Source organism: Salmo salar, chromosome 25, assembly GCF_965601325.2.
Source record: "Salmo salar chromosome 25, fSalSal1, whole genome shotgun sequence".
Taxonomy (NCBI): Eukaryota; Metazoa; Chordata; class Actinopteri; order Salmoniformes; family Salmonidae; genus Salmo; species Salmo salar.
Window position 1 is genome coordinate 37,147,851 of NC_138315.1, and position 120,256 is coordinate 37,268,106.

The 120,256-nt window shown below is 43.3% G+C and overlaps 3 protein-coding genes across 7 annotated transcripts; 2 read left to right on the forward strand and 1 right to left on the reverse strand.

The window, feature by feature from the left end:
- The first annotated feature begins 1,122 nt into the window (after positions 1–1,122).
- srpx (sushi-repeat containing protein X-linked) lies at positions 1,123–13,958 on the forward strand. Its single transcript, XM_082969237.1, is given in 9 exon segments — positions 1,123–1,145; positions 5,746–5,954; positions 6,116–6,292; positions 7,538–7,661; positions 7,990–8,108; positions 8,237–8,425; positions 9,494–9,627; positions 10,590–10,711; positions 10,878–13,958. Coding segments are annotated over 9 exon segments (1,278 nt in total). The 3' UTR covers positions 11,059–13,958.
- Positions 13,959–14,034: 76 nt separating this feature from the next.
- On the reverse strand, positions 14,035–107,900 carry sytl5 (synaptotagmin-like 5). Of its 4 annotated transcripts, none has more exons than XM_014174206.3 (17): positions 107,527–107,900; positions 60,684–61,087; positions 58,084–58,299; positions 57,562–57,795; positions 57,050–57,211; positions 54,878–54,989; positions 46,774–46,918; positions 38,937–39,034; positions 31,110–31,199; positions 24,010–24,078; positions 23,279–23,457; positions 20,586–20,688; positions 19,820–19,981; positions 19,609–19,717; positions 19,342–19,477; positions 18,994–19,202; positions 14,035–18,713 (listed from the first exon to the last, which is right to left on the reverse strand). In XM_014174206.3, exons 2-17 carry the CDS (start codon positions 60,800–60,802, stop codon positions 18,571–18,573), a joined length of 2,286 nt encoding a protein of 761 aa, XP_014029681.1. In that variant the 5' UTR covers positions 60,803–61,087; positions 107,527–107,900; the 3' UTR covers positions 14,035–18,570. The 4 variants fall into 4 exon arrangements, with proteins under 4 accessions (XP_014029681.1, XP_014029679.1, XP_014029680.1 ...); XM_014174204.3 differs by having other exon boundaries at positions 54,872–54,989; positions 107,527–107,899; XM_014174205.3 differs by lacking the exon at positions 107,527–107,900 and adding an exon at positions 105,723–106,016 and having other exon boundaries at positions 54,872–54,989.
- A 782-nt stretch (positions 107,901–108,682) lies between these two features.
- Positions 108,683–119,270, forward strand: LOC106586680 (dynein light chain Tctex-type 3). Of its 2 annotated transcripts, XM_014174208.3 has the most exons (5): positions 108,683–108,826; positions 109,720–109,761; positions 109,899–110,022; positions 114,233–114,310; positions 118,069–119,270. In XM_014174208.3, the coding sequence occupies exons 1-5, from the start codon at positions 108,800–108,802 to the stop codon at positions 118,143–118,145; spliced, it is 348 nt and encodes a 115-aa protein (XP_014029683.1). In that variant the 5' UTR covers positions 108,683–108,799; the 3' UTR covers positions 118,146–119,270. The 2 variants fall into 2 exon arrangements, with proteins under 2 accessions (XP_014029683.1, XP_014029684.1); XM_014174209.3 differs by lacking the exon at positions 109,720–109,761 and having other exon boundaries at positions 108,685–108,826.
- Positions 119,271–120,256: the final 986 nt, after the last annotated feature.

The window sequence follows — 120,256 nt, forward strand, 5'->3', positions numbered from 1 at the left end:
TATCACCCATTCTCTCTCCCTCATCTCCTCTCTTCTATCACCCATTCTCTCCCCATCTCCTCTCTTCTATCACCCATTCTCTCTCCCTCATGCCACTCTTCCTTTATTTTCCATTGAATGGTTATGTTTAATTTTGAAGCAGAAAGTTCTGGATCATGCAGTAATTTTGCTGTGACAGGGAAGCATTGTCTGCTTGACAAGTGATGTCCCAATACTCTTATCTTCTTTCCTTTTGACAACTATTATCAAAGAACTTGACAGGTGAAAGCAATTGAAGGCCATTATTTGCTGTCATCGTTCTATCTCTCTCATATCAGTGACCAAGAAGAAGAGGAAACCAACATCACAGTAAGTATGTTGGTGACCGCACAACAACACCCTGGGTCACATTCATGCTTACTGAATGTGAACCCAGTGTGAGGTGGCTATTGCACCACTGGTTTTAGAGCAAAGTTTCACTAAGAGCAAACCTGCTGGGGAGAAAGGCTCCCATGGGGTTTATCTTCTCTCTGTGTGTTGTGGAATCTTTATTTAACTAGGCAAGTCAGTTAAGAACAAATTGTTATTTACAACAGCCTACCTGGGAACAGTGGGTTAACTGCCTTGTTCAGGGGCAGAACAACAGAACAACAGATTTTTACCTTGTCAGCTCAAGGACTCGATCCAGCAACCTTTCAGTTACTGGCCCAACACTCTAACCACTAGGCTACCTGCCACCCCTTTTCAAGAGATCTCTCTTATGGTCCAACCTGGGGTTCTCTTTGGAGGAATAGTTCAGCAATATTTTCCAACAGTGATAGCCTTGATTTAATAATTCCCTCTTGCAAAACACCAGTAAAATCCAAACCAACTCTTGCTCAAGGATGAGGCCTACGTCATGTTTTGAAACGTTGCTAAACCCTTTGAATGCAGCCCTACTCTTATCCTGAACACAGCCTTGCTCTCTCCTTGCCTGGTAACTAACTGCTTTCTTCGCCCTCATATTTTCCCAGGGTCGGCCTACTATGTCTATGGAGATGATGAAGACACGTATGCTCGTAGAAGTGGAGGTGAATGCTTTGATCAAGCTCTGCTGCCACATGCTCTCACACTTTTCCACACTCTCAGACACTTGCTTTCAACATGCAGGAGAGTTTAGGGTTGACGTAAGTCTCTGAAACTCAAAGCAATAACTTTTTACTTTTTAAAAACACGGGGGAAAAATTGTTATTTGAATAGCCGAGCAATGTAATGTCTACACTTGGGTTCATTTTCTTTCCACAAGATGCCGATATTCTGCATCCGTTCACTGTGTTTTACAAACTGACACAATTATGTCAAACTAACTTCCAACTTCTCATTGAGGTCAGTTGGACATGGAACCTTACCCTCTAGGCCAAACCAAACTCTTTCTCCTCTGTAGAGATGCATAGTATTGTGTTATCTTACTCAGGAGATATAGCCAACACAAACACACACCAGCTCCTGTCCAGCTGGAGATTAGCCTGGGCTAGTGTGTGTTTGAGAGTGTGTATGTGTGCGTACAAGGATGTGTGTGTGTTCCGAGCCAGCGGGAAATGCACTGCAGATTTTATTTCCCTGGAATACGAACCTGGTGTCCCCTCAAACTTCACATTCTCTAAAGGAATCTTTACAAAAGCGTTGGAGGAATGGATAGAGTGGTCCAACTGGCAGAGGAAAGATGAGGCAACTTTAGTTTTCTTCTGACAAATCTTTATCCCTCACGATTATTATACGTCCTGGTAATCCATCTGGCCCCGCGGCTTTGTGAATGTTGACCTGTTTAAAGGTCTTGCTCATATCGGCTACCGAGATCGTTATCACATAGTCATCCAGAGCATGCACGAGAGCACCAGCTGTTCTGGATGACTGTGTGATAACGCTCTCGGTAGCCGATGTGAGCAAGGCCTTTAAACAGGTCAACATTCACACTGATGGATTACCAGCACGTGTACTCAAAGCATGCTCGGACCAACTGGCAAGTGTCTTCACTGACATTTTCAACCTCTCCCTGATTGAGTCTGTAATACCTACATGTTTCAAGCAGACCACCATAGTCCCTGTGCCCAAGGAAGCGAAGGTAACCTGTCTAAATGATTACCACCCGTAGCTCTCACGTCGGTAGCCATGAAGTGCTCTGAAAGGCTAGTCATGACTCACATCAACAGCATCCTCCCGAATACCCTAGACCCATTTCAATTCGCATACCGTCCCAACAGATGCACCGATGACACAACCTCAATCTGACTCCACACTGCCCTTTCTCACCTGGACAAAAGGAACACCTATGTGAGAATGCTGTTCATTGACTACAGCTTAGCATTCAACACCATAGTGCCCACGAAGCTCATCACTAAGCTAAGGACCCTGGGACTTAACACCTCCCTCTGGTGGTAAGGGTAGGTGACAACACGTCTGCCACACTTATCCTCAACACTGGGGCCCCTCAGGGGTGTGTACTTAGTCCCCTCCTGTACTCCCTGTTCACCCACGACTGCGTGGCCAAACACGACTCCAACACCATCATTAAGTTTGCTGACAACACAACAGTGGTAGGCCTGATCACAACAATGAGACAGCCTATAGGGAGGAGATCAGAGAACTGGCAGTGTGGTGCCAGGACAACCTCTCCCTCAGTGTGAGCAAGACAAAGGAGCTGATCGTGGACTACAGGAAAAGGAGGGCCGAACAGGCCCCCATTAACATTGATGGGGCTGTAGTGGAGCGGGTCGAGAGTTTCAAGTTCCTTGGTGTCCACATCACCAACGAACTATCATGGTCCAAACATACCAAGACAGTCGTGAAGAGGGCACGACAAAACCTTTTCTCCCTCAGGAGACTGAAAAGCTTTGGCATGGGTCCCCAGATCCTCAAAAATGTCTACGTTTTACATTTTAGCAGACGCTCTTATCCAGAGCGACTTACAGTAGTGAATGCATACATTTCATACATTTTTTTCTCCATACTGGTCCCCCGTGGGAATCGAACCCACAACCCTGGCGTTGCAAACACCATGCTCTACCAACTGAGCCACACGGGCTGCACCATCGAGAGCATCCTGCTGCACCGTCGAGAGCATCCTGACCGGTTGCATCACCAATTGGTATGGCAACTGCTCGGGATCTGACCGTAAGGCACTACAGACGGTAGTGCGTGCGGCCCAGTACATCACTGGGGCCAAGCTTCCTGACATCCAGGACATATATAATAGGCGGCATCAGAGGAAAGCCCATGAAATTGTCAGAGACTCCAGTCACCCAATATAAGACTGTTTTCTCTGCTACCGCACGGCAAGCGGTACCGGAGCGCCAAGTCTAGGACCAAAAGGCTCCTTAACAGCTTCTACCCCCAAACCATAAGGCTGCTGAACAATTAATCAAATGGCCACCGGTCTATTACATTGACCCCCCCATTTGTTTTGTACACCGCTGCTACCCGCTGTTTATTATCTATTCATAGTCACTTCACCCCTACCTAAATGTACAAATGACCTCTAACCTGTACCCCCACACACTGACTCGGTGCTGGTGCCTCCTTTATATAGCCTCGTTATTGTGTTACTTTTTATTATTTTCACGGTAATTTCACGGTAAGGTCTACACTTGTTGTATTAGGCGCATGTGACAAATAAAGTTTGATTCGATTATGACCATATTGCTGTAAATCAGCTCTTAATTATCATCCACTTCAGCCTCTATTCTGAAGGTTCTATTTGTTGATAGTTGAATTGAAGGGGTTAAGTAGCTCTAATCAACACTATGATGGAATGATCCCATTTTAATCCACTGTATCTACAGCGACCAAGGACAGACGAACACAAGCACACGCACACACACACACACACACACTCAAACACACTTTTTCCTTCTCTCTCAACCCCTCTGTCTCTTCTTTATTCAAGCAAGCATTTCTATTATGTCAGTGTGGACTATGGTAAGTGACAAACCCATTGTATCTGTCTATCTACCTGTGATGATTGATTGGTGGCTAAACACTAGCACTGCAGCTTTTATCTCTCTAGTCTATGCTGTAAACACTATCCTGTGGTCAGTGGGTATAGGTTATGTATGTTGCTATGGGTAAGTCAGTGCCTGCTCTCTCTAAAATTAAGAGAGTCTCTGTGTGTAAGGTAAGAAAACATGGATGTCCACACAACCCTAGTTACATTGATGCAAAAATAATATTAATATTTTCTATGGATGGATAGCTGAACCAGTAGGTTTTATTTCACTCTTTTATATGAATGGTATACAGTGCATTCGGAAAGTATTCAGACTGCTTGACTTTTTCCACATTTTGTTACGTTACAGCTTTATTCTAAACTGGATTAAATCGTTTTTTCCCTCATCAATCTACACACAATACCCCACAATAACAAAGTAAAAACAGGTTTTTAGACATTTTTGCAAATGTATTCAAAATAAAAAACTGAAATATCACATTTACATAAGTATTCAGACCCTTTACTTTGTTGAAGCACCTTTGGCAAAGATTACAGCCTCGAGTCTTATTATTATTATTATTATTATTATTATTATATTGGGTATGTCAGGTTGGATGGGGAGCGTCACTACACAGCTATTTTCAGGTCTCTCCAGAGATGTTCGATTGGGTTCAAGTCCAGGCTCTGGCTGGGCCACTCAAGGACATTCAGAGACTTGTCCTGAAGCCACTCCTGCGTTGTGTTGGCTGTGTGCTTAGGGTCATTGTCCTGTTGGAAGTTGAACCTTTGCCCCAGCCTGAGGTCCTTCCCTCGATCCTGACTAGTCACCGCATGATCCCGCATGATCCTGCCACCACCATGCTTCACCATAGGGATGGTGCCAGGTTTCCTCCAGACGTGATGCTTTGTATTCAGGCGAAATAGTTAAATCTTGGTTTCATCAGACCAGAGAATCTTGTTTCTCATGGTCTGAGTCCTTTAGGTGCCTTTTGGCAAACTTCAAGCAGGCTGTCATATGCCTTTTACTGAGGAGTGGCTTCTCTCTGGCCACTCTACCATAAAGGCTTGATTGGTGGAGTGCCACAGAGATTGATGTCCTTCTGGAAGATTCTCCCATCTCCACAGAGGAACTCTGGAGCTCTGTCAGAGTGACCATTGGGTTCTTGGTCACCTCCCCGACCAAGGCCCTTTTCCCCCGATTGCTTAGTCTGGCCTGGCTTGCCAGCTCTAGGAAGAGTCTTGGTGGTTCCAAACTTCTTCTATTTAAGAATGATGGAGGCCACTGTGTTCTTGGGGACCTTCAATGCTGCAGAACGTTTTTGGTACCCTTTTCTCAGATATGTGCCTCGACAAAATCCTGTCTCGGAGCTCTACAGACAATTCCTTCAACCTCATGGCTTGGTTTTTGCTCTGACATGCACTGTCCACTGTGGGACCTGATATAGTCAGGTGTGTGCCTTTTCAAATCATTTCCAATCAATTGAATTTACCACAGGTGGACTGCAATCAATTGTAGAAACATCTCAAGGATGATCAATGGAAACAGGATGCACCTGAGCTCAATTTCGAGTCTCATAGCAATGACTGTTTTTATTGTTTTTTATAAATGTGCAAAAATGTCTAAAACCTGTTTCGCTTTGTCATTATGGGGTATTGTGTGTAGATTATTGATGAAAAACATTTATTTAATCCATTTTAGAATTAGGCTGTAACGAACCAAAATGTGGAAGAAGTCAAGGGGTCTGAATACTTTCCGAATGCACTGTAATTCTCCCTCTAACTCCCTTCCCACCCCTGTTTAGGGACCCCTTGGTGCGCTCCCATCAAGGTGAAGCACGGCGATGTGAATACTATGGAAACGTGATGGGATCGCGCTGTAAGATCCGCTGTAAGATCCGCTGTAAGATCCGCTGTAAGATCCGCTGTAAGAGGGGTTACGAGATGCAGCATGGACACGCGGAGGTGGTGTGTTTGGCCAGCAAACACTGGTCAGGGAACTACGCCTGCAGGGGTGAGACCACCACACACACACACACACACACCTGTACTACTGGCGAGACACAACATCACTGGACACACACCTCTACATCAAAAATAGAGGTGTGTGTCCAGCTACCTGACCATCTACCTGACAATCAGACATGTATGGACTATTCATTGTTTCTCTGTCAGAGATCCGGTGTCCTAAGCTGCAGATGCCTGTGAACGGGGGCTATACGTGTTCAGACGGCTCCTACCTTAACTCCCGCTGTGAGTTCTTCTGCTCCCCTGGATACAATCTGAAGGGGCCCAATACTGTCACCTGCCAGTACCACAAGACCTGGACCTCAGGAGAGAGCGTCTGTGTGGGTGAGTCAGAGAGTGTGTGTGTGTTCGTGCGTGCATTTACAGATGTACAGTGTGTTTGTGGTGTGTGTGCGTGTCTGTAGCTATGTGATTATTATTGAGTTTTCCACGTCAAAAGCACATTGAATTTAGCCACATCCTAATTCCAACCCCCACACGGTTTAACAGTTTATAGGCTGCATATAGGCTGCTCTCTAGACTATGGGATCAATTAAATGATAAATCACATTCACTCTGAATCCTGACTGACTTAATGACTTACTGCTCTGTGGGAAAGAGGCGTAATTATAGACAGGTTTAATGAAGACCTAAGTCAAACAAACACACACACACACAGTGTAAGGGTGAGTAACCATAAGCCTGTGCTGCTAGCTCAAGCATGACACACTATGAACTATGACAATCCCAGTCTCAGAACAACTGGAGTAGCATCTCGTATGCAAACACATTTTAATTAAGGTGGTGTGTGATTTGTTAATGCAGTTGTGGAGACATTGTTCACTGTAGCTTGTCTTCATTACTGACGATGGATATGGTGAGATTCAGATTCCTCCCTCCTCATCCCCACCAGCAAATTACACCCAGCAGACAACTAGCAATCTCACAGGGAAAGTAGATGTTCAATGACTGTGTTTATGTAATTATAAGCATGGCTGAAGTGTGTGCGTGTGTGTGTGTGTGTGTGTGTGTGTGTGTGTGTGTGTGTGTGTGTGTGTGTGTGTGTGTGTGTGTGTGTGTGTGTGTGTGTGTGTGTGTGTGTGTGTGTGTGTGTGTGTGTGTGTGTGTGTGTGTGTGTGTGTGTGTGTGTGTGTGTGTGTGTGTGTTTTTGTGGCTAAGCCTGAGACGCAAAAATGTATCACTGACGTTCAAGACAATACATCATATTGCATGTTCTTTTGTCCAAGAAAGTCAGATTTTGACTTTTTGAGTGATTTCGATCAGAGAACAGGTTGTGTAACACACACACACACTGACACACATAGCTGTGATGGAGTAGAGTGCTTTCTGCTCTAGTGAAATTACATTGATTCTCCTGGTCTGCGGTGACAATAGCTTCTCTAGTCTAGATTCAGCCCAGTTACATAGACAGGACACAACATCGCAGAACAGAACAGGGGGATCACTCTGGATAACAGTTTTCCTTTTTATTTTTCTCTCTTCCTGTTTCTCTCCTGTCTCTGTCTCCCGAAATCTCCTTTTCTCCTCTACTTCCCCCTCTCTCTACTTCTCCCCCCCCCCCTCTGGTAGATGACGTCCCAATAATAAAGTGTCCTAACCTGAAGGAGAAGACAGCAGAGCCGAGCAGGCTCACAGCCAGGGTGACCTGGGACACACCAGAGGGCAAGGACACGGCTGACGGCATCCTCACCGAGTCAGTCTGACCCCTGACCCTTAACCCCTTCCTTTAACATGTAGCATTAAAGGAATATTGTGAGATTTTGGCAATTAAGCCCATGTTCTACTTACCCAGAGCCAGATAAGCTCATGGATGCCATTTGTATGTCCATGCGTGCAGTCTGAAAGTAGTTTCATGTGCCATTGCTAACTAGTGTTAGCACAACATTGCGGAAGTTAGCAACTTCCTTCAAACTGCACGCAGATAACAATAGTATCCATCAGTTTATCTGACTCTCAGGAAGTTAAAAAGGGTAGCAGCAGTAATAGTAGGGTAAATCTTTTTTGACTGAGGCTTTTTACAGTGTTACATTGAAAGGGAAGCCTCCTGGACACTTCCCTGAGGGTCTCCATAAGATGTCCTACACCGTCTACGACCACGCCGGGAATAAGGGCAGCTGCAGCTTCTCTGTCAGAGTACGAGGTGGCCCCCCAACATTAGGGCCAGTTTGAAATTTACTGGGGCAATGTTCTGACATTTGAAGGAACAATCACGTAACTTACACATTTTTCCTGTGAAAGTGGCTTTCTGAATCTGTTTTGTGCCACCAGTGCGTCGCTGCAGCCCCATGACCCCTCCAGACAACAGTTTTATGAAGTGTGATAGCGATGGTAATAACTATGGAGCAACCTGTGAGTTCAAGTGTACAGGAGGGTATGAGCTGCAGGGCAGCGCTGCGAGGGTGTGCCAGCATGGTCTCACCTGGTCGGCACGGAAACCAACTGTGCAGGTACGTGTCTGTGCACACACACACACACACAGACACCACACAAACGTACATGACACATCCACCATGTTGTGTTTAGCAGTAATGAAGCGGTGGTCAGGTGTGCTGAGGGGTTCACTGGAGGTGAAAATGGGCATGTCTCCCTCGGCCAGGGTGGGCTGTCGATCGATCACAGAGATCCAGAAGATCAATAGCGCCTGCTCTGAAATCGACCAGCACTGCCTGTGACACATACTTATGTGGGTTATTTAAGCAATAAGGCCCAAGGGGGTGTGGTATATGGCCAATATACCACGGCTAAGGGCTGTTCTTACGCACGATGCAACGCGGAGTGCCTGGATACAGCCCTTAGCCGTGGTATATTGGTCATATACCACAAACCCCAGAGGTGCCTTATTGCTGTTATAAACTGGTTACCAACGTAATTAGAGCAGTAAAAAATTATGTTTTGTCATACCTGTGGTATATGGCCTGTAATAAACTGGGTGGTTCGAGCCCTGATTGCTGATTGGCTGACAGCCGTGTTATATCAGACCGTATACCATGGGTATGACAAAACATTTATTTGTATTGCTCTAATAACATTGGTAACCAGTTTATAATAGCAATAAGGCACCTCTGGGGTTTGTGGTATATGGCCAATATACCACCGCTAAGGGCTGTATCCAGGCACTCCACGTTGCGTCGTGCATAAGAACAGCCCTTAGCCGTGGAATATTGGCCATATACCACACCCCCTCATGCCTTATTGCTTAAATATACCACGGCTGTCAGCCAATCAGCATTCAGGGCTCGAACCACCCAGTTTATAATGTCGAATAGAGGTGTATTATACTTCTATTGTATTGTGTAATATAGTGATGCTCCACATAGCACTTCTTATACGCTCTGGATCATAAGCTAGCAATGCTTCTCGCAACAAGACCAGTACAGAGTAAAACAGCAATGAAATAAATGTATATATTTTTTTATTGGCAATTGCAATTCAAGTGTTTACAAAAAGAACATAATTTACTTTCATAAAACATGATGATGTGATATGATGCAATGGTATATAGTGTTTTATTATGTCATGTCACAGCTATGAACATCAACGTGGGGGTGCGTACGGCCTCGGGTCTGTTGGACCAGTTCTATGAGAAACAACGTCTCCTCATCATCTCTGCTCCCACAGCTGCCAATCATTAATACAGGTTCCAGATGACTGACCTACAGGTGAGGGAGAGAGGCAAGGAAGGAGGACAGAGGAGAGTGAGGGATGGAGGGAGAGGGAGGGACAGAGGGATGGAGGGATGGAGGGATAGATGGATAGAGGGAGAGGAAGGGACGGAGGGAGGGAGAAGGAGGGATAGATGGATAGAGGGAGGGATGGAGGGATAGATGGATAGAGGGAGAGGAAGGGACGGAGGGAGGGAGAAGGAGGGATAGATGGATAGAGGGAGGGATGGAGGGATAGATGGATAGAGGGAGAGGAAGGGACGGAGGGAGGGAGAAGGAGGGATAGATGGATAGAGGGAGAGGAAGGGACAGAGGGAGGGAGGGATAGATGGATAGAGGGAGGGAGGGAGGGAGGGAGGGAGGGAGGGAGGGAGGGAGGGAGGGAGGGAGGGAGGGAGGGAGGGAGGCTGAGAGAAAGGAGAGACTGAGTGGGAGCGTAGGTATAATTCTGCTTATTGAGCGCCGCAGCAGAATGCGTGTGTTTGAAGTGGTTGTGCTGATGGGGTGTGTAGTGCCACAGTTCCTGCTAAACAGAAAATGTCATGGCGCAGAGTAAAAAAAGGCCAGTGCTCTCTGTAAATTCAGGCTGTTTGGAGGGTTCTCTGCCATAAAAAGCTATTAAAGGCCTGACCTTTAAAAGTGTCACGAAAGAGGTGGCTCTTGTCATATGCTGTGAGTCATTCCAACCTCGCCTTTTAACTGTCCAGGTGATAGATTCAGTGAAATGTCTATGTGAGTACATTTTCATGTTCTGTGCTAGTGTATGTACAATGTTATTTGTGTGTTTATGATATTAGTGTGTGTGTGTGTGTGTGTGTGTGTGTGTGTGTGTGTGTGTGTGTGTGTGTGTGTGTGTGTGTGTGTGTGTGTGTGTGTGTGTGTGTGTGTGTGTGTGTGTGTGTGTGTGTGTGTGTGTGTGTGTGTGTGCGCATTCGTGCGTGCATGCGTGCGTGTTCCAGCATGCCCAGTGTGGTCTGGACCTCAGGCATGTGACAATGATTGAGCTGGTGGGGATTTACCCAGCACAGATCGGCCGTATCCGCCACAGACTTATCCCTCCAGGGCTGGCCCTACAACTCAGGTGCACACACACACACACACACACACACACACACACACACACACACACACACACACACACCATCATCATTCATAACAAACCTACAACTAATTTACACAGCATTCTTCAGACTGACCATTGTGTGTTCAGCCTTGACCTGATGGAAGTGTTGATGGCTGTTGTCTAGGTTATTACTCCAGATCTCCCATAATAACTTCAACATGGTGATGATTGACAAGCAGGGGATGGACAGGGAGCGCTACATGTACCCCATCACCTCAGCCCAGATCTTCACCACCATTGACACCTGGCAGGGACGCATAGATGAGATGGTGCAGCAGCAGGAGGCAGGCCACACCTGCCAGTAGTACAACAGCTCCACAATGCCCTCACCCAAAAAAAGCCCACTACCCCCAACCAGAATCATATAGAGAGTGGGCCCAGGTTTTAGAACGGCTGCCATGTTAGTGCCTTCATTCTTGCTGTAAACAATAACAACAGAGCAGTGTTTTGTGTTTAACAGACATTTTTATTGATCAGTATTTGGGATAATTATGTGTATTGAAGTCTGTACTGTGTTGTGGCGTCAACAAATTGCATATCTGCTTTCACTAGACATCTTCATAGGTTTAGAAAACTATCAGCATAACGTGGAAGCGTCAATATTCACTTAGTAACGGCTATGGAAGAGAAAGTGCCGCTTCCGTTCAGACAATGCGCATTGGCCCAACTCTCTCTCTCTCTCTCTATATATATATATGACTCTGCCCCCAACTGTCTCTTTACACCCCCACCCCCTTTCCCTCCCCCTATGGGACAGTCCTCCCCATCCCAACAAAGACCCTTCTGTCACTTAAACCCAATTTACTACTTAAACCAAACTGTCGCTCAAGCTTACTACCTGAACCCATGACTCCCATCCTCCACTTCCCCATATCAGACCACAGCTAGTCAACTTGTCCCTCACTAGGAGACTCCCTCAAATGTTTAAACCCTGCATTTCCCACCAATGTAACGCCTTTCAGTTAATTAAAGACGTCCTCCAGCGATGTTTGAAGTTTTACTGTTGAAAACAGTTTCCCCGTCTATAAATACAGTAAACACAAACTAAAGGGTAAAAACAACTTTTGAGCAAAATACTTGTCACACCCTGATCTGCTTCACCTGTCCTTGTGCTTTTCTCTACCCCCCTCCAGGTGTCGCCCAGCTTCCCCATTATCCCCTGTGTATTTATACCTGCGTTCTATGTTTGTCTGTTGCCAGTTTGTCTTGTTTGTGAAGTCAACCAGCATTTTTGTATTCAGCTCCTGCTTTTCCCCAGTCGCTCTTTTCTCGTCCTCCTGGTTTTTGACCCCTGCCTGTCCTTAACCCTGTATGGCAACCCGCCTGACCACTCTGCCTGACCCTGAGCCTGCCTGCCGTTCTGTACCTTTGCCCCTGTTGCTGTAATAAACATTGTTACTTCGACACGGTCTGCACCTGGGTCTTACCTTGATTCCTGATAATAGTGTTTTTTAGACAAACTTCCAGGAGTTGGTCTGATGTGAATCTGAAACGTCTCGGTTGAGGAACAATAGAGAACCAAAGAGGAAATGTCCACCCCCCCACTTGTCATCAAATACCTGGACCACCTATTGTGACGGGCCTTTTTTTTTACCTTGTAGTGTGTGTACTTTACTGTATTTATATTTGGGAAATCGCTTTTCAACAGTAAAAATTCAAACATCGCTGGAGGACGTCTAAATCAGGTGTTGACTGAGGTGAAAAGAAGACTGGAGTGCCACTTTAACAGCGTTTCTCATTGTGAGGAGAGAGGGGGTTCAATAAATCAAATCAAATCACATTTTATTGGCCACATACACATGATTAGCAGATGTTATTGCGAGTGTAGCGAAATGCTTATGCTTCTAGATCCGACAGTGCAGCAGTATCTAACAGGTAATATCTAACAATTCCACAACAAAACCTAATGTACACAATCTAGTAAAGGAATGAGATAAGAATATACACGTATAAAATACATGGATGAGCAGTGACAGAGCGGCGAAGATGCAATAGATAGTATAGAATAGATAGTGAAGGATACAGTATACAGTACATACATATGAGATGAGTAATGTGAGATATATAAACATTCTTAAAGTGGCATTATTAAAGTGACTAGTGTTCCATTTATTAAAGTGGCCAATGATATGATATCAAGTCTGTAGGTAAGCAGCCGCCTCTCTGTGCTAGTGATGGCTGTTTAACAATTTGATGGCCTTGAGATAGAAGGTGTTTTTCAATCTCTCAGTCCCAGCTTTGATGCACCTGTACTGACCTCGCCTTCTGGATGATAACAGGGTGAACAGGCAGTGGCTTGGGTGATAGTTGTCCTTGATTATCTTTTTTTTATTTGTGTGTGTTTATGATAGCCGTTGCTAAGTAGGAACCATTAGTACTGGAACACCTGATTGGACTTTAAGCTGTGAAGCATTGAAACCAGGATGATTAGAATGGAAATATTACTCTCTCTTCCATCACTGCATACTACAGCAGTTAGAGGGCCTAGGCAGAGTGGGTCATCCATCACAATCATATTGATTCTTGTACTCGTCAGTTTGTATGTTTGTTTTTTAAAGGCCCATCAAATAATTTCTGGGTAACAATGAAATACCTTACTGCAATAGACTTCCATAAAAATGTGCAAAAATAGATTTTTAAAAACAAAAAAAAATTCTTAAGCATGAATGTTGGGAGTGGTCTGAGTGGGTTTTGGAAAACTGAAAACAATCTGTTATTTGTCTAATAAAGGTGGAATATGCAGAAATAGCTCCCATTTTCTGGTTGCTACAATTCTAATAGTTCGCCTAATTTTAGTTTGTGTGACAAAACAAGCAAGTATAGTGTAGAGAATCATTGTACCATATAAACTGCTGTGAAATATATTTTCACTAACCAAAAATATTGTATTTTCAGCTGTTTGAAGCTAGTGTACAAAACCGAATGTAAGAGATGCAAAAACTAAACTTAAGAATGGGAAGCATAGACATAGCGCCCATAGAACAAATCTATTGCTTCTTAGAGTTGCTTTCAATGAGAATGACAGATCTATAACTCACACTTACATATTGCAGCTTTAACCATTTTACCGCATGGTGAAGTTACCATGGAAAGCTGAAACTCCTGCCCATGTAAACCTGCTGATTAGATGGTCCTGTATAGAATGTATTTTCAACCAGCAACTATCAGGAAATAACACTAATCATAATTTGTTCACACTGGACGCCCACACACACTGGATCTGATACCGACAGTTACACAACACACAGAAAAGTTTGTTCTCAACATACATAGAAGTCATCTGAGGAATGATATGTGTTTTTTATTTCTTCAAAATATTCTGATAACACATTTTAAACAAAATAACAGATTGATTCAGTCACATTGCCATGTCAAATCGAACAATCTAGATTTGAATGAGAGGACATTAAAACAGAGACAATAACATGCTGTTAGACACGTCAAGTGTTTCTTCAGTAGCAGGGTATTGCACGCAACTCATCTACACAGTAAATGCCATTTTAATAGTATTATTATTACTGTATTCTGTAGTTTTCAATGGTTGTTTACACTCAGAATTCAGAGCATAACAGGAACTCAGACAATGGTGAATATGTAGACTTGCATTCCACAGGAGACTGTAGGTTGTGACAGTAGGCTGTGACTACACAGAGAGCAAGCCTGCAGCCCAAATGGCATCCTTTTCCCTATAGAGTATTTGGGGTATTCTACGGAAGTGTTGTAAATTGCTGTACCACATAAAGAAAAAAAAAGATTTAGAAAAACATTTAAGTCTCCAAACTTAGTACATTTCATTACATCATGATATATTCTAATTCACTTCAAGGAAATAACATATTGTTCAATTAATATAGTACAAAGTCATTGTTTATATACCTGTTTCTATTGAGAGATGTCTGTCTCACACCCTGACTCCTAAACTTCATGTTTGAAAATAAAGCAATTGTCACGTCCTGACCAGTATAAGGGTTATTTGTTATTGTAGTTTGGTCAGGACGTGGCAGGGGGTGTTTGTTTTATGTGGTTCAGGGTGTGTTTTGTGTATGTGTTTAGGTAGAGGGGTATTTGATTTATTAGTCCGGGGTTTGTTAGTCATTGTTCTATGTTAGTATATTTCTATGTTCTATCTAGTCTTTTGTATTTCTATGTTTAGTTAATTGGGGTTGTACCTTCAATTGGAGGCAGCTGGTTATTGTTGCCTCTGATTGAGGGTCCTATAATTAGGAGTTTGTTTTTCATGGGTTTTTGTGGGAGATTGTTCTTGTTTAGCTGTTTTGCCTGACATGACTGTCAAGTTTGGTTTGTTTTGTATACGTTGTTTGTGTTTTCCTTCTTCACTATAATAAAAGAAGATGAGTGTACATTTTCCCGCTGCGTTTTTGGTCTACACCCTACGACACCTGTGACAGCAATTCATGATTTTTTAAATAGTTTTAGTATTATTATTTCAACAGAACATCTTGAGTTGTTCTATTATTACATTGAAAGATACTGGTATAATTAGTAGATTTGTTTATTTTAAAACATACTTCTCAAAAAAATGCTGGCCCACCTTTTGATGTCACTACCGTTAAAAGACTGATAAAACACACACATTAAAAGACTGATAAAACACACACATTAAAAGACTCTAGAATGAATCTGCATTAAGCCACACCCCTACATATATCTCCAGCTGATGGGATTGCACCTGTCTCTAGCATGGCCACATAGTGAGTAGTCTGTCTGCAAACATTTTGGATAAAGTTTGTGAGCAGGTTTAATAAATCTTCATGTATTTTTAAGAAGTGTCACTACTAATATTGCAAGAAATATGTAAAGTATGGTTTTGGGACCAGAATATGTGTTTGGTGGGATGTACATCTGTCCAAAAGTCTAAATTGGTCTAAACTGTCCAACCAAAACGGTCAGAGCAGAAACAATTGACACCATAGAGATTGATAGAGGTCTTGTCTTTGTATCTGCGCCATTATGGCATCTGTGCCAGCACAGGCAGCGCCATTGAGGCTATCTCCATTTTAAAGTTGCAAGCGCCATGCTCTATATCCTGAGCAACCATGTAGGTAGTGGTCAAGAGCACGCTTCAGGAAAAAAGTGTATTAAGATGACTAGCCAGCAGAAGGGCTCCAATCCTTAAAGTGCCCAAACATTGACATCTATTTCGCCCAAACATAGACGTCTATGCTGTACTGTACTGTAATGTACTGTACTCTTCTCTACTGTACTGTACTATACAGTACTCCAGTGAACTATACTCTACTTTACTCCACTCAAGTCTCTTAGAATTGAAGAAAGGGCCCATGGAGTCTTGATCTTGTGGTCTTGGTCTTGAGACCACTCAAGTCCACATAAATTCTGTATTTAACTTGTCATGGTCTCAACTCCCTAGGTATGGATCTTGGGACCAATGTCCTGGTTTAAATCTTGGTCTTGGCTCATGCTCTCGGACAAGACCTTAGTCTTTGGTTTACAAACCATAGGCAACTCAATTTGAAGAAGACAATGCTCCCAACCCATAGGAATCTCCATCCAGCTGACTACTTTAAAATGATGGAAGCCCTCAATGGTAATGTCTAACCTAAAATATATACCCATTGACACTGTTTATTTTGCTAAAATAAAGATAGGAAAAGTTACAATTTATACATCAAGCAACATAATGAATTAGATACATAAGTAATTAAATCAATCAATACATTTTAGATACTACAATCAACATTGAACATTTTACAGAAGAACAATAGAGATTATATTTCTCTAAATTAATTTTAAAGGTTTTGAAAGTCCGGTTAAAAATCATGTTTTTATTATTTTGACAATTTTGCAAAACATTAATAGAAGGTTAATCCAAATGATCAATGCTGTGCATGTTTCTCCATGTATTTATACTTTTTCAGTATGTTTCGGTAGTGAAACATTTTTTGCCTGGTAAGAAATTCAGGACAATACTTCAAATTTGCAATACAAACAGTGTGTGAGTATTATATATGTCTATCTGACATATGAGATGTGTGCTAAAAGTTTAGGAAAAATAGGATACAAATGTGATTTTTTTTCCCAACCCCCAATTTGCACCACTTCTGTAGAATCACCCATATAGGGAACAGGGTGCCATTTGAGGTGCGTGCCAAGACTTCAGAACCACTTATGGGGGGATACTAGAAGTGCTATTACTCATCCAATGAGGTCGTAGGGACAGACGGGTCACAGTGGCCTGGGCTACAGGGACAGACAGGCTGACGGATGTGTTCTATTCAATGAGTCATAGAGAGAATTACATTCTCCTCACGTCCTCTCTTCTCAAAACCCATTGGATTAAAAAGCCAAAGGTCCCTCCCCTCTGACTTTCTCCTCCAGTGGGTTTTTAGAAGGAGGCAAGGAGAGAGGACGGGAGGAGTATGCAATTGAGTCCTCCCTATGACTGAGAGGGTGGCCTGGACATGGGTTCACTCTGGAACATGCAATCCTGCTCCCATCTCCCCAAGGCTCCTGGGGCAAAACGTTTCCTGTGGTGTAGATATAACTGCCCCCCTGACTCTCTATTCCACACTTGACACAATACATTTCTATCAGCAATTTGGTGCTGCTGGATCTCTGTTTAGATTTCTGCCTTAATCTCTGTTTCCACCCAAAATGAGGTCCAAAAACATCTGTTGATGAAGTGGCTATTTGTGCCACTCTACTCGTCATGTGTGCTTTATTAAAACTACAGTAAAACCATTGGTGTGTTCAGGATTAGTTACTTCAATTTTGCAACACTTTGAAACTGGGGTTTATCAGTTAAAAAATGTTGCATAATAACATTATTGCATTAAACAATGCAATCTTGAACACACCCTTATTATCATTTTACAGTATACTATGGGAATGTTTAAATCTACTCAGCATGCATCAACCCCTAAGTGCCTTTGGAGAAGTTACCTTATGAGAGTAGGGACTAGATTCTATTAGATCCCCATATCGTTTGTTTCGGCGGTGTCTGAAGTGGAACTGCGTTAGAGCTGAAAATCCACAAGCGGCTCCATGCGTTAGCTTATCGTGGACACGAAGGATGTCTGCCAACGTGGGTTCTAATTGAGTCAAAGCCTAGGTAAAAGCTACCCTGAGCCACTGATGCGGGGTCAGATAAATTATCTTCCCCCTAAATGGTTATGGTTAAGAGCAGGTCAGAGCAATCTGATCCTAGATCTGGGGTTAAGAACAACTTCTACCTCAAGTAGTCTCAACACAGGGATAGGAGAGCGTTGTGCATAGTCAGATCAGATCATACAAATGACAATGTGCTTGTTCATTATGTTACATACATGTAACTGCCAAAATAAAGGAAACACCAACATAAAGTGTCTTAATAGGGCGTTGGGCCACCATCTTCTATAAGTGTCTGGAACTCTATTGGAGGGATATATACATTGTATCTCTCATTTACTCAAGTGTTTCCATTATTTTAGCAGTTACCTGTCCATGTCATAATGTACAGTAGCAGCAGCAGCAGCAGCAGCAGCAGCAGCAGTGCTTGGTCTTGGCTGGGTATGGCCATGTGTGTGTAAGGCATGACTGGTTGACCTCTTTACCAGGTAGAGGACTATGAACCCCAGTGCAGGATCAGGGTAGCTCAGAGGTTAGGGTTCAAGGGTCAGGAAGTGGGGTGATGTCATCAGCTCTGTATTGCGGGATTGAGCTTGGACATGGAGCACTGTCAACCAATGTCCTTCTCTTTCTTTTCTTCTCTTTTTCTCTCTCCCCCTCTTTCCTTCCACTGTTTCTCTCTTTTCTGCCACCTCTCTGTCCTTCTTTCTTTGTCCTTCTTTCCCTCCATCTCATGTGTTGTGCTTGCACATGCTGGATCTCAGCATCAGTGTACACTCCTGGGGGACCTCCGGGTTGTCAATCATGCGTTGCCATAGCCGCTGTTCCTCTCCGTACGAGTCCATCCAGTCCACCTCGTTCCCATAGCTCTGGCCTGTAGGGAGACAATAGATCATCTCTATCTGTTCCATACACTGTTCCATACACTCCAAATCCCTACGGCGTTATGCTGACTGAATATGCTACAAATCCCCATAACCTCTGAGAAGAGAGAAAAGAAGAGAAGTGAAGACTAGAGTTAAACTGAAGAGAAGACCAGAGAACAGAACAAAAGAAGAGAGAACAGCAGAGAAGTCCAATACCAAACAGCCCATCCCAGCCCCTGGTTCTTCCCAGACAGACAGACAGACAGACAGACAGACAGACAGACAGACCTGTCCCTCCGTTGAGTCGGACTCCCCCCAGGAAGACGTTGCTGGCCAGAGCCTCCTTGTCCCAGACGGTGAGCTCCAGACACACGTTGTTCAGGTCTCCGGCCTGCAGGCCACAGTAGGTGAAGGTGTGGTTCCACTGGGGGTTGACTGAGCGACGCACCACCACCGTCTTGTGCTTGGTGGACTTACTGTTGTCAGGGAGCAGGTACCTGGATGGATGTGGAGACAGGAAACAAGACATACAAAACTGTCAAGAGGAATTGGAATTAGGTAGGTAGTAGGTCCTTCCCATCATTATTACTAGGAATGAAGGCTGGATGAAACTGAATGGGTCTATCTGGGTCTCACCCTTTCACAAAGGGGTCTGAAGTGCCTCCAGACTTGACAGAGGTCAGGTTCTTGGCCTCCTTGACCAGCAGTTCCACCATACCTCCTTTAGGCAGCTTGATGCTGGTCTTCTTTCCTTTCAGAAAGCCTTTCTTCACTGAGAGGAGGACAGGAAGAGAGAGGTGAATGAGCAAAATTCCAAACAGTCTTTCATAAAATGTCATTAGTTGAATGATATGCGTTAGTGATGGGTTGGAGCAATTAAAACAGAAGGATCTTGTGGAGCACCTTGGACCTGGTCCAGGGGTAGCATGAGGTTCTTCTCTGCAGGGATGTACTTCAGAACCACGGTCAGCTCCCCTTTATACTGGAGCGTGGAGTCCATACTACTGTCCAGCTGCACATAAAACAAATCTACTTACAGTATTAACCACTGATAAACATACAGTGCTGTATAAATCCACACATATACACTATTGTCCATCTGCACACAGGATACCTTGGGCTGCAGAGAGTACCACTCCTCCGTGTTGCTGTCAAACTCCCAGGAGTCAAAGGTCAGCTCCACCTCCCCCAGGAAGCTGTTGTGTCCGAAGCGGTCATGGTGCCACACAGACAGCTCCAGCGTTCGTGTCTCCAACTGGGAGTGGCTGATCACATACTACACAAACACAGCACAGGAGAGCGTGACGACGGGAGAGTAGGACCGAGTACAAAAATCAGTTCCTGCCGATGCTCTTACAGGAATAACACATGTACAGCAGGGGTGCTTGAGGTGAAGTCTATTGACGGCTATACACTGTAGGTATGGTGGTACAGGTTAATGAAAACACATGGGAGGAGCAGGCTTCATTTCTTTATATACTGTACAGATGTAGGATCTTAATTCAGTTTGCTACAGCAGGAAAATAAATAATGTGAATTATTATGTGGAAAGTTCTCCTGCAACAGGGTGATCAAGTTAAGCTCCTACATCAGTATGAACACCTGCTGACTGACACACTCCTGTTGACACACACACTGTCTCCAGGCAACTTGATCCCATCCAAGGACACACATTCCCATGATCACAAAAACAAACTCATTAAATATTACTGTTTCCCAAGCTACACACAAGTTCATACGCACACACACACACACACACACACACACACACACACACACACACACACACACACACACACACACACACACACACACACACACACACACACACACACACACACACACACACACACACACACACACGCAAAACACTCCCTCACCCTAAGGTTCTCGTTGAATACAGGGTTGATTGTGTTGGTCTTGATTCTGGTCTTCCTCTTGCTCTGGCGAGACTTGTCTGGGAGGAGGTAGGCCTTCACATAGCTGCCAATGGAAAAGACATTCAGCCACACTCCATAGGAAGACCTGTGTGCCGTGATCCATATGATCACCCCAAAGCTTCACTAAGGTTACTCTGACATACCATGAATGTCACAGTTATTGTGGGTCATGTTGAGGTCACACGCCACTCATGGATTGGTTCAAGTTGAGCTGACGGTCAGAAACTGTGATGTTAAGAGGTGTGTGTTCTTTTTCAAGTGTGAATGTGTGATAATGAAGTGTGTGTAATTTCACAGTAAGCATAGGTTCTTCAGTGGCGTACTGCCTCCTGTGGCGCACTGCATTAGCATCGAATAGCCCCCACGATATGCAACTTTTCAGGGAAGTTAGGAACCAATGTACACAGGCAGTTAGGAAAGCAAAGGCTAGCTTTTTCAAACAGAAATTTGCATCCTGTAACACTAAGTTCTGGGACACTGTAAAGTCCATGGAGAATAAGAGCACCTCTTCCCAGTGCCCACTGCACTGAGGCTAGGAAACACTGTCACTACCGATAAATCCGCGGTAATTGAGAATTTCAATAAGCATTTTTCAACAGCTGGCCATGCTTTCCACCTGGCTACCCCTACCCCGGTCAACAGCCCTGCACCCCTCACTGCAACTTGCCCAAGCGTCCCCCATTTCTTCTTCACCCAAATGCAGATAGCTGATGTTCTGAAAGAGCTGCAAAATCTGGACCCCTATAAATCAGCTGGGCTAGACAATCTGGACCCTCTCTTCCTAAAATTATCCGCTGAAATTGTTGCAACCCCTATTACTAGCTTGTTCAACCTCTCTTTCATGTTGTCTGAGATCCCCAAAGATTGGAAAGCTGCCGTGGTCATCCCCCTCTTCAAAGAGGGAGACACTCTAGACCCAAACTGTTACAGACCAAAATCTATTCTACCCTGCCTTTCTAAGGTCTTTGAAAGCCAAGTTAACAAACAGATCACCGACCATTTCGAATCCCACCGTACCTTCTCTGCTATGCAATCTGGTTTCCGAGCTGGTCACGGGTGCACCGCAGACACGCTCAAGGTCCTAAACGATAACATAACAGCCATCGATAAGAGACAATACTGTGCAGCTGTATTCATTGACCTGGCCAAGGCTTTCGACTCTGTCAATCACCACATTCTTATCGGCAGCCTTGGTTTCTCAAATGACTGCCTAGGCTGATTCACCAACTACTTCTCTGACAGAGTTCAGTGTGTCAAATCAGAGGGCATGTTGTCCGGACCTCTGGCAGTCTCTATGGGGGTGCCACAGGGTTCAATTCTCGGGCCGACTCTCTTCTCTGTATATATCAATGATGTCTTTCTTGCTGCTGGTGATTCTCTGATCCACCTCTACACAGACGACACCATTCTGTATACTTCTGGCCCTTCTTTGGACACTGTGTTAACTAACCTCCAGACGAGCTTCAATGCCATACAACTCCCCTTCCGTGGCCTCCAACTGCTCTTAAATGCAAGCAAAACTAAATGCATGCTCTTCAACCAATCGCTGCCCACACCTACCCACCTTGTCCAGCATCACTACTCTGGACGGTTCTGACTTAGAATATGTGGACAACTACAAATACCTAGGTGTCTGGTTAGACTGTAAACTCTCCTTCCAGACTCACATTAAGCATCTCCAATCCAAAATTAAATCTAGAATCGGCTTCCTATTTCGCAACAAAGCATCCTTCACTCATGCTGCCAAACATACCCTAGTAAAACTGTCCATCCTACCGATCCTTGACTTCGGCAATGTCATTTACAAAATAGCCTCCAACACTCTACTCAGCAAATTGGATGCAGTCTATCATAGTGCCAGCTGTTTTGTCACCAAAGCCCCATATACTACCCACCACTGCGACCTGTATGCTCTCGTTGGCTGGTCCTCGCTTCATATCCGTCGCCAAACCCACTGGCTCCAGGTCATCTATAAGTCGTTGCTAGGTAAAGCCCCACCTTATCTCAGCTCACTGGTCACCATAGCAGCACCCACCCGTAGCACGCGCTCCAGCAGGTATATTTCACTGGTCACCCCCAAAGCCAATTCCTCCTTCGGCCGCCTTTCCTTCCAGTTCTCTGCTGCCAATGACTGGAACGAACTGCAAAAATCACTGAAGATGGAGACTCATATCTGCCTCACTAGCTATAAGCACCAGCTGTTAGAGCAGCTCACAGATCACTGCATCTGTACATAGCCCATCTGTAAATAGCCCATCCAACTACCTCATCACCATATTGTTATTTATTTTATTTATTTTGCTCCTTTGCACACTACTTGCACACTCATCTTCTGCACATCTATCACCCCAGTGTTTAATTTGCCATACTGTAATAATTTTGCCACTATGGCCTATTTATTGCCTCACCCCCCTTATCCTAACTCATTTGCACACCCTAAGTATAGACTTTCTCTATTGTATTATTGACTGTATGTTTGTTTATTCCATGTGTAACTCTGTGTTGTTGTTTGTGTCGCACTGCTTTGCTTTATCTTGGCCAGGTCGCAGTTGTAAATGAGAACTTGTTCTCAACTGGCCAACCTGGTTAAATAAAGGTGAAATGAAAGAAAAAGTGTGTGTGTGTGCCCTTACGCATCTGTGCGTTGCCTCTTCTCATCGCCGGTGGCCAGGTTGCGACACTCCTTCACCAGGACGTTAAGAGCGCCTGTCTTATAGCTGTAGCTGATGTTCAACAGCAGCTCGCCACTCACGTTGGCGTTGCCATAGTCACCAGTCTCACTGTACATACTCATCATACTGTTCAGACTGCTCTGTGAGGAGAAGAGAGGGGGAAGAGAGGAGAAGGGGAGAGAGAATAGATAGGATAAAGGGAGAAGAGAGAGGAGATGGGTAGGGAGAGAGAGAGCAAAATTATTAAATGAGTGTAATAGAGGAGGAGGAAGAAGGGAGAGGAAAATATCAGAATGGAGGACAGAGAAGTAGAGGATCAGGGGTAGAGAATCAGAACAGATGAGGGAGAGAAGAGGAGAGCCAGAGCGGGGGAGAAATTAAGAATGGAGTGGAGGGAAAAGGAGGAAGACAGATGAAGGCAGGGATAGCCTTTCATCTTTGTGCAGGTAAAAATGCAGAATGGACAGATTGAGTCATTTGGTGAGAGATGGGTCTGGCTAGGGAATGTAAAACACTAAAGTTGATCTAATTTATGTCATAGAGTGAGCCAGTATGATGAATGACCAATTTAGGCAGTCAGTTGCAGCGATGGGAGCAGAGAGGCACCGATTGGTGGAAACATATTCACAATAAGCGGGGTACACACATGCAGGCACACACATACACACATACACAAGGAGGCAAGAACTCACAGTTTCTGCGTCCGAGTCGCCAGGAACACTGAGGTAGCCCCATTTTCTCTCTGAGCCGGGAGTAGAAGACTAGCAGCCAGAGGACGAATAGAACCCGAACCAGCAGGAGGAGGAGGAGAAAGAGAAGGAGGAGGGAGAGAGTGAAGGAGAGAGGAGATAGAAAGAGAGGAGACAGGGAAGGAGGAGAGAGGGAAGGAGTAGAGAGGTGAGAGAGAGGAGGGATACATGTGAAAGTGTAAAGAGGACAGAGACGAGAGGACAGACCCCATGTACCAGGGCAGAAACCCCAGACACCAGACACTGACACAAAATTGAATCTTTCAGGTTTGCCATGGTGATTATCAGATGAAGCAGGACCTGATTAGAACTCCTCAATGAATAAACAGAGACGGACACAGCGGACAGGCTGAAAGCAAAAGTAAATATCAAAGACAACTAAACACAGGTGCTTACACCAAAGCAACATATCCGGGATCAATGGATTTCCGGTGTTAGTAGATACAAGAGAATCAGCCTTCTGGGCTTCATATAATTTTTTGGGGGACCAACTTTTTATTTAGTGTTGTCTTTTTTTTAGGGGGGGGGGGGGTTACAGGTACAAAATACTATCAAAGAAATGCATACAAAGATAACCCCAACTCAGTCCCCATCCACCCACCCGCATCCTCCCTCCCCACCCAGAAACCATGCCTCGCACCCGCCTAGCCCCCCCCATCCCATCTACTGAGGTCGGATTGAATTTTGAGCGTCCTGTTAAAGTTTCTGCCACTGGTTTTATCTAAAGAAATAAATATATATACACCCAAATATTTAAAATGGGAAACAATTGGGATTCCATAAATAGAGATGGAGTCCTCCATCAGGGAGGAGGCTGTTGGGCTGATTTGGTTAGATAGATTTTATAGTTTGAGATTAAGATGAATATACTGTATATATGATCTTCAGTGCCTTTGGGAGAGTTTGAAATACATAGTCTAGATATGGTCAAATATTGTCTGCGTATAATGAGATTAAGATTAAGATCATTTTTGTCACTGAACAAATGTCAGGTCTGCTGAGCGCAAACGTGTTTACTGCGAACACTGAGGCTGTACCCGCTTTAAGTTACAGTTTCAGACAGTGGCTAAGTAGGCTACCGTGGCTATTTGAGCATAATGTAGGCCTACCATAGTGGCCTACCATAAAAAACAATGGAGAAAATGCATCCCATAACATTTTAACATGGAAATAGCTGTTCTATCATTCATCCTACAGTAGCAGCCAATGTGTGGTGTTCAATGTAGGCCTATATTCCATGAGACTTTTGAAAAAACATGCAGGGCTTGACATTAACCTGTTTATCCACTTGTCCTTGAGACAAGGAGGTGACTGAAAATGTTTCTGCGTTGTTTGATGCAAGAAACCACTTTACAAAATAAAATGCATTATTATTCCCATGACATTATTACAGAGAATCAGACAAATTATGCTACCCTCTGCCTATTTGCAACTTAGCCTTTACAAGTACGTCTCGAAATGAAACACTGTTCTTTTAAGACAAAAAAATTCTTTAACCGATTCGCTTTTCAAAGATGTTTAGCAATCAAGCTGCTGTTGCGGACTACAAATGAACTATAACTGGACTAATAACTCACTAACTATAAAAGGATATGAACAAATTTGCACACATGGCTACATGCAGCTCTGGCTTTGATCTCAAAACATGCGCATCTACTCATGACCGCTCATGCTGTAAACACAGTCCAGTTCAAAGTGAATGCCACAGATCCAAATACAGTGCCTTTGGAAAGTATTCAGACCCCTTGACTTTTTCCACATTTTGTTAGGTTACAGCCTTGTTCTAAAATTGATTAAATCGTTTTTTCCCCTCATCAATCTAATCAAAAAAACTGAAATATCATATTTACATAAGTATTCAGACCCTTTACTCAGTACTTTGTTGAAGCACCTTTGGCAGTGATTACAGCCTTGAGTCTTCTTGGGTATGACGCTACAAGCTTGGCACACCTGTATTTGGGGAGTTTCTCCCATTCTTCTCTGCAGATCCTCTCAAACTCTGTCAGGGGAGCGTCGCTGCACAGCTATTTTCAGGTCTCTCCAGAGATGTTCAATTGGGTTCAAGTCCGGGCTCTGGTTGGACCACTCAATGACAATCAGAGACCTGACTAGTCTCCCAGTCCCTGCTGCTGAAAAACATCCCCACAGCATGATGCTGCCACCACTATTCTTCACCATAGGGATGATGGCAGGTTTCCTCCAGACATGAAGCTTGGCATTCAGGCCAAAGAGTTCAATCTTGGTTTCATCGGACCAGAGAATCTTGTTTCTCATGGTCTGAGAGTCCTTTAGGTGCCTCTTGGCAAACTCCAATCGGGCTGTCATGTGCCTTTTACTGAGGAGTGGCTTCCATCTGACCACTCCACCATAAAGGCCTGATTGGCCTTGGTCACCTCCCTGACCAAGGCCCTTCTCCCCCGATTGCTCAGTTTGGCTGGGTGGCCAGCTCTTTTTTGTTTTTGAATGGATGGTGGGAACACAATTACAAATAATTTGTAGACTGCAAATTGACAGCAAGAAGCGCAAACAGATATACTACATGACCATAAGTATGTGGACACCTGCTCATCGAACATTTCATTCCAACTCATATGGAGTTGGTCCCCTCTTTGCTGCTATGACAGCCTCCACTCTTCTGGGAAGGCTTTCCACTAGATGTTGAAACATGGCTACAGGGACATGCTTCCATTCAGCTGCAAGAGTGTTAGTGAGGTTGGGCACTGATGTTGGGCGATTAGGCCTGGCTCGCAGTCAGTGTTGCAATTCATCCCTAAAGTGCTCGATAGGGTTGAGGTCAGGGCTCTGTGCAGTCCATTCAAGTTCTTACACACCGATCTCAACAAACCATTTCTGTATGGACCTCGCTTTGTGAACGGGGGCATTGTCATGCTGAAACAGGAAAGGGCCTTCTCCAAACTGTTGCCACAAAGTTGGAAGCACAGAATCGTCTAGTATGTCATTGTATGCTGTAGCGTTAAGATTTCCCTTCACTGGAACTAAGGGGCCTAGCCCGAACCATGAAAAACAGCCCCAGACCACTATTTCTCCTCCACCAAACTTTACAGTTAGCGCTATGTATTGGGGCAGATTGCGTTTTCCTGGCATCCGCCAAACCAATAATTTGAAGGGGTGTCCACATACTTTTGTATATATAGTGTATGTTTGCATAAAACATTATCATTTCAAACCTTGCTTACATTTATATACGTTCACGTGTCTCTATTATACGTGGGAAAACTTGGGAACAGAGTTCTTAAATTAAAATCACTTTGCGCTGATTTCCTGGTGTTTTGAAACAAAAAAAACGTTTTTATTTCTAAATATATATTTTTTTGCTAAGAAAACCCCAGTTGGGGAACCCTACATTAAAGGGTGCTTTGCTATTTTGGGGTATTGGAATGACCCCCTTAGATTGAAGATGTGGCAAATAGGAATCGCAATGTATTCCTCTACCAACCTCAGTAATTTACCATCCAGGGTGTCGGTACCAGGTGGTTTGTCCTTATTTATAGATAGCAATCATTTGTTCACCTATTCAACACTAACTGCAGAAGTCAAAGCTATAGTGCTCGTCTTTCATTTTTTGGTCCATTTTGCATGAATATGAAGGCTCAGCATTTGTTGTTTGCATGTCATGCCTAAGCTTGCTAATTTTGTCAACAAAAAGTGATTAAAGTGGTTGTCAATATCAAAGGGTTTTGTTATGAATGAGCCATCAGCCTCAATGAAGGTTGGAAGCTGAGTTAGCTTTTCTGCCTAGAATTTCATTTAAGGTCCTCCAGAGCATTTTTACTATCATTCTTTATATAATCTATCTTTGAATAGTTTTTTATTATTTTTGTTTAGTTTAGTAAGGTGATTTCTCGATTTACTGAATGTTTTCCAATCTGCTGTGTTGCCATACTTATTTGCCATTCCATTAGCCTCAGCCCTCTCAGCAACACAGTTTTTCAATTCATCATCTATCCATGGGGATTTGGCAGTTTTAACAGTCAGTCAAGGAGTGTTGCCATGGCGGTTATACTATCAACACATCGGAGTGGCGTCCAGCCTGTGGTGTAGAGAAGGAGAAGGTATGTAAGGGTGCGTTCCCCAGTAGATTGTTCAAGTTCTAAATCTGTTTGCTAAGAGTAGCCATTTATTCTCTATAGTCCTCCGCGAGTAAACAATTGTTGCATAGGAATTCCGGTCGGTCCACAGTGTCCCGGGAGAGAGCATAGTAAATACAGCTCCTGCAGTGCATGAAACGCTTGCTTTTTCCTCTTAACGGGGAAGCCTCCATGGGAGGAAACAAATATACTCATTCCATGTCGCAGAGATAGCGATTTACAGGGAGAATAAAAAATGTAAATAAAAAAATAAAATAACTTGTATTTTTCTGGACCTATACAGTCTGTCTGAAAGTACACACAATACATTTTAAATTAAACTGTTAAACGTAACATTCTGCAACAAACAATTCACTCAAAAAAAATTGTGCACTCACTCTCCCTCCAGTCAAAGAGTGGGCGTGCATACCCATAACATGATGCAGCCAGCACTATGTTTGAAAATATGGACAGTGGTACTTAGTAATGTGTTGCATTGGATTTTCTCCAAACATAACACTTTGAATTCAGGACAAAAAGTTCATTGGTTTCCCACATTTTTTTGCAGTTTTACTTTAATGCCTTATTGCAAACAGGATGCATGTTTTGGAATATGTTTTATTCTGTACAGGCTTCCTTCTTTTCACTCTGTCAATTAGATTAGTATTGTGGAGTAACTGCAATGTTGTTGATCCATCCTCAGTTTTCTCCTATCAGTGACTAGTGTTCCATTATTAAAGTGGCCAGGGATTCCATGTCTATGTATATAGGGCAGCAGCCTCTAAGGTGCAGGGTTGAGTAGCCGGTTGGTAGTCGGCTAGTGATGGCTATTTAACAGTCAGATTTTTAGTCTCTCAGTCCCAGCTTCTTTGAGCATTGCTATATTGACATGGTTTCTTGCCAGGATATCAAGACAGCTGGAACGATTAATAAGACAGTTTAGACCTTTCAAATTCCAAAAGAGAATAGCTAGGGTAGCCATTTTAATTTTTTAAAATGTAATATTAATGATGTCATTGTTATCTTCAGTGTTAATAACCCCATGGATGTGAAACAAAAAGCAGGAGCCACAGGGAAAACCACCCATTGGTTGTTCCCCACCCAGAACCCCCCCCACCCATTGGTTGTTCCCCACCCAGAACCCCCCCACCCATTGGTTGTTCCCCACCCAGGAGCCACAGGGAACCCCACCCATTGGTTGTTCCCCACCCAGAACCCCCCCACCCATTGGTTGTTCCCCACCCAGAACCCCCCCACCCATTGGTTGTTCCCCACCCAGAACCCCCCCACCCATTGGTTGTTCCCCACCCAGAACCCCCCCACCCATTGGTTGTTCCCCACCCAGAACCCCCCCACCAATTGGTTGTTTCACACTCAGAACGCCCCCCCCCCCCCCCCCCATTGGTTGTCATCCCCCGGTCCCCCCCACTCATTGGTTGTTTCCCACCCAGAACCCCCCACCCATTGGTTGTTTCCCACTCAGACCCCAACCCCCATTGGTTGTTCCCCCCCACCCATCGGAGCAGCCATGTTCCCACAGGTGAATGGTAAACTGACAGAATATGCCAGCTGCTGGAGCGAAATAGACCTGCTATTGTTCCTTGTATTACAGTGAACGTCCCACACCTTAATGTGATGTTAAATGTTGACAATTATTTGAAAATAAGTCCAATAATTCATAGTTATTTTGCAAAGGAAAGCCACGAGAGAACCACACGTTTTAATGCATGCCACCGGAACCAGAACACCGGGCTTCAGTTATGATGAATATTACTCACAGTGTACATTAACATTATAGGAAGAATTGCTGCTATAGATATCTACTGTGTGTGTGTTTCCCTCATCCACCCCTATATTCATTCTGTTCTATTCATACAATATTTTCAAGCAGGGAGATTCACAGAAGCCAGTCATCATTCATCTCCATAATCTCTGTAATCATGGTCCTCCACCTCTGCTGTTATTGAGAGCAGAGCCCACGGCCAGAATTAATGTCGTTAGTCATGTCTGGGGTGAAATTAGAAATGTCAGACAGGCAGGGGGTGTGTGTCGCCTGTTAACCTAACAATGTCTCCGATTTGTCCTTTTTTTATGATTGTGTTTTTTTATCTCTTCTATATTTTTGGGGGTATTTCCTATTTATTGATTGCATTTGGTATTTGATCCCACTGAGCACACACTGGTTGAATCAATGTGGTTTCCAAGTCATTTCAACAAAATGATGTTGAACCAATGTGGGAATAGTCTGTGCCCAGTGGGATGTGTGTATGTTTGTATTCTGCAGGGCTCATTTGTAAAAGAGACCTAGGTTTCAATATCTGAACTTAAGAGAGTCTGTCAATATGACTCTGTCAATCACAAAACTCAGCTAATTATTTAGGTTAGTGTTGTGAGAAAATAAACAGAAATGTTGTTCTAAGCTAGGTTCTACCGGAGCATAGCACACATACAAATGATATACAGTATACACACCTGTGAGTTTAGGCAAATTTTCCTGGCTCCTAGTAAATGTATATATGTAAGCTGTGCTGTGAGCTGTGCTGTGAGCTGTGCTGTGAGCTGTGCTGTGAGCTGTGCTGTGAGCTGTGAGCTGTGCTGTGAGCTGTGCTGTGAGCTGTGCTGTGAGCTGTGCTGTGAGCTGTGCTGTGAGCTGTGCTGTGAGCTGTGCTGTGAGCTGTGCTGTGTGCTGTGCTGTGAGCTGTGCTGTGTGTGAGACACTGCCCTGCTGTTCCTCAGCCCTGAGGTCACTGGCGCTATTGACACTGTTCACACAATGGTTTCAACCTAGCCATGACTCACTCATCAATCCTCTTTATGGGATGTGTGTGTGTGTGCCAGTATGCCTGCCAGTCTGTCTTCTTGTGTGCCAGAGCATGGCAGATGCATCTTTGTGTCCATTATGTGTGTGTGAGTGCGTTTGTGTGTGTCTGTGTTTACTATACGGCAGGGTATTACCGTAGACACAGCGCAGCTCATGCGTCGGCTGGCGGCCTTGCTGTGTGCCGACATCAGAGCATCGATGTCCTCGTCTTTATCATCAAACTCCTGGAGAACACAGAAACCATCAAAGGAGACATCAACCAATGGGATCTCTCTGTAGATTCACAGTAATAAGGCAATACAGTGTAAACACATCAGTCAGTTTTCTGTGGCAACTTCAAATTCAATCAGACAGGTCAGGATTTAATCAGATAGGTCAGGATTTAATCACACAGGTCAGGATTTAATCAGACAGGTCAGGATTCAATCAGATAGGTCAGGATTCAATCAGAAAGGTCAGGATTTAATCAGAAAGGTCAGGATTTAATCAGACAGGTCAGGATTCAATCAGACAGGTCAGGATTTAATCAGAAAGGTCAGGATTTAATCAGACAGGTCAGGATTTAATCAGACAGGTCAGGATTTAATCAGACAGGTCAGGATTCAATCAGACAGGTCAGGATTCAATCAGACAGGTCAGGATTCAATCAGAAAGGTCAGGATTTAATCAGACAGGTCAGGATTCAATCAGACAGGTCAGGATTCAATCAGACAGGTCAGGATTTAATCAGACAGGTCAGGATTCAATCAGACAGGTCAGGATTTAATCAGACAGGTCAGGATTCAATCAGACAGTTCAGGATTTAATCAGACAGGTCAGGGTGCTAATTAGATTACTCGCTTATCACACATTGTCTTTGGGCTCTTTATGAGTGTGTGTGTCCGTGCATGTGTGTGATTGTGTGTGTGTCTGTGTATGTGTGTGATTGTGTGTGTGTCCGTGCATGTGTGTGATTGTATGTGTGTCTGTGTATGTGTGTGATTGTGTGTGTGTGTCTGTGTATGTGTGTGATTGTGTGTGTGTATGTGTGTGATTGTGTACTCACGTGTGTAGAAAGATCAGACAACTTAATTAAATGCTCTCCCACAGTAAATACGGATTAGTGACCCTGAGCCAGTGGTTCTTATGTACACCTGTTCCACCACACAGCCTCCAGCCTTGCTACTCAGCTGCTGCTACAGGCTTTGATATGAGGCAACACTCACTAATGAGCTCTTAACTGGGCGATAGCCCCCACAATGTATAGGCATTGATTGAAAATCAATGTTAAATCTGGTTTGCGCTTAGTGGGACTATCATTTGTTTTTCAACAGGACAATGACCCAACACACCTCCAGGCTGTGTAAGGGCTATTTGACCAAGAAGGAGAGTGATGGAGTGCTGCATCACATGACCAGGCCTCCACAATCACCTGACCTCACCCTAATTGAGATGGTTTGGGATGAGTTGGACCGCAGAGTGAAGGAAAAGCAGCCAACAAGTGCTCAGCATATGTGGGAACTCCTTCGTTTGAAAAACATTCCTCATGAAGCTGGTTAAGAGAATGCCAAGAGTGTGCAAATCTGTCATCAAGGCAAAGGGTGGCTACTTTGAAGAATCTGAAATATAAAATATATTTTGATTTGTTTAACAATTTTTTGGTTACTACATGATTCCATGTGTTATTTCATAGTTTTGATGTCTTCACTATTATTCTACAATGTAGAAAATAGTAAAAATAAAGAAAAACCCTTGAATGAGTAGGTGTGTCCAAACCTTTGACTGATACTGTATATACACTACCGTTGAAAAGTTTGGGGTCACTTAGAAATGTCCTTGTTTTTGAAAGAAAAGCACATTTGCTGACGCTCCAGATACTCACCTAGTCTAAAGAAGGCCAGTTTTATAGCTTACTTAAATCAGAACAACAGTTTTCAGCTGTCCTAACATAATTGCAAAAGGGTTTTCTAATGATCAATTAGCCTTTTAAAATGATAAACTTGGATTAGCTAACACAACGTGCCATTGGAACAAAGAAGTGATGCTTGCTGATAATGGGCCTCAGTACGCCTATGTAGATATTCCATAAAAAAATCAGCCGTTTCTAGCTACAATAGTCATTTACAACATTAACACTGTCTACACTGTATTTCTGATCAATTTGATGTTACTTTAATGGATAATTTTTTTGGGAACAATAGTGTGTATTTCAATGTGACCTGCTGCTGCAGACTATCAGGCAGTGAGCAGGCTGGTACTGATTGAGTGCATATTAACCATCTGGAACTGATAGAACAGAGTCAAGGAGACAGAGCAGCATGCGCACACGTCATGACAACTTTTTACCAGGCCATTTAGATTGGTCATTATGGAGACAAAACATATTAACCATCTGGAACTGATAGAACAGAGTCAAGGAGACAGAGCAGCATGCGCACACGTCATGACAACTTTTTACCAGGCCATTTAGATTGGTCATTATGGAGACAAAACATATTAACCATCTACAACTGATAGAACAGACAAAGCATTGGGAAACTACTTTAGGTGCACTAGAGCTCTTTAGATAAATTCACTCAGAGGTGGTTTGAAGTAACCTGCATTCTAATGTCAACTTTTCTTATGGAGAAGAGTATCAAGCAAAGGGTTTTACTCGTGCTCAGTTCTAGGGTTTGGAGAGCTGTGCGAGTGGAAATTTGAAATGGATATTATGGAACTCCCTCGCGTGCTTGTGTTATGGGGAAAAAGACCACAATGAAAATGACATGAAATGTGGAGAATGATAGGCTACATTTGCATCAGTTGGTAATCAAGTAGGCCATTAATTGTATGCCATTGCAGGCTACTGTAGCCTTCCATTTGATACAATAAATATATATTGAAATTAAGATATCACTGGAGTCCTTGCAAATCAATTTGTGCCACTAGTGTAGCCTACCTGGAGCTGGCAAACTGATTTCATAAATAGCCTATAACTCAGTTTGCTGTTGTAGCCTTGTGTTATTATGCAATTATTAATGGCCAAGTTTAGTTAATTAAATTGGAAGTTATAAATTGTGATCATGGTCACAGCTCTATCACAAATGTATCATTCTCCACATTTAATGTCAGTTTTATTGTGGACCTTTCCCTGAAATAAGATGTTGGCCTATCAGGGGCTATTGCAGACAAACTCAACTGGCAACCGTGGTCTGGACCCGATCCAGAGAAGGGTCAATCTGGACAACATTGCATTTTGTTATATATAAAAGTCAATAAACTATTTTTAGACAGCTTTAAAAAATCTACTGGGTGCAGTGGCCTCTTTAACTCAGCACCTCTACTAGTGCCCCGTCTAATCCAATTGCATGGTTATATGCAAATACAAGAGGCCCATTTACATCAATCCAAATATCCTCTGCAGAACCCTGGGACAAGCAGGCAGAAAGAAACAGAAAAATTTGACCGCGGTTCAACTGTTACTATCACAGATAGAAGGACCTTAGTTACCAGTATCTTTGTTAATATGGTTTGTTTAAAAAAAAGAAAAGTTGACTCTGAAAACCATAAATTCAAAGACGAGTGGACGGAACAGTATATATTCATTCTCCCCGCAACTAACACAAAACCAATGTGCCTGATATGCAGCGAGTCCGTAGCTCTCGTGAAAAGTGCCAATGTTAAGCGGCATTATGACATCAGGCATAGTAAATTAGATCAAATGGATCCCCTGAACACGGAGGTGAGATCAAACAAGATTAACCAACTCAAATGTCAATATGAGAGGCCCACCACTATGAGAGGTCCACCAATATGAGAGGTCCACCAATATGAGAGGCCCACCACTATGAGAGGTCCACCAATATGAGAGGTCCACCAATATGAGAGGCCCACCACTATGAGAGGTCCACCACTATGAGAGGTCCACCAATATGAGAGGCCCACCACTATGAGAGGTCCACCAATATGAGAGGTCCACCAATATGAGAGGCCCACCACTATGAGAGGTCCACCACTATGAGAGGTCCACCAATATGAGAGGCCCACCACTATGAGAGGTCCACCAATATGAGAGGTCCACCAATATGAGAGGTCCACCAATATGAGAGGTCCACCAATATGAGAGGTCCACCAATATGAGAGGTCCACCAACATGAGAGGTCCACCACTATGAGAGGTCCACCAATATGAGATGCCCACCAATATGAGAGGCCCACCAATATGAGAGGTCCACCACTATGAGAGGTCCACCAATATGAGAGGTCCACCACTATGAGAGGTCCACCACTATGAGAGGTCCACCAAAGTCCTTGTCTATTCAGTGAGAGCCCAACGACATGCAATGGAGTGTTCACTGAGGATAGCTTGGGTTTTGGGAAAACACAAAAATACTTTTTTGTGCGAAGTTGCTGACACCTTGCTTGAAGGTAAACAAAAAGATGAGCTGAGGGAAAAGATCAAACAGATCCCACTGTCACATTCCACAACAATGAGGACAACTGAAATATTAGCTGAAGATTTAACTCAACTTTATTTTGACATTTTTAAATGTATTTTTTTTAATTTAACCTTTATTTAACTAGGCAAGTCAGTTAAGAACTAATTCTTATTTACAATGATGGCCTACCCCGGCCAAAGCCGGACAACGCTGGGCCAATTGTGTGCCGCCCTATGGGACTCCCAATCACGGCCAGATGTGATACAGCCTGGATGAGCCCATTCAGAATGCACCATGCTTTTCTTTAGCTGTGGATGAACCAACAGATCACACTGATAATGCCCAGCGTCTGGTGTTTGTCAGATTTTATAACGAAACAAAGAAGGAATTCTGCGAGGAGCTGTTGGGCTTAACAGATCTAGAAGCACACACGGGGAGAGGATATCCATGAGGCCATCAATGGGATGCTGACAAAAAGGGGGATAGATCTGTAGTCAGAGGTCTCCATCACCACAGATGGAGGTCCAGCCATGAGGGAGGGGACTGGTTGCACGTTTGAAAGACGACCACCCTGACCTGACATCATATCACTGCATCATCCATCAATCTGTCCTGTGTGCCAGTCTGGGAAAATAGTATTCTGAGGTCATGACAACGATGACAAAACTAATAAACTTTTTGAGAGCAACATCATCCCTACAACACCTCCTGCTACGAGGCATTCTGACAGAGGTCAATGCCAGTTTTGATGAGTTACTACTGCACAACAATGTCAGATGGCACAGCAAAGGCATGGTTTTGGAATGCTTTTGGGCCATTCAGGAGGAAATCAAAGCTTTCTTATCAGAGCAAAAGAGTGACAAGGCAACTCAGTTTTCTGAGTTTTTGGAAGATGAGGAGAAGATGGAAACAGTTGCATTTTTTGACAGACATTACATCACACCTTAATCCACTGAATGTTAAGCTGCAGGGACAGGACAACACATGGTGTGATATTATAACAGTAGTCCAGGCTTTCCAGAAGAAATTGTAGATTTTCAAGAATGATCTTCAGAGAGAACTTGTCCACTTCCCCAGTCTTATGGTGCAAACGCAGGGAGATAAAGATGTTCCAAATCATGTTGATTTCATCCAGAAGCTGATGGATAACTTCAAGGCTTGCTTTGATGACTTCACGGTTGGAAGAGAACTGCTGCTGCTCATCCAGAACCCCTCCTTGGTCACAAAAGTGACAAAGTTGTCAAAAGAAGCAAAACAGATCTTCATATGGGTACCCCAAAAATGAGTTGATTGAGCTGCAAGAAAATGTGGCTTTGAAGGAGCAGGCTGGTGATTGTGACCCTGTCACTTTCTGGGGAAAGACGGTGCCTTCAGCTGCTGTCCCTGTTCTCAAGAAACTGGCACTGTACACCCTGTCAATGTTTGGCTCCGCATACAGCTGTGAATACAGCCTCTCCACAATGAACTTTATTAAAAACAAATACCGCACCAGGCTTACCAATGAACACCTGTACTAATGTCTCAGAGTTTCTCTCACACCATTTGCGCCAAAGTTCAAACCATTAGCAGTAGACATAAAGTGTAATTTCTCTCATTGATGCAAGGGCAATGCCCAGAGTGACTTCTACATGAATATTGCACGGCCAACATTGACATTCTGTGAATTCAGATTCTTATTTTTGTTCAACTCTCCTTCGTTCTCCAGAAAACATGCACTTTATTTGATAAAACATTTATTGTTTAATTCAAGGTCCATGTACAACGGTGGACTTTTTAGATAGACAATTATGCAACCACTTTCATTCTTCAGCAATGTTGATGTAATATTGCACATTCTTACATTCAAAAGAAGTAGTAATTCATAGTAGTTATTAGTCTAATTTAATGTATTTAATTTAAATGTTATATAACAAAATGTTTCCTAAGTCGTAGACTACTAGCTTTGTTACTACACTGTACCACAGTGCCGATAAAGGACGATATCCATCCGGACCTTTGCCACCTAGGAAATGTGTGTCACTGGGCCTTCTCAAATAGTAGTTGAGTACCCCTGGTCTATAGGCTACCTGCATCTAGCTTAGCAAAGTTTAATTGCAATTTAAAAAAACAGAATTTAGTAAGTAGCCTATGCCTATTGAAATAACAAGACAATCTTGAAAATAGGCCATTTATAACAGTTCATAGTGTTAGCATCTGGCACATAATAACAACACAATTGCCCGAAAATAGCCTAACATTCAATTTTGTCCAGATGCCAGACGTCCAAGTGTTTCTTGCGCAGAGATTTTGAGATCCTCTGTCCAACTTTCATCGCTCTCCAGTCGGATTTATCTATAGTGATGTACATGCGCAAACAAGATTTATTTACAATTATAAACTGGGTGGTTTGAGCCCTGAATGCTGATTGGTTGAAAGCCATCAGACGTGTATTAGGGGTATGACAAAAACATACTTTTTACTGTTCTAATTACGTTAGTAACCAGTTTATAATAGCAATAAGGCACCTCAGGGGTTTGTGATATATGGACAATATACCACGGCTAAGGGCTATGACCTAAGAACAGCCCTTAACCGTGGTATATTGGCCATTCATTACACCTCCTCTGGCCTTATTGCTTAATCATAGCAGTCAAAAGAAGTTAAATCGGCATCCATTGATGGCAAATGATCTGGAGAGTTTAATAAGGGCGATTTATCTTTTCTCTTGTGACATATTCTTAAACTCACAAGAATCATTATTTTACTGGAAAACCGAATTTTGCTTCTTAGCCTACATTGTTAAAAATGACATCGATATTCCTTCTTAATTCGCTTGATAAAATTATTGAAAAAGGATGAATGTAGCAACGCCTCTCTTGCTGTGAATTTGTTTTTGAGCTAGTTTTAAGACAGAACAAACACTGCAATTAGCTACGCTACGTTTCCTTCGAAGAATAACCAAGACCACACCAACCATAGCAGAGAAAACAAATTGTTTTGTTAAGAAACTAAGCTAGTTATGAACCTCATTTAGTAATTGGTTGAACCCATAACGCACATTTAAACTGAACCTCAGTTATGCATGCTAGCATCAATTTACCAGACTCAACTGACAGCATTGCCATGCAAAAGTAAAATGTAGTCTGGGGGCTGCACAAGGGTAAAATACTGGTATACATAATTTTAATAGCAGGATACTGTAAAGTCCATTATCCCTCTGAAGAGTATGAATGAGGCTGTTTGAGAAGGTTTGAATCCTAAGTATCGTGCCTACACATAGTAAAATACCAACATACTGTAGTAGGTCAAAGCTGTGTGCTGGAAAACCTTGGCAGAGCATGGGTGGAATAGGCATTGTGGTGCTTGTGAATTTCCTTTCTTTTTTTGCTTCCGACCAATGCCTATTCTCACTTAAAAAGTAGTTTGGGGTTTTTAATAACTTAGAGGAAGTCCACTGTACTGTGCACTATCTGTATGGATCAAAGATCATGGTTATGTTGTCATTGAGATGGACACAAAATATGTTGACTTATTCCGGGGTAAGGTGTGTGGTGTGTGGAGGTGGACAAGAGGTGTGTGTGTGTACCGTGTCATTGAGCCCAGGAACAGAGCGGCTCCTCAGACTGAGGGCCTCATCACTCGCAGAACCAGGAACAGACAGGTCCACCTCAGAACGACTACGATCTACAGAGAGAGAGAGAGAGATGGAGAGAGGGAGAGAGAGAGAGATGGAGAGAGGGAGAGAGAGAGAGAGAGAGAGAGAGAGAGAGAGAGAGAGAGAGAGAGAGAGAGAGAGAGAGAGAGAGAGAGATGAGAGGAGGAAGTGACAAGGTATTCCCTCCCCACAGCCACACATAAAGACTGTTATTTTCAGTTATTTCACAGCTATGCCTAATGACACTAATTAGACTTGTTATGAAATGCTATCATGTGACAGAGCACCATATGCTGCTACAACAGCCAGCTGCTACCAGGGGAAGATGAGAAAAGTGTTTGAGTGGAGAAAGGGAGAAAGAAAGAAAGAGAAAGAGTAGAAGAGGAACAAGAACAGGGGAGTATGTGAGTGTAGGAGAGAGATCAAGAGAGGTCTAGAGTGAGAGTAAGAAAGAAAGAGTGAGGAAGAGAGGAGTATGAGGAGAGAGAGATAAATAAATAGAGAGAGAGAGGGATAAATTCACAGAGCTGGGAGAGACATGGTGGAGCTCAGAGAGCTAGTCTACACAATCCAGACAGAACAAACCCACAAAACAGACCAGCACAACAACAACCCCCCAACAAGACCCGGAGGGCAGAAGGTGGAGATGGACGGCTGTCTGAGAGAGCTGGCTGTTATATGGACTGAGGTGAGAGAACTTAAGGAGGCACACACGGTACTAAAAGACGAGGTCAGAAAGCTGAGGTGTAACAGAGAGCAGGACACTTCCCTCAGAGAAGCCAGCAGAACAGCCCACCTCAGACCCGGACCACAACCTCAACACCACAATGAGACAGACAACACAGGACCCACCAACCCAACAGACCCAACCCCCTCCTAACAGCCCTCCTGTCAGCTCCCCTGATAGCCCTCCTGACAACCTCCCCACATCCACTGAGGACACACAAAAGCCAGAGATTGTGCTCCTCATGACTCCAATGACAAATACATTCAAGAGGATAAACTTTTTCACAAACACAAAGTGGCTAAACTCTGGTGCCCAAACACTAGGCATGCCCTGGAGCTGTTGTCAGAGGACAGACTCGAGTCCCCCAGCCACATCATAATTCACACGGGCACAAAGGACCAAAGGGCCCAGATGGAAAGGGTGGCAACAGCACTCAAGGGAGTCACTGATAAAGCTTCTTCCACTTTCCCCAATGCACAAGTGGTTGTCTCCACCTTGCTACCACAAAAATACTTCCACCCAGCCACCATACAGCGGGTGAATGAAAGCATTTCCCAGGACTGTGTCTCAAAACCTAATGTCTACCTGGCCCACCACATCGCCATGGACTTTAACAGCTTTTACAACCAGGTCAACCTCTACCAGGCAGCAATCCCAACTTTTGTCAGGACAGTGAAGGACGTTACCCTCAACCGCAGCCCCAGCACCTCACAAAGAAGCAACAGAGCAATGGACACCCCACCCAGACCAGCGAGGCACCCTCCCAGACCTGTAAGACCCCCTCCTGAAGGACCTTCACCGAGAGAACCCACGCCAAGAGGACCTACGCCCAGACCACAGCATCACCAGCCACACCAAGAGGACCTACACCCAGACCACAGCATCACCAGCCACACCAAGAGGACCTACACCCAGACCACAGCATCACCAGCCACACCAAGAGGACCTACGCCCAGACCACAGCATCACCAGCCACACCAAGAGGACCTACACCCAGACCACAGCATCACCAGCCACACCAAGAGGACCTACACCCAGACCACAGCATCACCAGCCACACCAAGAGGACCTACACCCAGACCACAGCATCACCAGCCACACCAAGAGGACCTACACCCAGACCATAGCATCACCAGCCACACCACAACCATCTAAGACCACCCCAAGCAAACCCTGGTCACACCCTATATAGACCCCCCCATATCAGAACTATGCCCCTTCTGCCCACCCAATGCCCCTGCGGCAAGGACCTCAACATGACAGCAGGACCTATGCCCAGGCTGTGAGCAGAGCAACAATTATACCTGCCCAAGCCCCATACTGCAACCTAAGAAGTATGTATCATGATCTGCTCACACCTACTGTGATGGTCCGGGCCTAAACCACAGAAAAACAACACTAGACACTATGAAACATGGTATAAAGGAGACGGACCCACTGGTTGCCCTCTAGGTTCCAGAGAGCTGGTAGTCCCATCCACCAAACTACCAGGTGTGAAACAGGGAACCAGTGGGGTTATGCTAATTTGGTATAGAGCAGGAAAATTTTACATCTGGCTAGAAATGAATAAGGAAATGATCTTAACAGAGAAAAATGTCCTCCTTTGTGCTATATCCCCCCAATAGAATCCCCATACTTTAACGATGACAGCTTCTCCATCAACAATTTCCAGGCTCAGGGACATGTACTAGTCTGTGGTGACCTAAATGGACAAGAACCTGACACCCTCAGCACACAATGGGACAAACACCTTCCTGGAGGTGACAGCATTCCCTCCTCCATATAACCCCCTAGACACAACTACGACAACATAACCAACAAAACCTTTTTTTTTCTGCAGCTCTGTCGGACGCTGGGTAGGTACATAGTCAATGGTAGGCTTTGAGGGGACTCATATGGTAGGTACACCTATAGCTCATCTCTTGGCAGTAGTACTGTAGACTACTTTATCACTGACCTCAACCCAGAGTATCTTAGAGCGTTCACAGTCAGCCCACTGACACCCCTATCAGATCTCAGTAAAATCACACTCTACTTGAACAGAGCTATACTCAATCATGAGGCATCAAAGCCAAAGGAACTGAATAATATTAAGAAATGCTATAGATGGAAGGAAGATAGTGTGGAAATATACCAAAAAACAATTAGGCAACAACAAATTCAATCCCTTCTAGACAATTTCCTGCAATAGTGAAGGTGTAAACTTGGCAGTAGAAAACCTAAACAGTATTTTTGACCTCTCAGCTTTCCTATCAAATCTAAAAATTTCAAGCAGACAACCTAAGAAAACAACAATTACAAATGGTTTGATGAAGAATGCAAAAGCCTAAGAAAGAAATTGAGAAACCTATCCAACCAAAAACATAGAGACCCAGAAAACCTGAGCCTTCAATATGGTGAATCACTAAAACAATATAGAAATAGACTACGGAAAAAGAAGGAACAGCACGTCAGAAATCAGCTGAATGTAATTGACGAATCCATAGAATCTAACCACTTCTGGGAAAATTGGAAAACACTAAACAAACAACAACACGAAGAGTTATCTATTCAAAATGGAGATGTATGGATAAACCACTTCTCCAATCTTTTTGGCTCTACAACAATGAACAAACAGTAAAAACATATACATGATCAAATACAAATCTTAGAATAAACTATTAAAGACTAATAGAACCCACTGGATTCTCCAATTACATTGAATGAACTACAGGACAAAATACAAACCCTCCAGCCCAAAAAGGCATGTGGGGTTGAAATGAAATGATAAAATATACAAACCACAAATTCCAATTGGCTATACTTAAACTCTTTAACATCATCCTCAGCTCTGGCGTCTTCCCCAATATTTGGAACCAAGGACTGATCTCCCCAATCCACAAAAGTATAGAAAAATTTGACCCCAATAACTACCGGGGGATACGTGTCAACAGCAACATTGGGAAAATCCTCTGCATTATCATTAACATCAGACTTGTACATTTCCTCAGTGAAAACAATGTACTGAGCAAATGTCATATTGGCTTTTTACCAAATGATCGTATGACAGATTTCTTTCCACAGCACCGGGGGGTGAGACAGGGATGCAGCTTAACCCCCACCCGCTTCAACATATATACCAACGAATTGGCGAGGGCACTAGAACAGTCTGCAGCACCCGGCCTCACCCTAATGGAATCTGAAGTTAAATCTCTACTGTTTGCTGATGATCTGGTGCATCTGTCACCAACCAAGGCGGTCCTAAAGCAGCACCTAGATCTTCTGCACAGATTCTGTCAGACCTGGGCCCTGACAGTAAATCTCAGTAACACAAAAACAATAGTGTTCCAAAAAATGTCCAGTTGCCAGGACCACGAATACAAATTCCATCTAGGGATTTCTATGCCATCAAAAGGAACATCAAATTTGACATACCAATTAGGATCTGGCAAAAAATACTTGAATCAATTATAGAACCCATTGCAATTCATGGTTGTGAGGTCTGGGGTCCGCTCACCAACCAAGAATTCACAAAATAGGACAAACACCAAATTGAGACTGCATGCAGAATTCTGCAAAAAATATTCTCTGTGTACAATGTAAAACACCAAATAATGCATGTAGAGCAGAATTAGGCCGATACCTGCTAATTATCAAAATCCAGAAAAGAGCAGTTAAATTCTACAACCACCTAAAAGGAAGCCATTCCCAAACCTTCCATAACAAAGACATCACCTACAGAGAGAGACCAAGCAAGCTGGTCCTGGGGCTCTGCTCACAAACAGACCTCACAGAGCCCCAGGACAGCAACATAACTAGACACAACCAAATCATGAGAAAACAAAAAGATAATTACTTGACACATTGGAAAGAATTAACAAAAAAACAGAGAAAACTAGAATGCTATTTGGTCCTAAACAAAGAGTACACAGTGGCAGAATACCTGACCACTGTGACTGACCCAAAATTAGGGAAATCTTTGATTCAATGAATCTACAGATTCAATGAGCATAGACTTGCTATTGAGAAAAACCACCGACGGCAGACCTGGCTCTCCAGAGAAGACAGGTTACGTGCACACTGCCCACAAAATGAGGTGGAAACTGAGCTGCACTTCCTAACCTCCTTAGAGACACATATTTCTCACAGATTACACAGACCACACAAAGAATTCCAAAACAAATCAAATGTTGATAAATTCCCATATCTTCTGGGTGAAATACCAGTGTTCCATCACAGCAGCAAGATTTATGACCTGTTGCCACAAGAAAAGGACAACCAGTGAAGAACAAACTCCATTGTAAATACAACCTATATTTATGTTTATTTACTGTACATTTTTGATCGTTTACTTTTGTTTATTATCTATTTCACTTGCTTTGGCATGCCAATAAAGCCCCTTAAATTGAGAGAGAGAGAGAGAGAGAGAGAGAGATAACAGGGTGGGAGGGAGGGAGAGAATAACATAGGAGCTGTAATAACTTATGCCCTTGGCAGTTTTAGTGACAGTTTAACGTGTAAACTTCATTCTTACAAAGTGCACCCAGTCTAATAGAATACTTCCTAACACATGCTCCCACGCACCCAGTCTAATAGAACACTTCCTAACACATGCTCCCACGCACCCAGTCTAATAGAACACTTCCTAACACATGCTCCCACGCACCCAGTCTAATAGAACACTTCCTAACACATGCTCCCACGCACCCAGTCTAATAGAACACTTCCTAACACATGCTCCCACGCACTCAGTCTAATAGAACACTTCCTAACACATGCTCCCACGCACCCAGTCTAATAGAACACTTCCTAACACATGCTCCCACGCACCCAGTCTAATAGAACACTTCCTAACACATGCTCCCACGCACCCAGTCTAATAGAACATTTCCTAACACATGCTCCCATTCTAATAGAACACTTCCTAACACATGCTCCCACGCACCCAGTCTAATAGAACACTTCCTAACACATGCTCCCACGCACCCAGTCTAATAGAACACTTCCTAACCCACACACTCAGTCTAATAGAACACTTCCTAACACATGCTCCCACGCACCCAGTCTAATAGAACACTTCCTCCCCACACCAGCATGCCTCCCACGCACCCAGTCTAATAGCCCCAACACTGCTCCCCCCCCGCTGAACCCCACACAGCTCCCGCCCCAGTCTAATAGAACACTTCCTAACCACATGCACCCAGTCTAATAGAACACTTCCTAACACATGCTCCCACACACCCAGTCTAATAGAACACTTCCTAACACATGCTCCCACGCACCCAGTCTAATAGAACACTTCCTCCCACACCGCGCACCCACACTGCCCAGTCTAATAGAACACTTCCTAACACATGCTCCCACACACCCAGTCTAATAGAACACTTCCTAACACATGCTCCCATGCACCCAGTCTAATAGAACACTTCCTAACACATGCTCCCACGCACCCAGTCTAATAGAACACTTCCTAACACATTCTCCCACGCACCCAGTCTAATAGAACACTTCCTAACACATGCTCCCATGCACCCAGTCTAATAGAACACTTCCTAACACATGCTCCCACGCACCCAGTCTAATAGAACACTTCCTAACACATGCTCCCATACACCCAGTCTAACAGAACACTTCCTAACCCACACACCCAGTCTAACAGAACACTTCCTAACCCACGCACCCAGTCTAACAGAACACTTCCTAACCCACACACCCAGTCTAACAGAACACTTCCTAATACATGCTCCCATACACCCAGTCTAATAGAACACTTCCTAACCCACGTACTCAGTCTAACAGAACACTTCCTAACCCACACACTCAGTCTATTAGAACACTTCCTAACCCACACACTCAGTCTATTAGAACACTTCCTAACCCACACACCCAGTCTAACAGAACACTTCCTAACCCACGCACCCAGTCTAACAGAACACTTCCTAACCCACACACCCAGTCTAACAGAACACTTCCTAATACATGCTCCCATACACCCAGTCTAATAGAACACTTCCTAACCCACGTACTCAGTCTAACAGAACACTTCCTAACCCACACACTCAGTCTATTAGAACACTTTCTAACCCACACACTCAGTCTATTAGAACACTTCCTAACCCACGCACTCAGTCTAATAGAACACTTCCTAACCCACGCACTCAGTCTAATAGAACACTTCCTAACCCACGCACTCAGTCTAATAGAACACTTCCTAACCCACGCACTCAGTCTAACAGAACACTTCCTAACCCACACACCCAGTCTAATAGAACACTTCCTAACACATGCTCCCACGCACCCAGTCTAATAGAACACTTCCTAACACTTGCTCCCACGCACCCAGTCTAATAGAACACTTCCTAACACATGCTCCCAGTCTAATAGAACACTTCCTAACCCACACACTCAGTCTAATAGAACAATTCCTAACACATGCTCCCAATCTAATAGAACACTTCCTAACACATGCTCCCACGCACCCAATCTAATAGAACACTTCCTAACACATGCTCCCACGCACCCAGTCTAATAGAACACTTCCTAACACATGCTCCCATGCACCCAGTCTAATAGAACACTTTCTAACACATGCTCCCATGCACCCAATCTAATAGAACACTTCCTAACACATGCTCCCACGCATCCAATCTAATAGAATACTTCCTAACACATGCTCCCACGCATCCAATCTAATAGAATACTTCCTAACACATGCTCCCACGCACCCAGTCTAATAGAACACTTCCTAACACATGCTCCCACGCACCCAGTCTAATAGAACACTTCCTAACACATGCTCCCATGCACCCAGTCTAATAGAACACTTCCAAAGTTCTGAAACATCACCCTAAAAGCTATTTTATTAAATGCTTAATCTTCTTCCCTGTCAGATTCAAACTAAGTAACTTTGTCTGGGCTCTGTGAAACAGAGAGAATCCTGTCTCTCTCTGTACTGTGTTCAGATACACACATGTTGGAGGTGTGAAACAGAGAGAATCCAGTCTCTATAAGTGTTCAGATACACACGTTGGAGGTGTGAAGAGTGTGTTATCATGACGATACCTGATGACACGGAGGCCCTGGAGACAGCAATGGTGGGTGGGGCGGTATCAGACCCTGTCCGGCCATGCCCGGTGATGGTGTCGGACATCTTGTCAAACACGCTGTCGCTGGAGCGGAAACTAGCCACGCTCTCCGCTCCGTCCGGCTCCCCCCCCCCCCCCCCCCACACACACACACACACACACACACACACACACACACACACACACACACACACACACACACACACACACACGTGTTAATGAGGTTTGTGTGCTATGAGGTGTGTGTGTTTATGAGTGCATGCAATGTGTGTGTGTGTGTGTGTCTGTCTGTCTATGTGTGTGTTACTTCACAGTCCCCGCTGTTGCATAAGGTGTATTTTTATCTGTTTCTTTAATCAAATTTTACTGCTTGCATCAGTTACTTGATGTGGAATAAGAGTTCCATGTTGTCATGGCTCTATGTAGTATTCTGCGCCTCCCATAGTCTGTTCAGGACTTCGGGACTGTGAAGAGACCTCTTGTGGCATGTCTTGTGGGGTATGCATGGGTGTCTGAGCTGTGTGCCAGTAGTTCAAACAGACAGCACGGTGCATTCAACATGTCAATACCTCTCATAAATACAAGTAGCGATGAAGTCAATCTCTCCTTCACTTTTAGCCAGGAGAGATTGACATGCATATTATTAATATTAGCTCTCTGTGTACATCCAAGGGCCAGCTGTGCTGCCCTCTTCTGAGACAATTGCAATTGGCCCTTTTTGTGGCACCTGACCACACGACTGAACAGTAGTTCAGGTGCGACAAAACTAGGGCCTGTAGGACATGCCTTGTTGATAGTGTCGTTAAGGCAGAGCAGCGCTTTATTATGGACAGACTTCTCCCCATCTTAGCTACTGTTGTATCAATATGTTTTGACGATGACAGTTTACAATCCAGGTTTACTCCAAGCAGTTCAGTCACCTCAACTTTCCCAATTTCCACATTATTTATTACAAGATTTCTTTGAGGTTTAGGGTTTAGTGAATGATTTGTCCCACATACAATGCTTTTAGTTTTAGAAATATTTAGGACTAACTTATTCCTTGCCACCCACTCTGAAACTACCTGCAGCTCTTTGTTAAGTGTTGCAGTCATTTCAGTTGCTGTAGTAGCTGACATTTATAGTGTGGAGTCATCCGCATACATAGACACATTGGCTTTACTCAAAGCCAGTGGCATGTCATTAGTAAAGATTGAAAAAAGTAATGGGCCTAGACAGCTGCCCTGGGGAAATCCTGATTTTACCTGGATTATGTTGGAGAAGCTTCAATTAAAGAACACCCTCTGTGTTATGTTAGACAGGTAACTCTTTATCAACAATATAGCAGGGGGTGTAAAGCCATAACACATACGTTTTTCCAGCAGCAGATTATGATCGATAATGTCAAAAGCCGCATTGAAGTCGAACAAAACAGTCCCCACAATCTTTTCATCATCAGTTTCTCTCAGCCAATCATCAGTCATTTTTGCTGTGCTTGTTGAATGTCCTTCCCTATAAGCATGCTAAAAGTTTGTTGTCAATTTGTTTACTGTAAAATAGCATTGTATCTGGTCAAACACAATTTCTTCCAGACAAGGTTGGTCGGCAGATTGGTCGGCTATTTGAGACAGTAAAGGGGGCTTTACTATTCTTAGGAAGCGGAATTACTTTTGCTTCCCTCCAAGCCTGGGGGCATCCACTTTCTAGTAGGTTTAAATTGAAAATATGGCAAATAGGAGTGGCAATATTGTCTGTTATTATCTCAGTAACTTTCCATCCAAGTTGTTAGACTCCGGTGGCTTGTCATTGTTGATAGACAATAATTTGTTCACCTCTTCCACACTCACTTTACGGAATTCAAATTACATTGGTTGTCTTTCATAATTGAGTCAGATATACTTGGATGTGTAGTGTCAGCGTTTGTGCCTAAGTTTGCTAATCTTGTCAATTAAAAAATAATTAAAGTAGTTGGCAATAGCAGTCGGTTTTGTGATGAAGGAGCCATCTGAATCAATGAATGATGGAGCTGAGTTTGCCTTTTTCCCCAAAATGTCATTTACGGTGCTCCAAAGCTTTTTACTATAATTCTTTATGCCATTAATCTTTGTTTCATAGTGTAGTTTCTTCTTCTTTTTATTCAGTGTAGTCACATGATTTCTCAATTTGAAATACGTGTGCCAATCGGTTGTGCAGCCAGACTTATTTGCCATTCCTTTTGCCTCATACCTCTCAACCATGCAATTTTTCAATTCCTCATCAATCGATGGGGATTTAACAGTTTTTACAATAATTTTCTTAAAAGGTACATGCTTATTAGTAAATGGAATTAGCAATTTCATAAATGTGTCAAGTGCAGCGTCTGTTTGCTCCTCATTACACAATACGGACCAACAAATATTCTTTACAACAACAACATAGGAATCACTACAAAACTTCTTGTATGACCTGTTGTACACTATATTAGGCCCAGCCTTTGGAACTTTGGTTTTCCTAGATATGGCTACTATATTGTGATCACTACATTCGCTGGATCTGGATACTGATTCAAGCACCTTTCTGCAACATTAGTAAAGATGTGATCAATATATGTTGATGATTTCATTCATGTGCTGTTGTAACTACCCTGGTAGATTGACTGATAAACTGAACCAGGTTGCAGGCACTGGTTACAGTTTGAAGCTTTTTCTTCATCGCTGCGGAGTTTTTTCCACATTTTGTTACGTTACAGCCTTATTCTAAAATGGATTAAATAAAAACAACCCCTCAGCAATCTACACACAATACCCAATAATGACAAAGCGAAAACAGGGTTTTATAAAATGTTGCACATTTATTACAAATAAAAAACAGAAATGCCTTATTTACATAACTATTCAGACCCTTTGCTATGAGACTCGAAATTGAGCTCAGGTGCATCCTGTTTCCATTGATCATCCTTGAGATGTTTCTACAACTTGACTGGAGTCCACCTGTGGTAAATTCAATTGATTGGACATGATTTGGAATGGCACACACGTGTCTATATATGGTCCCACAGTTGACAGGGCATATCAGAGCAAAAACTAAGCCATGAGGTTGAAGGAATTGTCCGTAGAGCTCTGTAACCGGATTGGGTTGAGGAACAGATCTGGGGAACGGTATCAAAAATGTCTGCAGCATTGAAGGTCGCGAAGAACATAGTGACCTCCATCATTCTTAAATGGAAGAAGTTTGGAACCACCAAGACCCTTCCTAGAGCTGGCACCCGGACAAACTGAGAAATTGGGGGAGAAGGGACTTGGTCAGGGAGGTGACCAAGAACCAGATGGTCACTCTGACAGAGCTCTAGAGTTCCTCTGTGGAGATGTGAGAACCTTCCAGAAGGACAACAATCTCTTCAGCACTCCACCAATCAGGCCTTTATGGTAGAGTGGCCAGATGGAAGCCACTGCTCAGTAAAAGGAACATGACAGCCAACTTGGAGTTTGCCAAAAGGCATCTAAAGACCCTCAGACCATGAGAAACAAGATTCTATGGTCTGATGAAACCAAGATTCAACTCTTTGGCCTGAATGCCAAGCATCACGTCTGGAGGAAACCTGGAACCATCTCTACGGTGAAGCATGGTGGTGGCAGCATCAATCTGTGGGGGTGTTTTTCAGCAGCAGGGACTGGTAGACTAGCCAGGATCGAGGCAAAGATGAATGAAGCAAAGTTTAGAGAGATCCTTGATGAAAACCTGCTCCAGAGCGCTCAGGACCTCAGACTGGGGCAAAGGTTCGCCTTCCAACAGGACAATGACCCTAAGCACACTGCCAAACAACACATGAGTGGATTCAGGACAATTCTCTGAATGTCCTTGAGTGGCCCAGCCAGAGCCCAGACTTGAACTCGATCTAACATTTCTGGAGAGACCTGAAAATAGCTTTGCAGCAATGTTCCCCATCCAACCTGACAGAGCTTGAGAGGATCTGCAAAGAAGAATTGGAGATGCTCCCCAAATACAGGTGTGCCAAGCTTGTAGCGTTATACCCAAGAAGACTCGAGGCTGTAATTGCTGCCAAAGGTGCTTCAACAAAGTACTGAGTAAAAGATCTGAATACTTATGTTAATGTGTTAGTTTATTTTTATTTTTTTTCAAATAAATTAGCAAAAATTTCTAAAAACCTATTATTGCTTTGTCATTATGTGGTATTGTGTGTAGATCGATGAGGGAAAAAATGATTTAATCAATTTTAGATTAAGGCTGTAACCTAACAAAATGTGGAAAAAGTCAAGTGGTCTGAATAGTTTACAAAGGCACTGTACATACACTACCATTCCAAAGTTTGGGGTCACTTAGAAATGTTCTTGTTTTTGAAAGAAAAACACATATTCTGTGTTCCAATGGGATGCTGGCCTTCTAGGCAGAGTTGCAAAGAAAAACCCATATCTCAGACTGGCCAATAAAAAGAAAAGATTAAGATGGGCAAAAGAACACAGACACTGGACAGAGGAACTCTGCCTAGAAGGCCAGCATCCCGGAGTCACCTCTTCCCTGTTGACATTGAGACTGGTGTTTTGCGGGTACTATTTAATGAAGCTGCCAGTTGAGGACTTGTGAGGTGTCTATTTCTCAAATTAGACACTCTAATGTACTTGTCCTCTTGCTCAGTTGTGCACCGGGGCCTTCACTCCTGTTTTTATTCTGGTTAGAGCCAGTTTGGGGAAAAAAATTCTAGATCACCTGCACTCCACACACAGAGACGCGTACAATGCTCCCCTTCGCCCTCCATTTGGTAAATCCGACCACAACTCCATCCTCCTGATTCATGCTTACAAGCAAAAATTAAAGCAGGAAGCACCAGTGACTCAGTCTATAAAAAAGTGGTCAGATGAAGCAGATGCTAAACTACAGGACTGTTTTGCTATCACAGATGGGATATGTTCCGGGATTCTTCCGATGGCATTGAGGAGTACACCACATCAGTAATTGGCTTTATCAATAAGTGCATTGAGGACATCATCCCCACAGTGATTGTACGTACATACCCCAACCAGAAGCCATGGATTACAGGCAACATCCACACTGACCTAAAGGGTAGAGCTGCCGCTTTCAAGGTGCGGAAAGCTTACAAGAAATCCTGCTATGCCCTGCGACGAACCAGCAAACAGGTAAAGCGTCAATACAGGGCTAAGATTGAATCATACTACACCGGCTCCGACGCTGGTCTTATGTGGCAGGGCTTGCAAACTATTACAGACTACAAAGGGAAGCACTGCCGCGAGCTGCCCAGTGACATGAGCCTATCAGACGAACTAAATCACTTCTATGCTCGCTTCGAGGCAAGCAACACTGAGGCATGCATGAGAGCATCAGCTGTTCCGGACGATTGTGTGATCACTCTCTCCATAGCCGACGTGAGTAAGACCTTTAAACAGGTCATCATACACAAGGCTGCGGGGCCAGATGGATTACCAGGACGTGTGCTCTGGGCATTTGCTGACCAACTGGCAGGTGTCTTCACTGACATTTTCAACATGTCCCTGATTGAGTCTGTAATACCAACATGTTTCAAGCAGACCACCATAGTCCCTGTGCCCAAGAACACAAAGGCAACCTGCTTAAATGACTACAGACCCGTAGCACTCACGTCCATAGCCATGAAGTGCTTTGAAAGGCTGGTAATGGCTTACATCAACACCATTATCCCAGAAACCCTAGACCCACTCCAATTTGCGTACCGACCAAACAGATCCACAGATGATGCAATCTCTATTGCACTACACACTGCCCTTTCCCACCTGGACAAAAGGAACACTTATGGGAGAATGCTATTCATTGACTACAGCTCAGCGTTCAACACCATAGTACCCTCAAAGCTCATCACTCAGCTAAGGAACCTGGGACTAAACACCTCCCTCTGCAACTGGATCATGGACTTCCTGACGGGACGCCCCAGGTGGTGAGGGTAGGTAGCATCACATCTGCCACGCTGATCCTCAACAATGGAGCTCCCCAGGGGTGCGTGTTCAGTCCCCCCTGTACTCCCTGTTCACCCACGACTGCATGGCCAGACACGACTCCAACACCATCATTAAGTTTGCAGATGACACAACAGTGGTAGGCCTGATCACCGACAACGACGAGACAGCCTATAGGGAGGAGGTCAGAGACCTGGCCGGGTGGTGCCAGAATAACAACCTATCCCTCAACGTAACCAAGACTAAGGAGATGATTGTGGACTACAGGAAAAGGAGGACCGAGCACGCCCCCATTCTCATCTACGGGGCTGTAGTGGAGCAGGTTGAGAGCTTCAAGTTCCTTGGTGTCCACATCAACAACAAACTAGAATGGTACAAACACACCAAGACAGCTGTGAAGAGGGCATGACAAAGCCTATTCCCCCTCAGGAAAATAAAAATATTTGGCATGGGTCCTGAGATCCTCAAAAGGTTCTACAGCTGCAACATTGAGAGTATCCTGACTGGTTGCATGTGAGTGCTACGGGGCGGTAATCATTTAGGCAGGTTACCTTCGCTTCCTTTGGCACTGGGACTATGGTGGTCTGCTTGAAACATGTAGGTATTACAGACTCGGTCAGGGAGAAGTTGAAAATGTTAGTGAAGACACTTGACAGTTGGTCCGCGCATGCTTTGAGTACATGTCCTGGTAATCCGTCTGGCCCAGCGGCTTGAATGTTGACCTGTTTAAAGGTTTTGTTCAAATCGGCTACCGAGAGCGTTATCACACAGTCATCCAGAACAGCTGGTGATCTCATGCATGCTTCAGTGTTGCTTGCTTTGAAGCGAGCATAAAAGGCATTTAGCTCGTCTGGTAGGCGCGTGTCACTGGGCAGCTCGCGTCTGGGTTTCCCTTTGTAGTCCGTAATAGTGTCAGAGCCGGTGTAGTAGGATTCAATCTTAATCCTGTATTGACGCTTTGCTTGTTTGATGGTTCGTCTGAGGAAATAGTGGGATTTCTTATAAGCGTCCGGATTAGTCTCCCGCACCTTGAAAGCGGCAGCTCTAGCCTTTAGCTCGATGCGGATGTTGCCTGTAATCCATGGCTTCTGGTTGGGATATGTACGTACAGTCACTGTGGGGACGACTTCATTGATGCACTTATTGATGAAGCTGATGACTGAGGTGGTGTATTCCTCAATGCCATTGGATGAATCCCGGAACATATTCCAGTCTGTGCTAGCAAAACAGTCCTGTAGTGTATCATCTGCGTCATCTGACCACTTCCGTATTGAGCGAGTCACTGGTACTTCCTGCTTTAGTTTTTGCTCGTAAGCAGGAATCAGGAGGATAGAATTATGGTCAGACTTGCCAAATAGAGGGTGGGGGAGAGCTTTGTTGCATCTCTGTGTGTGGAGTAAAGGTGGTCTAGGATTTTCTTTCCTTGGTTGCACATGTGACATGCTGGTAAAAATTTGGTAAAACTGATTTAAGTTTGCCTGCATTAAAGTCCCCGGCCACTAGGAGCACCGCTTCTGGAAGAGCATTTTGTTCTTTGCTTATGGCCTTCTACCATGCTTACTTATTTTCATTGCTTTACTGGGAAGCTTAGCAGAAGTAGATATGCTCATGTTATTTATTTTAGTGCACACAGTGGACTTCCTCCTAGGGCATACCGTCTCAGTGCTAACAGTATACATCTGGTTCATAGGCACATGATTACTGCATACAATAGCTGTAGGATCAGCAGAGACATTCAGGGCAGTTAGAGGGACATAAATTAGGTTACTTACATTGCGTCTACCAACGCCCTTGATGTAATGTACATTTGCTGAAGCATTATGACAACTCTGCATCACAATGGTAGGGATTAGCTGAGTTGGGCTTGGGTCATTGATAAGTCATTGTCTCAACGCAGCCTTATAATGCTGTAAAAGGATTATTGGTGTGTGTATCTGTCTGTCTGTCTGTCTGTCTGTCTGTCTGTCTGTCTGTCTGTCTGTCTGTCTGTCTGTCTGTCTGTCTGTCTGTCTGTCTGTCTGTCTGTCTGTCTGCCTGCCTGCCTGCCTGCCTGCCTGCCTGCCTGCCTGCCTGCCTGCCTGCCTGCCTGCCTGCCTGCCTGCCTGTCTGCCTGTCTGTCTGTCTGTGTGTCTGTGTGTCTGTTGGGTTGCTGACCCTGACCCTCCTGCTCTTGCTGCTGGGTGTAGGGGACCTGTCCCTCTCCAGGGTTTGGGACCGCAGGTTGTTAGGTACGGTACGTATCCCTGAAGACTCCAGAGCCACAACACTACCCCTGAGGACAAGACAGAATACACACCATTACATTACACATCACTACCCCTGAGGACAAGACAGAACACACAATTACATTACACATTACTACCCCTGAGGACAAGACAGAATACACCATCACATTAAACATCACTACCCCTGAGGACAAGACAGAATACACACCATCACATGACACATCACTACCCCTGAGGACAAGACAGAATACACACCATTACATTACACAACACTATCCCTGAGGACAAGACAGAATACACACCATTACATTACACATTACTAGAATACACACCATTACATTACACATCACTATCCCTGAGGACAAGACAGAATACACACCATTACATTACACATTACTACCCCTGAGGACAAGACAGAATACACCATTACATTACACATTACTACCCCTGAGGACAAGACATAATACACCCCATCACATTACACATTACTACCCCTGAGGACAAGACAGAATACACACCATTACATTACACATTACTACCCCTGAGGACAAGACAGATACACACCATTACATTACACATCACTACCCCTGAGGACAAGACAGAATCACACCATTACATTACACATTACTACCCCTGAGGACAAGACAGAATACACCATTAAATTACACATCACTACCCCTGAGGACAAAACAGAATACACACCATTACATTACACATTACTACCCCTGAGGACAAAACAGAATACACCATTACATTACACAACACTACCCCTGAGGACAAGACAGAATACCCCATTACATTACACATTACTAGAATACACACCATTACATTACACATTACTACCCCTGAGGACAAGACAGAATACACACCATTACATTACACAACACTACCCCTGAGGACATGACAGAATACACACCATTACATTACACAACACTACCCCTGAGGACAAGACAGAATACACACCATTACATTACACAACACTACCCCTGAGGACAAGACAGAATACACCATTACATTACACAACACTACCCCTGAGGACAAGACAGAATACACACCATTACATTACACAACACTACCCCTGAGGACAAGACAGAATACACACCATTACATTACACATTACTAGAATACACACCATTACATTACACATTACTACCCCTGAGGACAAGACAGAATACACCATTACATTACACAACACTACCCCTGAGGACAAGACAGAATACACACCATTACATTACACATTACTAGAATACACACCATTACATTACACAACACTACCCCTGAGGACAAGACAGAATACACCATTACATTACACATTACTAGAATACACACCATTACATTACACATCACTACCCCTGAGGACAAGACAGAATACACACCATTACATTACACATCACTACCCCTGAGGACAAGACAGAATACACACCATTACATTACACATTACTACCCCTGAGGACAAGACAGAATACACCATTAAATTACACATCACTACCCCTGAGGACAAAACAGAATACACCATTACATTACACATTACTACCCCTGAGGACAAGACAGAATACACACCATTACATTACACATTACTACCCCTGAGGACAAGACAGAATACACACCATTACATTACACATTACTACCCCTGAGGACAAGACAGAATACCCCATTACATTACACATTACTACCCCTGAGGACAAGACAGAATACACCATTACATTACACAACACTACCCCTGAGGACAAGACATAATACACCCCATCACATTAAACATCACTACCCCTGAGGACAAGACAGAATACACCATTACATTACACATCACTACCCGAGGGTATGGACATGAAGCTAGGGTTAGGATTGAACCAGGGTGTAGAAATGAAGTTAGGGTTAGTAGCACTGGTCATCCATCATCTTTTAGTCACACCCAATCTCTATAGTGCTAGTTGTAGCCTAAAACAGCGGTGTTTCTATCACCTATCCAGTAACATCAACTGAGTGGAGACAAGGCAAGGAAGGAGTTGATGAACTTAAGGAGACGATGTAAAGAAGTTCCTTTAGACAGTGGAGATGTGCCTGTGGTGGGTGTTACTTGCATGGGTGTGGTTTGGTGGTTTGTCCTCACCTATGTGAGTGAGGCGCAGAGCGGGTTGTGGAGCGTGGTGCAGACCGGGCACTGCGTACGCTGTGTGTGTCTGTGTCGGGGACAGGAGCACACACACTCCCAGCCTGCATCCCGTTCTCTGGCTTCAGGCTGGGACGGCTGCCCTTCTTATCCATCAACATCCTAGGATCCAACACAACTCGTCACTACACACACATCAGACTGTGGTGTGTGCGTGTGCGTGTGCATGTGTGTGTGTGTGTGTGTGTGAATGCAATACGAAACCCATTCTCTGATGGAAGCCCAACTCTCCACTTGCCTGTGTAGTAGATTACTCTTTATATTAAATCTGTGCAGTGATCTTCTCCTGTGTCCTTTAATTATATTGTAAATTGTTGAACTGTGATTGACAACTGATTACATGTTGAAGTAATCCAGCCCAAACCTGTTCGTGTACATACTGTATGTGTTTGTATGTGTGTGTATGTGTGTGTATGTGTGTGTATTTGTGTGTATGTGTGTATGTTTCTCACCCTTTCCCTTTCCTCTTGGCACCATCCACCAGGTTCCTCACGGCGCTTCTTCCTGATTTTGGGGTGTCAGGCCTCTCAGGTGTGTCAGCTGGCACTGGGGACTTCCTGTGGGGGCTTTCTGCGGGGCTGCTCATGATACACTGTTTGACCACATCACTGCTGAGCACTGTCCCCTTGTCAAACCGCTTGGACCGCTCCTCTAGGAACCACTCCCCGGTCACCACCTTCAGCTCCCTGCCAATCAGAGACACAGGGGACCCCTGACCTCTGACCCCTGTACGGTACACTGACCTCTCAACTTTAACCCTGGCTTTAACCGGCTCTTATGTTCACGTCAATAGGCCCTGATAAGTGATAAGGCCATGTGACAGAGCAAATGAAGACAGCTGCAGAGTGGTTAAACAACAAATAGGAGCCATCTGGCGTTAATTAAAACACACACACACACACACAGACACACACACCCAACTGTTAGTAGTGCTAAACCGTGGCCTGTCCCCTGATGCCTTTGCCCAGACTCACAAGACTTTGGCACAGATGGAGCACTTCCAATGCTTTGCTTTAGGGGCCATCACGCGACAGTCGCTGCAGACACGCTGTAGACACTGCTCACAGAGCTCCCCGCGGTCGAAAATCAGGCCCAGGCCCTTCAGGCAACGGGCGCATTGACGCTCCCCAACCTCTTGGGGGCGCCGCGAACCCTTACGCCTGATCTCCACCAGCTCATTCTTCAGCTTCCTACAACAGAGAGAAACATAGGAAGAACACTTATCAAGTTAGTTATTTTCACTAATTATTATGACCATGGTTGTAGTAGTTGTTGTGATGTTATGGTCATATTGTGATTATAGTAGTTGTTGTGATCATATTGTGATTGTAGTAGTTGTGATGTTGTGGTCTTATTGTGATTGTAGTAGTTGTTGTGATCATATTGTGATTGTGGTAGTTGTTGTGATTGTAGTTGTTGTGATGTTATGGTCGTACTGTGATTGTAGTGGTTGTTGTGATGTTGTGGTCGTATTGTGATTGTAGTGGTTGTTGTGATGTTGTGGTCGTATTGTGATTGTAGTAGTTGTGAAGTTGTGGTCGTATTGTGATTGTAGTAGTTGTGAAGTTGTGGTCATATTGTGATTGTAGTAGTTGTGAAGTTGTGGTCGTATTGTGATTGTAGTAGTTGTTGTGATCGTATTGTGATTGCAGTTATGAAGTTGTGGTCATATTGTGATTGTAGTTGTTGTGAAGTTGTGGTCGTATTGTGATTGTAGTAGTTGTGGTCGTATTGTGATTGTAGTTGTTGTGAAGTTGTGGTCGTATTGTGATTGTAGTAGTTGTGGTCGTATTGTGATTGTAGTTGTTGTGAAGTTGTGGTCGTATTGTGATTGTAGTAGTTGTGGTCGTATTGTGATTGTAGTTGTTGTGAAGTTGTGGTCGTATTGTGATTGTAGTAGTTGTGGTCGTATTGTGATTGTAGTTGTTGTGAAGTTGTGGTCGTATTGTGATTGTAGTAGTTGTGGTCGTATTGTGATTGTAGTTGTTGTGAAGTTGTGGTCGTATTGTGATTGTAGTAGTTGTGGTCGTATTGTGATTGTAGTTGTTGTGAAGTTGTGGTCGTATTGTGATTGTAGTAGTTGTGGTCGTATTGTGATTGTAGTTGTTGTGAAGGTGTGGTCGTATTGTGATTGTAGCTGTTGTGAAGTTGTGGTCGTATTGTGATTGTAGTAGTTGTGAAGTTGTGGTCGTATTGTGATTGTAGTAGTTGTTGTGGTCGTATTGTGATTGTAGTTGTGAAGTTGTGGTCGTATTGTGATTGTAGTTGTTGTGGTCGTATTGTGATTGTAGTTGTTGTGAAGTTGTGGTCGTATTGTGATTGTAGTAGTTGTGGTCGTATTGTGATTGTAGTTGTTGTGAAGTTGTGGTCGTATTGTGATTGTAGTTGTTGTGAAGGTGTGGTCGTATTGTGATTGTAGCTGTTGTGAAGTTGTGGTCGTATTGTGATTGTAGTAGTTGTGAAGTTGTGGTCGTATTGTGATTGTAGTAGTTGTTGTGGTCGTATTGTGATTGTAGTTGTGAAGTTGTGGTCGTATTGTGATTGTAGTTGTTGTGGTCGTATTGTGATTGTAGTAGTTGTGAAGTTGTGGTCGTATTGTGATTGTAGTTGTTGTGAAGTTGTGGTCATATTGTGATTGTAGCTGTTGTGAAGTTGTGGTCGTATTGTGATTGTAGTAGTTGTGAAGTTGTGGTCGTATTGTGATTGTAGTAGTTGTGAAGTTGTGGTCTTATTTTGATTGTAGTAGTTGTTGTGATCGTATTGTGATTGTAGATGTTGTGAAGTTGTGGTCATATTGTGATTGTAGTAGTTGTGAAGTTGTGGTCTTATTTTGATTGTAGTTGTTGTTGTGGTCGTATTGTGATTGTAGATGTTGTGAAGTTGTGGTCGTATTTTGATTGTAGTAGTTGTGAAGTTGTGGTCTTATTTTGATTGTAGTTGTTGTTGTGGTCATATTGTGATTGTAGTAGTTGTGAAGTTGTGGTCTTATTTTGATTGTAGTTGTTGTTGTGGTCATATTGTGATTGTAGATGTTGTGAAGTTGTGGTCTTATTTTGATTGTAGTTGTTGTTGTGGTCATATTGTGATTGTAGATGTTGTGAAGTTGTGGTCGTATTTTGATTGTAGTTGTTGTTGTGGTCATATTGTGATTGTAGATGTTGTGAAGTTGTGGTCGTATTTTGATTGTAGTTGTTGTTGTGGTCATATTGTGATTGTAGATGTTGTGAAGTTGTGGTCGTATTGTGATTGTAGTAGTTGTGAAGTTGTGGTCTTATTGTGATTGTAGTAGTTGTGAAGTTGTGGTCTTATTTTGATTGTAGTAGTTGTTGTGATCGTATTGTGATTGTAGTAGTTGTGAAGTTGTAGTCATATTGTGATTGTAGTAGTTGTGAAGTTGTGGTCATATTGTGATTGTAGTAGTTGTGAAGTTGTGATTGCAGAGGTACGAATAAGGATGATGATTACGAAAAACAAATCCTCATCAACATCAAGGAAGTTGTAGTAGTAGATGTATCATTGTAGTGGATTGTACTGTGATGATGATGAAAATGATGAAGACTTATTCCGCCCTCACCGTATCCTCTTCTCCTCTAGTTTCCTCAGTTTCTCGTCCTTCTGCAGGACTCCGAGGATCATCTCTCGCTCATGCTCCAGCAGGAACGAGAGGTTCAGCTCCTCAGCACTCTTCTCCATTGGTCCGTCGCTCTCCAAACCAGCCAATTAGAAAAGCCGTGGTGATGCAAGGGTGTCAGAGGGCAGCTACATGACCTCACTCAGCATTCCGTTAGGTTTCAGTTAGCATTCTGTTAGCGTTATCATGGTCTCTGTGTAAAGCAGGATGTTCTCCAGATTTTCCAAGGTTCCTCTAGTATGTTCTTCTCCTTATCTTGTTTCTCTCTGGTGTATCAGACAAACCGCCAATCACACAGCAGTTACTGTATCCCCAAAGACTGGTCCACAGCCATCCTAAACCTGATCCTGTTCAAAACACAACACAACACAAACTGTTGTTAGGGATCTCTGAAGTTAGAGTCTGCGCTGACCCTTGATGTTACAGTCTGGTCTAACAACCTATTGAGCTCGTAGTTAATCTCTGGTCTAATCACATTCCCACAGTGTTGAAGCTCTAATGAACAGACAGTTGATATTGATTGTCAGGAGGATTACCATGGTAACTACTACAGTCTAACGGCCCCTGACAATCCCACCATCAGCCAATCAGTCTGAACATCTCACACCCCAGGCTTAACACACGCCATCACCTTCATCACTCTATACCAGTTAACCTTATCAAATTACCTGCCAAATTAGTCTAATTAATAGCTGCTAATACTAATGGCTACACACGCACGCAGGCATGCGCTTGGACACACACAGTATGCACCTGTCCTCTTAACCGATAATAAGTCCACTGGGTACTTGGCCTTCAGCGGCGGTGCAAATGTCAGCCGTCTCCTGCTGCAGTGCACCATGGGAATGCTAACTGGCTCATTACTGCACGCCACTGTCAACACTGAGTACTGCTGTTATTTCAAAGCCACACACACCACACACACACACACACCACACACACACACACACACACACACACACACACACACACACACACACACACACACACACACACACACTGGATGGTCTTCTTTGATTAGTTCTAACAGAAAAAGTACACCAACATTTTTGTATATACACCAGCTGTGCTATCTGTGTCAAATCTGTAGTTTAGAAGAATCTGGGTGATTACCCAATATGTTTCAGCAGCCTTGATCAATAGTTAATTGTCTAATCTATATGCACCCTCCTCTACTGGAGTGAGAGAGAAAAGGAAAAATGAATACAATGTAATGATTTTGTTTACAGATGTTCCGCTTTGATCGTTCCCTGAATAACACCGGAGAATAATAGGGACTGAAGTGACATTGGTCCATCCTGTAATTATGATTCAGCTTTTCAAAGGCTGATGATCTGCTTTCAAGTCGCTGACACAGAGAGATGGAGAGGGTGATGGAGGGATAAAATAACATAGGAGAGACAGGTCAGCGAAGTGGCGGAAGGACGGAGGGCGAGAAAGATGGGAGAGTGATGGAGATAGAAGAAAAGGAATGAATCAGGGGGCAGACAGACTGAAAGGAATGGGAGGAGAGGAGAGATAAAGTGGAGAACAAAACAGGTACAAGGAGAGTGGAAGAGAGCAAGTGAGGGAGAGGTGAGAAAACTTAGGTCTTCTGTCTGTGAAGACCATGGAAATATAAGCAAAATGGACATGGTATCATACCAAGCAAGACTAACATGATTGCACAGGTGTGAAAGACTGGGGTTTCTGATGCCCAAAAATGGTGTATGCCTTTATGCAAATGAGTACAATATAAGCACATTTACAGATGAAGTTATTATAGCTACAGCAGTGATACATTGCTTCACCAAAGGCATAAACACCAATACGTGTCCGCTAGTGATTTATCTAGACAAGCACCCTGATTGTTCTATTCTTTGTACCGTGTGAAAAACTTAAATCACATTATGAAAACAAATCAACACACATCCACTGTGTGTGTGCTAGGTGTGTGTAGATTGTGTGGGTTCACTTTGTGTGTGTGTGTGTGTGTGTGTGTGTGTGTGTGTGTGTGTGTGTGTGTGTGTGTGTGTGTGTGTGTGTGTGTGTGTGTGTGTGTGTGTGTGTGTGTGTGGGGGAGGGAGGGAGGGAGGGAGGGAGGGAGGGAAGGAGGGAGGGAGGGAGGGAGGGGGAGGACTTCCTGACAGGCCGACCCCAGGTGGTGAAGGTAGGCAACAACACCTCCGCTACGCTGATCTATAACACGTGGGCCCACAAGGGTATGTACTCAGCCCCCTCCTGTACTCCCTGTTCACCCATGACTACTTGGCCACGCACGTCTCCAATTGAGAGCCTCCTATCGGGCTGTACCACTGCCTGGTACGGCAACTGCACCTTTCTTTTTCTTTTTGGAGATTTGCGTGTATTGTTTTATATTGTTCGATTTGTTAATAGATTTGAGTGAAAGATGAGATGAAAGTGAGAGGATGCCATCATCCATCCATCCCTCCATTTATACCTGTCTATTTCATCCTCATCCTGTCTTCTCTCTCTCATCCCCTCTCCACTCCCCCTCTTTACATAAACTAGAAGCTAATGAAGAGGCACAGCCACCTCTGTCACATCTGTCTCAGCCCAGGAGACACTGGGGTGTTTGTGATTAGCATATCAAGTGGTGCTGCGTTGCTCCTCCACAACAACTGACAGATGAATCAACAGCCAGAGACACTAAATGGCTGTTTGGTTAAGCGACAGACAGTGAACATCAACAAGGTTTACCTTTGGTTTGAGTCAATCTGAGTATCAAACAGTACACTGCACTGCAGAATTTCTCCAGAGTCCTGCATTCTGAGAACATACACACTTCACAGTCTACTCTACAACATGAGTTACCATTTCCTGCTTCACTTGTGGGGAATTCTTTTAGTCACTCAGAAAAAAAATTTCCGCCAAGACTTTGTCTGGTAAGTCTTGTTAATGTAAATGTGAGTGCATTCCAACTTAGTGAGATCAAGCGTGTGTGTGGATGAGTGAGAGTGTGTGTGTGTGTGTGTGTCCCACTGGGGACACACACACGTCTATTTTTCGATTTACATTTGGTTGAGTTGTCAACTAAGATGAATTAAATGTGAAATCACCAAAAAATGTCACCATGACATTGGATTTAGGTTACAAGTTGGGTGAAAAAGATATGAAATTCCCTTACGTTGATGACTTTTAAAAAATCCAATCAGTTTTCCACATTGATTCATATTGAATTGTTTTGTTGAAATGACGAGGAATCAAGGGTGTGTGTGTGTGTGTGTGTGTGTGTACGTGCACTGTTGTGTGTGTTGTCAGTGCACACCCTTATGTGGTAGGACTTGGGTAGCACTGTGCCTTTGTTTCTCTCTGACTCAGAGGGAACAGAAGCAAATACAATCCTCATTACACGCTCTGCTCTGTATGAGTTTACACTCAGACTTCACAACACACACACACATACAGTGCCTTGCAAAAGTATTCATCCCCCTCAGCATTTTTCCTATTTTGTTGCATTACAACCTGGAATTTAAATTGATTTTTATTTGCATTTCATCTAATGGACATACACAAAATAGTCCAAATTGGTGACGTGAAATGAAAAAAATAACTTGTTTAAAAAAATTCTCAAAAATTGAAACTGAAAAGTGCTGCGCGCATATGCAATGAAGCCCCTAAATAATATCTGGTGCAACCAATTACATTCAGATGTCACATAATTAGTTAAATAAAGTCCACCTGTTTGAAATCTAAATGTCACATGATCTATCACATTATCTCAATATATATACACCTGTTCTGAAAGGCCCCAGAGTCTGCAACACCACTTGCAAGGGGCACCACCAAGCAAGCAGCACCATGAAGACCAAGGAGCTATCTAAACAGGTCAGGGACAAAGTTGTGGAGAAGTACAGATCAGGGTTGGGTTATAAAAAAATATCAGAAACTTTGAACATCCCATGGAGCACCATTAAATCCATTATTAAAAAATGGAAAGAATATGGCATCACAACAAACCTGCCAAGAGAGGGTCGCAAAACAAAATTCACGGTCCAGGCAAGGAGGGCATTAATCAGAGAGGCAACAAAGAGACCAAAGATAACCCTGAAGGAGCTGCAAAGCTCCACAGGGAGATTGGAGTATCTGTCCATAGGACCACTTTAAGCCGTACACTCCCCAGAGCTGGGCTTTACGGAAGTGGCCAGAAAAAAGCCATTGCTTCAAGAAAAAAATAAGCAAACACGTTTGGTGTTTGCCAAAAGGCACGTGGGGGACTCCCCGAACATATGGAAGAAGGTACTCTGGTCAGATGAGACAAAAATGTTGCTTTTTGGCCATTATGGAAAATGCTATGTCTGGCGCAAGCCCAATACCTATCATCACCCCGAGAAACAATGTTTTTCATCGGCAGGGACTGGGAAACTGGTCAGAATTGAAGGGATGATGGATGGGGCTAAATACAGGGAAATTCTTGAGGCAATCTTGTTTCAGTCTTCCAGAGATTTGAGACTGGGACCGAGGTTCACCTTCCAGCCAGACAATAACCCTAAGCATACTGCTAAAGCAACACTCAAGTGGTTTAAGGGGAAACATTTACATTTTGGAATGGCCTAGTCAAAGCCTAGACCTCAATCCAATTGAGAATCTGTGGTATGACTTAAAGATTGCTGTACACCAGCGAATCCCCTCCAACTTGAAGGAGCTGGAGCAGTTTTGCCTTGAAGAATGGGCAAAAATCCCAGTGGCTAGATGTGCCAAGCTTATAGAGACATACCCCAAGAGACTTGCAGCTGTAATTGCTGCAAAAGGTGGCTCTACAAAGTATTGACTTTGGGAGGGTGAATAGTTATGCACGCTCAAGTTTTCTTTTTTGTCTTATTTCTTGCTTGTTTCACAATAAAAAATATTTTGCATCTTCAAAGTGGCATGTTGTGTAAATCAAATGATACAACCCCCCCAAAAAAAATCTATTTTAATTCCAGGTTGTAAGGCAACAAAATAGGAAAAATGCCAATGGGGTGAATACTTTTGCAAGCCACTGTATACACACACATGTCTCTAAGGTCCTCATCTTATGTAACCTGTAGTTACACTTTGTCTGCAATATCTTCCAACATCCCAACATCCGGACTGATTCAGTGCACTTCTTGACAACCATACTGTGATGATTACAACCTATCAAACCAGAAACCGTGGATAGATGGCAGTATTCTGAAAACACAAACCATCGCATTTAATCCTGGCAAGGTGACTGGGAACATGGACAAGTACAAACAGTCCAGCTATGCCCTTCATAAGGCAATCAAAGAGGCAATATGTCAGTACAGAGACAAAGTGGAGTCGCAATTCAATGGCTCAGATACGAGACGTATGTGTCAGGGACTCCAGACAATCACGGATTGTGAAGGGAAAACCAGCCACATCGCGGACACTGACAATCTAAACACCTTCTTTACCCGCTTCGAGGAAAACACAGTGCAGCCAACGTGGGCCACCACCAATCACGCGGACTGGGAGCTCTCGTTTTCCATGGCAGATGTGAGAGTTAACCCTCACAAGGCTTCCAGCCCAGATGGATCCCAAGCCGCGTCCTCAGAGCATGTGCAGACCAGCTGGCTGGAGTGTTTACGGACATATTCAATCTCTCCCTATCCCAGTCTGTTGTCCCCACTTGCTTCAAGATATCCATCATTACTCCTGTACCCAAGAAAGCGAAGGTAACTGAACTAAAGTACTATTGCCCCATAGCAGAACATTTCTGTCATCATAAAGTGCTTTGAGAGGCTAGTTAAGGATCATATCACCTCCACCTTACCCGACACCCTAGACCTACTACAACTTGCATACTGCCCCAACAGATGTCTAGTTAAATAAAGGTGAAATAAAAATGTAATAAAAAAATCCACAGATGATGCAATCGCCATCGTACTGCACAGTGCCCTATCCCATCTGGATAAGATATATACCTATGTAAGAATGCTGTTCAGACTACAGCTCAGCCTTCAATACCATAGTGCCCTCCAAGCTCATCACTAAGCTTGGGGCCCTGGGTCAGAACCCCGCCCTCTGCAACTGGGTCCTAGACTTCCTGATAGGCCGTCCCCAGGTGGTGAAGGTAGGCAACAACACAAGGTAGGAGCACACCCCTATCCACATTGACGGGGCCACATTGGAGAGGGTGAAAATCTTCAAGTTCCTTGGCGTGCACATCACTGATAACCTGAAATGGTCCTTCCACACAGACAGTGTGGTGAAGAAGGTGCAACAGCAACTCTTCAAACTCAGGAGGCTGAAGAAATTTGGCTTGGCCCCTAAGACCCCCACAAACTTCTACGATGCACCATTAAGAAAATCCTGTCGGGCTGTATCACCGTCTGGTACGGCAACTGCACCACCCTCAACCGCAGGGCTCTCCAGAGGGTGGTGCGGTCAGTGGGGGCACACTGGGGCACACTGCCTGCCCTCCAGGACACCAACAGCACCCGGTGTCACAGGAAGGCCAAGAAGATCATCAAGGGCAACAACCACCCGAGCCACAGCCTGTTCACCCCGCTACCATCTAGAAGGCGAGGTCAGTACAGGTGCATCAAAGCTGTGACCGAGAGACTGAAAAACAGCTTCAATCTCCAGGCCATCACACTGTGAAACAGTCACCACTAGGCGGCCTCCGCCCAGTACCCTGCCCTGAACCTTAGTCACTGTTCTAGCCGCCTACCACCCAGTACCCTGCCCTGAACCTTAGTCACTGTTCTAGCCGCCTACCACCCAGTACCCTGCCCTGAACCTTAGTCACTGTTCTAGCCGCCTACCACCCAGTACCCTGCCCTGAACCTTAGTCACTGTTCTAGCCGCCTACCACCCAGTACCCTGCCCTGAACCTTAGTCACTGTTCTAGCCGCCTACCACCCAGTACCCTGCCCTGAACCTTAGTCACTGTTCTAGCCACCTACCACCCAGTACCCTGCCCTGAACCTTAGTCACTGTTCGAGCCGCCTACCACCCAGTACCCTGCCCTGAACCTTAGTCACTGTTCTAGCCGCCTACCACCCAGTACCCTGCCCTGAACCTTAGTCACTGTTCTAGCCGGCTACCACTTGATACTCAACCCTGCACCTTAGAGACTGCTTCCCTATGTACACTTTAATAATGTTTACATACTGTTTTACTCACTTCATATGTATATACTGTATTCTAGTTAAGGCCTATTCTATATAACATCTGATGTACACACCTTTTCTATTCATATACTGCCCATAATTTCTAGAGTATACATACCATTATATACATATATACTGCTCAAAAAAATAAAGGGAACACTTAAACAACACAATGTAACTCCAAGTCAATCACACTTCTGTGAAATCAAACTGTCCAGTTAGGAACCAACACTGATTGACAATAAATTTCACATGCTGTTGTGCAAATGGAATAGACAACAGGTGGAAATTATAGGCAATTAGCAAGACACCCCCAATAAAGGAGTGGTTCTGCAGGTGGTAACCACAGACCACTTCTCAGTTCCTATGCTTCCTGGCTGAGTCATGGTGTGGGGTGGCATTTCTTTGGGGGGCCGCACAGCCCTCCATGTGCTCACCAGAGGTAGCCTGACTGCCATTAGGTACCGAGATGAGATCCTCAGACCCCTTGTGAGACCATATGCTGGTGCGGTTGGCCCTGGGTTCCTCCTAATGCAAGACAATGCTAGACCTCATGTGGCTGGAGTGTGTCAGCAGTTCCTGCAAGAGGAAGGCATTGATGCTATGGACTGGCCCGCCCGTTCCCCAGACCTGAATCCAATTGAGCACATCTGGGACATCATGTCTCGCTCCATCCACCAACGCCACATTGCACCACAGACTGTCCAGGAGTTGGCGGATGCTTTAGTCCAGGTCTGGGAGGAGATCCCTCAGGAGACCATCCGCCACCTCATCAGGAGCATGCCCAGGTGTTGTAGGGAGGTCATACAGGCACGTGGAGGCCACACACACTACTGAGCCTCATTTTGACTTGTTTTAAGGACATTATATCAAAGTTGGATCAGCCTGTAGTGTGGTTTTCCACTTGAATTTTGAGTGTGACTCCAAATCCAGACCTCTATGGGTTGATAAATTAGATTTCCATTGATTATTTTTGTGTGATTTTGTTGTCAGCACATTCAACTATGTAAAGATAAAAGTATTTAATAAGATTATTTCATTCATTCAGATCTAGGATGTGTTATTTTAGTGTTCCCTTTATTTTTTTGAGCAGTGTATATTTATATACCGGACGATGACATGGCTCGTTCTAATATTTTATATTTTTTAATCCCTTTTTAAATGAACATGTATTGTTTTGTACGGTCAGGTATTACCGCACCGTTGAATCTAGAAACAAGCATTTCGCTACACCTGCGTTAACATCTGCTAAATATGCATATGTGACCAATACCTTTTGATTTGATCTATGGCGTGTGAGAGGTGACTCATGTTAGCAGCCTTGAACAACAATGTCTATTGATTCAATACATGTTTTTATTTGATTTGACTTTGTGCCATTCATTTTGGTGCTGTGGTGCACTACTGTGTCTACAGTACCTGTCTCATTACACCAGACTGTTGATACAGCAGCTGCTATGGTATTGTGTGGGAGTGGGAGCCCTCCTTCAGTACACAGTTACACACACACTACAGATGTAGTATCTTCATTTGATCACCCTGCTGTAGGAGAATGTTCCTGAAATGCAGGAAATGTAAAACTTGTAGTGTATTTGAGGTTTAAAACAGCTTCTAAAGTTTGTAATTTCCACTTAGAAATTTCTGACAATTTTCCATACAAAAATCTAATCCAACCCCTACATAAATGTCCATTAACTATAATCCACATAATAATTCCCATTTCCTGTTGCTGCAGGATCATTTTCCTGCTGTAGAAAACTGGCTCAAATGAAGATCCTACATCTGTAACAGCCTCTCTGAAGTCGTCTCTGCCTTGAGCAAATACAATGTCCAGAAAGGTCTAATCCTCAGCGTCTAAGCAGAGGCATCGCACTCTGCACTCAACCAATAAAGGGTTAGGACAAAGCCTTCCAAATCCGGGTCTTGACTTACTGTTTCTTTCCTTGTCTCCTCATCTTTGTTTTCTTCAGTTCTGTTTCTCAGACTTCTCTCTCTGATCATTAACTAATTGCTTAATGTCATTGATTGACCATTCACTGTCCACTCAGCCGAGGTCCCAGGTCTGAATCAGTACCTGATTAGAGGTGAAGGATAGAAACCAGCAGGCCAGGATCTAAATACCTCTGGGTCATGAGTCAAGACATACAATAAATACAGAGATTTCTTGGTTCAGTGTGGGAGTGGAAGTGGAGGGAGTTTCGTCCCTTGTTACAGCATTATGTAGCACAAGGCTACAGTTCATGGTTTGACTAATGGTTTGTCAATATAGCTTCTATACCACAGTGGGTAGGCAGAAAGGCATGAGTCACCACAAAGTCTGTGGCTTCTTGAATGGCAATCTATGTTAACATACTTCAGTATGTGGAAGGGAGGTGTCCTTTCTCGCTTGTTTCATCATGTGGGTTACGACTGCATTTCCATCATAGGGAAAGGCCTGTTTCTACCTGGGTGACTGGGCAGCTGCTGATGGACTGGATTCATGTAGCAGATTTCGGAGGCCTCTGCCATTTACCTTTAAAGGTGGGTCACCTCCTCCGCTACCAATGTGAAGCATCTCATCTGCCTAGGTGACGCACGGCAGCCTTGTGAGCACCAGACTGCTCACCCACCACATATCAACTATCAGCTGGGCCCATCACAGTGTGACTTTGAGCCAAGGGTATGAAGTTTTCGTTTCTTTGGTTCCATATGGTTTACAACTACATTTCTATCTGAGAGAATGGACTGTGGATACCCGGGAGATGTTTTGGCTCACTGCAGCAGGTGGATCTATCTACTTATTACCCACCACAGGAGTGCAAAGTAGAGTGGCCATGTCCCAGTTGGCAAGAAGCACAAAAACCAAATGAAATTATGTGTAGAGTGATAACACGCCAACTATCAATGAGAACAGGACATCTAGTACTTTATAGCAAACACGAACCACACACACACACACACGACTAAAACAACACAAAAATGATTAAAACCCATTATGGTAGACAAACAATTCCCCTACAAATGTAATGAGCTTTTCGAAGAGCATTTCTTTCCCACACCCTTTTTCTCCCATTCTCTCAGTTCTCATTTCTACTTTCATATCCCTTGACAGCCTGTACTGTAGAGCTCTAGAGCGAGGAGCAGCGTTACAGACAGCCTCTGGGCACAGCGCTATACTGTAGAGCTCTAGAGCGAGGAGCAGCGTTACAGACAGCCTCTGGGCACAGCGCTATACTGTAGAGCTCTAGAGCGAGGAGCAGCGTTACAGACAGCCTCTGGGCACAGCGCTATACTGTAGAGCTCTAGAGCGAGGAGCAGCGTTACAGATAACAGTAACACACTCTTCTCTATGTGTGTGCATGTGTTTGTGTACGTGTATGTGTGCCTGTGTGTTCATGCATACATGCATGCGCATGTGTGCAATGCAACTGTGTGCCTGTGTGTGAACTCTGGACAATCCATGGTAACTGAATTACGTTTTGATTAATTTATTTTACTCTAAAATGTATATCAAACAAAAATCAATGATTTCACAGTTGAACAAACCATGAAACTCTTTGCACAGTGACTTATTTTAACAATTTACATAGAAAAATGTGCAAAAACTAATTTAGTGGAAGAACTATGCAGATGCAAACTTTGGTACTGGAATTAAGGTAAAATCTCTCTCAGGTTTTTTTGCAACCACATTTTCTAAAAACTCTCCAAACTGTTGCCACAAAGTTAGAAGCACAGAATCATCTAGACTGTCATTGTATGCTGTAGCGTTAAGATTTCCCTTCACTGGAACTAAGGGGCCTAGCCCAAACCATGAAAAACAGCCCCAGACCATTATTCCTCCTCCACCAAACTTTACAGCTGGCGCTATGCATTGTGGCAGGTAACGTTCTCCTGGCATCCGCCAAATCCAGATTCAGCCGTCGGACTGCCAGATGGTGAAGCGTGATTCATCACTCCAGAGAATGCGTTTCCACTGCTCCAGAAACCAATGGTGTCGAGCTTTACACCACTCCAGCCGACGCTTGGCATTGTGCATGGTGATCTTAGGCTTGTGTGCGGCTGCTCGGCCATGGAAACCCATTTCATGAAGCTCCAGACGAACACTTCTTGTGCTGACGTTGCATCCAAAGACAGCTGATTTTTACACTCTGCGCTTCAGCACAGTCCCATTCTGTGAGCTTGTGTGGCCTACCACTTCGCGGCTGAGCCTTTTCCACTTCACAACAACAGCACTTACAGTTGACCGGGGCAGTTCTGGCGATGCAGAAATTCCACAAACTGATTTGTTGGAAAGGTGTCATCTTATGACGGTGCCATGTTAAAAGTCACTGAGCTGTTTAGTAAAGCCATTCTAATGCCAATGTTAGTCTTTGGAGATTGCATGGCTGTGTGCTCAATTTTATACACCTGGCAGTAACGGGTGTGGCTGAATTAGCCAAATCCACTAATTTGAACGGATGTCCACATACTTCTGTATATATAGTGTAATGCGCCGAATTAAAATGTAAAAAAGGCAGAAAGAATGGGTTGTCAGCCTTGAGTTTGGTTATTTAACTACAGTAAGTGAAGAGGATTTACACCTGGTAACAGAATTAAATTAAGGTAATGGAATTACATCATGCGTCCTTGATCTGTACTACACACTGTGACGGGGAGTAGTGAACTACATGTAGTTCAACCAATCATTTAATTACATTTCGCAGTAGCTTGGTGGTAGTTCAACTAATCATTTAATTACATTTTGCAGTAGCTTGGTGGTAGTTCAACTAAATTCAAATCTTGTTAGGGTTTTCAGTAGTTTTGGTATTTTATTAGGATCCCCATTAGCCGCCACAAAAGCAGCAGCTACTCTTCCTCTGTTCCACATGAAACATGACATAATACATAGTAGGGAACATTATTAGTCCAGGACTGAACTACATACAGTGGGGTAAAAAAGTATTTGATCATCTGCTGATTTTGTACGTTTGCCCACTTACAAAGAAATGATCAGTCTATAATTTTAATAGTAGGATTAGTTGAACAGTGAGCGACAGAATAACAACAAAAAAATCCTGAAAAACGCATGTCAAAAATGTTATAAAATGATTTGCATTTTTATTAGGGAAATAAGTATTTGACCCCTCTGCAAAACATGACTTAGTACTTGGTGGCAAAACCCTTGTTGGCAATCACAGAGGTCAGACGTTTCTTGTAGTTGGCCACCAAGTTTGCACACATCTCAGGAGAGATTTTGTCCCACTCCTCTTTGCAGATCTTCTCCAAGTCATTAAGGTTTCGAGGCTGACATTTGGCAACTCGAACCTTCAGCTCCCTCCACAGATTTTCTATGGGATTAAGGTCTGGAGACTGGCTAGGCCACTCCAGGACCTTAATGTGCTTCTTCTTGAGCCACTCCTTTGTTGCCTTGGCCGTGTGTTTTAGGTCATTGTCATACTGGAATACCCATCCACGACCCATTTTCAATGCCCTAGCTGAGGGAAGGAGGTACTCACCCAAGATTTGACGGTACATGGCCCCGTCCATCATCCCTTTGATGCGGTGAAGTTGTCCTGTCCCCTTAGCAGAAAAACACCCCAAAAGCATAATGTTTCCACCTCCATGTTTGACGGTGGAGATGGTGTTCTTGGGGGTCATAGGCAGCATTCCTCCTCCTCCAAACACAGCGAGTTGAGTTGATGTCAAAGAGCTCCATTTTGGTCTCATCTGACCACAACACTTTCACCAGTTGTCCTCTGAGTCATTCAGATGTTCATTGGCAAACTTCAGACGGGCATGCAGGATTTCAGTCCTTCATGGCGTAGTGTGTTACCAATTGTTTTCTTGGTGACTATGGTCCCAGCTGCCTTGAGATCATTGACAATATCCTCCCGTGTAGTTCTGGGCTGATTCCTCACCGTTCTCATGATCATTGCAACTCCACGAGGTGAGATCTTGCATGGAGCCCCAGGCCGAGGGATATTGACAGTTCTTTTGTGTTTCTTCCATTTGCGAATAATCGCACCAAATGTTGTCACCTTCTCACCAAGCTGCTTGGCGATGGTCTTGTAGCCCATTCCAGCCTTGTGTAGGTCTACAATCTTGTCCCTGACATCCTTGGAGAGCTCTTTGGTCTTGGCCCTGGGGGAGAGTTTGGAATCTGATTGATTGATTGGTTCTGTGGACAGGTGTCTTTTTTACAGGTAACAGGCTGCGGTTAGGAGCACTCCCTTTAAGAGTGTGCTCCTAATCTCAGCTCATTACCTGTATAAAAGACACCTGGGAGCCAGAAATCTTTCTGATTGAAAGGGGGTCAAATACTTATTTCCCTCATTAAAATGCAAATCAATTTATAACATTTTTGACATGCGTTTTTCTGGATATTTTTGTTGTTATTCTGTCTCTCACTGTTCAAATAAACCTACCATTAAAATTATAGACTGATCCTTTCTTTGTCAGTGGGCAAACGTACAAAATCAGCAGGGGATCTAATACTCTTTTCCCCCACTGTACATTTGAAACGTCACATACGTCATAGATCTAAATGAGGTTTGGCTTTAGTGATTTGTCCCAAAAATTATGCTTTTAGTTTTGAGATATTTAGCACCAGCCTATTGCTAGTTACCCATTCTAAAACTGACTGGAGCTCTATGTTAAGTGTCTCAGTTATTTATTTTACTGTTGCAGCAATGTGTATACTGTTGAGTCGTCAGCGTAATTAGACACACAGGCTTTATTCAAGGTCAGTGAAAGGTCATTAGTAAAAACAGAAAACAATAATGGCCCTGGCCGGCTGCCCTGCGGTACACCACATTCAACTGAATTTGCATGAGAGGCTTCCGTTAACGAAGACCCTCTGTGTTCTATTAGATAGGTAACTCTCAATCCATAATAAGTCAGAGGATGCAAATCCATAACACCTACATTTTGTCAGTAATAGGTTATGATCAATGACATAAAAAGCTGCACTGAAGTCTAACAGAACAGCTCCCACAATCTTCTTATTATCAATTTCTTTCAGCCAATCATCAGTCATTTGTGTCAATGCTGAGCATGTTTAGTGCCCTTCCCTATAAGCATGCTGAAAGTCTGTTGTTAATTTGTTTTCTGTGAAATAACTTAATATTTGATCAAACACATTTTTTTCCAAAAATTTGCTAAGCACTTGTAACAGGCTGATTGGTCGGCTGTTTGAACCCTTAAATAGTGCTCTGCTATTCTTGGCTAGTGGAATGACTTTTGCCTACCTCCATGTCTGAGGGCACACCGTCTTCTAGGCTTAAATTGAAGATGTGGCAAACTGTAACGCCCTGGCCATAGAGGGGTTTTTTGTTCTTTATTTTGGTTAGGCCAGGGTGTTACATTGGGTGGGCGTTCTATGTTCCTTTTTCTATGTTTTGGTATTTCTTTGTTTTGGGCCATGTGTGTGGCTCCCAATCAGGCACAGCTGAAGCTTGTTGCTGCTGATTGGGAGTCACACATAAGGAGCATGTTTTTCCTTTGGGTTTTGTGGGTAATTGTTTCTGTTTTGAGTATTTTCCTAACAGGACTGTTTGCTGTCGTTTTTGTTCATTTTGTAGTGTTCTCTTGTTTTTTGAATTAAAATTCTAATGATGAACACATCCTCTGCTGCACCTTGGTTCCCTCTTCCAGACAGCCGTTACACAAACAGAAGTCACAATGTATTCTGCTACCAACCTTAGCAATTTACCATCCAGGTTGTCGGTACTAGGGCTGTGGTGGTCATGAAATTTTATCAGCTGGTTATTGTCATGCAAAAGTCTGCCGGTCTCGCGGTAATTGACCGTTAATGAACATAAACACGTTGAGCATCTCCAGGCCTCCAGCATACCAGCTGCTGATGCTGCCTTTGGAACGTCTACATTTAACAAAGTCTAATAAATCTATTTAATATACACCATCACAATAAGTTAGTTATTATTTTAGTCAGGTCTAAAGAAATATTATGATATGAAGATAATGTATTTCAGAAGAACAGAATATGAGTTGGCCTATGTTATCTGGCTATGCTCCATGCCATAGGATGTTCATTTAGCTGACAAGATATGCTTATAAGTCCCATTTCATTATTTTGTTTTAGATGATTTTATATTAAGAATATAATTGAACTTACCATATTTTTTCCATTATGTCGCGAGTGTGCATATGAAATGGATATGTTGAGCGTAAAAGTGATCATTTGAAACTGGTCCTGTATGCTAGATTTAGAGTTATTTACCAACTTTAGTTGTGAATGACACAAACCTTAGAATGACTTAGAAATCAGAACATATATGGGCTGCATGGTGCACCTACAGGCTGTTGATGATTTGAGAAAGTAGCAAAAAAAAGCTTGCTCAGTTCTTTGTCTCAGACTGCACAGCTGTTCTCTCATCAAGTGATCATATTTTCACCAATCAAATCAAATCCAATTGTATTGGTCACATACACATGGTTAGCAGATGTTAATGCGAGTGTATCAGACTATTCTCAATTTAATCTCATTTTTACTAATATGTAAAACTTGTTTCGATTTATAATGGCCCATTATCAAATGGGCAGGGACAGGGGCAGGGGAAAAAACATGTAATCTGTATGCACTTGAATAGCGAAAGGAGGCATGCACTTTCCCGCCGGTTCGTTTTGTAGGCTACTTCAGTTTTATAGTGGATCTGTGTTTAATATGAGCTGCTGAGAGATAAATATAAGAACACTTATTTCAGCCATGCATCAACCACTGTTTGAACATGCTCGCGCTGGCCGACAGGTGATATTCCGCCCAAACTCTGTATTCCATGGGCTCTCCGATCATGTTCAGGCAGCTACCCAGTAGTTAATTTGGGAAACCCAGTGAAATCTGTTCGAAAACATGGCAATGAAATATATTTCACTAAACTGTTAGCAGCCCATCTGCGCGCTCGAGAAAATAGTAAAGGATAGAGAGGAGGATATGAAAACGCATGGTGGTGAGATATTCTGTGTAGCTAAAGGTAATGTGTCACCCAATTAATTCTGAAAATATAAACGTTCCCTATTACTAGGCTATTCAAATACATATTCACTAATTGTAGGCTAACTGCACAATAAATGAACCAACAACATCGCCTAGGGTTATACGTTCTCTCCCAGACTAATGGATATACAGTACATTTTGGAGAGCAGCATAAGGTAACCGGTCCATCCAGTATATATAATAATACAGTCCACACTCAAAACCTAGACCAATTATGTATCAAAGACAACTTAAATCAGTTTTGTTGTATTTTTTTTCTGCCATGGTAATGTGGTACGCTATGTATTGTATAATTGTAAGGACAGACGCTGGGAGACGAGAAGCAAGTACAAGGAGTGAATATTTAATGAATAAACAGACAGGAAACAAAACATGAACAGCGTCTGGACAAGGGACACATAACGACATTAATGCTGACTCGGGAAAGAAACTGAAGAAGTGACAGATATAGGGGAGGTAATTAGGTAATAGCTTCATGGAGTCCAGGTGAGTCCGATGAAGCGCTGATGCGCGTAACGATGGTGACAGGTGTGCGTAATGATAAGCAGCCTTGCGACCTCGAGCGCCAGAGAGGAGGAGCAGGAGCAGACGTGACAGTACCCCCCCCCTCCAGGGGTGCCACCTGGCGTCCCACCTGGGCGAGCCTGACAGGCCGGCCGAGGCGTAGGACCCGGACGAGCCGGCTGAGGCGCGGGAGCCTGACAAGACGGCTGAGGCGTGGAAGCCTGACGAGCTGCCTGAGGCGCAGCGTAGGAGCGTGCAGAGCCAACCGAGGCTTGTGAGCATCTCAAGCCAGCTGAGGCATGGGAGCCTTACGAGCCAGCTGAGGCATCTCCGGTTGCTTTGGCAGCGCCAACCGGACTTGACATCACCAACAAAAACAAAAAACTCCCTGATGCTTCAAATTGTGGAGTCAGAATTCTGTAAGGACAGATGCTGGGAGACGAGAAGCAAGTACAAGGAGTGAATATTTAATGAATAAACAGACAGGAAACAAAACATGAACAGCGTCTGGACAAGGGACACATAACGACATTAATGCTGACTCGGGAAAGAAACTGAGGAAGTGACAGATATAGGGGAGGTAATTAGGTAATAGCTTCATGGAGTCCAGGTGAGTCCGATGAAGCGCTGATGCGCGTAACATTGATGACAGGTGTATGTAATGATAAGCAGCCTGGCGACCTCGAGCGCCAGAGGGGGGAGCGGGAGCAGACGTGACAATAATGGCACAATCATAATTAAAATGACGTTTTTTTTAGAGGGCTTGGACTCATAAGCTTATGCATAAGCTCTAATATGCATATGGGTGCTTTGAATGAATCATCACCTTAGAAAGCGCTGTCCATTTCGTTTTAGCAACCAGGAAATGGCGGATAGATTTACGCATACTGCATCTTTAATCCTTTTTTTTTTGCCATGTAGTGGTGTAACTAACTACATGGGAAAAGTAGGCAAGATTTCCTTTCTTTTTCTGTATCAAACCAGCCTAATTCACATTATGTTAACATCTGACTGCAGAGTGATCTGTTCTTGCAATGTGTAGTCTATGACATTTCAGATTTAGATATGATAATTTTTCACAAAATAGTTTGGATGTAGTAAACTACTTATTCTTTAGGTAAGTAAACTATATGTTTCTTAATAAGGGTAGCTTCAGTGTAGACTAACCTCTTCCTATGTGAAGTAATTTGTAGCTTGGTAAACTATATTTTCAGAGTATCTTTCCAACACTGATTATACAGAAATGCATAATTATGGATATGAAAGTCATTCTCCACGTTTTACAAGTTTGGACATCACAGCGCAGCACAGTAGAGTACAGTAGAGTACCACACAGCAGAGCAGAGTAGGGTAGTGTTCAGTACAGTGCAGTAGAGTACAGTAGAGTTCAGTACAGGAGAATACAGTACAATATACTGTACTCTACTTTTCTTTACTGTGCTGTATTACATTGTACTGTAATCTACTGTGCTCTACTCACTGTATAGTACTGTACTATACCTTTCTTTACTGTACTGTACACAGTACTGTACTGTGCTGTCCACACTTGTGAAACATATGATTTAGTACAATATACTATACTCTACTCTACTATATTCTACTTTTCTTTACTGTACTGTACTCAGTGCTGTACTGTATTGTACTTATTGGTCTATACTCTACTATGCTGTACTCACTGTGCTGTACTGTGCTATCCAAACTTGTGAAACATGTGTCTATGATAGGTTCAGATTTGGTCTAGTCTGGTTCATCTGTAGACATTAACATCAAGGCCAGGGTGGACTGACCAAATTTCAACTACTTTCCAACGTCCATAGATGTCCGGTGTTGGTCGGTGCTCAGTGGGTGAGGATGCTGGTTAAAGTAAATGGAAAGAGAGGAGGCTCCTGGGTAGGTGTCAGTAAGATCTGGGAGAGGTGACATTAACTGGATATTGAGAAAGGCAGCGAGAGCGAGAGGAAGAGAGAGAGGGAGAGGTTGTCCAGGTTGTTTTAACACTCTTGGTTTGACTACCAGATGACAGAAAGACAAAAAAACTGTTATGAGCTGAACATAACAGCATGCCAGTGGAAGGGAGGACAGTATCAGGTGACCTAACTGTGGTTTGTGTCGATTATGAATCACCCATTGTTACCATTAATTCCAGTGCAGATTTTTGGGTAATTCCATTACCAATTTGGTAATGGAATTCTGAGTTTTAATCACTTAATAATTCAGAAACAAAATTGATATCAGTAAAATCACTATAACTAATTGGTGATTACCTGTTACTTCTGTGAACTTTCATTATCTTCCTTACTCATGAGGGAGAGAAATTAGATAATATCTTAAAGATATATGGTCTCTACCCACAGAGATTTCTTTCTGCTTTTATTCTCTGGCCTCCATTGATTTAGTCACCCTAATTCTGTCGTTCATACAAGGGTAAAAACCCCAATAACTTTTGAACGGATTATGATAGAGACATGAGGTTTGGCCCATAGTTTTTTTAGACGAGTATCTACACAAATAATATTTTACCCAATGGTCAAAAGATGCGTTTTTGATTGCACACATTATAAAATATATGAGTTTTTGGTAACGGAATTACATGGTACAAGGCAGTATTTCTTAAACTTACAAGATGTAAACAATTTCTCCAAAAATAAATATGTGTTGCTATTAGTTGGCATAGCTCTTTATGTCAACATTATTATGTTTTGATGTTCAGTACCAGTCAAAAGTTTGGACACACCTACTCATTCAAGGGTTTGTCTTTTTATTTTTACTATTTTCTACATTGTAGAATAATAGTGAAGACAACAAAACTATGAAATAACACATGTGGAATCATGTAGTAACCCAAAAAGTGTTAAAGAAATCAAAATTGATTTGATATTCTACAAAATAGCCACTCCTTGCCTTGATGACAGCTTTGCACACCCTTGGCATTCTTTTAACCAGCTTCACCGGGAATGCTTTTCCAACAGTATTGAAGGAGTTCCCATATATGCTGAGCACTTGCTTTTCCTTCACTCTGCGGTCCGACTCATCTCAATTCGGTTGAGGTTGGGTGATTGTGGAGGCCAGGTCATCGGATGCAGCACTCCATCACTCTCCTTCTTGGTCAAATAGACCTTACACAGCCTGGAGGTGTTCAGAGTGACTGTCGGGTTCTTGGTCACCTCCCTGATCAAGGCCATTCTCCCCCGATTGCTCAGTTTGGCCGGGCGGCCAGCTCTAGGAAGAGTCTTGGTGGTTCCATACTACTTCCATTTAAGAATGATGGAGGCCACTGTGTTCTTGGGGACCTTCAATTCTGCAGACATGTTTTAGTACCCTTCCCCAGATCTGTGCCGCAACACAATCAATTCCTTCGACCTCATGGCTTGGTTTTTGCTCTGACATGCACTGTCAACTGTGGGACCTTACATAGACAGGTATGTGCATTTCCAAATCATGTCCAATCAATTGAATTTACCAAAAGTGGACTCCAATCAAGTTGTAGATACATCTCAAGGATGATCAATGGAAACAGGATGCACCTAAGCTCAATATCTAGTCTCATAGCAAAGGGTCTGAATACTTATGTAAATAAGGTATTTTTTAAATGTAATTTTATACATTTGCAAAAAAAATCTAAAAACTTGTTTTTGCTTTGTCATTATGGGGTAATGTGTGTAGATTGCTGAGTATTTTTTTTGCGGAAAAAGTCAAGGGGTCTGAATACTTTCCGAAGGCCTTAATTCCCCCAAAATATAGACTATTAGCTTTCATTTGACACCCAATTAGATATGCTCCTATGAACTTCACATGTTGGTGCTCATGGGTAATTTTACATGGAAATGCCCCTCTACAGTATATGTGTGTATGTGGACCACCCTGTATCGTCATCCCATGAATCCCATGGAAAACACAGCAGATCTCCCAGAGGCCTTAGTGTCTCAGCCTCATTATTTCAGCTAAGATCAGCACATATTTCTCAGACTTTGGAGTATTTCTTTGGCCTTAAATCAGTGGGGCTTTCATCATAAATAAAATATATTTCAGTTCACAGATCTTTTTCCATTCATCTCTAGAGAAGCAGGTATACAGTATCTTACAAGATAATTTCACCGTGGACACACTGAGATGTAACGTAATTCTCGGGGGTACGGCCTATGCTTAAGGGTTTGTGACAAGCAGTTTGGGGGCCATGCCTGTCTGTCTCATTCTTCTCTTCTTAATGCAGAACTCTGTCCTTGAACAAGAGTCTACTCTTTCCTGCTGTTAATGTATAGATGGATTCTGCTAATAATGCAAAGCTGGAATCTATTCATGTAGATGGACTGTGGTTGATGTATACTGTACTCAGTTCTTAATGTAGTAGGTCTATTTTATACCTAAAATATGACTGGATTATGCCCTTATTGGTGGATTCTATTGTTGTTCTATTATTATTAGCTTATGTTCTAAATGTATAACTGTAATAACTCTATTTTATTTGTAAGACAATTATTGTCTGACTGTATGGCTGTACTGCATTATACAAAGGGTGGTTCGAATCATGAATGCTGATTAGTTAAAACCGCATTCCAGCCAGTGTCTATTCCACAATTTACCACCGGCTACATCTATGACGTTAAAATGCCTATTTTTACTCTGTTCCATCTGACTGTGCAATCCACTGTCTCATCAGCCCTGCCAGGCAATTTATAAACTTGATCTCCACTATAAAAAGCATCTAGACATCTCACATTTCTTTTAGACTAACACTTAGTTTTCAACAGCAGAGATTTGTATAAACCTTGCTGTCTGTCTCTCTGACATTTGCAACATTGTTTCAGTATTCAAATTCCATCTGCAGCTGTCCCATAGTAATGAAAGTGTTGGGAGTCTGGACGAGACAGACAGGCAGGCAGCGTTTCTCAGCCAGTTGAAATCATGAATCAGCTGGCATAATTCTTATGGATATATACAAAGAAATGTCATTCGAAAAAAGGTCAAATGAAAAGAAGTGCAGCTAGTTTGCAGTCTTTCAGCTTCTGTTTGAAGTAATTGTGTTAGATGTGTTGTTGGCTAGCTTCTTTGAACAACAGTGTCCTGACAAGAGAGCACATTCTCTATGCCAGGCGAAATCATGCCTCATTAGTTCATTGATATGGATGTATCAAAATAAATGTCACTAGAAAACAGCTTATGCAAATGCAGCTACTGGGCCTAACAACACCCGTGCCAATATATCCTCCAAACACCAGCTTTTCTGGCATAATTGAAGGGCTATATGGCCAAAAAGTCATATCACAATATTTTTCTTAATTTTAGCGGTATGGTGGTATTTGACAGTATTTTATGTTTTTTAATGATACATTTTTTTAAATACAGCATGTTTTACGAGTAGTGCATGACCCCAGGATTGCAACAAATGAATTCTAAGTGGTTTTAATGGGCGTTCTCCATTCTGATGGTTTTATACTTACCCAGACTAGAACAAACCTGACAGTTAAGTAGTCCAATTTGTAGAAGTTTTGCTTTATTTAGCACTGCATCAAAATATTTTTATAATAATCGACAGTATTGTACAGATCCACCCGGTATGTGGATCTATGCCGGTATACCTTAAAATATGATATATTTTGCCCAGTCCTACTGTGATGTGTAGTGTTACAATAATGTACTGCTCAGCTCCGTTGCATTCTGTGCTGTTATTATGCAGTACATCCTCTGTGTGTGTGGTGTGAATGTCCATCCAGGCTGTCTCTGAAAGGTTTTATGCCAATCTGACATGGACACAGATGAATGGTGAATGTCAGAGCATCTCGACCCAGTGACACCCCAGGAGAGCAATAAACAGCAGAGGGCCCCCACTTAACCGACACTACATTACACTGCAGAGAAAACAGCATTCTGTACGGATGGAATCTCCTGCAACAGTGGATGGTACCACAGACTATTACAGAAAGAGAGATTTGGAATCATGCGCAACAATGGTTAGAGTGTAAGTTAATTGTGCAGCGTAACAATTTCCTACTCAATTCTTTCTGGTTTAAGGATAGATCCATAGAGTTCTATGTCAGATATTCTAATCCTGTCGGGAAAAGCCAGAGAAGCACACAACCTCAGCTCAGAGTAGTGACAGAAAACTCATTATGTTACATTTTTTATAAAAAATGAGGGCCCCCAACCCCCCAAAAAAGGAGGTGCCCCCCCTCCCTAGATAGCATATGAACATGTCATAATGGCAAAATGTGTAGAATATCAGGAAATTAGCTTTAAATGCAAAATACTGTCAGCCTCATTGAAAAATGTGTAGAAGAGCATGAGATTCGCTATAAATCTGCACATTTTTCTCTCTCTGCCCCATGGCAAAATTTGTAGAATTGTAAGAAGTTATCTCTTTCACCCCACCCCCAGTGGTATGAAAATATCTAGACTAGTATATCCAGCTAGGTCTCAAGGTTTGGGTATCTTGTACCTAGGGGCTAGAGGTCTGAGCTGGCTGAGCTGTTTAACCCCAAGTGTCTAAACATATACACTATTATTAATGAAGGGAGAAGCTGGCTGAGCTGTTTAACCCCTAGTGTCTAAATATATACACTAGTATTAATGAAGGGAGAAGCTGGCTGAGCTGTTTAACCCCTAGTGTCTAAATCTATACACTAGTATTAATGAAGGGAGAAGCTGGCTGAGCTGTTTAACCCCTAGTGTCTAAATATATACACTAGTATTAATGAAGGGAGAAGCTGGCTGAGCTGTTTAACCCCTAGTGTCTAAATCTATACACTAGTATTAATGAAGGGAGAAGCTGGCTGAGCTGTTTAACCCCTAGTGTCTAAATCTATACACTAGTATTAATGAAGGGAGAAGCTGGCTGAGCTGTTTAACCCCTAGTTTCTAAATATATACACTAGTATTAATGAAGGGAGAAGCTGGCTGAGCTGTTTAACCCCTAGTGTCTAAATCTATACACTAGTATTAATGAAGGGAGATGCTGGCTGAGCTGTTTAACCCCTAGTGTCTAAATCTATACACTAGTATTAATGAAGGGAGAAGCTGGCTGAGCTGTTTAACCCCTAGTGTCTAAATCTATACACTAGTATTAATGAAGGGAGATGCTGGCTGAGCTGTTTAACCCCTAGTGTCTAAATCTATACACTAGTATTAATGAAGGGAGATGCTGGCTGAGCTGTTTAACCCCTAGTGTCTAAATCTATACACTAGTATTAATGAAGGGAGAAGCTGGCTGAGCTGTTTAACCCTAGTGTCTAAATCTATACACTAGTATTAATGAAGGGAGAGGAAGGAATGGATTTGTCATCCTCTGGGATCTCTCTACCATGTGTAAGACTGGGAAATGCCTGAGTTGAATCTACAAGTCTACTTGGCAGACTAGAAGGAGTGACAGGCTTAATGCCTGCCGTCCAGGACAACTACAGAACTCGATGCCACAGGAAGGCCAAAAAGATTACGAAAGACATCAACCACCTGAGCCACGGCCTGTTCACCCCGCTATCATCCACAAGGCGAGGTCAGTACAGTTCAAAGCTAGGACCAAGGGACTGAAAAACAGCTTTCATCTCAAGGCCATCAGACTACTAAATAGCCATCACTAGCCAGCTACCACCTAGTACCCTGTCCTGAACTTAGTCACTGTCACTAGCCAGCTACCACCCGGTTACTCAACCCTGCACCTTAGAGGCTGCTGCCCTATGTACATAGACATGGAATCAATGGTCACTTTAATAATTGAACACCAGTCACTTTAATAATGTTTACATACAGTTTTACTCATTTCAAATGTACAGTATATACTACACTGCTCAAAAAAATAAAGGGAACACTAAAATAACACATCCTAGATCTGAATGAATGAAATAATCTTATAAAATACTTTTTTCTTTACATAGTTGAATGTGCTGACAACAAAATCACACAAAAATAATCAATGGAAATCTAATTTATCAACCCATGGAGGTCTGGATTTGGAGTCACACTCAAAATTAAAGTGTAAAACCACACTACAGGCTGATCCAACTTTGATGTAATGTCCTTAAAACAAGTCAAAATGAGGCTCAGTAGTGTGTGTGGCCTCCACGTGCCTGTATGACTTCCCTACAACGCCTGGGCATGCTCCTGATGAGGTGGCGGATGGTCTCCTGTGGGATCTCCTCCCAGACCTGGACTAAAGCATCCGCCAACTCCTGGACAGTCTGTAGTGCAACGTGGCGTTGGTGGATGGAGCGAGACATGATGTCCCAGATGTGTTCAATTGGATTCAGGTCTGGGGAACGGGCGGGCCAGTCCATAGCATCAATGCCTTCCTCTTGCAGGAACTGCTGACACACTCCAGCCACATGAGGTCTAGCATTGTCTTGCATTGGGAGGAACCCAGGGCCAACCGCACCAGCATATGGTCTCACAAGGGGTCTGAGGATCTCATCTCGGTACCTAATGGCAGTCAGGCTACCTCTGGCGAGCACATGGAGGGCTGTTCTGCCCACAAATTTTCTATAGGATTGAGGTCAGGGCTTTGTGATGACCACTCTAACACCTTGACTTTGTTGTCCTAAAGCCATTTTGCCACAACTTTGGAAAAATGCTTGGGGTCATTGTCCATTTGGAAGACCCATTTGCGACCAAGCTTTAACTTCCTGACTGATGTCTTGAGATGTTGCTTCAATATATCCAGATAATTTTCCTTCCTCACGATGCCATCTATTTTGTGAAGTGCACCAGTCCCTCCTGCAGCAAAGCACCCCCACAACATGATGCTGCCACCCCTGTGCTTCACGGTTGGGACGGTGTTCTTTGGCTTGCAAGCTTCCCCCTTTTTCTTCCAAACATAACAATGGTCATCATGGCCAAACAGTTCTATTTTTGTTTCATCAGACCAGAGGACATTTCTCCAAAAAGTATGATCTTTGTCCCTATGTACAGTGGCAAACCGTAGTTTGGCTTTTTTATGGCGGTTTTGGAGCAGTGGCTTCTTCCTTGCTGAGCGGCCTTTCAGGTTATGTCGATATAGGACTCGTTTTACTGTGGATATAGATACTTTTGTACCTGTTTCTGCCAGCATCGTCACAAGGTCCTTTGCTGTTGTTCTGGGATTGATTTGCACTTTTCGCACCAAAGTATGTAGGACGCGTCTCCTTCTTGACCGGTATGACGGCTGCGTGATCCCATGGTGTTTATACTTGCATATTACTGTTTGTACAGATGAACGTGGTACCTTCAGACAGTTGGAAATTGCTCCCAAGGATGATCCAGACTTGTGGAGGTCTACAATTTTTTTTCTGAGATCTTGACTGATTTCTTTTGATTTTCCCATGATGTCAAGCAAAGAGGCACTGAGTTTGAAGGTCGGCCTTGAAATACATCCACAGGTACACCTCCAATTGACTCAAATGATGTCAATTAGCCTATCAGAAGCTTCTAAAGCCATGACATCATTTTCTGGAATTTTCCAAGCTGTTTAAAGGCACAGTCAACTTAGTGTATGTTAACTTCTGACCCACTGGAATTGCGATACAGTGAATTATAAATGAAATAATCTGTCTGTGAACAATTGTTGGAAAAATTACTTGTGTCATGCACAAAGTAGATGTCCTAATCGACTTCTCAAAACTATAGTTTGTTACCAAGAAATTTGTGGAGTGGTTGAAAAACTAGTTTTAATGACTCCAACCTAAGTGTATGTAAACTTTCTTTCCCTTCTTTGGACACTGTGTTAACAACCCTCCAGATGAGCTTCAATGCCATTCAACTCTCCTTCCGTGGTCTCCAACTGCTCCTAAACACAAGTAAAACTAAATGCATGCTCTTCAACCGATCGCTGCCTGCACCTGCCCGCCTGTCCAGCATCACTTCTCTGGACGGATCTAACTTAGAATTTGTGGACAACTACAAATACCTAGGTGTCTGGTTAGACTGTAAACTCTCCTTCCAGACTCACATCAATCATCTCCAATCCAAAGTGAAATCTCGAATTGGCTTCCTATTTCGCAACAAAGCATCCTTCACTCATGCTGCCAAACATACCCTCGTAAAACTGACCATCCTACCAATCCTCGACTTCGGCGATGTCATTTACAAAATAGCCTCCAATACCCTACTCAACAAGCTGGATGCAGTCTATCACAGTGCCATCCGTTTTGTCACCAAAGCCCCATATACTACCCACCACTGCGACCTGTACGCTCTCGTTGGCTGGCCTTCGCTTCATAATCGTCGCCAAACACATTGGCTCCAGGTCATCTACAAGACCCTGCTAGGTAAAGTCCCCCCTTATCTCTGCTCACTGGTCACCATAGCAGCACCCACCTGTAGCACGCGCTCCAGCAGGTATATCTCTCTGGTCACCCCTAAAGCCAACTCCTCCTTTGGTCGTCTCTCCTTCCAGTTCTCTGCTGCCAATGACTGGAACGAACTACAAAAATCTCTGAAACTGGAAACACTTATCTCCCTCACTAGCTTTAAGCACCAGCTGTCAGAGCAGCTCACAGATCACTGCACCTGTACATAGCCCATCTATAATTTAGCCCAAACTACTACCTCTTCCCCTACTGTATTTATTTATTTTATTTATTTTTCTCCTTTGCACCATATTATTTATATTTTAACTTTGAACTTTCTTCAAACTACAAATCTACCATTCCAGTGTTTTTCTTGCTATACTTTATTTACTTTGCCACCATGGCATTTTTTTGCCTTTACCTCCCTTATCTCACATCATTTGCTCACATTGTATATAGTCTTATTTTTTTTTCTACTGCATCATTGATTGTATGTTGTTTTACTCCATGTGTAACTCTGTGTTTTTGTATGTTGTCGAACTGCTTTGCTTTATCTTGGCCAGGTCGCAATTGTAAATGAGAACTTGTTCTCAACTTGCCTACCTGGTTAAATAAAGGTGAAATAAAATAAATAAATAAAAACTTCCTACTTCAACTGTATGCGACCAATAACATTTAATTTGACTCCTGAGGTAATGTCCTTTTGCACCCCCTAAAACCACCCTGCTGGTCGTCTTTGAACATCTTGAAGAACAATCTGGCCTTAAATGGCCATGTACAATCTGGCCAACCCTCAGAGCCTGGTTCCTCTCTAGGTTTCTTCCTAGGTTCCCGCCTTTCTAGGGAGTTTTTCCTAGCCACTGTGCTTCTACATCTGCATTGCCTGCTGTTTGGGGTTTTAGGCTGGGTTTCTGTATAGCACTTTGTGACATCTGCTGATGTAAAAAGGGCTTTATAAATACATTTGATTGACTGATTGATTGATTTGTATGTAGTGTCATGACGTTGGCCTGTGGGTAAGGTTTATGACCCCCCCATAAATACCTTTCTCCGTTCCCCTCTCTCTCTGACCCTACTGAAGGACTCTCGAATAGCCTTTGTTAAACATGGAGAGTCTGGGAACATCAAACAAGTTGGGGGAAAGGAACCATATTTCGGAAATAGAACCAGTTGGAAATATACCAGGTACTTAATGAGTATGGATATCAGTTTGGTTGTCATCTGAGGCATTATGACTGATGACAGGACGACAAACTGTACCTGGGAAAGTCTACACATTCTAGTTATCAGATTCACATGGAATTGTTGTGCAATTTAAATGTTTGATATTGAAACTGTTTGTTAGGAGATTAAATGTAATTTTAGCTTCCAAATGAGAGAATTGGGTTTTCATAAGGAAAGAGCCCTTCTCAATCAGTGGCCCGCCCCTGTGAAGAGACAGGTGTTATAAACGATGAAACACACCCTTCTCCCCTCGCCACTATATAAGTCAGTGATGAAAATGTAACCAGTCTGTTCCGGCTACGTGACGTCTGCAGCCTCTGTGTTAAAAGGACTCACATGTCAAGTACAGAACTAAGCCAACTTCAGCGTGAGCTTTGGTTGCGAATGGTATGAACTGTGAACTCTTATTCACTACAGAAGTGATACTTCCTAGCCGTTGAGTTAGCAGCGGCCGCTGTAGACGTGGGCTAGGAAAGGACGGACGACGTATCCAGTCTAACACACAACGAAGATACTACAACGTATCCATTTTACAACCAGTGACATTCTTCCGAGGACAGGAAGATCTCTGTTGGCCAACACGGCCAGCATCTACGACCAACCTACCGAAGCGCAGCTCGGAGTAAATATTTATTGCATTTTCCTTGGGCGGTAATTTAGAATGTATACGATACTGTATTTACGATGGCATGGCTGTTTTCTGGTTCCTCAGTCTTCCCGCTCTTTCATTCAAGCCCAACCCCCTTTCTTTGTGTAACAAGCCGCCATGCCGGTTTAGCCCACTAGGGCACATTCTCCTATCATTTCCTTGTAACCATATCTGTTTGTTATGCATTTCTGTGAATTACTTAGATTAGTAAATAAATTATTTTTAGACAATTGATGTATGGATGACTCATCGTGAAGACTGGGTTCGTGCAGATAACCAACAATTTACGACGTTTGGAATGAGACTGACGAGGTAAATAACACATCATTAATCAGAGGACTCAGAGATCAGATATTATAATATCTGAAAGTTATGTTAGGAAAATTATAATTTTGTAATCTGAATATTTTCCTTGGTGCCCCGACCTCCTAGTTAATTACAGTTACATGATTAATCAGTTTAATCGCGTAATAATAATTATAGAGAGTTATTTGATAAACATGTCTTCAGTTTAATGATGCCAAAGACACGACAGTAGGTTGACTGTAATGACTATTTCTGGATGTTTTAGCCTTGGGACATTTAGGACATTTCCAATTAGAATAACTAGTTATATTTAATGAGATTGCTCATCAATGAAACCTAACCTTTAGACTTAATATGTAATCTTCACTAAAAGGCCTCTAGAAATACACACACACTTAATATAAACTTTATCTGAAGTTACGGGGAAACGCAACAAATCTAATTCTCTGCTGTCTATCTTACTGCATATAATCCACCTACTGAGGTAGGATGTCAGTCTCTTTGTACAATGAGGTGCAATCGATGGCCAGCCGGCCCGTTTACAGCCAGCCGGAGATAAGACCTGGCATGCTGCAGGGAGATTGGGAATGTTTCTGGGATGAAATGCTTGTTGGGTATGGAGGAGGGAGCACTGCGAGACTTGATGATAGGTGACGTGTCTGACCGAGCGGAATGGTCCTTGCCTGTGTCGACTTCACAAGTAGTCACTCACACACACTCCAATTTAACAACTAGGCACTCACACACACACACTCCAACTTCATAACTAGCCACTCACACACCCACAGACTCCAAATTCACAACTAGACACTCACACACACTCTGACTTAACACACGCACACACTGCCCCGTGGCCGGTAGCAGAGCTATCAGAGTGAACTAATGACCATCTCAGACCTGTCAGTCACATTCTCCTTGCTACCGTCAATCAGTCTAGAAAGTCTAAGAATACAATTACATACCTATCAATCTCACTCACTCATGCTGTTAGACACGCATGCCAATACCTGTTGAGAAATACTGCTAATTATTTCATGCCAATCACGATCCCATTTAAGCTTGACAATCACTGCAAATGTCTGAGAGAAATAACCACGGTGCTATACCAAGACGGAGAATCTGTTGGAAACCAGTGATAAAAAGGTACAACATTCTAATTCTATTTGTAGAAAAATATAGTATAGTTACAGTGAGGGAAAAAAGTATTTGATCCCCTACTGATTTTGTATGTTTGCCCACTGACAAAGAAATTATCAGTCTATAACTTTAATGGTAGGTTTATTTGAACAGTGAGAGACAGAATAACAACAAAAATATCCAGAAAAACGCATGTCAAAAATGTTATAAATTGATTTGCATTTTAATGAGGGAAATAAGTATTTGACCCCCTCTCAATCAGAAAGATTTCTGGCTCCCAGGTGTCTTTTATACAGGTAACGAGCTGAGATTAGGAGCACACTCTTAAAGGGAGTGCTCCTAATCTCAGCCTGTTACCTGTATAAAAGACACCTGTCCACAGAAGCAATCAATCAATCAGATTCCAAACTGTCCACCATGGCCAAGACCAAAGAGCTCTCCAAGGATGTCAGGGACAAGATTGTAGACCCACACAAGGCTGGAATGGGCTACAAGACCATCGCCAAGCAGCTTGGTGAGAAGGTGACAACAGTTGGTGCAATTATTCGCAAATGCAAGAAACACAAAAGAACTGTCAATATCCCTCGACCTGGGGCTCCATGCAAGATCTCACCTCGTGGAGTTGCAATGATCATGAGAACGGTGAAGAATCAGCCCAGAACTACACGGGAGGATCTTGTCAATGATCTCAAAGCAGCTGGGACCATAGTCACCAAGAAAACAATTGGTAACACACTACGCCGTGAAGGACTGAAATCCTGCAGCGCCCGCAAGGTCCCCCTGCTCAAGAAAGCACATATACATGCCCGTCTGAAGTTTGCCAATGAACATCTGAATGATTCAGAGGACAACTGGGTGAAAGTGTTGTGGTCAGATGAGACCAAAATTGTGCTCTTTGGAATCAACTCAACTCGTCGTGTTTGGAGGAGGAGGAATGCTGCCTATGATCCCAAGAACACCATCCCCACCATCAAACATGGAGGTGGAAACATTATGCTTTGGGGGTGTTTTTCTGCTAAGGGGACAGGACAACTTCACCGCATCAAAGGGACGATGGATGGGGCCATGTACCGTCAAATCTTGGGTGAGAACCTCCTTCCCTCAGCCAGGGCATTGAAAATGGGTTGTGGATGGGTACTCCATCATGATAATGACCCAAAACACACGGCCAAGGCAAGAAAGGAGTGGCTCAAGAAGAAGCACATTAAGGTCCTGGAGTGGCCTAGCCAGTCTCCAGACCTTAATCCCATAGAAAATCTGTGGAGGGAGCTGAAGGTTCGAGTTGCCAAACATCAGCCTCGAAACCTTAATTACTTGGAGAAGATCTGCAAAGAGGAGTGGGACAAAATCCTCCTGAGATGTGGGCAAACCTGGTGGCCACCTACAAGAAATGTCTGACCTCTGTGATTGCCAACAAGGGTTTTGCCACCAAGTACTAAGTTAAGTATTTGACCCCTCTGCAAAACATATTTCCCTCATTAAAATGCAAATCAATTTATACAATTTTTGACATGCGTTTTTCTGGATTTTTTTGTTGTTATTCTGTCTCTCACTGTTCAAATAAACCTAAGACTGATCATTTCTTTGTCAGTGGGCAAACGTACAAAATCAGCAGGGGATCAAATACTTTTTTCCCTCACTGTATACATTCAAATTATGTTTCAGTCATCATGCGACCCTGACATTCCAAAAATACACAGTCCACATATGCCGCCATTTTGCGATGAAATAACTGCAAGTGGCGGTTGGATGAAGTTTCCCCTAGATGTTAATCAACCTCAAGTATTCCTACCCTATATTAAAAATTAGGATTGGGGGTAGTACGCCGATTCAACATCTGTGTGTTCGGCGAGGTTCTGCTGCCTCAATTCATTTGACATTCACTGGGGTAGGGGGCCGAATAAATAAAGAGTCCTACAACACACACACACACACACACACACACACACACACACACACACACACACACACACACACACACACACACACACACACACACACACACACACACACACACACACACACACACACACACACACACACAGGTCTGGACAGGGTCACTTGTTATATGTATGTAATAAAGGACACACATACAGCAGTAACAATGGAACATCATTGCCCTGCAGCAATTTGGCTACAACCCATCGTACCGAGTCTGAGTAATCACCAAATCATGTCCAAGGCCACTGCAACTTCCTGTGGGGCTCAATGGAGCAGAAAATTGGAAAAATAGATTAAGCCATCTGAGCCTTTGTCTCTATAGACTTACTTCCCCCCTTCCTTTGTACTGGCACCTGTCCTCTCTATTCCTCATCGCTCTCCTCCTCTTTTCCTCTCCTCATCTTTTCTCCTTTCCTCTCAAACCTGTCCACTCCATTCCTCATTACTCCTCCTCCTCTCATCTCTCTATTCTTCATCTCCCCCTCTACTTTCCCCCTTTCCCTATCATCAGTTTTGTTGGCTTCCTCCATCTCCCTCCTCATTTCCTCTCTTGTTATCTGCTCTCCTACTGCCCCTGAAGGAATGCATCTCCTCGTCGATGCTGTTAATGACCTGCGTGTCTTTTGTCCTCTAAATGAGAGATGCCAGCATGCACAGGCCAAAATTAGCATGGAAACACAAAGCCTATGCACCGAGATGACAGTCCCCTTCAATCAAACACACACCCACAGAGAGAAAAAAGACAGGAGGAGGAGGGAGAAAGGGAGAGAGGGATAGAGACAGAGAGAGATTTAGAGAGAGAGAGATGTAAGAGAAGAAAATGAAGGAATATCAAGAGCGGTGGCGGGAGGAGAGAACGGTAGAAAGAAATCACCTTTGACCTTTATCATTGATAGTATTGTTGTACACTCTTAGAATAAGGTGCTATGTAGAACCTAAAAGCGTTATTCGGCTGTCCCCAAAGGAGAACCCTTTGAAGAACTGTTGTTGGTTCCAGGTAGAACCTGTTTGGTTCTAACTAAAACCTTTTCGGGTTCCATGTAGAAACCTTTCCACAGAGGGTTCTAAGTGGAACCCAAAAGGGTTCTAGCTGGAACCAAAAAGGGTTTTACCTGGAACCAAAAAGGGTTATCCTATGGGGACAGCTGAAGAACTGTTTTCAAACCCTTTTTTCTAAGAGTGTATGTGTCATATTCTGTGACATTGTGAATGCCAGGGAGGGATTGGTTATGAGTCCTTGAGGAGAAGCCTTGGCAACGATGAGACAGAAATAAACCAAGTCATGCTGAGAACAAAACACAATGGGATGATATCATTATCGAACAATGATTGGGTTTTCGCCGTCATATCTATCATGACATGTTGCTACAAGGAGTCATCATGCTGGTTGAGTCACAGTCAAAGAGAGATTCTGGTTTGTTAAACAGCCAAACCCAGCTGTCTTTGAAAACTTTCTTCTATTCCGAAAACACTAAGTCTTTGTTCAAAATGATACACAAGTAACACTGAAATCAACACTTGTACTTAGAAGCCCTCTCCTCCACCTTTCCAACTCTTCTGCTGTTCTCAAATTAATTACCAATCAGCTCTGGGTGACGATAATCCATCGGATTTCTAACCTAATCAGGGCCTGGCTAATATGGCTATGCTGGGCCTTCCGAGTGGCGCAGTGGTCTAAGGCACTGCATCACAGTGGTTGAGGCATCACTACATACCCGGGTTCGTTCCCAGGCTGTGTCACAGCCGGCCGTGACCGGGAGACCCATGAGGCGGCGCACAATTGGCCCAGCGTCGTCTGGGTTAGTGGAGGGTTTGGCCGGCCAGGATGTCCTTGTCCCATTGCGCTCTAGCGACTCCTTGTGGTGGGCTGGGCACCTGCAAGCTGACCCCGGTCGCCAGTTGTACAGTGTTTCCTTCGACACATTGGTGCGGCTGGCTTCCGGGTTAAGTGAGCAGTGTGTTTTGGCAGGGCTGTGTTTCGGAGGATGCATGGCTCTCAACCTTCGCATCTCCCGAGTCCGTACGGGAGTTGCAGTGATGGGACAAGACTGTAACTACCAATTGTCTATTAAGAAATTGGGGAGAAAAAGGGGTAAAAGTACAAAAACATTTTTGATATTTAATAATATGGCTATCCTATAGAACAGGCACATAGAGAGTGACCAGCAGATCAATGTAATGAATACAGAAGCAAAACTCTATTGGCCAGTGGGGGTGTCCAGTGAAATGGACTGTTTCACTGGAGAATGGAGAATGAACTCAGGAGAATGAACTCAGTTATGGCTGTGTTGTTTCTATCCTTTGCCGCAGAGTCATGACAAGGAGTGGTGAGAAGCTGGGTTCCAAAATACGTCATCTGTAGTGCAGAGGTGAGCGGTCTATCAGCTTATCAGTTCATTACTTAATAACTACCTACTGGGCACAGACGTCAACGTCCAGTTTTGAGAGACGTCATGGAATTGTGGACTAATGTGAATTCAGTGTAGACTCAAGAAACACCAAGGCACGTTGTTTACTTTTTATTTAAGATTGAGTTCAAGTAAGATGATAATCGTGTTTGGTGATGACTTTGAGCATCTCTAAGTTTTCCTTTGTTTATACATTATCACATTGAACTTTTTTTAAACACAGTGGAAACAACATTTTGTTCCCAGTGGGAAACTTCTTTAGAAATTAACGACAGTTCAAAACAAAAAGTGAGAATACAACTGGGAACCCTGGCCTGGGCTAGATTAGCTAGAATCAAAGATAGATTATTCACTCTGATAAAACTGTGATGAAGCAAGAGGGATTAAGTTACATATCTGATCTTTAAGATCTATCAGACATGACAACTCCCCTGCTAAGATTAGGATGCAAGAACCCTTTGTTCTTTACTGCAGTGGTTAATGATGGCTTTATAGTTTTTCTGTGTTTTATTTATTTATATATTTTATTTCACCTTTATTTAACCAGGTAGGCTAGTTGAGAACAAGTTCTCATTTGCAACTGCGACCTGGCCAAGATAAAGCATAGCAATTCGACACATACAACAATACAGAGTTACACATGGAATAAACAAAACATACAGTCAATAATACAGTAGAACAAAAGAAAACAAAAAGTCTATATACAGTGAGTGCAAATGAGGTAAGTTAAGGCAATAAATAGGCCATGGTGGTGAAGTAATTCAAATATAGCAATTAAACACTGAAATGGTAGATGTGCAGAAGATGAACGTGCAAGTAGAGATACTGGGGTGCAAAGGAGCAAGATAAATAAATAAATACAGTATGGGGATGAGGTAGGTAGATAGATGGGCTGTTTACAGATGGGCTATGTAAGGGTGCAGTGATCTGTGAGCTGCTCTGACAGCTGGTGCTTAAAGCTAGTGAGGGAGATATGAGTCTCCAGCTTCAGAGATTTTTGCAGTTCGTTCCAGTCATTGGCAGCAGAGAACTGGAAGGAAAGACGACCAAAGGGGGAATTGGCTTTGGGGGTGACCAGTCAGATATACCTGCTGGAGCGTGTGCTTTACCTAGCAGAGACTTGTAGATAACCTGTAGCCAGTGGGTTTGGGGACGAGCATGAAGCGAGGGCCAACCAACGAGAGAGTACAGGTTGCAATGGTGGGTAGTATGTGGGGCTTTGGTGACAAAATGGATGGCATTGTGATAGACTGCATCCAGTTTGTTGAGTAGAGTGTTGGAGGCTATTTTATAGATGACATCACCAAAGTCGAGGATCGGTAGGATAGTCAGTTTTACGAGGGTATGTTTGGCAGCATGAGTGAAGGATGCTTTGTTGCGATATAGGAAGCCGATACTAGATTTAATTTTGGATTGGAGATGCTTAATGTGAGTCTGGAAGGAGAGTTTACAGTCTAACCAGACACCCAGGTATTTGTAGTTGTCCACGTATTCTAAGTCAGAGCCGTCCAGAGTAGTGATGCTGGATGGGCGAGCAGGTGCGGGCAGTGATCGATTGAATAGCATGCATTTAGTTTTACTTGCGTTTAAGAGCAGTTGGAGGCCACGGAAGGAGAGTTGTATGGCATTGAAGCTCGTCTGGAGGTTAGTTAACACAGTGTCCAAAGAGGGGCCAGAAGTTACAGAATGGTGTCGTCTGCGTAGAGGTCGATCAGAGAATCACCAGCAGCAAGAGCAACATCATTGATGTATACAGAGAAGAGAGTCGGCCCGAGAATTGAACCCTGTGGCACCACCATAGAGACTGCCAGAGGTCTGGACAACAGGCCCTCCGATTTGACACACTGAACTCTATCAGAGAAGTAGTTGGTAAACCAGGCGAGGCAATCATTTGAGAAACCAAGGCTGTCGAGTTTGCCAATAAGAATGTGGTGATTGACAGAGTCGAAAGCCTTGGCCAGGTCGATGAATACGGCTGCACAGTATTGTCTCTTATCGATGGCGGTTATGATGTCGTTTAGGACCTTGAGCGTGGCTGCGGTGCACCCATGACCAGCTCTGAAACCAGATTGCATAGCAGAGAAGGTACGGTGGGATTTGAAATGGTCGGTAATCTGTTTGTTAACTTGGCTTTCGAAGACCTTAGAAAGACAGGGTAGGATAGATATAGGTCTGTAGCAGTTTGGGACTAGAGTGTCACCCCCTTTGAAGCGGGGGATGACCGCGGCAGATTTCCAATCTTTGGGAATCTCAGACAATACGAAAGAGAGGTTGAACAGGCTAGTAATAGGGATTGCAACAATTTCAGCAGATAATTTTAGAAAGAGAGGGTCCAGATTGTCAAGCCCGGCTGATTTGTATGGGTCCAGATATTGCAGCTCTTTCAGAACATCAGCTATCTAGATTTGGGTGAAGGAGAAATGGTGGGGGCTTTGGCGGGTTGCTGTGGAGGGTGCCGGGCTGTTGACCGGGGTAGGGGTAGCCAGGTGGAAAGCATGGCCAGCCGTAGAGAAATGCTTATTGAAATTCTCAATTATAGTGGATTTATCGGTGGTAACAGTGTTTCCTAGCCTCAGAGCAGTGGGCAGCTGGGAGGAGGTGCTCTTATTCTCCATGGACTTTACAGTGTCCCAGAACTTTTTGGGTTAGTACTACAGGATGCAAACGTCTGTTTGAAAAAGCTAGCCTTAGCTTTTCTAACGGCCTGTGTATATTTGTTCCTAACTTCCCTGAAAAGTTCCATATCACGGGGGCTATTCGAGGCTAATGCAGAACGCCACAGGATGTTTTTGTGCTGGTCAAGGGCAGATAGGTCTGGAGTGAACCAAGGACTATATCTATTCCTAGTTCTACATTTTTTGAGTGGAGCATGCTTATTTAAGATGTTGAGGAAGGCACTTTTAAAGAGCCAGGCATCATCTACTGACGGGATGAGGTCAATGTCATTCCAGGATACCCCGGCCAGGATACCTGGCCGGGGTAGAAAGGCCTGCTCGCAGAAGTGTTTTAGGGAGCATTTGACAGTGATGAGGGGTGGTCGTTTGGTCGCAGACCCATTACGGATGCAGGCAATGAGGCAGTGATTGCTGAGATCTTGATTGAAAACAGCAGAGCTGTATTTGGAGGAGGAGTTAGTTAGGATGACATCTATGAGGGTGCCCGTGTTTACGGATTTGGGGTTGTACCTGGTAGGTTCATTGATAATTTGTGTGAGATTGAGGGCATCAAGCTTAGATTGTAGGATGGCCGGGGTGTTAAGCATGTCCCAGTTTAGGTCACCTTGTAGCACGAGCTCAGAAGATAGATGGGGGGCAATCAATTCACATATGGTATCGAGGGCACAGCTGGGGGCAGAGGTAGGTCTATAGCAAGCGGCAACAGTGAGAGACTTGTTTCTGGAAAGGTGAATTTTTAGAAGTAGAAGCTCGAATTGTTTGGGTACAGACTTGGATAGTAATACAGAACTCTGCAGGCTATCTTTGCAGTAGATAGCAACACCGCCCCCTTTGGCAGTTCTATCTTGGCCGAAAATGTTATAGTTAGCGATGGAGATTTCAGGGTTTTTGGTGGTTTTCCTAAGCCAGGATTCAGACACGGCTAAGACATCCGGGTTGGCAGAGTGTGCTAAAGCAGTGAGTAAAACAGAGTGTGCTAAAGCAGTGAGTAAAACAAACTTAGGGAGTAGGCTTCTAATGTTAACATGCATGAAACCAAGGCTTTTACAGTTACTGAAGTCAACAAATGAGAGCACCTGGGGAGTGGGTGTGGAGCTAGGCACTGCAGGACCTGGATTAACCTCCACATCACCAGAGGAACAGAGGAGAAGTAGGATAAGGGTACGGCTAAAGGCTATACGAACTGGCCATCTAGCACGTTCGGAACAGAGAGTAAAAGGAGCAGGTTTCTGGGCACGATAGCATAGATTCAAGGCATAGTGTACAGACAAAGGTAAGGTAGGATGTGAGTACATTGGAGGTAAACCTAGGCATTGAGTAATGATGAGAGAGATATAGTCTCTAGAGACATTTAAACCAGGTGATGTCATCGCATATGTGGGAGGTGGAACAACATGGTTGGTTAAGGCATATTGAGCAGGGCTAAAGGCTCTACAGTGAAATTAAACAGTGATCACTAAAATGGACGAGGCATATTGATATTAGAGAGAGGCATGCGTAGCCAAGTGAACATATGGGTCCAGTGAGTGGTTGGGCTGACTGGGGACACGGCGATTCAGACAGTTAGCAGGCCGATGCTAACAAGCTAACAGTTAGTAGGCCGGGGCTAAACAAGCAAGCAGTTGGCAGACCGGGGCTAGCAGTTAGCAGACGGGGGCAGGCAAGCTAGCAGTTAGCAGACCGGGGTGAGCAAGCTAGCAGTTAACAGACCGGGGGAATTAGTAGGGTTCAAAGTAGCTCTAGGTAGCTAGTAGGCTGCAGTTAGCAGAATGGGCCTTCAGCGGACGTCGCGCCTGATGGGCCTGTTGGAATCCTCGGGCAGATTATGTCGGTATTCCAGTCGTAGAGGATCGGTGGGGTTCCGTGCCCCGTACCGGCAGTAGAAGGGGTCCGGATATTGTAGCCCAGGAGTGGGCTTCGGTGGTAGCACAGGAGCCCTGGCCGGGCAAGCTTCAGGCTAATTGGTGCTTGCTCCGGGATGGAAACGCTAGCCAGGAGTAGCCAGGAGTAGTCACCCGGGATTGCGGTGAGCTAGTTACGAAGATCCAGATGAAAATGTTCAGAGTTTGCAGTTGGAATCCGGGGATATGGAGGGAATTTTTTAAAAATAATAATAGGTCCGTTATGCTCTGGTTTGAGTCACGTTGTTCAAACTGGCGAGAGCTTTCCGAGCTAAAGGCTAGCTGATGACCGCTAGCAATGGTTTGCTGAATGATAGCTGGTAGGTAGTTAGCTGCCTAGCTTCAGATCCGAAGTAAATAGAAATACTTTAGTTTTTTTTAAAACAGGTCCACGCCACATTGGGTGAGGCGGGTTGCAGGAGAGTATTTAGAAGTTGGGGTTTAGGAAAATATTTTTAAAATATATGTGAAGAAAAAGATGTCAAAATATATATACAAGGGACACGACAGGACAAACACAAAGACGTCTGACTGCTACGCCATCTTGGTGGAGCGCTTAGAACAGAACAGAGAGATGCTGTGCTGGATAAAGATGAGTCCATCCTATTAACCCAGATTCAGGAGTGCTGCGGTCTTACTGAGAACTGAAAGAGGCTGGAGACATAAACAGCCTCCTCCTCCTCCGGCAGAAAGCACCAGACTGAATATTTAATAGAACCCATTTCAGATTCACTGCTGCTTTTAAATGTACTTCCGCTTCTCAAAGACGAGGCTGGCTGCTGAATAACTGAGCAGGGCTGAGCCTGAGCAGGGAATCCCGTTGAGGTGTGTGTGTGTGTGTGTGTGTGTGTGTGTGTGTGTGTGTGTGTGTGTGTGTGTGTGTGTGTGTGTGTGTGTGTGTGTGTGTGTGTATGTGTGTGTGTGTGCGCGCGCGCGCATGCGCGTCTCCGTGATGTGTGTGCCATGTGTGTGTGAGATTAAAGAAATGTAGAGTTCAGCGGCATTCACCAGGTAATTACTAGACAGAAGACTCCCCTCTTCCATCCCTCTCTACACCCCTCCCTTCTTATCCCTTCCCCTGGGGTGGGCAGAAGGACCTTTGTGCCTTTATGCGGGATGGGCGGTGGTAGGGAGAGGGGGGGTAACAGGTAGAGGTGTACACATGGGGAGGGAGCTGAGAGAGGGATGCATGGCAGGGCAGTGCATCGTGATTGGCAATCTATTATCCAGTCCAGTCACTTGTCCTCTGCAATGTGTAGAAAATGACTTTTATCCCCCTGCTGCTGCAGCTTCTTCAAGGCTGTTTGGTTCAGTAGTTGGTCCTGCTGAAGCGGGGTTCTCCCTGATTGCCTTGCTGGCTGGCTGCAATTGAACGGAGACCGCCACAGTCTTCTGAGCCCACGACTCAGGGCTCCACACTTCATACCAAACGGCAGTGGAGTTGCAGCGTTGCGGTGTGCACACTTCAGAGGGGGAGCAGGGATCAAAGCCAGCGAGTGGGAGGGAGGGAAACCCAGCACGACACAAAAACACAGCACATCACAGGCACAACTATGCAGCATTTCCCCACCAGCGTGGTGTATTAATTGCAGTCCAACACAACATTACTCCAGAACATTCTAGAACAGTCTGGAACACTGTAGCACAGCTTTGAACACCACACACTGCACGGTTCAGCAAAGCACATGGCAGCAATTAAATTCAACGGAATTTAATTTGATGAGACTTTATCAATCCCTCATGGCATTGATAAGACTTAATTACCGTAATCATCTCATGTCTTTGTCAGGGCACAAGTTCACCCCACTCCCAGTTGCAAACAGAAAACCACATCATATGAAAGGCACAAACCTGGCCCAAGCACAGGCCCCAATCCAGGCTGACTGGCCAAGTAGCCACTGGCTGGAGGAGCCAAGGGAATAGTATCATAAGAGGTTTATGAGGCAGTCTCAGAACAAATACTGACAATACAGACAGAGACAGAGACACACACACACACACACACACACACATATACACCTAGAGCCACACACACACCTCCCTGTGTGTTGAATCCTACATTCCCTGGTCTCCTAGACAGCTCTGCAGAGGTTGATGTCTAATTCCCTGTGACTGGATTCTCTGATGGATGAGCTCTCTGCCTCCCCCTCTCCTGCCCTACCTCCCCCTCTCCTGCCTCCCCCTCTCCCTCTCCTGCATCCCCCTCCCCTGCTTTTATTCTCTCTTACACACACTAATCTCCCCCTCCTTCTCACCCTTCTCTCCTGTGTGTGACTTATCTAAGTGCTTGTTCGTGGTTAGAGGGACATTAGGCGGCCCTCATAAATGTTCTGCAGATGATTCATGGCTGGGGAAATAATGACTACAATACTACATTATAATGTGCTGGTCTTGTGCTGGAGACATATTTTTGATAATTGAATGTTTTTATGAAGTTTAAAATAGAGCTACAATAATTCTAAAACCAGATTATTCTAACCAATGTCACATGGGTATCTGAACAAACAATAGCACAGGAAAACTATTTGTCTTTTTGATGGGTCATTGATAATCTCCTTGGACACTTCTTCCATTTCTCTCCCATTCCTCTCCATCCTTTGTGATGAGCACGAGGCTTTCGCTTGACAAGCTTGCATTGCGCTGTCAAATTCGCTCTTGTTGGTTTTGAAAAATCCACTAGACTAGGCCCTACAAATGATCCAGTTGAATCTTTTCAATTAAAATGACCGTCACACTTGCCTGTGGCCATGTAACTTTGAAGCAATGTAAGTTTAAAACGTGCTATGTTAATATGAAACATTTTGATAGGTTCAGTTCATGCTATTGCTATTGCAAGACTGGTCCCTGCGGCTATAGCCTACTAATTACTAGGTTAGTAGGCCTACTTGCTCTCGAGAACCCAAGGCATTACATGTAATTAAGAAGACATTGTACCTTATCCTAAGGGTTCTCAGCTATAAGCACCACTTACCAGTGGGACCATTTGAACTACAATCCCTACGCTCTGTTTTAATGTTTAGAAACGTCAATAATCATCGCTTATGATGCGGTTTTCAAAACATATGGAATTATCTTTCATATCAGCGAGAAATCATCTTTCAAATGAAAAAGATACACTTACTGTAGCAGGTCAGATCCATACGGATGTGTCCCTCCAGCCGGCAAACTACACTTCCACTACACTTCCTCCCCTGTTATGCTTACACACAGGTGTTTGAGCACACTAGATAGCTAATTAGCACAGGTGGTCATCTCTGTTTTCTGTCTGTCTTCTATAAACAAGCGCTGTAACATGGAGATATGGCCGAGTGAGAACCCTAACCCTATAAAGGTGTGTAGTAATTTAATCTTTCTTTTTTTATTGTTATTTCTCGCTGGTATGAAAGATAATTCCATATGTTTCGAAAACTGTACCGCAAGCGTTAGCTCTTCACAAAACTAACCCGGCCAGAAGTATACTGTAGAATACTATACTACCCACTGTTGTATTGCTTGATCATGTAGTGCTTATTATAGAATTGTATAGTATACTGTATAATACTATATTACACACTGTAGTATCCCTTAATTGTGTAGTGCTAACTAAATACTACAGTATTATCTGCAAAAAAAACACTGTAGTAAATACTACAGTAATGTCCGCAAAAGCACTAGTGTTAGCAAAAACGCGACCGCTTTTTTCACTATAGTAATACTACAGTATTTAATTTGCATATACCCTCCCCATTCCCCTCCCCATAGCCCAATTTGTGCCACCCATGATTGAGAACCCTACTGTACATGGCAAGTATAGACCATAAATTGTGTTCCCTAAAGTGAAACTATCGTTTACACTCCAGTCTTACCTACTAGAGGTCTGCTCAGGAATGATTTATTCATCCCGCTTCCGCCTGCACCCTGAGCTTTTCATACCCACCCACCCACCCACCCACTGGCTTTCTGTCTAACTCCCACCCACAACTGCATTCCTGCAATTCTATTTTAGGCGTAAATGACCCAGCCCACTTGCCAGCAATGATCGCAGCAATTTTATGCCCTAAAGACCATATCAACATGTGCAAAAAATAACCTAACAAAAAGGTTAAATACTACACAAAAAGGTTAATACAACACAAATAGACACTTGCATCAGCCAATAGGCTAGACGTAGTCTGAAGAGAACAGAGTTGGAGAGACTTGCACTTTCTCTTGAGCTATGTTTTATACCCTTTTAGGGGTGGGACAATTTTCAGATGGAGACAAACATGGGTGATCAATATTTATTTCCAGGTGTAACAGTGTAGGTTCCGTCCCTCTCTTCACCCCAACCCGGGCTCGAACCAGGGACCCTTGCACACATCAACAACTGACACCCACCGAAGCATCGTTACCCATCGCGCCACAAAAGTCGGAAACCCTACTTCAAGTCTCAGAGCGAGTGACGTCACTGATTGAAATTCTATTAGCGCGCACCACCGCTAACTAACTAGCCATTTCACATCGGTTACACTTACCCCCCCTTTGACCTCCTCCTTTTCCTCTGCAACCAACGATCCGGGTCACGGCACCAATGTAACAGTGTAGGTTCCGTCCCTCTCTTCGCCCCAACCCGGGCTCGAACCAGGGACCCTTGCACACATCAACAACTGACACCCACCGAAGCATCGTTACCCATCGCGCCACAAAAGCCACGGCCCTTGCAACGCAAGGGGAAACCCTACTTCAAGTCTCAGAGCGAGTGACGTCACTGATTGAAATGCTATTAGCGCGCACCACCGCTAACTAACTAGCCATTTCACATCGGTTACATAGGCAATAGTCAACTATAATCTAATCATATTCAGGAAGTAAATTTACTTGGAACTATAACAGCCCCATCTTTCTCCGCCCATGCATAGGCTATAGCCTACTATTTTAGTTGAGACCACAGGTGCACCTGATCTCCACATCTGGCTACTGAACTTGAAGCAGCAAGAATGATGACAGTGGACACTTGCATTTTTTCTTGAGCTACGTTTTGCTTATTGGATATAGCCTACCTTTTAGGAGGACGATTTTCAGGCAGAGACATATAAATGGTTAACCAATATTTCAGTAGCGTAAAGTATTTAAGTAAAAAATACTTTTAAGTAATACTTAAGTAGTTTTTGGGTGTATCCGTACTATACTATTTATATTTATTAACTTTTACTTCACTGCATTTCTAAAGAAAATAATGTACTGTTTACTCTATACATTTTCCCTGACACCCAAAAGTACTCATTACTCATCATTTTGAATGCTTTGCAGGACAGGAAAATTGTCAAATTCACACACTTATCAAGAGAGGTTATCCCTACTGCCTCTGATCTGACTGACTCACCAAACACAAATGCTTCCTTTGTAAATGATGTGTTGAAGTGTGCCCCTGGCTATCTGAAAATTAAAAATTGTACTTTTTATTCCATACATTTTCCCAGACACCCAAAAGTACTCGTCACATTTTAAGAGGTTAGCAGGACAGGAAAACGGTCCAATTCCCACACTTGTCAAGAGAACATGCCAGGTCATCCCTACTGCCTCTGATCTGATGGACTCACTAAACACAAATGCTTCGTTTGTAAATTATGTCTGAGTGTTGGAGTGTGCCCCTGGCTATCTGTAAAATAAAATAAATAAGAACATTGTGCCGCCTGGTTTGCTTAATATGAGGAATTTGAAAGAATTTCTACTTTTACTTTTGACGCAGTATATTTTTTAAATTCAATTTACTTGTTATACTTAATTATATTTTAAACCAAATACTTTTAGACTTTTAGTCAAGTAGTATTTTACTGGGCGACTTTCACTTTTACTTGAGTCATTTTCTATGAAGGTTTCTTTAGTTTTACTCAAGTATGACACTTGGGTGCTTTTCCACCATAGCAATATGTCATGAAAAACAAATGGCTCGCTCACCATGGTAGCCTGTGAGCGCGATGCGCTTTTTCCTTGTCGACGATTAGCAACAACACCTCGACCCACGTTCGGTGAGCGCCCTCCACTTCATCCCAGTATGGATATTTATTCACACACACTGTAGCAAACTATATAGTCTAATCATATTTAAGTTAATTTCCTTAGAAAGATGATTGCCACGTGATTCTCCACCCATGCATAGGCAGCCTACTTTATTTCATTGAGACCAAACATAGAGTATACGCGCTCTTGGTCTCGCACACCCAACTAGAAGAGAGGAGGTAGGCTCCTTAAGCTCCTTAACTTGGAGCAGTGAATTCTGAGTGTGTGAATAATGCGACAGAGACGTGCTTTAAATACAATAGGCAGGCCTAAGCTAACGCATACAAAGCAGAAAGACGACCGTTTCCATTATACTGGGAAAAATGTGTAAATCTGTGGACATCGGAGGGTTGGAGTTAAGAACTGAATGAATGGTGGATTGGCCGCGGTGGGTGAGAATCCAGCACTTGAACAAATTGGAAATTAGGAATATATGTATAATTCTTTAACTACAGTTACCATAGATGTGAGCGAAATAGCTGTAAGTAGCAGTATAAATATTTTTATATATTAGTTTACTCCAATTAGGGTAGGGGTGGTGGGTGGTAGGTTGGTGGGGGGGGGGGGGGAGGGGGGGGGGGGGCAATCCTGCGGGAATGCTGCCCTCTACTACCTACCTACAGGTTTCTTCAAAACACTACAGTAAATACTACAGTATACCACCAATGAATGCCAAAACACTACAGTAAATACTACAGTATAACACCAATGAATGCCAAAACACCACAGTAAATACTACAGTATACCACCAATGAATGCCAAAACACTACAGTAAACACCACAGGGCGACAGGTAGCCTAGCGTTTAGCGTGTTTGGCCAGTAACTGAAAGGTTGCTGGATAGAATACCCGATGACCAAGGCACTTAAACCTTTTACAGCACATTTTACTGCACCAAAAAAATAACAAAAATACTACAGTAGCCTTTCGGAGTCCCTAACCACTGGATGGTCCGGTTTTCAGGGGAAATGGAAAGAGCAACTTCAGCTTTTGGACGTTAACAAGGCAACACTCCATCTTAACTCGTCCACATTTTCCTGTATTGGTTGAACAGTGCAGAAGAGAACCTCTCCCGGCAGTATTTTTCTTCTTGTCAAGACAAGTATGTAGGAGTTCTAGTTTCAGACATTTATTTTACACCTGTTACGTTAGGTTAATACTACAGTAAAAAAAAAAGTAAAAAAAAACACTAGGCTACAGTGAATACTATAGAATATAAATATAGTAATACTACAGTATTTTTACCATAGTATACTATAGTATTTTTCACGTGGGTGGAGAGCACAAAAAAACCATTTTGCTGCATTGCACCTGTCCAAACAAACATTTGTAGGCGAATGTAGGTTAGTTGAGACCTCACCTGAACTGAAACGTTTAATTTTATAATGACTATATTATTAAATGAATTTTCCATCATAGAAATATTTTGAATGTTTGTAACAAGTTACAGTATGAAATCAATGAATATAGTCTAACCGCAATTAGTAGCAAAAACTGCTTGTAGTTTAGGCTATCCTATGAGTTTTAACCATTCTAATAATGATATCGCGTTGGGAATGGCTGTGGTCTTTGTCGTTTGTTACGTCTTCGTCGGGAACCCCCTTGTCATATTCATTATGGGACACCGCAGTGCATGTTTCACACAACCACCATCAGAAAATTACAACGTTTCTGTAAGGATTGCAACAGAAACCCCCTCTTACCTGAGAATTGCACTACAGCAAGTGGTGGCTTGGTGTGTCGTGAGAGTGGCTGGTGGTGGAGCCTGTGCAGTCAGTCCGTCTCTGTGGCGTGTGATCACAGCTGTGGTATCAACAGCCCCGCTCCGTGCAGCAGCCCGGTGCTCCGGTGTGTAGGGGGCGTGGTCACCGTTTCGGGGAGCTAGCTGGGGCAGCTTCTCTGCTGTCTGCTGAACCCTATTTAGGATGTTATTTATCCAGTGGCAATGTACCGTGATATTCAATATCCTAATCATATCCAATTGACTGAATAAGTCATACGGCAGTATCACCTTATTTGTTCAGATGTCTCTCCCTCTCTCCCCCTCTCGTTCTGTGTGTCTATGTGTGTCTTTCCCCTCTTTTTCTCCGTGTGTGTGCCCACGTGTATTTCTTTGCGCCAGTGTGTGTGTGTGTGTGTTAAAAACGTGAGATAGAAGTGTTCCAGATCTAGGTTCAGATTGTGGTATAGTACCATACTTCTGCCCTTAGCTGGTACGAGATAGAATTATAGCGTTACAATTATATAATCACAATTATAGAATTACACAGAACACTGAATTATAGGATTTCTTTTTGTGAACAATTGTTTTCTTTAGACCAATTTAAAAAATATAAAAATATATATAAAATGCCTCCTTTTAAAAAAATAGGCAAGTCAGTTAAAAACATATTCTAATTTACAATGACGGCCTAGGAACAGCGGGTTAACTGCCTTGTTCAGGGGCAGAACGACATTTTTCCCCTTGGCAGCTCGGGGATTCGATCTAGCTACTTTTCGGTTACTAGTCCAAAGCTCTAACCACTAGGCTACTAGAATACAAACGCACCCCTGGCGGCCCAACACCATCCCCAACCTCGGTCAACAACACAATATAAAACACAAACACATACAAATCAAATAATAACAATAAACAAACATTACAATCAAATAAAAAAGTACATACAACATTGTTTACCACTATATCACCACCAATGATTTATAGGATCTCTGTGGATAAAATAGTTATTGATCCTTTATCATAGCCTAGTTATGATCCACTATCGTTAATTTCCTATCGTTAATTTCCAGAAAATCTCGAATACCTCTCACCGCCAGGTGGCAGTCAATATAATCTACTACTCTCACTTGCAGTCGTTGTGGGTGTGTCTTGCCTCACTTTCTTTGATTATCTCAATCTCGGTGACAGCTAATCAGAAAGAACAACAGAGTCGGTGAAGAACCTTGTCGAAAGAGGAGAATTTTGCTTTTAAAGCAATGGAGGAGTACAATTCCGGAGAGGAGGTAGATTGTGTATTAAGCTAGATACATATGTATTATTTCAGACTTTGACACTGATTTCAAACGGCCGAGTTAGCTAGATGAATGGTCAGCTAGCTAGCTAATGTTAGCATGCATTGCGGGTGCTGGCTTTAAAAACGAATCTGACGAGTACATGAGTATTTAAGTAGTCAAATGAAACTGACAAGATAATTTACACCTTGCAAACATTTGTAATGCAAATGTTGTCATATTATTGCATGTGGGGAATTTGTAAGTTTAGCAGCTAGCTGGGTGTGGTCAAATCAATCAGACTGGGCTGGGCAGGACTTGATTAGTAACGCGCTAGCATCTATCAACATTCAGCATAGGCATCTCTACAGTATTATGCAGGTGAAGCCTTCGGCTGTCCCCATAGGGTTTTACATGGAACCCAAAATTGTTCTCATGTGGACAGACGAAGAGCCGTTTTAAGTTCTAGATAGTACCTTTTTTTTCTAAGAGTTTAAATACGTAACGTTGAATCTACTTAGCTATAAATCTTCCAGTAGTAGCAGGCTGCAATTCACATTTTCTCTGTGCAAGTTATTCTGAAGATCCTATCAACAGTTAGCTATGAGTTTATTGCAGCAGTCCTTCCTCCCGGGGCTTGCCTGAAGGCATTTGATATCCAGTCTTGACAGCTATAGTGTCGACTAAGTTCTCACAGAGTGGACTGTCTGTCTGTGTACCCTCATTTGTTGCGCAAGCAGCCAGGAAAAACTAGGTCACCTCCTTTTGTGTGAATGAATGCCCAACACTCAACAGCACAAGCTTTTTGTTTTAAGTTGTATCATAACAAAGTAATCCACGCTTTATGTTAATGTTTTTCATAATTACTCTTTTTATATATTTTTTTATATCGTTTGGAATCACAGGTGTCCTTCAATGCAGATGAGGCCAGTGTCTCAGTTAAAGAGGTAAAGGGATATTTGAAACATGTTTGTCAGCAGTCTTATTTCTTGGATGGCAAAGATGATCAAAAACACTGATTATCCCTTCATAGATGCTTGACTGTATTGTCTTCCTTGCTGACTGTTTGGTGTCTGTGTCTCAGTGTATCGAAGGCATCATTGGAGGACTAGACTACAATCAGAACAAAGTGAACCAGTGGACTGCCAGCATCGTGGAGCACTCTCTCACCCAACTGGTCAAGCAAGGGAGACCATTCAAGTTCATAGGTATGATTGTAAGGATGTTATAACACAAGGAAGCTATGGTATTATGAGAGTCACTCAACAATTAGTCACATCGAAGTGGTGAGAAAACGTACCGTACCAGTCAAAAGTTTGGACACCTACTCATTCCATGGTTTTTCTTTATTTTTACTATTTTCTACGTTGTAGAATAATAGTGAAGACATCAAAACTATGAAATAACACATGGAATCATGTAGTAACCAAAAAAAGTGTTTAACAAATCAAAATATTTTATATTTAAGATTCTTCAAAGTAGCCACCCTTTGCCTTGACAGCTTTGCACACTCTTGACATTCTCTCAACCAGCTTTGAGGTAGTCAATTGGAATGCATTTCAATTAACAGGTGTGCCTTGTTAAGTTAACTTCTCTGGGGTATGTGGGACGCCTGCGGGACACACTATTCAACAGCCAGTGAAATAGCAGGGCGGCAAATTCAGAACAACAATCTCATAATTCAAATTTGTCAAACATACAACTATTATATCCCATTTTAAAGATACACTTCTCGTTAATCCAACCACATTGTCTGATTTCAAAAAGGCTTTACGGCGAAAGCATAACATGAAATTATGTTAGGACAGCGCCTAGACAAGAAAAACCACACAGCCATTTTCCAAGCAAGGCGAGGCATCACAAAAAACAGAAATACAGCTAAAATTAATCACTAACCTTTGATCTTCATCAGATGGCACTCATAGGACTTCATGTTACACAATACATGTATGTTTTGCTCGATAAAGTTCATATTTATATCCAAAAAACCCATTTTTACATTGGCGTGTAATGTTTAGAAATGTTTTGCCTCCCAAAACTTCCGGTGAATGAGCACATCAATTTACAGAAATACTCATCATAAACGTTGATAGAATATTCAACTGTTATTCAAAGAATTATAGATATACTTCTCCTTAATGCAACCACTGTGTCAGATTTCAAAAAGATTTATGGCGAAAGCAAATTTTGCAATCTGAGTACAGCGCTCAGATATCAAAACAAGCCATACAGATACCCGCCATTTTGGAGTCAACAGAAATGACAAAAATTACATTATAAATATTCACTTACCTTTGATCTTCATCGGAATGCACTCCCAGGAATCCCAGTTCCAGAATAAATGTTCGTTTTGTTCGATAAAGTTCATCTTTATGTCCAAATACCTCCATTTTGTTCGCGTTAGGTTCACTATTCCAAATGCAAGGCACGCGCTTACTAAGTCCAGACAAAAAGTAAAAAAAGTTATACAACAGTTTGTAGAAACATGTCAAACGATGTATAGAATCAATCTTTAGGATGTTTTTATCATAAATCTTCCATAATATTCCAACCGGATGATTCCTTTGTCTTCAAAAAAGGAAATGAACACAGCTAACTCTCACCTGAGTGCGCGCGATTGAGCTCATGTCATTTTCTCAGTCATCTGATTCCAATGGCTCTTATTCTCTCCCCAGTCACAGTAGAAGCATGAAACAAGGTTCTAAAGACTGTTGACATCTGGTGGAAGCCTTAGGAAGTGCAAAATGACCCCATTGACACTGTATACTGGATAGGGAATCACTTGAAAAACTACAAACCTCAGATTTCCACACTTCCTGGTTGGATTTTTTGTCAGGTTTTTGCCTGCCATATGAGTTCTGTTATACTCACAGACATCATTCAAACAGTTTTAGAAACGTCAGTGTTTTTCTATCCGAATCTACTAATAATATGCATATCCTACCTTCTGGGCCTAAGAAGCAGGCAGTTTACTACGGGCACGCTTTTCATCCGGATGTCAAAATACTGCCCCCTACCCCGATGAAGTTAATTTGTGGAATTTCTTTCCTTCTTAATGCGTTTGAACCAGTCAGTTGTGTTGTGACATGGTAGGGGTCATATACAGAAGATAGTCCTATTTGTTAAAAGACCAAGTCCATATTATGGCAAGAACAGCTCAAACAAGCAAAGAGAAACGACAGTCCATCATTACTTTAAGACATGAAGGTCAGTCAATCTGGAAAACTATGAAAGTTTCTTCAAGTGCAGTTGCAAAAACTAACAAGTGCTATGATGAAACTGGCTCTCATGAAGACCGCCACAGGAAAGGAAGACCCAGAGTTACCTCTGCTGCAGAGGATAAGTTCACTAGAGTTAACTGCACCTCAGGTTGCAGCTCAAATAAATGCTTCACAGAGTTCAAGTAACAGACACATCTCAACATCAACTGTTCAGAGGAGACTGTGTGAATCAGGCTTCATAGTCAAATTGCTGCAAAGAAACCACTACTAAAGGACAACAATAATAATAAGAGACTTGCTTAGGCCAAGAAACATGAGCATTGGACATTAGATCAGTGGAAATCTGTCCTTTGCTCTGATGAGTCCAAATTTGAGGTTTTTGGTTCCAACCGCCGTGTCTTTGTGAGATGCAGAGTAGGTGAACGGATGATCTCTGCATGTGTGGTTCCCACCGTGGAGCATGGAGGAGGAGTTGTGATGTTGTGCGGGTGCTTTGCTGGTGACACAGTCTGTGATTTATTTAGAATTGAAGGCACAATTAACTAGCATGGCTACCACATCATTATGCAGCAATACGCCATCCATCTGGTTTGGGCTCAGTGGGACTATCATTTGTTTTTCAACAGGACAATGACCCAAAACACACCTCCAGGCTGTGTAAGGGCCATTTGACCAGAGCGCTGAATCATATGACCTGGCCTCCACAATGACCTGACTTCAACCAAATTGAGATGGTTTGGGATGAGTCGGACAGCAGAGGGAAGGAAAAGCATCCAACAAGTGCTCAGCATATGTGGGAACTCCTTCAAGACTGTTGGAAAAGCATTCCTCATGAAGCTGGTTGAGAGAATGCCAAGAGTGTGCAAAGCTGTCATCAAGGCAAAGGGTGGTTACTTTGAAGATTTTCAAATATAAAATATGTTTGATTTGTTGAACACTTTTTTTTGGATTCTACATGATTCCATATGTGTTATTTCATAGTTTGAATGTCTTCACTATTTTTCTATAATGTAGAAAATAAGAAAAATCCTTGAATGAGCAGGTGTGTCCGAACTTTTGACTGGTACTGTAGATGCAGTAAAAGTTGAAGTTGTTGGTATCCCTTAGAACAGTGGTCACCAACCAGCTGAGTGAGCATACATTTAAATAATTTGCTTTTATTTTACTGGGCTGATGGTGCCTGCATCTGATGGTCCCTGCATCTGATGGTCAGTCTCAGAGGAGGGAGAGAGCAGCAGACTGAGGGTTCGTTTCTCAACATCCCTCCGCTCTTCCTTTCCTCCACTGACACTGACCAAAAAGGGACACCGTCTTCCAGCTGATGGGGAAACTCGAATCGCGCCGCATTATTTCTGCCTCATGCACAAATTCAAGTTGTTACTTCTATGAACAGAGAAAGTGAAATATTCCTTTATTAAAAAAGACCCAAGCCGCTAATATTAACAACAACGCAAGCCTACCGATGCACTTTCCTACTCATTCATTACTACTGCAGGGATTGTTGTAGCGCTGAGTGGAAATAGGAAGTATGTGCATTTTATGGGTTGTAAAAGTGTTGAATACAAAGTGTTGACAGTACTGAATAAGAACTTAAACATGAAGTCAGTCATAAAAACAGCAGCTCTGCTCTATTCGTTGACAGTTTCTCTCTAGTCATGGTTTTAAACGTTTTAAAATCTCAGTATCAATTTTGCCGTAGCTTTCTTTATCCCTGCTACGTTACTGCAGACTCGGTCATCTGAGCAATCTGATTGGCCAGCGGTGACAGTGCACTTGATTTCCTCTCCAGGCCCACCGGGAAGACAGTTTGTACCTTCAGTCACATGAAATGGCAACAGTTTGCCTACCCGGCGCACAGGACAGCTGAATTGGCTGCACCTACCACCAACAGCCCGAGGCTAATAAATAAAGAAATAGGAACACAAGGCTTTATCATTGGGTTTTTTACAGAAATGTTTGGTGATCGACTAGAAATGCCTTGGAGATCGACAAGTCGGTGACCACTGCCTTAGAAGAAGGCTACTCTACTTCGCCCTTAACAAGCTGGATGATGGGCCCTTCGTGTGCTCCCGGTCACAAAGTGCTGTATGATAGAGGTATAATATCTATGATAGCCTTTGTGACCAGAAGCAAAGCCCTGTGCATGACAGAAAGCTTACAGCAGGAAATGTATCTTCAACATTGTCTTGTGTTCCAGTGAACTGTGCCATCATGCAGAAGAGTGGTGCTGGTCTCCACACGGCTAACTCCTGCTACTGGGACACTGCTACTGATGGTGAGAGAGAGGAAACCCCCACGCATACTGTACTAACCTTTGAACAGGCATTTGCTTTTGTTGTGCTAATGAACAGTGTATTACGTTTTGGCTCATTCAGAAGGGTGCAACAAAGTATAGCCCGACCGATATTGACCTTTTAGCGCTGTATCGGTATCGGCGATAATTCCACCGATAACTTCTATTTAATAAATAGAATGGGGGGAAAAAAAGGCAATCTCATGCTTATCTGAACATTCTGTTTCATTTAAGGCTGTCCCCGACTACAAAAAATCTTGGTCGACCAAGTCTGTTCTTTTGACCAATCGATTGGTTGAAATTTTAAAACGTGTATTTTTCCATATATAGACACATCCTATGTTTTAATCAAATCCGCTATATGCACTGTGCATGTCTGATGCTTTAAGCGAACTGTTTGATTAAATAATTAAGACACACATATGACTAGGGAGTCTGACCGCAATTGATTTGATTGTGCCGCCTGGTTCAGATTTGCTGCGTTTTGTTAAAAAAACAAAAAACTGAGTGACTGTGACTAGCACCGATTGTCTCTCTCTCCTCCCTGCTGCAGCGACCACCACAGAACATCAGTGTGTATAGTGCTGTCTGTCTCTCTCTCCTCCCTGCTGCAGCGACCACCACAGAACATCAGTGTGTATAGTGCTGTCTGTCTCTCTCTCCTCCCTGCTGCAGCGACCACCACAGAACATCAGTGTGTATAGTGCTGTCTGTCTCTCTCTCCTCCCTGCTGCAGCGACCACCACAGAACATCAGTGTGTATAGTGCTGTCTGTCTCTCTCTCCTCCCTGCTGCAGCGACCACCACAGAACATCAGTGTGTATAGTGCTGTCTGTCTCTCTCTCCTCCCTGCTGCAGCGACCACCACAGAACATCAGTGTGTATAGTGCTGTCTGTCTCTCTCTCCTCCCTGCTGCAGCGACCACCACAGAACATCAGTGTGTATAGTGCTGTCTGTCTCTCTCTCCTCCCTGCTGCAGCGACCACCACAGAACATCAGTGTGTATAGTGCTGTCTGTCTCTCTCTCCTCCCTGCTGCAGCGACCACCACAGAACATCAGTGTGTATAGTGCTGTCTGTCTCTCTCTCCTCCCTGCTGCAGCGACCACCACAGAACATCAGTGTGTATAGTGCTGTCTGTCTCTCTCTCCTCCCTGCTGCAGCGACCACCACAGAACATCAGTGTGTATAGTGCTGTCTGTCTCTCTCTCCTCCCTGCTGCAGCGACCACCACAGAACATCAGTGTGTATAGTGCTGTCTGTCTCTCTCTCCTCCCTGCTGCAGCGACCACCACAGAACATCAGTGTGTATAGTGCTGTCTGTCTCTCTCTCCTCCCTGCTGCAGCGACCACCACAGAACATCAGTGTGTATAGTGCTGTCTGTCTCTCTCTCCTCCCTGCTGCAGCGACCACCACAGAACATCAGTGTGTATAGTGCTGTCTGTCTCTCTCTCCTCCCTGCTGCAGCGACCACCACAGAACATCAGTGTGTATAGTGCTGTCTGTCTCTCTCTCCTCCCTGCTGCAGCGACCACCACAGAACATCAGTGTGTATAGTGCTGTCTGTCTCTCTCTCCTCCCTGCTGCAGCGACCACCACAGAACATCAGTGTGTATAGTGCTGTCTGTCTCTCTCTCCTCCCTGCTGCAGCGACCACCACAGAACATCAGTGTGTATAGTGCTGTCTGTCTCTCTCTCCTCCCTGCTGCAGCGACCACCACAGAACATCAGTGTGTATAGTGCTGTCTGTCTCTCTCTCCTCCCTGCTGCAGCGACCACCACAGAACATCAGTGTGTATAGTGCTGTCTGTCTCTCTCTCCTCCCTGCTGCAGCGACCACCACAGAACATCAGTGTGTATAGTGCTGTCTGTCTCTCTCTCCTCCCTGCTGCAGCGACCACCACAGAACATCAGTGTGTGCAGCGCTGTCCGTGTTGCTGAAGCCGCAACATAATTAGACATTTGACTGAAAAGTGATGTTGACGAAATCCCTGATTTGTTTGGTCAAAACATTCCCTATTTCCTCAATATTGGAACGTTTTTTTGTAAAGCCTTTATTACAACAGTCTCATTCATCCGTGAAATGGAACGGTTTAGGCCTATTCATTCTAATTAGTCATTGGTCGCATTTCACATGTGTGTCGACATGAACAAATAAATGATTGATTAGCCTATATAACTATTGAAATACAGACCTAAGTAAGTTATGGTATTAAGACTAAACAGGATGCGCTCTTAGGTCTACAGCTTGATGGTTATACAAGGATACTATACTCAGACCACTAATGATAATGACATTACTTATTATAATAGCAATAAACAGATCAAGGAAAAAGGAGAGTTATTTTTATTATAAATATTTCTGACAATTTGGAACAGTGTAAACAACACCAAATGTATGATAAATAATACCAGAAAGGCTGGTCTAACGAGAGGGGAAAAGTGTAAAGCCTTTATTACAGCATAGCAAAGATGAAAAATAGCAGAATTTGTGAAGTTGTTGCGTGAGGCTTGGTTCTCGTGGAATCAACCAACCAAACACTCAAACAGGCAACGGAAGCAGAATCTTTCTTATTTCTGTAGATATACAGTACCAGTCAAAAGTTTGGACACACCTACTCATTCCAGGGTTTTTACTACTTTCTGACCTCAAACCCAATTGAGATGGTTTTGGATGAGTTGGACCGCAGAGTGAAGGAAAAGTGGCCAACAAGTGCTCAGCATATGTGGGAACTCCTTCAATACTGTTGGAAAAGCATTCCTCATTAAGCTGGTTGAGAGAATGCCAAGAGTGTGCAAAGCTGTCAAGGCAAAGGGTGGCTACTTTGAAGAATCTCAAATGTAAAATATATTCTGATTTCTGTAACACTTTTTTGGTTACTACATGATTCCACATGTTATTTCATAGTTTTGATGTCTTCACTATTATTCTGCAATGTAGAAAATAGTAAAAATAAAAACCTTTGAATGAGTAGGTGGGTCCAAACTTTTGACTGGTTCTCTATAAAGATTTATAAAGCCAGTCACATGTAACAGTTAGGCATTTGTTATAAAATATTCACATTTTTATTTGTGTTGTACCATTGTTACATAATTTCATATGGTTATATTTCAATAGCACGTCTTAGACTGATGGAGTGTGCCATCCCACCGGCCTCCACAATGGATCAGTCCACTCAGACAGGAGCCAATCTGTCTTGTACATCATGATTACGAATTTCTTTTATTGCTATTGCTCGACTAAATAAATCTCGGTCGTCCAACAGCCTATCGACCAGTCGACTAAATGGGGTCAGCCCTAGTTTCATTATTGTCACAATGTAGGAAATCAATATTTGAAGCATATTTCTTGGACAATTGCTCTTTGGGATGGCAATTTATGAGAACTCAGTGTGGAAAAATGACCCTTTTTCATTTTCCCGCTGTAAAATAGTATGTCGGCAGATATATTGGTACATTTTGTCCCCCCAATTGTTATTGGACCCTCCAAAAAAACCATTGGTCGGGCTCTAATAGAAAAGTATTGTACTGGACCTACATGATTCCCTGTGATTTTCTGGAAACAGGAATCTGGTCAATTTCTGTTTCTATCTGCGTATGTTTTGAAATGTTGCTCTCCACAGAAGAAGCCACATGTTGGAATGTATTTGTGTCCATATTGGTTCTGATGTTGTGTTCACTCTGATTGGTTGAGATCTAGTGGGTTGACCTGATTGGTCTTTGTGGTGTCCTCCCACAGGAAGCTGCACGGTCAGGTGGGAGAACCGCACAATGTACTGTGTGGTGAGTGTTTTCGCCGTGGCCTTGACCTGTTAACATGGGCCCTTCCCACGCCCCCCCCCCCCCCCCCCCGAACACAACCTGGCATGCACCAGCACCACCAAGCCTTGAAGATCCAATGCTGATTACCCATGAAAGTAAATGTCTGTTGTACAACATCTTTCAACCCCACACTCACAAACTTTGACCACTCCCAATGGGAACCATAGGATGGGAATTCAGTGATGTTGCTGTAAGTGGTGGATGCATAGTGTTGTCTGTGTGTAAATCTAAATAGACCAGTAGTTCTAGAGATATGCTCAGCATGAACTTAGAAAATGAAACTAACCACACTGGTAAAGATTCTTCGTTGAATAATTACAGAACATCATCAACTATGCTATACATGTGGAATAATAGTATTAACTAAATCAATGCATCCCATTTACATTTTCAATAGTGTGTCGTAGTTGAACCACTATAAAAAATAAATAATAATTGGAGTCTCAAAGCAGAGAGGTCAGGTTTAATACATTCCTAACAGAGTGCAGAGACAGACATTGGCGGTTCCGTTGGAGCATTGTTGGTTTATGATGGTGTACTTTCTTTTTAAAAATGTGTATTATATTTATTCTAAGACCATTCCCTCTAGATTGTTGAAGTTGTAGCTCTCCTGCATGTTGTATCACATTTACCTCACTAGCCCTTATATCATTTGTGATATTAAATCGACTGAAAATGCTCATGACACTACAAGTATGACTTGTGACTGACCGTGTTTGTCCATTGACCTTTGTCATTAAATGTATTATTTAACTATCGTCACATGATTTCCTGGTGTTTAATTGAGATGTCTCACCAGTAAGGCAGTGTGACAGAATAGCTAGTGAGGTTTAGGATGGGGTGAAACAAGTGCAACTGCTGGTTTCTTACCTTACACACATTCCTGTACATAAGGGGGTTGAGGTAGTTATGTTAGAATTATCTTTTGTTACAAATGATCTATTTGCTGCATTGTTGTACTAATCAATTCTATGTACCAGATGGGATTTTAAAATAAGATCAAGAGGAATTAGGATGCTTACTAATCACAGATGTTTAAAACGAGCGCTGCAAATCTTCTTTAAGCCTTTAATGTCTAAACATACAGACTCACCTCATCTATTAAAACTCACATGACTAGCTTGTCTCAGAGTTTATTCATTTTTCATTAAGGCAAATGAGCATGAAAAGAGGTCAACACATGAGAATCTGTCTGTATACAGCTCTGATGAAGCAAGGCTATACCGAGTCTGTGTACAGCTCTATCCCGAGTCTGTGTACAGGTCTGATGAAACAAGGCTATCCTGAGCCTGATGATGAGTCTGCCTGTACAGCTCTGATGAAGCAAGGCTATCCCGAGTCTGTGTACAGGTCTGATGAAACAAGGCTATCCTGAGTCTGTGTACAGGTCTGATGAAACAAGGCTATCCTGAGTCTGTGTACAGGTCTGATGAAACAAGGCTATCCTGAGCCTGATGAGTGCCTGTACAGGTCTGATGAAGCAAGGCTATCCTGAGTCTGTGTACAGGTCTGGTGAAGTAAGGCTATCCCAAGTCTGTGTACAGGTCTGGTGAAGTAAGGCTATCCCAAGTCTGTGTACAGCTCTATCCCGAGTCTGTGTACAGGTCTGATGAAACAAGGCTATCCTGAGCCTGATGAGTGCCTGTACAGGTCTGATGAAGCAAGGCTATCCCGAGCCTAATGAGTGAAGTTATGGCTGGTGGAACTAAACGTTTACCGAAGAAATCTTTTGAAAATGATTTCCTCATTTGGAAGATTGTGGCCCCGCTTTCAGCATTTTGTTGTCCCTCACTTGAGGTAATCACTCATTGTAGAAGTGAAAGCTGTTTCTATACTATTCTGTTCACCAAGCAAAGCTTGGCAGATGAGTTACTTCAAGGATGGAGAGTAGGAGAAATGGAACTTGTAAAGAATTTGATCCCAGCCTAACAATCTAGAGGAATGTTCTTGGCTGGATTCCATTGTCAAAACTTACTACCTCTCCTTGTTTTTGGGGGGTATCAGTACATTTTATATTTTTTGCAACTTTTACTTCACTATATTCCTAAAGAAAATAATTTACTTTTCACTCATTTTCCCTGACACACAAAAGTACTTGAGCTTAG

What these genes read in the sequence shown, in the direction of transcription:
- sytl5 (XM_014174204.3), bottom strand. Translation starts at nt 60,802, where the DNA reads ATGGAGAAGAGTGCTGAGGAGCTGAACCTCTCGTTCCTGCTGGAGCAT. An exon ending in CTAGAGGAGAAGAGGATACG is followed by an intron (nt 58,300 to 60,683) that starts GTGAGGGCGGAA and finishes TCTCTGTTGTAG; the next exon opens with GAAGCTGAAGAATGAGCTGG. An exon ending in TCTGCGCCTCACTCACATAG is followed by an intron (nt 54,990 to 57,049) that starts GTGAGGACAAAC and finishes TCTTGTCCTCAG; the next exon opens with GGGTAGTGTTGTGGCTCTGG.
- LOC106586680 (XM_014174208.3), top strand. Translation starts at nt 108,800, where the DNA reads ATGGAGGAGTACAATTCCGGAGAGGAG. An exon ending in AGTACAATTCCGGAGAGGAG is followed by an intron (nt 108,827 to 109,719) that starts GTAGATTGTGTA and finishes TTGGAATCACAG; the next exon opens with GTGTCCTTCAATGCAGATGA. An exon ending in CTGGGACACTGCTACTGATG is followed by an intron (nt 114,311 to 118,068) that starts GTGAGAGAGAGG and finishes GTCCTCCCACAG; the next exon opens with GAAGCTGCACGGTCAGGTGG.